We start from the raw sequence: 138,534 nt of genomic DNA, 5'->3' as shown, positions 1-138,534 counted from the left end.
TCAGCCATTTTCATAAATATGTTCTAAGCTTCTCGGATACATAGATTATTTCCAATCTGTTTCAGGTAAATGCTTAAAATTCATTGACGAAACTTGACTTTTACAAACGCATAATAGATTTAAAGAGTTATCTCCCTGAACCAAGGTCTACTCCCTTAAGAAAACGATAAGAGTTTGCTGCATACATACTGTGTATAAAATGTTTCTCTCGACAAGCTCTACATTTTATACATTAAGCTCAAAAATGTCCGACCGTCTGTTCAAAAGTTACATCAAAATAATTCTTAAAAGTATAGTAACATGTGTATATCTTTTAAAAAAAACCAGATATCAACCTACTATAAACTGTAAAGATGATCAGTAATTCAAGACCTTCAATTTGGGGTCAATGTCAGGTCATGATGAAATTCAACCTTGAACTTCAAAGTGTACTTTGACCTTGATCATATGGTATTTGAAAGGTCAAGTGGTCCTGAGTTGAATGGTGGTAGTCCCATGTCTCTACCACCATGACCACTTCCAGTTCTCAAGTTCGGTATTGCATCATATATTTGATGATTCAATGTGACCTTGATGAACTTTGGAATTGTCCCATTTTTTTCTACAATGTTGTCCTTCAAGTGCAGATCATTTATCATTTAATAGATTTGAGACATCTATTGTCGTTTAAGAGATAATGCAGCTTAAAATTTTGCGAGCGGAGGCATGTATTTTTGAATCAAGAACAGTTATTTATGTGTATGTTAACGCTATACAACTTGTAAACTGTATATTTATGCATATTATACTGATAAACTGTATTGTTTAAAGTAAATAAAGAAGGAAAAAATATTAAAATTTGCCCTCATAAATTTTACCATCCCCTTTTTATTGCTTTCTTGCAATACTAAGCTTACTGTTTGTGTCATATATGTGCATATGTATGTAATCAGAATCTTCCATAGATTTTATATCCAGTATATAAAATGGTAAAATATAATTTCTTTTGGGTGTATCCATGGCAACAATCTGCACTTATTTGCTATAAAATATTGCAAAAAGGGGGGAAAGATGTCACATATTTCCCCAAAAGGTTTCTACCTGACGTTTTCAGAAATTGAAGAGTTTAACATGGTTATATGTTTGACAAATTACCAAAAACTTTCAATGAAAAACTAAAAAATAAATCAATTTGAATTTTTCATCTTTTACATTGACTTTATCAGTTTCATAAGTTCTATTTATATAATTTATATTGCCTCATTTTTGGCACTTGGCCAAATGCGGTCATTTTGTACATCAAATTGAAAGTCTAAATGAGCTCTACTCAAAAATGAAAATTTCGAACCCCTTTTTCATCCCAGTGGAAAGGGTGGGTTCATTTAGTGCAAAAATCAAATTTCTCAGATGGTTAGGTTGTCGCATATCAAATGAAAGTCCTTAAAGCGTACATTTTAAATATAAAATTGACGTCCCCAAAAAAATGGGTTGGGTGGGGTCATTGAGTGCAAAACATAAATTTTCTTTAAAGATAAGGTTGTTGTATATCAAATGAAAGGTCATAACGTGTACATTTCAAATATCGAATTCCTGTCCTCTCCAAAGAGTAGTTGGATGGGGTTACTAAGTGCAAAAATCAAACTTTCTGGAACATGGCGTTGTCGCATATCAAATGAAAGATCATCAAGTCTACATTACAAATATCGTACTTATGATCTCAGAAAATATGCTTGTCGTATATTAAATGACAGATGTTAGCAAGTACATAACGAAACATCACTTTTACAGGAAAGACCTTTCAATTGCTGTACAAACAATTGAGATACTAGTTGTTTATTTAAATTACATTTTAAAAGTACCTGGTTTATTTTGATGATAATGGGAACGACACTTACTATAGAGGCAGTTTGTCAATAATCACGGGTCTATTATGTGTGTTTACTCTGTTCATTTCAATCAAGAATGAACAATTTTTCAAATTATACTGAAATGTTCATAACTTACCAGATTTACAATGATACTAGTATTTGTTCAAAGTACGGAATGAAGCAGGCCTTGAAATTTAAAAAGTCCAAAGACATGTTAGAGTACATACTACCAAAACCCCTCTCCACGTTCAACAGTATAAAACATGTTTACAACACAAATGTTCCTCATTCTAAACTAAAGGATAGTTTGACAGAATTTGTCCAATTTTGTTTCATAAGGAAGAATGCCGATTAAATATCTTATTTGAGGAAGAACAAATCATACTTTGTAAAGAACTTCTCAGATTTTGGAACAACTGAAATCATCAAGATCATTTGTTTTTACCATTGTATTGATACAATAGGTGTGACGTTTTTAGAGGACGTGTTTTTTTTTTTTACATAAATCAATATCCTACCTATTGTACTTGAAATAAAGGATATCACTGATTCAGTAATATCCCCTTCATTTCGCGATTTATATTAAGAAATTGTCGATAAAGGTCGACTGAGAAATTACTTTGACAACAAATGACTGTGAAGATTCCAATTTTCTGTGTAGGCATATTCAGGCAGCGCCTGCATAAAGAGTAGGTATCACAGTTGATAGACATTTCAAAGCTTTCGTTTCATATCATGATTTCTTTTATATAGGGTTGCTGCTTTTGTTTTCCGTGATATACTAGTATGTTAATTTCGTGGTCTTAATGACTTGTGTCAGTGAGTAATCGAAGGTCGGTATCTGAGATCCACTACTGTACCAGTCCTGTATTATTCCATTTAGTTTTTAAGTGTCTTGTTTATACATATGTTTTTCTTTGCCATTTGTTTTAATTTCTTATTTTAAAATGTCCGTATATTGTAGTTATTTATGTACAGCACAACATACCTTATCAACAACTTACTTAACATATTTCTGTACTGTGTCTTTGTAAATGAGCATTCACAGGTCATTGGCGGATCCAGGGGGGAGTCCGGGGTTGGAACCCCCCTTTTTTTGGACGATCAATGCATTTTAATGGGAGATTATAGTTGGAACCCCCCCCCCCTTTACTCTGGGTTTGGACCCCCTTTTTTAAATAGCTGGATCCGCCCCTGCAGGTTGAATAAATCTTGCTTTCAAAAGTAATTTAAAATTGGATAACAGCTACTCCTGATTCAGGTTAATAAATTTGTCCAAAAAATTCACCCGTAAAAAAAATTCAAAACCAATGAGTTAGAACATCATCAGGTCGAAACAGGCCAAGATCAACACAGAAATATCAAGAACTAGCTCGCATCAATCACTGAGACGTTAGTACATGTTGAAAAAAATACAACAACCGTGCCTGTTTGTTAAGGGGCCAGCTGAAGGACGCCTCCGGGTGCGGGAGTTTCTTGCTGCATTGAAGACCCATTGGTGGCCTTTTGCTTTTTTCTGCTCTATGGTCGGGTTGTTGTCTCTTTGACACATTCCCCCATTTCAATTCTCAATGTCATTAGATTGTTAAATTGAATACCTCAATCAAAAAGTATAAAATTGAATACAGTGCTACTCAAAATTCTATAGCTAACCTATAATAGAATAATTTTTAAAATTACCATATTAATATAACATGTATAAGATGACATGCAAATCTTTGATAGACCCTTTGTTAACTGCTTAATTTTCTAAAACATATTCAGTGAAGCAAATATGATATCTTTTTTTTTAACGAAGGAAAAAAAACAAAAACTTTAACGCCATAAAATTAGCATAAACTAACGCCACAAGTTATTTTGTATATATTCTAAACAACGTGCTATAATTATTCATTTTTAATTTTCATGAATTTTCATCTTTAATCTGCACATACATGTATACACTTTATAAACCAAAATATGCATGTATCATCTAACCCGAATAATTCAGTCGTCTACGATGGCTATATAACTTCCCAAGAATGAGAGGTCGATTTCGTGGAATTTGTGTCACACTAAACAATGTGTAGGCTATGCATATTCCTTGATTTGATGTCCCAACATATAGGTTTCCAATGTACCCGAGGAAAGTTTGTCAAGAAACACGAGATATCACATTGAAACGAGGGGGTGGGCTCTGAGTGGTGGCGTGTGGTCTGAAACCAGTTATACATTTACACACACTAAATGAAAGCACAGTGATCTAGAGTTAAATTGTATTTTTGCTATTACATGTATAAAATAGACTTCAAGGTTTTCTAGTCATATAAAATGTTCAAACTAGAAATTTCAAGAGGAATAATGAAGTTATTATATTTTAAGAGTGGGTTTGATGACAATGCACTTGGATTTATAATAATATAACTTTAATGTCTGAGCCAAATACACTTTGTCTCATATTTGTATACATAAACAGAACCATTAAAACAAGTTTTGTATCTTTTACAAATCAGGTGAAGTTATTAACCGAAAATAATTGTAAATTCATACAATACATAACAGTTTCTCCCTTTATAAAAAAAAATAAAAAAACGTTTATAGGTCAAATAGATTATTTTTTAATACACTAATTGAACAAGTAGCCATAATACTTTAGTATTTCAAAATTAAGGTTTTTAATTTACTCGCCTTTTATGAAAGTACATTTACATCAAAAAGGATATATATGAGGAAAAAGTAATGGCGCGCGAAAGAAGACACAACATGCCACAGTTAAACCATAAATATCGACTAGAGATAACAGTATGACAATGTGTTCTGGGTTAAAGAGGGGCGAAAGATACTAGAGGGACAGTGAAACTCATAGATCGAAAATAAACTGACAATGACATGGCTAAAAAATAAAAAGACACATTCATAATAATCAATAATTGAACAATACTTTTTTACAAGAGTATTAGTTCCGGAGTTAGTGAAGTGCTTTTACCGGTGTATATGTACATATTATTTTAGTAAACAGTAAACATGACTAGAGAACGTGCAGAAGCAATCTTATGTGCTTTATTAATTTGTAAAGATATTGAAATGAACAATAAAATTTACTTGAAGATATAATTAAGCTTCATGTTGAATTTTACCATACGTTAGACAAGTTTGTTCAACTAGAAATATAGATTTAAATCTTGCAACATACACTTGACGAAAAGATGATTGAAGATTAACTTGAAATGTATTTTAAAAAGGAAAATAAGAAAAATACCATATCCCAAGTAACATTCTAAACGGAAATGCCCTAAGTAAATGGCAAAATCAAAAGCTCAAACGAATGGATAACTACTGTCACATTCCTGACTTTGGTACAGGCATTTTCCCACGAGGAAAATAGTGGATTAAACCTGGTTTCAAAGCTTGCTTAACCTCTCACTTAACAGTATGACAGTCGCATAAAATTCCAAATGTAAAATTGTATTGTATCGAATTATATTATCCTTAATAGCTAAAGTTTCTAATGAAATATAATCACGAGTTAAAAAAATAACAAAATGTATGTTATTATTTTACTCTAGGACTGACAATCAGAAAATACTATAGAGATTTACTTGTCAAAAAAACATATATTTCGTGTTGATTTCCCGCTTACATTTTTATAGTTTGACAATCTAAATATATATTGTCATAAAAAAAATCTTTGCAGGAAGTTTGCATTGAAAATCAAAATTCGCTGAAACAGTTTTTTTTATCGAACCACATACTTGTCGGTAATAACATGTAAAGGGATATCCTGATTTATTTGAGTTTAATGATGTAAAAAAATGCATTTTAAACGGTTTTTTTTTTTAGTATAAAACCCCGAGGCAAATACACTACTTAAAATTGTACCTTAATAGCTTACATTTCAATGTGAGCCAAGGCTCCCAGGCGCGTAGCTCCCTATACGCTAACACGCAGTTGCGTGCACATCTATTCGGCATGCAAAAAAGAATTTAAAAATTAAAAATTTATAAATTGAATGTTAAAGGAAACACCTATGTTGTCACTTTTTTAGTTGATGAAATATCATTAAATGACGGCATTTGGTTTCAAAATAAAAGTGTTATTGGAGATTATGACAAAATCGGACAGTAACTTGTACCTTTTACAAGATTTGAATGTGTAATACTCAGTCTAAGACATGTAGTTTTGGAGCATATTTTACAGTGTCCGGTCAGTTTGGAATGAGATGTACCAATCGGCATTAGAATTATCAAATTCAAATTCAAATTCAAATATTTATTGTCATATAAACTCTGAACAATAAGTTTGTGACAAATATTATAAACATACACAAAATACATTTAACAAACGAAACCATGAAAACAAAAAAAGCAATTATCAGAACCCTTCGATATCGTTGAAAATATGCAGAGACGATGTGGTCGACAGACTACCGGAGCCAATTACCCTGCAAACACGCCAAAACAGTATTGGAAAGTCTCATTATTTTTTGCGTTCATAGACCATATGATAAGGGAACTGGAGAGTGGAGTCGCGTCTAGTATTATAAGAAAATCGCCTCATCGTGCTGTAGAAACAAACGAACAAATCTCAATATTGTCTGAGACATACGAAACTGACCTGGCATGTAATTTTGACGAATTCAATTGGGAGGTCGCTCGATGCCGAACACGTACGCTGGTTAATAACATCTCGCGAATGCTGCCATGGAGATCTATCAGTGTGCTACGTATGTTAAAAACAAATGTTTGATCAACAATGAACAACGACAGTTACTAGCATTACTGCCGTTATTCAGCGTGATTTCAGTGTAAATCTGATTGACAAAATAATAGAGAAGTTTAATTGTTTCTGCCTAGACCCGACAAATTCGAGTAAATTCTGTATCTCACAAATATGTGTTGTTTATGTATTACTCAATTCAGAAGATTTATTAATAGTTTTACATTCATAATTTTTTTATAAATCCTATCTACATATAGCTCCTCATTTAACCGTCATATGGCCGAAAACCGAAAAAAAACCAAAACATTTTTCTGCATAAAAGGGTCCCAAAATTTTTTCGCCTCGCTCCGCTCGACAGTAGTTGCTTGCACATCGTTTCATTCTAGCTACGCCCCTGGCTCCATGGTGAAGACCGTACTTTGACCTGTTATGATTAATCGTTTTCCAAAGTGTCAACTATAATAGGTCCCTTTAAGACAATGTAAAACAATTAAGGTCGTTGATATAAATCAGAATCAAAAGCTTTCTGGATATTTCATTACTCGTACTACAAAAAATGTTGTTGTACCTGCAGACAAAGCCAATAACTTTTCGTAGTTTTTAATATAAATTACATTAAATACCTGGCTTATTTTGATGACTATGGAACAAGAAATTTTTTAATCAGTTAAAAACCAAACAGTCACTGAAACGACACTTACTATAGAGTCAGTTTTTAATAGTCAAATGTTTATTTTGTTTTTACTTTTGCAATTTCAAACAAAAATGAAGAACTGTGGACCTTTTCACACAAAAAAATACACGATCAACTTTATCATAATTTATACAGAAATGTTAATGCTTATGGTATTTACACTGAAACCACTTACTCAAAGATCCGGCATGGAAAATTAAGTCCGAAGACCTGTTAGAGTACATATACTATCAAAAGCTCTCTCCACGTTAAACGGTATAAAACATGTTTACTTTTTACTTTTAACTGAAGGACGCCTCCGTGTGTTGCAGTTGATCGCTTCATTGAAAACGTATTGGTGACCTTCCGCTGTTGTCTGTTATATGGTCGGGTTGTTGTCTCTTTGACACATTCCCCATTTCCATTCTGAATATTATTACTAACACAAATAATCCTCATTCTAAACTAAAGAATAGATTAACAGAAGGTGTCCAATTTTGTTTCATAAAGAAGAATAACGATTAAATATCATTTTTAAGGAAGAAATAATACTTTGTAAATAACTTCCCAGATTCTGTAACATAACAGTTCTCTGAAACTGAAATCATCAAGGTCATTTGATTTTACTATTGTACTGATACAATAGGTGTGACATTTCTAGAGGACGTGGTTTGGGGTTTTTTTTGAGAGATTTTTTGTGTACATAGAATATATAATATCTTACCTATTGAACTTAAAATAAAGGATATCACTGACTCCGTGACATTCCCTTCATATGATTATTGAGATTTATATCAAGAAATTATCGATAAAGGTCGACTGAGAAATTAGTTGGTCATCAAAAGAGACTATTTCAATTTCCCGTTTTGAACTTTCCATTTCTGTTTAGCCACATTTAGACAGCACCAGTATATACAGTTTTTGTTTCCTACTATGATTCATATCAAAAGGGTTGCTGCTTTGGTTTTCATGGTAATATGCTATGCTTTTTCAATTTACAATGTCTTTGTTGTTTTCATCGCAAAGTCTTGTCTTGGAAAACCGCGTTTTCATTTCACACGTTCTCTTTTGGTAAAGTTTTTTGGATTAAAAACATGCACGGTTTAGTTGTCTAATGGCGTCTATCAGTAAAGAATCAACCTCAGTAGCCATGAAAGTGGCTTTTACCTATGCAGATCAACCCCAGTTTTCTTTTGGCATTTGTCTGTATATAACTCTCATCCTCAATGGTCAATATATCTAAACGTCAACCTCAGTTCTCTAGTAGCAACTATCTTTACAGATCAGCAATAGGGGTACAGGTGGCATCTACATATGCAAATCAACTTCAGTAGTCCATATCTATATATATATATATAGAAATGACTTGTTTCGGTGAGTAATCGAAGGTTGGTAACTAAGATGCACTCCTGTACCTGTATTATTCCACTGTTTTTCTAAGTGTCTTGTTTATACATATGTTTTTCTTTAAACAAAATCTTTGTTAATGTCAAATCTTTGCCATTTGTTTTAATTTTTATCGCAATGAGTCTGAACAAAACTTTTTTTTAGCAAATATAACAGATTATTGTTTTAGTGTTTTAAACTGTATTTAATTCTCTATCTGTGTATTGTGTTGTATTGCTGTGTCATCCTCTAATCAGGACGTTTTGAAAACAACAAACAATCAAACAATGCGACAAAGGACAACTACTGAACATTAGGTTCCTGACTAAGGACAGGTGCCAATAAATGTCCGTATATTTACTATACTTTATATAAAGATATTAATTTTCGCGAACCATTTAGGTCACGGAAATTCCAAAATATGGCATCAGTACGGAGAGTTGTACAAATAATGTGAATACACAGAACCCCCATCCAAATCATCTTTAGCTAAGAGTATTCATCTTTTTTTTAAATTTTATATATACTAACAACATTCCATTTTTCTAAAATTTCGGTTAAAATATTCCAAAATCTGAGTTAAAATAGGTCGAATGCCCCAAATAAACATTGTCTGATTGGTTGACCTAATTGATTTCTAATAAAATTGGGAAAGGAAATGGGGAACTATATTTCATTGAACATGTTCAACATTTTTCGCTCATTTGTTTATTTCTTAATTTGTGTGAATTAACATTGTAACAGTAAATGTTAATTACAACAGTAACTCCTGCTAGAGGAGGAAGATAAAGTCTAGGTAACAGGTAACAGTAACACTTTCATACCACAATAAATACTATATTGGTATCACTTATATTTGTATCCACATAACAAAAACAATTGAAAAGAGAATAACTTTGCAATACCATTTTCATGTTGAATATTGAATACTATAACTTTTTAGATATTTAGACATATTGATAAATGTTCATAATATCCACTTGACATGCTTGAAATTATATCAGATTACTTTTGGAGCAGTTATCAGGCTTTGAAGCATGCTCACACATATTCTTTCGGTGATATCATTATCATATTGGTCAAAACTTTGATTGGCTTTGACCAGCTTTGAAGAAGATATTATCAAAGAATTGATAAAAAAAAAAAACAGCACAGAAGCTTACTTTCTTGCTCACCAGGCCCAAGCAACATGTCTGCAATTGTCATTACTAAAAACCAATAAATGTCTTCTAATCTGAGGATCAATTCGACATTTTTACAAAGTGTTTTACTAATGATATTGACGATCCACCACAAAGTAATGTAAATAAAACCATACAAATAGTTAGGAAATACATATAAAAAAAGATGTGATATGAATGCCAATGAGACAATTCTCAAAAACAGACCAAAATGACACAGAAATGATTAATTACAGGTTACCGTCTGGCCTTCATTAATGAGCAAAGCCAATACAGCACAGTCCGCTATAAAAGGTCCCGAAATGACAATGTAAAACAATTCAAAGGAGAAAAATAATGGGCTTATTTATGAACAAAAAATAAACGAAAAACAAATATGTAACGCATAAACAAACGACAACCACTGAATTACAGGCTCCTTATATCATGTTCTCAGATATCATCTCCCATTTAATAAAAATTACACGAAAAATTTAACCTATTATGTGTTGCTCTCCTAGCTATAAAATGTATCCAAAATCAAAGATGTGGAATATATTCTATCATAATCATTTGGTAACTAATGCAATTAGTGTCTCTTCCATGCCCGTCTTAAACATAAAAACTAAACTAAATATAAAATAAACAACACTCCTAATAATTATGTTGGTTGTCAATGTGCAACACATTTAATAACACATATAGGAAAAACATAGAACTACTTTTATCATAAAACACAGTCAAACATCCAAACATACTATCCACACTCATCTGTGTCCACACTTGTAATAAAACAAAATAATAGCTTCACCTGATTCAGGTTAAGATTTTTAGTCGGAAAAATCATCACATTCACACGTATGAAAACATTTCAAAATCACTGTGTTAGAACATCGTCAGGTCGAAACAGACAAGGATTAACACAGAAATATCAAGGACTAGTGCGCATCTAATCACTAAGACGGTCGTACATGTTTACCACATACAAATCTAAGGATAAAAAAATACAAGATACATGCTAAGATTGAAAAAATGAATACCTTGATCAAAAAGAATAAAATTAAATAAAGAACTACTAGGACTCGAAATTCTATAGTTAACCTACTGTAGCATAATAATTATTTTCACAATTACCATATTAAAAAAACATGCATAAATGACTAGCAAATCTTTGATAAACCTTTTTGTTAACTGCTTAAGTTAATTTTCTAAAATACATGTGTTCAGAGAAGTAAATAACCTATCTTTTCTTTTACAAAGAGGAAAACCAATCAAGTTAGCATGAAATAACACCACAAGTATTTTTTATATATTTCTATACAATGACTTGTGCTATAATTATTCAGTTTAATTTATTTTTTTTATATTTCCATCTTGAGTCTGCATATACACTTTATGAACCCAAATATGCATGTATCACATCTAACCCGAATAATCCAGTCGTCTACGGTGGCTATTTACTAGTAACTTCACTTTTTTTTAATACTAAGATTTTCTACCACAGGAATATATTACCATAACTGTATTTGGCAAATCTTTTAGGAATTTCGGTCCTCAATTATCCTTAACTTCGTTCTTTATTTTGCCTTTTTAACTTTTTTGGATTCGAGCGTCACTTGTGAGTCTTTTGTAAACGAGACGAGCGTCAGGCGTATATAAATTTTGTCCAGATATCTATGATGTGTTTATTCCCAAGTATGAGATGTCGATTTAGTGGAATTTGTGTCACACTTAACAACTTGTGCATTTCACTGATTTGATATCCCAATATATAGGTCTCCAAAATACACTGGGAAAGTTAGTCAGGAACATGAGATATAACTGAAACTAATTATACATTTACACACATCCTAATTGTAAAGCTAGCACAGTGTTCAAGAGCTAGTGTATTTTTGCTATTATGAAATAGACTTCGTGTACTTCTATTTGTATCCATCTGATGAGCGAAGCCTTTTTCAACTTATTTTTATAGTTCGTTCTTATGCTGTACTGTTACAACGCTGTCACAGGTTAGTGGGAGGGTTGGGATCTCGCTAACATGTTAACCCCACCACATTCTGTATGGATGTGCCTGTCCCAAGTCAGGAGCCTGTAATTCACTGGTTGTCGTTTATTGATGTGTTACATTTTAGTTTTTCGTTCATAAATTAGGTCGTTAGTTTTCTCGTTTGAATTGTTTTACATTTGTCATTTCAGAACCTTTTATAGCCGACTATGCTGTATTGGCTTTGCTTAAGTCCGTACGGTGACCTAATATATATAGTTGTTAATTTCTGTGTCATTTGGTCTCTTGTGGATAGTTTTCTCATTCTCAATCATACCACATTTTTATTCAAGGTTGTCTAGTCATATAAAATGTTCAAGCTAGAAATTTCAAACGGAATAATGAAGTAATATTTTAAGAGTGGGTTTGATAACAATGCACTTAGTTTTTAATAATATAACTTTAATGTCTGCGCCAGATGCACTTCGTCTCAAATTTGCATACATAAACAGAACCATTAAAAAAAGTTTTGTATCACTTACGTAATCAAGAGAAGTTGTTGACCTAAAGTAATTGTGAATACTAGTACATTCAATAAATGTATAACAATTAATATAAGTGTTATAAGTATGAAGCAAAAATAGTAAACTTAAGCCTAAGCAACAGTGTTCTGAATACAAATAAGGGGAAACGTAATGAATGTCAATAGATAACTAGACAACAGGGACATTAAGGACGAGGATGTAAACAAATGTAGGTCACTTAATGAGACCTTCAACAAAGAAAAGAACCCATATAGTATAGTGGGCTATAAATTGACCCTGCATCATGTGCATAGTCAAATGGGACACCATTGCAAGAATGACAAGACAATAACGGCCTGATTCATGCAAAAATGATATACGAAACAAAAACAATACCGAGTAATAATTTTATTAAATTTCGTTACTGAATTGTCTCCCTACTTGGGACAGACACGCCAGTCTCATTGCAGTAGTGCACGACAGTACTTCAGTTGTGGTATGATAATAATTGGTTAACTCATATTAACTTAAAATTCTGACATCAATCAGCGAATGGTGTTTTTCTAATTGGTTATTCCTGTTTAGACATTGTGAATAAAAGCTCTTCATAATCATGATAATCCTTATCAACATTCGCGCCTTCCGTATTTCAATTTTAAGTTATAAAATTGAGAATGGAAATGGGGAATTTGCCAAAGAGACAACAACCCGACCATAGAAAAAAAACAACAGCAAAAGGTCACCAACAGGTCTTCAATATAGCGAGAAATTCCCGCACCCGGAGGCGTCCTTCAGCTGGCCCCTAAACAAATATATACTAGTTCAGTGATAATGAACGCCATACTAATTTCCAAATTGTACACAAGAAACTAACATTAAAATAATACAAGACTAACAAAGGCCAGAGGCTCCTGACAGGCGCAAAAATGCGGCGGGGTTAAACATGTTTGTGAGATCTCAACCCTCCCCCTATACCTCTAGCCAATGTAGAAAAGTAAACGCACAACAATACGCACATTAAAATTCAGTTCAAGAGAAGTCCGAGTCTGATGTCAGAAGATGTAACCAAAGAAAATAAACTTGTGGATAGTTTTCTCATTCGCAATCATACCACATTTTTATTCAAGGTTGTCTAGTCATATAAAATGTTCAAGCTAGAAATTTCAAACGGAATAATGAAGTAATATTTTAAGAGTGGGTTTGATAACAATGCACTTAGTTTTTAATAATATAACTTTAATGTCTGCGCCAGATGCACTTCGTCTCAAATTTGCATACATAAACAAAACCATTAAAAAAAGTTTTGTATCTCTTACGTAATCAAGAGAAGTTGTTGACCTAAAGTAATTGTGAATACTAGTACATTCAATAAATGTATAACAATTTCTCTAAAAAAACAAGCATGATAAGTTTATAGGTCAAATAGATTGTTTCTGAATATAATAATTGAATAAGTAGCTATAATACTTTGGTATTTAGAAATGAAGATTTTACTCGCCTTTTATGAAAGTACATTTACATTACAAGGAAATATGTGATGTACAAGTAAAGAAGAAACAACCTGCCACAGTTAAACCATAAATATCGACTACAGATAACTGTATGACAATGTGATCTGGAGTTAAACTAGCTGAACGTGCTCAGACGAACCTCCACCTTTTTTGGCGTATCTATGTACATGCATAAAGCATGAAATAAGACACATATATGCAGGTACAATGTAGATAATTCATGGATATTATGTGTTATAAGTATGAAGCAATCTCCAGATAATCGAAGGTCTGTTGATTACTTTAGCACCGGGTCATGTCTAGATCAAGAAGGCTAACAAAACAAGTGCTTCAAATAATTACGTTTAGTAAATTAATTTAGCACGCTACGATGACTGGAGTTTCCAGAACTTATGAATACGCTTATAAAAAAGGAAAACTCCAATGTCGTCGTTATAAAAAAAGAAGATGTGATATGATTGCCAATGAGACAACTATCCACAAAAGACCAAAATGACACAGACATTAACAACTACAGGTCACCGTACGGCCTTCTACAACGAGCAAAGCCCATACCGCATAGTCAGCTATCAAACGGGCCCCGATAAGACAATGTAAAACATTTCAAACGAGAAAACTAACGGCCTTATTTATGTAAAAAAAAAAAATTAGGCTTATTGTTCGCTAGCTTGATTCTGGTTAGTTACATTTTATATGATATAATAAACTATCCCGATGCAAGAATATATATATATGTCATCTCAGCTTAAGATAGTGTATGCTTGATTGGCGTTTAAAGCAATCTTTTAGTACTATCGTGTTATTTTGTAGCGATCAGTTTTTAGCGGTTGATTGTAACCGGAGTGCCCGTAGAGAACCGTCGTTATTTCAAAATAAGAACAAAAATAGCTTTAACTTTTGTGTAGTGCATGATGTCGATCAAATTTAAAAGAAAGGCGGGAGATAATAAAGGAACTCCATTGGCACAACCCGGCAAGGGGTTTCCGGGAAGTTGTAACCCTCTGTTTCTATTTTTTCGTTTCATGGTGTCGATCGCACTTTCAAAACGACTGTATCTCAGCCGGAATTCAAACATATAAGTCGAAGACAAAACAGACAACACAATGGCAAAAAGCCCGAAAGACGACAAAAATTAACAGTCTATAAAACAAAAATAGTAAACTTAAGCCTAAGCAACAGTGTTTTGAATACAAATAAGGGGAAACGTAATGAATGTCAATAGATAACTAGACAACAGGGACATTAAGGACGAGGATGTAAACAAATGTAGGTCACTTAATGAGACCTTCAACAAAGAAAAGAACCCATATAGTATAGTGGGCTATAAATTGACCCTGCATCATGTGCATAGTCAAATGGGACACCATTGCAAGAATGACAAGACAATAACGGCCTGATTCATGCAAAAATGATATACGAAACAAAAACAATACCGAGTAATAATTTTATTAAATTTCGTTACTGAATTGTCTCCCTACTTGGGACAGACACGCCAGTCTCATTGCAGTAGTGCACGACAGTACTTCAGTTGTGGTATGATAATAATTGGTTAACTCATATTAACTTAAAATTCGGACATCAATCAGCGAATGGTGTTTTTCTAATTGGTTATTCCTGTTTAGACATTGTGAATAAAAGCTCTTCATAATCATGATAATCCTTATCAACATTCGCGCCTTTCGTATTTCAATTTTAAGTTATAAAATTGAGAATGGAAATGGGGAATGTGCCAAAGAGACAACAACCCGACCATAGAAAAATAACAACAGCAGAAGGTCACCAACAGGTCTTCAATGTAGCGAGAAATTCCCGCACCCGGAGGCGTCCTTCAGCTGGCCCCTAAACAAATATATACTAGTTCAGTGATAATGAACGCCATACTAATTTCCAAATTGTACACAAGAAACTAAAATTAAAATAATACAAGACTAACAAAGGCCAGAGGCTCCTGACAGGCGCAAAAATGCGGCGGGGTTAAACATGTTTGTGAGATCTCAACCCTCCCCCTATACCTCTAGCAAATGTAGAAAAGTAAACGCACAACAATACGCACATTAAAATTCAGTTCAAGAGAAGTCCGAGTCTGATGTCAGAAGATGTAACCAAAGAAAATAAACTAAATGACAATAATACATAAATAACAACAGACTACTAGCAGTTAACTGACATGCCAGCTCCAGACTTCAATTAAACGGACTGAAAGATTATGATTTCATCATAAGAACATCAGGCACAATCCAGTTATGTTTACAAATCAAAAGATGACCATACACTTCCTAAGGACTTATATTAAGTTATGCAAAAAATCAATTGTACCTTAGGGCTTTGTTTCTGATGACTTTGTGTGACTTTTTGTATGTAGGTGAGATATCAATTAAAAAATGCTATTGGTCAAATGAGGCGCCACAGGTGAGGCCACACGTTGTGTCATTTCATTTCATCACGAAAAATGTCCGTGTAATGGTGACATGGATTTCAATTATCCGTTATTTAAAAGAATAAAGTGGATGGTCTCAGATATATTAACACATCCATATTCTTTATTTGCCTGTTTCAAGTCAAGAGCATGTAAATCAGAGGTTGTCATATTTGTTACTGGATGTGATACTTTATTTTTGTTAACTGTTTTGTCATAAAACAGGACGGTCGATCTCTTTATTTGAAAGGTTTCATATTGTTTTCTTCATTTCTTGAATAAATGTTACAGTATATGTTCCCAACGAAATAAATGTTACAATATATGTTCCCAACGAAATAAATGTTATAGAATATTTGTTCCATTATGAACAGGTATTATGACATTGTTTATAACAAAGTTTCTAGTGAAATTACTGTTAGGCGAAACAAATATACATCAGGTAAAGCCGTGGTGTTGTGGGTATGGCATCGAACTACAAACACAAAGGTTCCTAGTTCGATCCTCGTTCCGGGAAGAAATTTTCAGGGACTGACACAATTTGCGAATGACACCATTTGCGAAGATGGTCTTGAGAAACGGACGATAGTCCGTCGGAAAAGCACGTTAAATGGTTGTCTCATGTTACATGTAAGAGGGAGCAATATATCTTGCACGTAAAAGACACCGTTGTAGATTTCGAAAAAGATCAGATTAATGCCGCTACAAGGCAGCATTTGCACCGGATTAAGATAAGTTGTAGTAACTTATTTTCCCATCCAATATCAATAAATATGTTTAAACCAAATATACATTGACATACGGTATGGGTTTTTTTTATAGTTTGAAGTCGTTGTTCAATGGCTAGTTATCTCCTTTGCAATCATACCACATTTCGGGCAAAACTGTAGTTTTATCTTATTTTTCTCACATCACTTGAGCTAAAAATAATTTAGATTTGTATTGATTGTCAAACGTATTTCTGGAAGTAAAAATGCTAAAAATAGTATATCAGTATTTTAATATTAAGATGTAGTTTTATGTATATCTATATTACACAAATTTAGAAAGAAAAGAAAAACGAAATATCATTTGACATTGCCGGTTTGACTTAATGGAATATAAAGTAGTCTACATGTTAGAATTCGCTTACTATCGAATGATTTATATTGCGCATTTGAAAAATAATTTACATCTTTATACCACATTTTAAGTATCGGAAAAGACGTAAACATCCAATAAAAAAAGTTTGTCCTCCAAATTTCATTTCATATAAAAGTACAAAAAATGCATATCATCAAAATTTATAAGTTTAGATACTTTAAATGTTATTATTCTAACAAAAGTTAAAGAGTTTTATATACGCATAGTGGTGAAGTATCCATATCAAGCAAGTGCGGATCCAAGATTTTAACAGGGAGGCGGGTAGGGACCGGCAAGCAAACGATTACAGTGATACTTAAAAAATCTCTATGCATTATTATAAATGAAACTCAATATGGGGGTCCTAAAATCCACCTGTGTGTAAAGGACTTTCTATTCTATAATTTTATATATGAACAGGTAAAAAAACCATATAAAGGCTAAGGGACTTCTAGATTGACATAGACATCAATAGTCCTGTAGGTGAATAATTGTGCACTTTGTGTTAAAAGCATAAAATTTGGTAGAAACCTAGTTTGGACTATTCTAAACAAAATTAGATATGGAGGCAAGCTTGATTTTATCTACTTCCGGTTTAATCACCAAAAATGCGGACATGCTTTTGATAACTGATTAATGGTTATTTTCTTCTCACAACTGGTAGCCAAAGTTTGCTTTGTATACAATAATATTATTGTGTATTCATGATTTGACATAATGTATCATTTCTTTGAAGACCTCGGAGTATTTATTCGGAATTTTGTCACTTCCGGTAAAAAATATCACAAAAAAGGTAGGGAGATATTTGTTTAATAAAAAGTTTGAATATCATTGACCTTCTCTGATATATTTGTTCGATCGTACATCAAAATAAAGAATCGTTCGATTGACGGCGTAATATTGGGTTCGACATTCAGGGTACTTGTCTCTCATAACGGGGAATGCTTTTGTGACACCATTCAAAGCCATCATTGTATCCAATGCTGTTTTTCCCTTAACCAGCGATCGAAGCATCAGTGTTGAATCCAGTGAATGCATGGAAAACAGGCAATGCATTTGCTTTTTCTTGTCCTAAAAAGTTAGCAAGCTCATGAAATGAAATGTATCTGAGGTGTTTTCAAGTCCTAATGCAACCCATATATATATCACCTGAATTTGTCCAATGAAAGAAGGACACAACAAGGACTACTACATTGGTATCAATTATAGCAATAATTATCTTCCCGAAAATATGTTCATCCATCAGTTTATATCACAGAAAATGAAAGAGCTCTGTTTCGTTTTTATCTACACGTGAGTAGCTCTAAAAGTTTCGTGGTTAGCATGTTTGCCTTTGAACACGTCTCTTTGTACCGACAATCTTTATAGTTTCTACAATAGTTACATCTCCTGTTGAGGTTGTCAATGGTTCTAAACACTTCAGGAAAAAATCAGATTAAATGCTGGCGGATGGATGTGATTTTCCTGTTTAAAGAACTCGTCAGTTTCCTCTTAGATAAACTTTTTATACTGGTATTGTCCAACTATTGTTATTCAACGAACGACGAATAGTATCAACAATTGCTGAGGAAGCTATATCTTTAATAAGTTCTGAACACTCATGAGGAGTTATGTCCTCTTCATCAAGAAATCGATCTTTGACTGTCCCTCTGGTATATTTCGTCCCTCTTCTCAAACTCTTTAGCCAGTCTTGCCATTTCTGGTCAAGCTATCATGGATCATCTTCGCAGGGCTAATGGATTTTCTGTTAACAGTGCCTCCATCTGACTTAACAACACATTTGTTTTGTTTATGCGCACAGTCGATAGCTATTACTGAAAAAAATCTTTGACTTATGAACTACAAACTTTTCATCTTCTTGATATTGCTTGCACAAACCCACAAACCTAAAAATATAAAAAGTATCCACTAGTTTCCACGTTTTCTTGTCTGACAGTGGACGATTATTTCTAGGTCTTTGGAGAGTTACGAATTCGTATGTAGCTGTTGAATATTAACATCAGAGCAATCGTTACTGTTTCCTACGAAAAAAAAGTCGGTTGGTTTACCTTGTCCATACAACATTACACTAACAGGAGTCAAGAGAGATCTTGGAACAGAATTCTCCTGACAGTGCACAGGAAAACTACCGTCAAACCCAAAGGAGACAATAAACATGTCGCTGCGAATGATTATTACTGCTTTATTAATCTGCATTTAGTTTGAGTCAAAGTCACCATCACCTTCTTTCTGAAGAGAGGGTCATATATCATCTTTGAAAACAAGTTCAAACTCTCTCTTTGTTTTTATTCTTGAATATCAGGTAAATAAGCAAGCTCTATATATAAGAAGTTGTGGTATGCGTGCCATTAAGACAACTCTCCATCTAAGCCAAACATGTGAAAGCTCTCTCACATGCAAACCACCATAATTGTAAAATATAAACAAAATCTATTCTTTAATCTTGTTGTATGTACTTTGTCTTCAATGGCAACACCTAGATTCGTTATTCGTCTAGAATAAACCTGACATCTTGAATACTAGTGCTCAATCTTCCTCGGTAATGGAATCTTTAATGAAGCTGATGTGGTATATTCGTGTGTCTCTTTTGAAGACAAAACGCGCGTCTGGCGTAAATAAAAAAAATAATCCTGGTATCTATGATAAGTTTATTTACATCCCAGCTCCTTTGTTCTAACAGGGGTGATCTGAGCCGGATCACCCCTACCAGATCACCCCAGTTTGGGTTTCTTTGTTATGCAGGCTTTCCTTTGTTCTGTAACATTTTGGCGGGAATGTCAAATCCACTATATAAAACTTATAATTAATTATACCGAAAAGATTATCTATCAAAATTCACTAAGAAAAAATCAAGTATATATGCTGTGGATTCGAACTCAAGACCTTTAACATACCAAGCCACGACACATACCACTACACCAGGACGACTGGATACGATTTCATAGTAATTTGACATACTGAAAGGAAGCAAGATCTTTTTATAAGTGGGGCGAGTTGTCAAAACTTTATTCAGAGGGGTTAAAACCTTTTTCGTTAATAACATGAATAAGTGAGTTTTCAGACTGATTTTTCAATTTGATTTTACACATTTTCAAAAGTTGGGCGAGTCGGTAAACAAGAGTGGGGCGATTTTTTTATAAAGTGGCGATATAGTGTGGGCCGATTGGCAAGTGGGGCGAGTTGACATTATTTGATATCTACTCATCGTGTTTGAGGGTCATTAAGGGTATACATCATATAATAATATATAAAGTATATTATAATGGTTGTGTGGCATTCTAAACTAGATTTTATGAATTGTAAATGGTTTTCTGTCTAATCTAAAACAGCTTGGATGTAAAATAGTTATCCCATTCGGACTTGGTGTGTCCGTGTTAGATCACCCTCTGGCCTCCGGCCATCGTGGTGATCTTAGTATACACTGACACACAGCGTCCTTGTGGAATAACTATTAATTAAAACCACTGTGTCGATGCCACTGCAGGTGGAGTTTTATTTCCCCGAGGGTATCACTAGCTCAGTAGTCAGCTGTGCTGACATGAATTCTCATTGATATGGTCATATTCATAAATTTACTGTTTACAAAACTTTTGAATTTTTCAAATAATTATGCTTTTTTACCTCAGGAATAGATTACCTTAGCTGTATTTGGCAAAACTTTTAGGAATTTCGGTCCTCAATGATCTTCAACTTTTTTCTTTATTTTGCCTTTTTAACTTTTTTGGATTCAAGCGCCACTGATGAGACTTTTGAAGACGAAACGCGCGTCTGGCGTAAATACAATATTTAATCCTGGTATCTATGATGAGTTAATTTTTCCTTATTCAATCTCATCTTCACTAGAAACTCTTGATGTCTTCTGTTTCTTGTACAATAAGGTCCCCAGCACTGATCTTGTCTAATAAAGTTGTCGTCCTGAAGCTTAAGGACACATTGACGAACAGTCTTATCAACATTACTTGTTGTTTCTTCGTTGGGGTGACCATCTACTTTATACAAACCACATAAGAAACATACATATTCTTTTAGTGCTATTTTACATGGTAAGCTGGTGCGGGTGAGTTTCCAGCTTCGATTGCCTGTTTTTTTTTTATATATCATCTGTATCCTTTTGATGTCATTTTTTATCTCTCTTTATTTCTGTTGAATTGATCTGTAGATGTCAGGTCTTGTACCCTGTGGCATTTTTTTTTTTTTTGCATATAGTACGTGAAAGACCGATGCCATCATATTGTGTATTCAGATTGGTCGGTAGACGGTAAACATTAAAGTTCTTTGTATTTTATGATATTTTCCGCAAAAGTCAAATATCTTGCACCAATATTGCCGATGAAGGGCATTGCAGCTATTTGTCTGTCATACTATGACAAATTATACATTTAGAAATGAGAATGGAAATGGGGAATATGTCAAAGAGACAACAATTCGACCAATGAGCAGACAACAGCCGAAGGCCACCAATGAGTGTTCGATTCAGCGAAATATTTCCGCACCCGGAGGTGGTCCTCAGCTGGCCCCTATATAAAATGTTGTACTAGTTCAGTGAAAGTAGACGTCACACTAAACTCTAAAACATATAAATGAACTAAAATAAAGTCAGGTCAACCTCGTCAATATTTGACGAAGATCTTCCTGCTCTTCGAATTGTTATGTAGACTCTTGAATTATATGTCTATCTTCATTCAAAAATAATAATGAAACACTATTATTCACCATAAATGAATTTTAATGGTCGCCAAAGTAAATGCATGATTTTATTACATCCTTCTTCTCACTTTTTTGCAAATTAAAAGTCGGCATTTTTCTTGAATTTAAACACGAAATTTAGACCGGAAGTTGATCAAACGTCACCAAAATGATGTTTCAATAAAAACAACACTGAAAACCGTCTGATGTGAGTCAGATCAAATTAAAACATCAGTTCTTGTTGTTTGAACTAAAAAAAATTGAAAGAGAATTAAAAAAAGTCGAAATTTATATATGCATCCGCCATTTTGGAATTTACCGGAAGTTAACTATATTTCCAGCTTGCCTCCATATCTAAAATTGAAGAGTATAGACAGAAGTATGTTTGAGCAAAATTTGGTGCTTTTAACACGAAGTGCACAATTCCTTCATATATTGCACCTATCTGATGGACTACAAATTTGATAGATTTTCCAAATTTCAGAATTTGTTAAATTTCCAGTTATGAAAAATAATACTTTCAATCTTATTTACAAAAAGGACACTCAAAGCAATTGTTTGTTTTGGAAGTAAACTCAAAGCTATTTATTACATTTTGAAAATATCATCAAATTAAATCTTTAGATATTTGCTCTTTTGCATAAAGAATCAAAAATATCGAGTATAAAAATACGGAGATGTAATATATGATATAAGATTAAGCTCTATTCTCCACGGACCAAGGACGAGGATGTATTAAACAATAAAAATTCATCGTAAGGCCTTTAACAATAAACAAAGCCCATGACATATTGTACCGACAAAAGAAAATATGTCACAATTGAAAAGAAATTTAAAAAAAAACTGCCTGAACTATGCTGCCAATAACAAACAAAAACAAATATGGTATGCAGTAAATCAACACTAAGTACAGGGTCCTTACTGGGAAAGGTCCATATAGAATGCGACGGAATTAAACATGTCATAAAAACAAACTGTAAAAAAAAAATAGTTGGAAAGGAATGCCTATTATTTATTAAATTAAGAAAGCAGAACATTTAGAGTTAATAAGCATATTGAGAAAAACAGCATCAAGAAATTCGAAAATGAAAGAAACGTTGTGTTATTGCTGTTCTTCATCTTGACTAGAAAGACTTCATCAATGAAATAAAGAGCTCAATCGTATTCTAACGGGATGATAGGTAGGAGAGTGGCAACAGTTGTAACTAGGTTGTTAAATCTGAGGTTGTGGTGAATTCAAACCACGAAGAAGTCATTTTCCACTCCAATAGTAGTTGAAAAGGTTTCAGTTATTTCTGCTAACTAAAGGTCAGTAGTTCGATCAACGTACTCCAGCCCCCCCCCCCCCCCCCCCACCAATAAAAATGACCGTTGTGAAATATTCAACGTCACTCAATGTGGCATTCAACACCTTGAGCAATGAATACACAAAAGAAAAAACGCTATATCAAGTCTATATGGATGCCCGTGAGACGCCTTGAAAATACTGTACTCTATGATATTAATCTTGTTACTGAACAGTTAACGGTCAAGCACTTTAACCGTTACACACACGCAATTATATAGCACTTCTCAAAAATTAATGTGGTTTTACACCTGGTAGAAAATGGACTAGAGATGTGGAGATATACGATATATACATGTGAATATTGGCGTATATGATATTATTATGTTATGTGAACTTTAAACTTAGATAAATATAAAGGTTTGTATACATTGTTTGAAGGATACAGGTATTACAGGTGAGAATGTTAACGTGATAAAATTTATAAAATGCATGGATACAATAATTTAGAAAATTGTCAACAATATATAAATTTGTTTTCTGTCTAATAACATTGTTAAATTAAGAAGGATAGGCTTATCTTAAAAACAAGTCAATACCATTGAATGTGCGTCTACCGACTTTTATTTTTTATAAATTGGGACAAATGACGTATGTACATGTATGACTGAGGGTAAGTGATGAGGTTAACATAATACGGAGAATACCATTAATAGAGCGAGTAAGGAATAGAGAATAGAGAATAATTTGGTGCATATATATAAAGAATAGATACGAAGGCGTGCATGGAAATACAGAATAGCGAATAATCGACAAAAAAGGAATAAAAACTAGGATAAACTGGCCTCAAATCTAAGGAACACAGAGGTGAAGACCCTCCCCATAGGATGATCATGATCGTCATAATAGTCGTCAGACTGTCTTCCGTTTTAAATCGGTCAATGACATTTGTAGGAAGTGTATATATATCAAAAAACAAAATAGCTACTTAAATAAAACAAATTACATACTTATCAGGAAGAGTTCATCGGTCAGATAAACTTGAGACATTTCCGTAACCACATACATACACACTTTAGTAGACCAGTATATCATTACTACTTAGCAAAGTACATGTATGCAGGTGCAGAGAAAGGAAAGAAATACGTAATAAGGAGTAAAAGGACAATTTAGAAAGATTAGGTAGATTAATTAAATGTTTTTTTTCTTGACACAAAACAAACAATTACAACTAAAAATATAAACTAATTGTTCAGAGAACAATTGAAGGTCTTTCCGCCAATAACCCATATTATGATTTACCAGGTACAATGACTTTTTTCTAACTTAAAATACAAAATGGGAAATAACTCTCAAATGGCGGGAGATAACTTTTACAATAAAAGCTGTTCGACTAAAAAGGAAAAGTTTTAAAATCGCAATAACTGTTCGACAAAAATAGGTGGCGGAAGAAGAAAAAAAGAGATAATAAGAAGAAAAAGTTAACCAATAGGTCTTTCCAGAGACAAGTGGAAAGATCTAAAAAAAAAAAAAAAAAAAAACATTTGTCTTGTTTTTTCACGGAACGAATTCACAACTTGATAATAAAACGAATTTTCATAAACATTAGTCCATGTGATTATTAAAATTGTGTCTTCAATTTTTCATTTCATTTCATTTCTTTTTTATTCTATTTTTGTGTGTTTTATTTTCCCCTATTTTGTATTAATGCTTTTACATATTCTTATCAGCTTCTTTGTAGAATTATTGATGTTGTTTTGATTTGTTTTTGTCGTATCGTTGCTGCCTCGAATTGGAAGTTGTGGTATGGTTGCTAATGTAAAACTATTCACCAGACACCAAATGACGTGGATTATAAGCGACGATACATTGTAGATCATCGTGTATATATCGGCCTCAACTAGTATATATCGAATAGCAATCTATAAAAGGCCCCGATAAGACTAATGTTAAACAAATTAAATAAAAAAAATAACGAACAAATTTATGATTAGCAGATAAACGAAAAATAATTTATAAAATATGACACGCAGTAAACGACGACAGCCACTCAATCACATACTTCTACAGAATTTGACTGAGTAGAACATGTTTGCGAACAGGGCTTTTACCTAACAAGACAACATATAATTAGACAACAACACAAAGTACCTATCTAAGAGAACTTGCAGTTACAGAAAGCAACCTGGAGGCCAGTAAACACTTAAAATATTATCTTCTCCACTAATTTATATCACATCCATTTCAGGACAAAAGAGAGCCATGGCACTGGTTCCAGTCGAAAGTTTAGGCTCTCCATTTCTAGCCCTGTTTGGTGTTATTGTATTATCATACCTAGTCATATCAGTGATTCGATTCAGGAAGAAACGGCAGTTTTATGATAATCTTCCCGGTCCAGATGATTTTAACTGGTTGCATGGTAATTTGCATACGGTAATTGCTTTGCTGACTTTCTTATTAATTGTTATATAGTTGAAATTATAGATATAATTTTTATTATGTTTAATCCTGATCTCAGCTGTTGAGTATAATGACCTTACAGTTAAAAAAGACAAAAATGAAGAGCCCCACCATCATGATCTTCGTGAATAGTCTAAAAGAACAAAGCAATATTTCGATTGGTCTGGCAAGTGATCTCTGGATATTGAGGAAAGAATCCGAACAGGGTTTTATATATATAATAAAATTAACTGTGTCATATCAAACTACACCAAATGGCATTTCGACAATTGAATTCTATTCAGTAATGCTCGAGGCCTATCTATTTTAAAGTCCGAAACCTAACATAAACAATAAAATGTAATTCAAAACCAGTACAATAAATAAAAGCTACACTAGAGAAACGCAATCCTTAACTTCAAATGATTTGATTTCGAAATTGTAAATTGTAAAACGGAAATTTATATTAAACAATATCCGTACGTTCATGCCATTACGAAAGTACTGAGTTGGTGATACACTCGGTGACTTATATAGTCCGCAAGTAGAGATATCGACCCAATGGTAGAAATAACATAAATGGTACGAAGTTTACATCACCATTTCTTATATATTTAGACAAAAAATGTATTAAAACATTAACGAACTATACTTTTCGTTATATTTTAGCAATTTCGGATAGGAAATTCAATTGGAGAAATACGCTCCGAAACAAATCACTATTGACGCCTACGGGACCGACACAAACATTTTGATAGTTGTATTTTGCAAATTAATTAATATCACTACTCTTTTTCTAGTATCCTATAGACTCTGAGGAACGTTTACGTCGCCATTATGAGAACATATGTAAATGGCCAAAGTTGCATAGAATATGGGCTGGAGGATTTTTGCCGCATGTTCTGCTTTACCATCCAGATACAATTAAAGTTATTCTTAAAACGTCAGGTTTGTATTCCAAATAAACAGTAATAAAATTATAGGAATTAACATGTTGCTGTAAATTTAATAAAAGAGCAAGTAATTATTCTTTGGGGAGATTGGGGTGATGGCTTTAGGAAATATTTCTTTGTTTGTTTGGCTAATTTTCCTTCTTTTTTTGGTCTTAGATCGGAGAGGGATATAAAGGTCTTTTTTTATTTTTGGTTATGTTTAAGATTTTGTGATTTGTTTCTCTATGAGGTGTTTTCTGTATATATATATATATATGATGTGGTATGAATGTCAACGAGAAAACTCCACATCCTAGTCACAATGTATAAAAAGTATGTTTCCTTTCTATTTTCTTTTTTTTACTGTGCTATTTTGTCTGGTTTTTTTTTTCTGAAAGGACTTTCGTTAACTACTTAAATCATAATATGAATTACAATATAATATTTTATGTCCATAGTTTGTGCTTTTGTTTCATAGAGCCCAAACCACGTGGCCTTGGTGGGGTATACGAGTACGCTATTCCATGGTTAGGTGAAGGACTACTGATAAGTGATGGTGACAGATGGGCGAGGTCTAGACGTTTACTCACTCCTGCATTTCATTTTGAAATTCTTAAACCTTATGTTAAAGTATACAACGATTGTGCTGATATTCTAGTGGTAAGTAGTAAAAAACGCAAAACACTGCCAAACATATAGGTTAGGACAATATATATTATACAGATTTCGGCAGTCGTACAGACAGACCTTGGATCCAGTCTGCTTTTCTAAGTTAACTTATTTTGGTCCTATGACCGGTCGAAGCAATTCTCAAACCCGTTGCAAATTTACAGTAACCTGTGAACCAGTCTTAATAACTGATTGGGAATTTAAGTTATGCGAGTTAGGACTCGCCCATCTGTACGTATAGTATATCAATCCAAAATCAAATATATTAAAAGAGATTGCCAGTTTAATGTTTTAGCCTGTATATTGACACCGTCATAACGTAACTCCTTCAAAATTTCCCTCTCACTATTTTAACTAGTATAGGATGCATCCATCGAATCTATTAAGGCATTGCAACACCAAACATGGATATATTTTCATAAGGCAGAAAATAGCAGCACGATATGGTCTTCTGCATTTGTTGACTCTTTTAAAATTTCCACAGGAAAAATACATCTAACCTCTTAACCTCCTGTTCCTTCTTTTTCCCTTTCAATTGTCTTTCAGTTTCTTGTCATTCAATAATATTTTTTTCTACAAAAGATGAATATTTGTTTTTTAAAATCAATTGTACACTTTGCTCTGTTTCAGAATAAAATATCTAAATGTGCTGAATCTGGTGCGAGTTTTGAAGCTTTTGAAAATGTCAGTTTATGTACATTGGATATAATTCTGAGATGTGCTTTCTCTTATGAAAATGATTGCCAAACGAGAGGGTAAGATTATACTTCTGAGATATGCTTTCTCCTTTGAAAATGATTGCAAAACGAGAGGGAAAGACAGAAATAACATTAGTGATTGAAACTTACAATACTTAATATGCCAAGTGTTTTGACTAAACAATAAGGCTATATGGGTTGATGTGGTTTATAAGAGTTTCTCGTTATTCGTTTGTTTTTATAGATTAAACTGTTGGTTTTCCTGTTCGAATTGTTTTACACTAGACATTTTGGGGATCTGTATAGCTTGCTTTTCCATCAGAGCCAAGGCTCCGTGTTGAAGGGAGTTCTTTTACTAATTGTGACATGGATGGAGAGTTTCCCATGGGCACTCATACATCGTATCCTTAAAAAAAAGTACTGACATTGCCTAGAAAGGAAGCACTGGGAGTAGTATCGTTTTCTGTGGATTCTTTCATTTTCGTGGATTAGGAATATGTTGCTATTAAATCGATACTTGATTTTGTGGTTTTGCCAAAGCCTGTATACAAGCATATTAAAGAAAAATTCCGTTGAGCATTTATCTTTGTTGTTATCTTTACCCACAAGTTTTGCTTTACTTGGTACTACTTGTGAAGCAGGATCTGCTTACCCTTCCGGAGCACCGGTGAGATCACCCACAGTGGGGTTTGTGTTGTTTACTCTTTAGTTTTCTATGTTATGTTTTATGTACTGTTGTTTGCCTGTTGGTCTTTTTTCGTTTGTTTAGCTATGGTGTTGTCAGTTTATTTTCGAGTTATGAGTTTGAATGTCCCTTTGAAATCTTTCGTCAACTTTTCCACTAAGATAATGAATCCGCAGTAATTATTAATGCGAACAATTTGAACAAAGATATTCCTCGTGTTTGATGAGAAAAATGAATATGAGGATTTTTCGTAAGATGAAAGGATTTGCCTTTCCAGTGATTTTCTTATGTTATTTCGTAAGAAGATGCGTTCGAGGTGTGAGATACTGTCAGTAAAAAAATCTACGAGCAAACATTTTAGCTCTTTTAAAGATACGCGTGATCTTAAAAATCAAGCCAGGGGGGAAACCGATTGAATTTTGATAAATATCTTCATGTAATGTTTCTGTTTCTAGGGAGTCACATCCGTATGTCAAAGCCGTGAATGAGTTGGCTCAGCTATGGTTAGAAAGAGCTAGGTAAAACATACTGTTTTAGTAATACAGCTTTTTCGTGTGTACCTTATAACATAAAGTTTGTCGAAAAACATGTTTAAATTTGATATACGATATGATAAGCAGTCATGGGATAAATGGTAGGATTAAAGTTAACTGAAGATCAAAAATGTAAATTAGCGGATCGAGTTTTATTCATACTAATAAAGAGATTTATAGCGGATCGTATTCGTTTTTCTTTTGATGTCTATGCCTAAAGTAGCATAAATTATTTTCATATTTAGATAATGTATAACTAGGGGTTAATTTCTTTATCAGATCTCCATGGTTACATTTTGATTCCGTATATTATCTTACAACAAATGGTCGAACATTTAAAAAGCATTGTGACTATGTGCACAAAGTGACAGAAGATATTATAGACAGTCGTAAAAACGTTTTAGTGAGTATCAAATAAGTTTTCTTTAGTGTGGTCAAATAGACAATATCAGTAAAAAGTAATAGATGCATACAGACTCAACAAGAATACACAAAAACACTACGATGATGAAAGACTTACAAATGATACACCTAAATCAGCATCTATGAAACAATGAAAAAAATGATATTTACTACTTTTGTTGTATTCGTAATTCATGATAAAAGATTCTATAAAAATGAAATCTTAATGATGAAAATCCCATTATTTAACTGAAGATAAATCAGTATATATAAAATTAAGCACAGTTGTCGTCGGTTTATTTCGAATCTAAATATTAAAAAATAATTGTGTTCGATGTTTTTTTTTTCAAAATATAATGGTCATATGCTATTCTCCCGGTTATCTATGAAAACCCAAATAAAAAACAGTGCTCCAATAAAGTTATTCTTCTTTTTGTTTGCATTATGATGTATATTTTGTATTTTCTTACTTTTCCTGAGATGAATCTATAACTTATTTTTTGTTTAACTTTCTAGAAAAAAGAACAAAGTATGAACATTGACAGAAAAAGATATTTGGATTTCTTAGATATTTTACTATCAGCCAAAGACGAAGAAGGCGTTGGACTGACACCTCTGGAGATCAGAAACGAGGCAGATACATTCTTATTTGAAGGTTTATAATCCTATTTAATTAAAGACATTTGAAAATCAGGAGATGTGGTATGATAAACAATGAGAGAAATATCCAAAAGAACCCAAATGATTTAAGCAACTATAGGTCATTTGCTTTAAAAAAAAAAAACTTTGTCTAAGGGATGCATGATCCGCCTCTTATTACCTTAATTGTTCAGATTATTTACCATCTTATAGGTAGCTTGACTTGATTTTTTTATTGTGAATTCAGTTGTTTAAAGAGAGATAACGGAAGAAGGTCGCTTGCACGTAAAATAATTTAACTTTACATCTGTTTGTGTCTAAACTGAGGGTAACAATCGAAGGCCACACTGGGTCTTCAACGCAGCGAAATAGTCCAGCACCAGGAGGTGTGCTCAACAACTCATTTTTGGAATTGTTATTGCTTTGTTCAAAAGTTAAAGTATCAAAGTTAGTTTGTATGTTTCACATTGTAGGACACGACACAACTTCTAGTTGGATATCTTGGGAATTGTTGTTTTCTTTCTTTAAAGTATGGGTATCAGACTTACTCTGTAGTTTGTATCTTATTTTTCTCTTTTCACATTGAAGGACACGACACAACTTCTAGTGGGATATCTTGGGCGTTGTATTCTCTTGCAGAACATCAAGAGTATCAAAAGTTAGCACAGAATGAAATAGACAGCATAATGAAAGACAAAGATACAGATAGCTTTGAGTGGTAAGAGTCTCATGTCTAATGAAGAAAACATCTCCACTTTAATTTTAGTTCTCAGCACTTGCTCGCACTGATTGTCGAAAATTGAAAGACTAAAAACTTAATTTCAGCTATTTCCGTAAAAAAAGAAAAGGGTAAGATAGAGAATGTAGAACGTGTCAAAGAGACAACAATCTAACCATAGAGCAGACAACAGCCGAAGTCCACCAATGGGTCTTCAATGTAGCGAGAAACTCTCTCACCCGGGGGAGTCCTTCACGGATTGCCCCTTAACAAATATGCAAACTAGTTCAGTGATAATGGACGTCATACTAAACTCCGAATTATACACAAGAAACTGAAATTAAAAATCATACAAGACTAACAAAGGCCAGAGGCACTTGACTTGGGACAGGCTCAAACATGCGGTGTTCTCATTAAGTCTTTTAAAATATGTCAACTACCAACTTTTCCGTTACTGTGTGAAAGATGCAAGTCCCTCTTTTTCAAATTACTTTAAGAACTGTTGAAAAGAAATCTTTAAAATTTTGATAGGAACAAAATACATATATATGCTTGAATTTATTACCATTTTATTTTTTTATTTTAGGGATGATTTATCCAAGATGGACTATCTAGGACGTTGCATAAAAGAAGCTTTAAGATTGCATTCTCCAGTACCATTTATCATGAGAAAAATTACAAAAGACGTTGAGATAGATGGTACCACCTTTCCTGCTGGTTGCCGGTTTACTCTCCATCTTTACAACCTTCATCATAATCCACATGTATGGGAAGATCCTATGGAATTTAACCCAGACAGATTTCTACCTGAAAATCTTAAAAACAAAGACTCTTTTGCATTTACTCCATTTTCTGCTGGACCAAGGTATATGGTTCAGTGTTTGCATACTTTCCTGACTTTTATTTGGCTTTTATTGGTTTATATGTTTATTAAGGAATCGTATATTTTTGTTTATCATAATAAAGCAGAAAATTATATCGGTTAGAATATATATATTAAACATTTTTTCCATATTTCACACAATGAATAATGAAATTGTTTCAAATAAAAAAACACTTTGATAGATGAATGAATTTTCAAACATTATATAATTGTAATTGGCATTCTAACTTTTGCTGCTTTAAATGTATTTGTAGAAATTGTATAGGACAGCACTTTGCAATGAATGAAGAAAAGGTGGTGATCGCTAACATTTTACGAAAGTAAGTGTAAAATATTTTTTGTGTTTATGAAACTACGTTATAATTCACACGTCGATGAACAGTAAATGGACCATTACGCTGATGGTGATTACACAAACGAAGTTGTTGCACTCTTGAATATTTATATACATCAAACGAATATTGTATGTATCATTTTTTTTACAAATTATCAATTCATAAGAATAATATATGCTTTGGCAATGTAGATTCGATTATTTTAAAACAAATTTATGAACCTATTCTCCAATTTTAAGTGCTTTCAATTTAAATGTTCATATATTTTAAATCATAATATTCAGTATATTTTATAATTGAGGAAAATAAGAGAGATACATGCTTTATTTTTTCGATTTAAATTCATTTAAAGTTTAACATTCACTGCAGCTGTATACAAAAACTTGATAACAATTCATGAAATTATTTATTCAGTGTAACTTCTGACTTTAAGGTGTATCAATAGTATTCAGTGTATAATACATTTGTTAAAGTCAAATTGTTAAGGTTGTATATTTAAAGTATTTGTAAACAGTATAGCTCATAATTTATTATGACCGTGGGGTTGATACTCCGCTATTGTCTGATATTTTGGCAGCATTCTTTTTGCGCCATGATTACTGTGTTTCAGGGGTATCATTTCCGCCAAATTTTGTTTCCCAAATGTATTAATTGCGCCAATATTCGGAACTCATTTGCGCCAATTTACCTGTACACATATCTATCATAAATATTAATGATTTATATGTATTTAGTCTTATTTTTGGCTAAAAAAGTATCATATATTTGGAGATATTTCACCATGAAGATGAGTATCTGGAGAGTAATGACTTAAAATGCATTAGACAGTCCATTTACAGAGAGAGAAGAAAACTCATTGCTTTTCTGAATGTTTAATGCAAAATATGCCAAAAGAGAAGAAAATATAGGCTACTCCTGATAATGTCTTAGCCACATATGTTGATGACATAGTGCTTTGTTCCCACCATCCGTATGGGCTGAGACTCTATCTACCGCAAGATGTACCAGTAACGGAACAGAAGCATTCCACAGGAATTATTACGAACTGTTTATGCATCCCATCCTTCATTTTTTGTATTTTTGGACAATAAAGTGAAGTAACAAGCTTCTTCATACATTAAATTGGAAAGTACCCATGCAGCAGCAGTAGGTACAAGATATGTTTCAGAAAAGGAAACATTTGCCGTGTGAACTAACTGTTCCAAGTCCGAATAAAGGAGGAGGGAAGTCATTTTTCTTCTGATTGGCGCAATCATAATTATACTTCATCTTTGGCGCAAATGAAACAATGTAATTTTAAAACAGGTGGCGCAAACGTAGCACTGGAGACAAAAAGTTGTGGCGCAAAAGGACGCATTTTTTTTCCTAAACGTATTTCTCCCTCTGTACACGGACTGTCTAATGCATTTTAAGTCATTACTCCAGATGCTCATCTTCATGGTGAAATATCTCCGAATATATGATACTTTTTGAGCCAAAACTAAGACTAAATATAAACCCTTAATATTTATGATAGATATGTGTACATGTAAATTGGCGCAAATGAGTTCCGAATATTGGCGTAAGTGATACATTTGGGAGACAAAAATTGGCGCAAATGGCACCCCTGAAAAACAGTAATTGGCGCAAAAGGACTGTTGCCAATTATTAGCAGTGAAAACGTTAAAATGAAAAGTAAAGATCGTGTTGCAACGTGTAACCTTGTACAGAAGCATTTTTTAAATTCGGCACAGGCTGTTGATCTAGTACAAAACAGGGTTTATACTGCGGATATCACATCGCCTTGTTATCCTCCTAATATAAATGTTATATTTGACTCTAAACACCAATCCGTCATCATTATCTTCATTTCTGTCGTTAACATTATCATCTTGTAAATCTATCGTTTTTGGTAGCTGAACCTTCAGACCTATGTTATAAAATAGTTATCAAAGGTACCAGGATTATAATTTAATACGCCAGACGCGCGTTTCGTCTACATAAGACTCATCAGTGACGCTCATATCAAAACAGTTGAAAAGCCAAACAAGTATTGAGGACCGAAATTCCAAAAAGTTGTAAGTGTTAAAGAAAAACATAACGTTTAATGAATGATTTACACTGTTTCTAAAATTAAATAGTTATCAATAATACACATGGTTTTTTTGCAGATTTCATCTATCACTGGATCCTAATCATAAAGTCATGAAGAAAATTTCTGCAGTCATGAGATCTGAAAATGGAATTCGACTGATAGCGACCCCTAGAAATATAGCTTAATAAAACTGAAATTAACTAGATTATGATCTCACCAATATTGTTTATATGAAATGAGATGTTATAATAATATTAGTTACACAGTGTGCAATTGTCCTAATACGAGAATTTTATTGACCCGATAAATTCCGTATCAGGACAATTGAACACTCTGTAACGAATTTATCCTGATTTTTTTATATTACATATTATTATATTCAAATTCAATTTTAGGACAATATCAATAATATATTTTAGATATTTAATTAAAAACTGTGAAAAAATAAAAATGTTATGACTATGAAGCACGAGATGTTTTAATAAAATATTTTATCCTGCTTTAGAGTGATATCAGCCTGTTCCCCATGTAATTTTTTTTAAAATATTCTTATTTAAAGAACAGAACTCGGTTTAATTGCTTCTTGCACCCACGTTTTCAAGTGAGGTATAACAGGACAGCTATGTTAACTACAGTAATACATAGTCAAGGATTACATCTTCTTTTACGGCTGATGTTTAAATGAATGTTCAGTTCAACTGGGTTTTTTAATTTTATGTAAATATCTGTATTTTGTATTTTATTTTACTGTTTGAGCAAAACTTAAGAGTCGACCTGCTTAGCGCACTTGTTATTCTTTGCATCCCTCATCTATTCGTCTGTCATCCAAAAACTTTTCTTTAAAAAATTCTACTGATAATGGATTGAAGCCAAAGTATGTCTTCTATTGGGTGGTCAACTACAAAGTTCGTTTTCGTGGTCATGTTGACATCTGACAAGAGCAATACTAATAGTTCATGGAAAATATAAGAACTAGGTACAAAGTGTAAATTGCAAAAATTATGAACACCAAATGTATTTGTCCTTGAAATTTCACAAATTCTGTTGTCCTGTTCAGAGAGTTATTACCCTCAGATATACATTTTTATACAATGTGTTCGTTCGTATTATATGTCGTTGTCGTCTTTTGAAGATATTGATATGTTTCTAGACAATAACTTGAGTATAACTGTATGTATCTCTAATCAATTGTATCAGACGGTTGTATAACTAAACATGAAAGTTGGGATTGATTATGGGGGTTATAGTGGTCCAAACCGTTTAAGAATAAGGGGTCAAAAGGGGCGTGGAATATGTTTCTGGACAATAACTTGAGTATACGAATCTATGAATCTTTATTTAATTGTACCAAAATGTTAAATACAATAAAATGAAGATTGAGAATGATTTCGGGGGTTATGTCCCTTTAATACCATTTGGGAAAATAAAGGAAAAAAATACACTTCTTTAATACTTTGTACAAATTGCTTATTTCTTTAGCAATTTCAATGGGGTTTAACTCAATGTCTTGAATACTTATGATTCTTTAATATATATTAAATCTAACGATCTTTTTATTTTAGTTTTTTGTCCACATTTAGTTCCAAAAGGTCAAAGATTATACCGAATTTCATTTTAACAAAAAAATGAATTGAAGGGTATATTATATATGCTGAATCAAAGTAAATCTCTATACTTGTGGTTATTTGATATGTTGAATCCAACAATATATTGGATCAAAATAGGTAAAAATCCAATTTCTATTCTTTAGTTCTTCGACAAAATTCATTCTGTCACCCATATGATGAGTAAAATATTTAATCACAATCCAAATCAAGCTTGAATATATTAGTGTCAATACTTGACCCTCTTCATGGTTCAATCTCGTCGGTCGTAATTAGCTGCGCCATGCGGAACATTTTATTTTCATTGTCTTGCTGTTGCTTAAGATATCATTCAAACACGTGAATAAGAAAGGACTATATTCTCAAAAAAGAGGGACGAAAGATACCAAAGGGACAGTCAAACTCACAAATCTAAAACAAACTGACAATGCCATGGCTAAAAATGAAAAAGACAAACAAAAAACAGCACACATGACACAACATAGAAAACTAAAGAATAAACAACACGAACGCAACAAAAAACTAGGGGTTATCTCAGGTGCTCCGGAAGGGTAAGCAGATCCTGCTCCACATGTGGCACCCGTCGTGTTGCTTATGTGATAACAAATCCGGTAAATAGTCTAATTCGGTAGGTCACATTCATGAAAGGGAAGGGGATTGTAGTTACGACGTAAGGAACATATCCGATATCATTTGTGAAACGGTTATTCCATAACGGTCAACGACATCGTAATAGACGGTCCGTACAATTTACGAAGGAATGATTTCATCTTCACCATTTGGAACTCTTGGTTCAATAGCTTCCTTGTAAGCAGCAACCCTCTATCAAGAAAATCTTGATAGGAAATGCAAGCACGGGAATATCGTATCAATTGGGAGATATATACCCCGTATGCAGGTGCTGCTGGAATGTTGCTGCTTAGAAATGAAAAGTTCACAATTGGAAAGCTGAAATCATCTCTTTTGTCGTAAAGTTTTGTTTTCAACCGACCCTTATTGTCAATTTCTATAGATGTAAGTCAAGATATGAGGCCGACTTAACTGTATGCTCTGTGGTATCCTTTATCTCTAGCTCGATGGGATAGATGCGTTCCACATAGTCACCAAATTTTGAATAATTTAGTGAAAGAACATCATCTATATAGCGGAAAGTAGAGTTAAAGGATATTGCTAACTTCTTATCTTTCTTCCTAAGAAGTTCCTGCATGAAGTCAGCCTCATAATAATAAAGAATTGAAATTGTCACTAAAACTTACTTATTCAAAGCCCTAAATTCATAAAAAACTGTTTTGGGTCATCTTTCTAAAGAAAAATTTTCATTGGCCATGGTCAACCCATGAAGATTCGGTCAAACAATTATGTAAACAAATAAATTTACATTCCATGGAAACCAATTGCAACCTTTTCCAAAAAGAGGCTAGTTTTATTAACAGTGACCATGAACAGATATGCACATTCTATCCTTCATCTTCCATCAGTACAACTATCATTCGCGTCTGGCGTGATTATAAAATTCCAATCCTGGTATCTATATGATGAGTTTATTTACAACCACTGGGGCGATGCCACTGCTGGTGGAGTTTTAATTCCCCGAGGGTATCACCAGCCCAGTATTCAGCACTTTTGTGTTGACTTGAGTTCATTGATATGTTCATAATTATAAATTACAATGTAACTGTCACAAAACTTTTAATTTTTGAAATACTAATGCTTTTCTACCTTAGGAATAGATTACCTTAGATATATTTGGCAAAACTTTGGGGAATTTTGTCCTCAATGCTCTTCAACTTCATACTTTATTTTGGCCTTTTTAACATTCTTTTTTATTCGAGCGTCACTGATGAATCTTTTGTAGACCCAACGCACGTCTGGCGTAAATATAAAATTTCAATCCTGGTATTTATGATTAGTTTATCTATTCGTGTAGGCCAACTCTGATTTCAAAAACTGAAAAATTTCCATTTTGTGATTGAGATAGCTTTGAACTAGGACTTATTGACCTCAAAGGAAAGGAAATTATCAGTTTTAAAAAATGTGTCCGATGACCCTGTAAGGCCGTAGCTAGGCATCTTATTTTAGTGAGGCAAAATAACTGAGCCGAGCGAAGCGAGGCGAAGCGAGGCGAAAATTTTTTTTTGAGGGTATGAAATGAATGGTGCAAAATCCTGCATTCTAGGCATTTTTAGAGAGTTTGATGATGTTTTGAATTTGGACACTTTTTATATAATTTTTTTTATATTTTAAGACTTTTACTAACACCAAATTTTTAACAAGTCAACTTTATTTAAATTTATATGTAAGATAATCATCCAAATATCACTGATTTGAGTCTGCTGCCAGAACATAGAACAAACATCGATTCAGTAGAGTTTGCCAAATTTTTCTATGGCCGGTTCAGTCAAATCGTTTCAGAATCATAATTTGGTCTGCTGATATCCTTATCGCGATGAACATGGCAAGCCCGCACAATCTCTCGCCACTCATGCATGCTCTTTTCCAAGTTTTCAGTCGTTTCAGGCAGTCTGTTTCTAAAGGAAGCACATTATCATCAACACAATGATCAATGTCTTCTTCCAATTCCTTCTCCATCAGCAATTTGGTAGCAGCATCGGTAGTAACAGTTTTGTTTGCAAAAGGGAATTAAGCTTTCTTGTAAGCACCATCATACAGTTGCAGCTACAAAATATTAAACTCGCTTTTATGCTGACAAAGAGTAGACAAACTAGGGATAGAATGAGATAAGATAAATGTATATGAGATTCTATCTAATATGGGTACAGGGGAATTGGAATGGAGTTTTTGACGTTTACATGTAGGTCCATAATTTCAAATTATTTCTGGAAATAGTTGGTGGTATTTTAGTTCTAGAATCTATAAATTTAGGGGTTAGGGGTATGGGGTATCCGATTCCGAAACACCGAATATAAAGAAACGAAATTCCGTAGTCCCGATCAGAAAACAAAATCCTGTGTTAAAGGTTCTACCATTCCTCAATAATATCAAATTGGAATATGGGACATTCTTTCAATTTTTAAGGTTAAAGAAACATGGATAGAAACTAATCCATGCATGTTTCATATTATTTATATTTTATTTATCTGTAAAGAGAAAGATTAAAAATCGTGAAATGAATACGCAGACATGACTGCCCCCTTGCGATGACTTGATTTGTCAAACGTTGGTTAAACGGAGAAATAAATACGCAGACAGGACTGCCCCCTTCCGAAGAGCAGTACTTGATTTGTCAGTCTACTTATCGTTTTTGGATTGTTCTAATGAAGTTATATGCAATACTCAGACTCTGTTCACAAAAAATCTAGTTTACTAGAATTATTCCATCTTTACCTTCAGTGTCGCTTTTCCTTTTCTGCAAGAGCCTGTTTTTAACTAGAGATCCATGATGATTATCATTACTAGGTTAATGTAATAAAAAAAAATCACCCGTTGAGATGCTGAGTTATATCCAGGAAGAATATTTTAAAAGGAATGATGACAAGTTATATAGAAATTAAGGTCGAGACAGAACAACAAATGACTATTATATATATGTATAAAAAATAATCAGTGTCGAAAGTTTAGTGAGGCAATTGCCTCACTTGCCTCAAGGGTAGCTACGGCCTTGCCGGGCGGGGCCTGTCTGCTAACCTACAAGGCAAACATGGCTAAAATATGCAGTTTTTTGACTTGGATCTCTGAAACTAGTGCTAAGGTATACAAGAGGGACGAAAGATACCAGAGGGACAGTCAAACTCATAAATCGAAAATAAACTGACAACGCAATGGCTAAAAATGAAAAAAAGACAAACAGAAAAACAATATTGCACATCACACAACAAAGAAAACTAAAGAATAAACAACATAACGGTTGCATTATTTCATGCATCAATTTTAAATAAAAATATCAGTCTGAGCGACACAGGCTCCTGGGAGCCTCTAGTGATCTCTATTTCCAAATTAATTTTTTATAAATGTTTCTTACCTAGCCACTGCATTTGGTTAGATTGAGCCACTATGCTATGTTAATTGGGAAGACTGAGCCACCAGGTTTGACAGAGTCTTAAATATGTGTTTACCTTGCCATTACACTTACAAAAAATGTAGTCAGAATGAGCAATTATGCTTAGGCCCACTGAGCGTACGCAATCAGATCGTACAAGTATTAGCAGATACGTATGATAGGGGACGTTTCTACACCTAAAAAGGAAGTATAGCATCTGTGAACCCTAAACACATATGTTTGCGCCTGTCCCAAGTCAGAAGCCTCTGGCCTTTGTTAGTCTTGTATTATTTTAACTTTTAGTTTCTTGTGTACAATTTGGAGTTTAGTATGGTGTTCATTATCACTGAACCAGTATATATTTGTTTAGGGGCCAGCTGAAGGACGCCTCCGGGTGCGAGAATTTCTCATTGCATTGAAGACCTGTTGGTGACCTTCTGCTGTTGTGTGCTCTATGGTCGGGTTGTTGTCTCTTTGGCACATTCCCCATTTCCATTCTCAATTTTACATAGACTGGCTTAAATTCGCCATATGTATCATAAATATATAGTATCCAACTACTAAAGGACAACGGTTACAGAATTAGTTCAGATCATTAGTCATCTGTGTATCGATTAATCATCCGTTCCGTATTCTGAAAACAACAGTGATTGAACAACAGTTATATACATATCCAAGCTGTTCTGAAATTTGTACATAATCATGCATGATCAGCCTGGAAATGATAAAAAAAAGTTACATAACAGCTAAATATGCAACTCCAAGTCAGATTATGAAAAGAAAAGAACATTTCTCGCTATTCAAAGAAAACACTTTGGAGTAGCACAACCTAGTCATACTGGTGTCATTTCGAAAGAGTTGTGGTACATATGTTAAGATGTTGCATAAATTGACGAAAAGCTACAACTATATATTTAGACACTGAGAAGTGTAATACAATGTTTATATATAAGCAGAAACCTGTGAACTTTTAGCCGGTAGCAATTTCAATATTAAAGTTATTAGATTGATGAAGAAACAGAAACTAGTCATGAGACAAAACAGAAACTGCACTCCCATTAGACCAGTACATCCTACCCTTACTATATAATGAAATCACATTCTCTCACAGATTCACTCCCTATCTACATTCCACTCACAATCATATACCCTTAACCTTTCCATCATTCTATTTTCCTCTCTCCCTTTCTCAACCTTTCACACTTTCATTACACCCTTAACCACCTACCACCTATACCCCTGCTGCTTTGAATTCGTGTTAAGTCTAGATATGAGAAATTTGGAGTAGTACATGAATACGATATTATAAAAATGATGTACCAGATATGGGAAACTGATATTTTAGAAATAAGAAGACAATTTAGAACTTATTGACATCAACATAATGATACTGAGCCTCTTTCAGAAATGTCTTATTTTCTACACATAGTGGTTATCATAGCATTCGTACAATGATATTATAAGCCAAAGTTACAGAAAGCCAAGTTGTGTAATGTAAATTTGAAAATAAAATGATGAACATTATGAATGTCAAAAGATTATATTCAACTCTTGTTTTTTTGGGGTGTGTCGATGAAAAAATATGTTGTAAAAAGTGAGCACAAACCCGATATTAACCCCGAACGTATAAAATCTACTGATGGATATTTAACTGGCAAAAATGAAACAAAATACAGGAACAAGATTATTTTTTGAAAAGTTGATGTTAAATTTATTCGCCCCATTATTCACCTAATCAACGGAAAACTGTACCTATCCTGTATTTGCCACCTCTATCCGGTGAGATGAACAATGATGAACCACTGGCACTGTACTGAATCCTTATGAATATTGTCACCGTATGAATATTCTCGGACACCACAAACAGTGCGCTTATAAAAATCAGTTGGATAAAGATATTGAACCAATGCTTTGTACACTGTACATACCCCACCAGCCACCGACATTTTATCTATAAAGTTATAAATCGTATTTTCGATGGGACTGCAACTTAAATTATTAAATGTCATCACATATATATATCATGTCCATATCACATTACTATTTTCTACTTCACTCCTTGTTTTCTCCCGGCACTCCTGCTTGCCGTCCAGCAATAAAAATTGGCCGCCACGAAATAGCCTAAATGCAGTGCTTAAAAGTGGCGTTAAAATTCCAAAAATCAAAATCAAATTAAATATATACTTTCTTCCAGGTCTACAGTTAAGATTTTTTTCTGGATGGACATATTTTTCTACATGACCTACGATAAGTTAGTACTATGTACGATTGGATATCTCAACGTAATTGGTTTTATGCATATCAGCTCTGGATCATAATGTACATGTTGTTGTTTGACAAGAAATGTAATTAATTAATTTTACAAAGCAAGTTGTTACGCAGAAATGCCGGAATATTTCATCAAACAGAGTTCCACTGATGTCGATCTTCGTAGTTCATAATTTTGCATACTAAAAAGTAGTTGACAAATGATAATTAGTCTTGCAGAGGATCAACTTAATTTTGCTCTGTTGAAGTGTGTAGCTCCCACAATCAAGTTTGGATTTTATATGTTACATCGTTTGACCCGGGGAGCAAAAAGCTCCCCCACCTCAACTTACCCGCACACTAAACCGAACATAAAGCAGAGGCGGATTAAGGGGGCCCACGGAGCTTATATAGGGAATCACTGAAGCGAGACTGGAGCGGACCCCTCTTAGGCAGTCATTGGGCCCCCACTCAGTATGAAAATCAAGTTCTGGATCCATCAGTGTAATGAGCTTTCAGTACCAATAATTGTTTAACGGAGTCTTTTTTTTTTACTTAGTTTTGCTTATTTTTTGACGATTTGATTTTATTTGTGGTGTTAAAAGAAAGTTGTAATCTAAATCACGCTCAAATGGTAAAGTAAGTTTCTTTTATTCTAATACAAAAGCTATTCCGGAAATATTACCGGTTTTATTCCGGAGCTTATTGTAGTTTATCTTACCAACAACCCAAACGAATAAAAACAATAGTCGAATATTATGTTAAATAGGTAATAATTAATTACAAGACATGCAACATACTGGGTTTGTGAGGTATTTAACATCTATTTAAACTTTTTAAACCACTGTCATATATTGCACATGTAAAGTAAACACGAAATGCATGCTTCCTGTAAGTGTTATGTAACATGTATCACAGGCACTTGTTTCTATCCATTGGAAGGCCAACTATCAACGTAGTGCCTGTGATATGTATACAGTTAGCCTTATGAAATTTTGTCACCTCCAAATGGACAATATTTCACCATGAAATTCTGTCCTGATAATGACAATAGTATTACACTATCATGTATGAAGTAGTGTCCATGGTCAGTATTTTTTATTAAATTTTGTCCAACAGACAATATTTGACGGAGGACAATATGTTCACTATGAAATACTATTATCCATCACCCATGAAAACAATACTCAATCAAATTATTTCAAATTAAAAACCTTACACAAGCATGCAGCATGCACATTTCAAAATTTAAATTACTGAAAGTGAAATCATTTTATAAAGCAAGTTTTGGTATCTCTATCAAGTTTAACGTTCATGAACTTCAAGGTTTTTTGTAACATCATTTGTTTTCTTGTCAGTGTTTTCCCCAAATATTTCATTTAGCATCCTGGTAAACAGGGGAAATTGAAATAACATCTTGTTTCTAAAAATTATAGCATCACATCCATAACATAATTTATAAGAAAACCACTTCAGATAGCATCACATTTAAGATTGTAGTATCACATTACCTTGATGCTAAAAGGCCCTGGGGAGAACACTTCTAGTCAAAACATTTGGAATTAATTTCATTATTGTGTAAACAAAATGACTTAGCATTTTTTTGATTTATTTAGTATACTATTACATGTATTAGTCTTTTCTGATTTTCAGAAATACTTTCTGATACAACTTTTTTACTAAGATATTCGAAAGTATAATTCCTTATAGTTTTCTATTTTTACCTGTATCATGTTATCAATTTGTGTTTATTTGTTATTGTCAATCAAATTTTACACTTTTATGATATCATAATCCAACATGATATTATGCTGATAACCTCCCCTTCATGAGACAAAGTTTCATGACAATCTGTCTATGAAATATTGTCTCAATACAACAAAATATTACCTCCCTTTATTAGGACAGCTTTTCATAGTATTCAGCTGTCAAATATTGTCTTTATACAGATGTAATTTCACAATGAAAAATTGTCCTTCTTTGGATATATTTTCATAGATAAGGACAATATTTCACGATACATGGTCATGAAATAAAAAATTATTGTCTTGGTGGACAACATTTCATAGGACAATATTTTGCTTTACATATTCATCTATAAACAGATAGTAAAGAATTAAACACACGTAGGCTAAAGATGTGCTATAAGAACAATTCTTTTAATTACTGAAAACCTTCCGATTTGACCACAGACTTTTTTGTCTAACTCTACTTTTGTGAAATAAGTCTTTCGTTAATTGTCTTTAACCTAGGTCAATACATAATATACTCAATATCTTTACTTTACATAATAATACTACTTTATCTATTTTCATAATATAATTGAAATTAAATATAAGTAAAAAAAACCTTTGTACTACATTGTCACACTACAAATGTAACTAACACTTCCCAAATCCTTAATTCTAGATGTCATTTAACCCTCAGGGGATTAAATAATAAATAACTTTATAATATTGTGAAAATTTATATTAAGAATTTATCAAGTAAATGATTCCTAAAGCTATCATTTAATATCTTAACAAAATACTGAAATATAAGAATTCTAAAAACATGCTGACACCATTCCCCTTTTGCATTCTCAATTTTTTCTATAATAAATTGGTTACATATAAAATTATATATATATATATATATATAGATAGATAGATACAACTCGTCTAAACATCAACCCAACAATGTTAGATCTGTAAATTTGCTTTCACAAATTTTTTGTTCTTCCCTTACCAGGATTCGAACCCATGCTACTGAGATATCGTGACACAAAATCGCCTGCACTGTAGCCGTCCGGCTAGACCACACCACCACCTGGGCTTCATAATAATCGAAGCTTTAAGTGCCCAGGTGTTACCTTTCCACGTCAGTTTTAATATAGCGTTGTACTACAGTACATGATATATATGGCATGGAGATGTTATTTTTACAGATCAGCTAAATTATCTATAGTAAAGGATCCTACAAATTAATGTAAGAAACAGTCACAGAAATAATTATATTTATAAGTACGTCTGAACCAGTGACAACTTTATAACAGATTTATCCATTGGATCACCAGCAGTGATGGTGATACATGGCTGTGTACATTCTGTATATATACAACTCGTCTAAACATCATTTTGAACATCAACCCAACATACAAAAGTTTATTATTTGAAGGAACACAAACTGAAATTATATATATGGACCATCTCTGTTTCTAATAATTACAATGTGTTGATGCTTGAATTCTTTTACTTCCATCCCAGGCCCATATTGAGTTAAAGTTTTGGTTTAAGGTAATTTATCATGAAGTTAAGAATACATTATCTTGAAACATATTTATTTAAAATGTATGCTAATGGTGACAGTTGGCAGGTATGACAGTGTTGGAGATTGGGTTTGAAACTCTCGACTGAATGAGAGCATACTTGTCTTCTTTCATTACTTTGGTTTAGGTGTAGTCTTTATCATGTTTATGAAGAATGAAATTGTAAACATATTCTTGTTTTAAGCTATTTAACCACTTTTAAAGTCTTACATTGATTTTTTGTATACTTTCAGGATGTGAAGAATCTGGAGAGCATTGAAATGAACTGATTATACAGCAAATTGTTTTGAAATAAAGAAGAAGAAATAGAGAAAATGTCAAAGAAGTTTGGTGGGAAGAAAAAAGGAGGGAAAGCTTTTGGTAAATTTGGAAATGTGTAAGTAGAGTTATATCCCATAATGTAAGTTTTGTGGCTGTGTCATTTACATTTACCCTACATCTATTCAATAATGTTTTTAACATACATTAGGATATATATTTAGATATTAATTTCCTGGGGTTTGTCTGTGACCAAAGGAATTATATTACAAATCATGCAAATGTTATGTGTTGTATAACACATTTACTTGTAAGACACACTTTAAACAGTTAAATATTGTAACAAATACTGGGCCAAATGGCAGATGGCAGATTATATATACTCTTTTTTAGGTATTTCTCAAAGAACAATAGAGACCTCAGGTTGGCTTATCAGTCAATAACTCAATATACCAGTTCTTTTTTTCAGAAATGACTGCCCTTAATTCTATATACTACCACATGATTCTGGGTACCTTGCATACATAGTAAATTAATTGTTTTATTCATCCATTCATTTATATGAAAAATAAGAAGATGTGGTATGATTGCCAATGAGACAACTCTCCTTAACACACCAAATGACATAGAAATGAACAACTATAGTTTACAAATTACAGCCTTTAACAATGAGGGGAAAATCCATACCACATATGGCATCAGTAATAACATTAATGTTTCCATGTCTAATGTTTCATCGCTAACTGCTTAATAATATAAAGTAATGATAGCAATATACATAATGAAGTATTATCTAATTGATTAAGTTGGTAAGAACCTGTTTCAGTAATTATTAAGCTTTGCAAGTGAAAAGAATAGCCAACAATACAGGATCTTACTCTACATGTCTGAATGACTGATTGTTGGTTGTTTAAAGTTTCCCTTTATGTCTGTTTCGGATTAATTTCCTCAATATTTAATACTTCCTCCCATTGTAAAAATGTGCTGATAATTGAATATTTTCTTCTTAATTGTTGCATGTACATTGTTTCTAGGAGTAACAATAGATATAAGAAGATGTGGCATAAGTGCTAATGAGACAAGTCTCCATTCAAGTATTAATTTGTAAAAGTAAACCATTAGAGCTCAAATTAAGGTATTAAACATGGAGCCTCACTTTGAACAGCAAGCTTAATTAAGGACCCTTAAAAATCATTAGTGGAAAACCAATCAAACATGAAAACAAACATGATAAACGCTTCATTATCTATATAAAAGCAAGAAAACTAGAAACACTTATGGACCACATCAACAAACAACAAGTCTGTTTTGGATTTCTCATTATTTATTACTTTCTTCCACTATCTTTATCAGTTGTAAACATGTGTTGATAATTGAGTATTTTTTCTAGTTACATGCACATTGTTTTAGGAGTAACAATGTGTTTTTTTTTGCATGAGATTTGAAAAGCTAGTTACACTGGATAATATGGAGGGGTCATGTTTAATGTTTTCTGTATAATAATCATTTCTTGTTCAAAAGTGTTTTCATGAATGAAAGAAAAATAATCTTGCAGTCATAATTTACATTTTTTATGCACAGATCCGACACTGATTCTAGTGAAAATGGTCTGAGCTTTGGAAAAGCTTGGAATACATTCAAAAACATTCAACTCGAACATAACGCAGCTAATTCAGCTGAAACAAGTATACCAGGAGTAGATGAACAGAATAAATTGTCAGTAACATTAAAAAAGTCTCTCAGAGCTGTGGAGAAAAATTTTAGTTTTTGCTTGAAAAAAGCTTCTAATGACTTTATTGCATTTGGTTTATGATGCGTTTTCCTTTTTTGTATCCATTATTTATTATGCAAATGGCATTTATTTTCTTTATATATATCTCATTTTCCTTAAGACAGATAAGTTCTGTTGCGATTAGATTGGTTGTGAGGTTGCACTTAACTATTTTAAAGAAACCTTTAAACGTTGTCAGATTCATTAAAACATCATTTAAAGAATGTAAATGATAAAAAATATATGAAAAAAAATGTTAATTTTAAAAATGAACTTAATTTATGATTTTTGTATTTGATTTACAATTTAAAAAATAAACAGAAATAAGATGTATCCTGTAATGACTATTTTTCCGAAGATTGTTTTGCATTTTTGTCTATTATTTTGAAAACTAAAATAGATATAGATTTATATATATATTTTTCTTGCATCAAATCTGGACCTGGTATAGAGAAAAAAAACAGTAATTTGTGTAAAGGTATTAGAAGATTTGGTATGAGTGCCAACAAAACAACTGTCCATCCAAGTTACAGTATCTAAAAGTAAACCATTTAAGGTCAACACAGAGCCTTGACTCAAACCATACAGCAAGCTGTAAAAAGCCCCAAAAATGACTAGTGTATTATGTAAAACCATTCAAACAGGAATGATAAAATGAGATATATTAAAACCTTGAATAAGAAAAAATTACTTGTGAAATATTCTTCTTAAACACATCAACTGGATAATATTTATTTAAAAAAGGTTTTAGTAGTTTGATACTTACTTCAGGAACATGCCCATAGCTTTAAAGGTGGATGGTCTTTTAAATTTTACTTACATAATAAATTCTGGTGGCAGTATGTGACAGCTTTGTCATGACATCAATATGAATATTTATACTGCAACTAGTTGTGATTATTTCCTTATGTTTCATTATAATACGTTATTCTAATTGGCTACACTGCAATCTCACGTTATTCCTTCAGCAACTTCATTACACAATAAAGTGCACATGTAAATTAAATAAAAACTTGATATAAATCATGTTTTCATGATCCTAGCTAAAAAATGTAATTATAAGGCCACACCAATTTGATTCCTTGTTCGACGGACCCGCCCGCACCTATTTTTTTCAAAACATAATTTTTTTATTTTTTTTATATTCCCACGTCCCGCATCCGGAAATGTAATCATGTCCATTTCCCGCACCGTTTTTTCTGTAAATATTATAAAAAGATATCAACATTTGTTTTTAAATCACAGTCTAACCTGTATATAACGATTTTAAACATAAAAGCACCCCACCACACTTTGTAAATATCTGTGAGAATATTTGTTTCAGCATGAAACCTATTTATCCAAAGCAGAGTGCTCCGAAATAAATTTAAACAGCGGAAATATGTAAAGAACAACAAATTGGTTACTTTCCCCCTTACTTATATTCCCTATCAAAAAATGTTCGTTGTTAGAATAAAATACAAAGAACTTCTGAAGGATTTGCCTTCAACTGCAATTATATTGTATGCTGGCGAAACAAAACTATCCATAGCCGCTGCATGTTTATGCGCCTGTCCTTATTGATTGAGGGGCCTGACATTCAGCAGTTATCGTTTGTTGATGTTGTTCATTGGTATTTTCCCGTTTGGATATACATGATATATAAATTAGATCGTTGGTTTTCCTGTTCGAATTGTGTACGCTAATAATTTTGGGGTCCTTTATAGCCTGTTGTTTGGTCTGTATCAAAGCCCTGTGTAAAAGGCTGTACGTTGACCTGTGTTAGTTATCATCAGGTTGAGAACAACCCTCCCTCAGGCAAGGGGTCATTTTACTGATGTAGAAAAGAAAATAGAAATACCAAGGATTTGTATAGTTCTTCTATACAAAACCTTTGAAAACTTAGAATTTTGTACTCAAAAAGAGGAGAGTTACATCATATTTTAAACAACTTTTTTTCTAAAAGAGGGGTCCACTTATTTTGAATAATATTAAACTGTTAAAGTAAATGTGTTAATTAAACATGGTTAAAGTCCAGGAATATTACAAAATTCTTGGACATTTTGTGACCATTTAATACCAGATAGACATATAGTTCTTTGAGAAAATATGAGCCTTTTGTACAAACAAATATATAACTTATATTGATCCCTCATAAAACATGTAAAAGGGATATTTATAACATTAAGGGGTTACTGATTATGACTTGGAAGGAGAATTGTCTCATTGTCAGTCACACATACATAGACCAGATTTAATTATTTCTTGGTGAACAGGGAAAAAATACTTCAGAAATTAAAGAAATGTCAAAGTACAAGTGATAAATCGAACTTTAATATTGTCAAACCCTACTATTTAATGTTTACAAAAAAAAATTATAATCGCTCGCCTTTACTTTTCAAGCTTCGCCTCAAAAATTTGCAAATAAAATATTTTTTTATTAAAATTTTCAAATCGCTCGCTCGCCCCAAATTTTGGAGTCCAAAAATCCGTAGAACAAGAAATTAAATTGGTGTGGCCTAAGTATCATGATTATCGAATGCTTCTTTTTGTAACTTCATATTGTTGTAAAAGTGTTGACTGTGCGCACATTTAGAATGAAGCGCTTTCTCGATTAATACAAAACTTAAGTCAATGCTTTTACACCCGAATGAAGTTGCAAAAAGAAGCATTCAATTCTTAATTATAGTAACATAGCTATATTTTGTATAATGTCAATTTCATCATAGAACACTTTCTCCACAATCAGACGTCCATTAAGTGATGAAAATAAGTTTGACATTTGTGTTACGATTAAAAAAGCTATCATTTAATTAATTTAAGTTGCAGTATAAAAACAATATTAGGTCCATGTCATAAAAATATAAACTTTTTTGTACTTGGCGCAAAACTGGGGAACGACCCAGGAAGAACCTCGCCCTTCCCCAGTCTCTTACAAAAAAGTTTAATATTTTCCTGACATTGACCTCAATATTGTATATTTATTTATGAATTACAAATGTGTTGAGTTTTGTAATTGGATATTACAACACAGGGATGTCAGTATATATATTCAGGAAATGTTTTTCACCCTAATTGGAGCCTTAAAAATGTCATCAAAACTAATGTAACTATGTGACTTAATAGAAGGTCAGAGGTGCAAAGAGGGAAAATAATGATATTTATCCGTTTTAAATTGGATATATATTATCCTGACGTGTAATTTCTTCCATCAAATAAAACTTTCTTTTAATGTTAAACCAAAATTAAATACTGCACAGACCTGTCATAAACTCATCATAGATACCAGGACTAAATTTTATATATATGCCAGACGCGCGTTTCGTCTACAAAAGACTCATCAGTGACTCTCGAATCAAAAAAAGTCAAAAAGGCTAATATCAATGAAATTACTTCCTTTGACTTGATTAGATAAATCAGATATGATAATCTGTTTGTTACACAAATCTCCCAAATGCAGCATTATGGATGATAAGTTGACATTATTGTTTTTGAATTTGGGAAAAATATTACAAATTTAAACCAAAAAGTGCTTAAATTTATAAGTTAAACTGCAACTTCTATTGGCATGATTGGTGAGGAATTTTTCTGGTCAACCTTTTGTTTTTGAGATTGAAAATGGAGGTTTTTCACATGGATCACTGTTGCAACTCATTCAATTCTAGAAAACTGCTACCAATCAAAATTTGCTAGCTTGATCTAAACCAATACACCTGACATTAAACTGCATCTAGAATGCTCAGTGCTGAAAGGTTGAAAAGCTAAAGAAAAGATAATTTGGGTGGACTAGTAATTATTAGTAACAAATTGGGCAGAAGGAAAAAATCTTATCACTGAGTTTTGCTTGTTGAAATGGTGTATTTTTAATTAGTCTAGAGTGATTTAAGCTAACACATGTTAATAAGTATGTTTTTGATATTACTTTTCAGTGACCTGTCTAACACTAATTCCAGTGAAAATGTTCTGAGTTTTGGGAAAGCTTTAAAATCTGTGAAGACTATTGAAAATGACTATACTGGAGCTAATACAAGTAACCAAGGAAAACTTGTAAAGAAAATATCATCTGTATCATTAGAAAAGACCCTGAAAACTTTGGAGAAATCAGTTTTCAAATGGAAGAGCTTATCTGCTAACTACATAGCATTTGTTGAGGTAAAAAACTGTTACCAGGAATAATTATTTGATTATTACAGATATTTATTAGATGAACTTATTGACTGGCCTTTCAATAAAGGTTTATACAGGAATATAATTCATTTTTATAAGGGCATACATTTTTGTGATTAGGAAAATATTGTGTTTTTCATTGATATTTCATTTCATGGTTTTTACAAAGTCTGCATACAAGCATAAAGAAAACATGAACTTCATTGGACGTTTAGGAAGAATTGGTATGATTGGCAATGAGACCTGAAGAGACTAAATGATGTAAAATTTAGCAACTATAGGTCACTGTACAGCTTTCAATAATCGATAATGAGCAAAACTAAACGGCATTATAACAGAAACATATATTCTACAGGGTTATTATATAAATTAAGTAAAAAAAAAGGACATTTTTAAGTTGGCAAAGTATCTTCTGGAGCAAATGATCTACCGGTAATATTGATTCAAAAATCTAATGAAATATAATTTTAGCTGTTTTTTGCAGTTTATTTCAAACACAAGAAACTTAAATGCTTTAAGGTCATACGATACAGTTACAAGGGAGGTAATGAATTTGCTTACGTAAAATTTTATGTTCGCGACATCAAACTGTGACATATCGGGAAATGATGCATTTTTCGACTTATTTTTATCATTCAAACTGATTTAATTTGAAATAGAGTTTATGGACACCACTTTTTAGCTCACCTGGCCCGAAGGGCCAAGTGAGCTTTTCCCATCACTTTGCGTCCGGCGTCCGTCGTCCGTCGTCCGTCGTCCGTCGTCGTCCGTCGTCCGTCGTCGTCGTCCGTCGTCGTTAACTTTTACAAAAATCTTCTCCTCTGAAACTACTGGGCCAAATTACACCAAACTTGGCCACAATCATCATTGGGGTAACTAGTTTAAAAATGTGTGGCGTGACCCGGCCAACCAACCAAGATGGCCGCCATGGCTAAAAATAGAACATAGGGGTAAAATGCAGTTTTTTGGTTATAACTCAAAAACCAAAGCATTTAGAGCAAATCTGACATGGGGTAAAATTGTTTATCAGGTCAAGATCTATCTGCCCTGAAATTTTCAGATGAATCGGACAACCCGTTGTTGGGTTGCTGCCCCTGAATTGATAATTTTAAGGAAATTTTGCTGTTTTTGGTTATTGTCTTGAATATTATTATAGATAGAGATAAACTGTAAACAGCAATAATGTTCAGCAAAGTAAGATCTACAAAAAAGTCGACATGACCAAAATGGTCAGTTGACCACTTTAGGAGTTATTGCCCTTTTTAGTCCATTTTTAACCATTTTTCGTAAATCTTAGTTATCTTTTACAAAAATCTTCTCCTCTGAAACTACTGGGACAAATTAATCCAAACTTGGCCACAATCATCATTGGGGTATATAGTTTAAAAAATGTGTCCGGTGACCCGGCCAACCAACCAAGATGGCCGCCATGGCTAAAAATAGAACATAGGGGTAAAATGCAGTTTTTGGCTTATAACTCAAAAACCAAAGCATTAAGAGCAAATCTGACAGGAAGTAAAATTGTTGATCAGGTCAAGATCTATCTGCCCTGAAATTTTCAGATGAATCGAACAACCCGTTGTTGGGTTGCTGCCCCTGAATTGATAATTTTAAGGAAATTTTGCTGTTTTTGGTTATTATCTTGAATATTATTATAGATAGAGATAAACTGTAAACAGCAATAATGTTCAGCAAAGTAAGATCTACAAATAAGTCAACATGACCAAAATGGTCAGTTGACCGCTTTAGGAGTTATTGCCCTTTATAGTCTATTTTTAACCATTTTTCGTAAATCTTAGTAATCTTTTAGAAAAATCTTCTTCTCTGGCACTACTGGGCCAAATTTAACCAAACTTGGCCATAATCATCATTGGGGTATATAGTTTAAAAAATGTGTCCGGTGACCCGGCCAACCAACCAAGATGGCCGCCATGGCTAAAAATAGAACATAGGGGTAAAATGCAGTTTTTGGCTTATAACTCAAAAACCAAAGCATTAAGAGCAAATCTGACAGGAAGTAAAATTGTTGATCAGGTAAAGATCTATCTGCCCTGGAATTTTCAGATGAATCGGATAATCGGTTGTTAGGTTGCTGCCCCTGAATTGGTAATTTTGAGGAAATTTTGCTGTTTTTTTTTGTTATCTTGAATATTATTATAGATAGAGATAAACTGTAAACAGCAATAATGTACAGCAAAGTAAGAACTAAAAATAAGTCACTGTGACCAAAATAGTCAATTGACCCCCTAAGGAGTTATTGCCCTTCATAGTCAATTTTTAACAATTTTCTTAAAATTTGAAGATTTTCAATAACATTTTCCACAGAAAGTACTGTTATAGGTAGAGATAATTGTAAGCAGCAAGAATGATTAGTAAAGTAAGATCTACAAACACATCACCATCACCAAAACACAATTTTGTCATGAATCCATCTGTGTCCATTGTTTAATATTCACATAGACCAAGGTGAGCGACACAGGCTCTTTAGAGCCTCTAGTTTAAAATGACATTTGGTTTAATTACAGATGAAGATTATATGTACCAATTTTCAAAAAAGTGTCAATAATGCATTTTTTTTAAAATTTGATAAATATACAGCATAAAATATGAAGTTTTTTTCTTCATTCATGAATATTTGAAAACTATGATTTATTTGTAAAAATAAAATGCATAAATTTAAAGAATATCTTTATAAAACTGAAATTACAGATAATTTAACAAAAACAGCTTGTGTTTATCTTTTAAAATAAAAAAGTTATGTATTTCTGTCAAAAGGAAAACTACATTCCACAAAACCAAATTTTGTGCAAATATCTGAAATTTCTACCTCATTTTACTTAAACAGTAGCACATGAAGGTATATATTTTATTTCAGGAAAGACTGTAATATTTTTCTGTCTATGAAGAAATAAGCATAAAAAATGTGGTGCACACTGAATAACGTGCATAGTGGGTTATTAAACAATGTGCACCACATTTATTATGTTATTTCAAATAGACAGAAAAAATATTACAGTCATTTCTTATAATTTAATTCTTAATTCCATTCTAAAACGTAGAAAACCATGAAAAAACGTTGATGACGTCACGGTCACATGACTAAACTATGTCTATGGTCTGATAACAAAACAATATCAGCCAATCAGAAGACGTGTTACATCCAAAATTAAATTATTACATATTTGGTTTAATCAGGTAAAAAATAGCCTATATGCAAATTTTCATCAAAATTTCAATATAGGTTTAAAACTGTATCGTATGCCCTTAAAGAAGGAATCAAGATATATATATATAACAATAAGTTTTTTTTATAAATTTTATCAGAAATATTTATTGGACAGATAAATAAAGGTTTAAAATTCTCTTCAATTATGCATTTCTTTGCAGGATTTGTATAATAAATTGAAAGATGTAAAGGAAAATGAACCAGTCCGTTTAAACTGGACTGGTTTAGAACACTTGACTGATGCTGTTTTTGGTTGCCTCCTTGAAAAGAATGATGTACCAGGATACAAGTTTGTTATCGGAATTGTTCTCACTGGATGTAATCAGCTGACAGACGTTGGAATAAAATGGATGTCACAATGCTTTCCTAAACTGAAGGAGGTAAAATTATATCAAATGTTTTAATTTGGTTTCAAATGCAACCTATAAGGCTTTGAAGAGAGTTATGACCCTTTGAAATATTAATTGTATGGAAAGTTGCAATGTAAATTGTCTCATGTATTTTCATGCCAAATTTTTATGAAACTTTTATAAACTTTTGTTATAGATTTATATTATTAATGTGTTGGACAAGTTCAAAAATCAGTGTAATCAACTAGATTTAAAAGAGTCATGGCTTTGGAAATATTGATATAATTGAAAATTGCATTGTAAGCACACTCAAGGCTTCATTTCACTAACATCTGCTTAGAAAGTTTAAAAAAAACCAATAAAATATGTGCAATACAGGGCACATTGAAACTTTTTTTATTATTAAATTTTACAATATGAAAATTGTAACTGACTTTAACTTTTTTTTTACAAGGAATATCTGCCTTTTTGATGTAAAGTTCTGACCATGCAAGGGCTTACCAGCCAATGTAGGTCATTAAACACCACCAGTTATATAAAGTACTATACAACATTTATTCATAAGATATTTTTTTAAAGTACATGTATATCAATGATATTTCAATTTTGACTAGTGAAAGATGCTTGCAACCCACAGTATACAGGTGATTTTCTCCACCAATCAAAACTAACCACCAATATATCGCCAATAGTACTGAAAGGGGTGTTAAACACCATCAATAAATCATAATACCATCTGTTTATCTTTATATATTTTTTCCACAGGTTTCATTAGCAGGATGTATAAAAGTGACAGAGACGGGTGTATACAATTTGTTAGAGAACTGTTGGGACCTCAATCATAATACCATCTGTTTATCCTGTTATATTTTTTCCACAGGTTTCATTAGCAGGATGTATAAAAGTGACAGAGACAGGTGTATACAATCTGTTAGAGAACTGTTGGGGACTCAAATAATAATACCTTTTTTTCTATCTTTACATACATTTTTTCCACAGGTTTCGTTAGCAGGATGTATTAAAGTGACAGAGACGGGTGTATACAATCTGTTAGAGAACTGTTGGGACCTGAAGTCTGTAGATCTAACTGCCACGGGAGTAATGATCCTACCAAGCCAGATTGTTGGTAAAGAGGTTGATACCGCTGGATGTCCACTCGTTTCTCCTAGTGATGGATTTGTACAACAGTATGGAGGCTTAGATAAAATGAAAGGTATACACCACCTTGTGTTAATATTCTACTTTATGCTTCTATATTTTAGAGGGGCCTCTGTGGCCGAGTGATCAAAGTAGTTACTACTGTATTCACTAGCTATTCAATACTGAGGTTGTGATTGTGAACCCTGCTCGTGTGGGTGCACACGACTCCAATCTTAATTTACTAGGATTGTCAGTTTTCCTATCGAAGGTTGGTGATTTTCTCAGAGCACTCTGGCTACCTCTACCAATAAAAACTGGTCATGAAATAGCCTAAATGCGATGCTTAAAAGTGGAGTTAAAACACAACAAAATCAATTAAAATCTATTTTTTAGTACCATAAATAATAGATGAATCTGCAGTATCTCAATTAGATTCATTGTACATGAAGAAAGAACTGTTCTTTGGGAAAATTTACAGAGTACTTTCAAGCGGTCTCTTTCTCTTTTCCTAGTTTTATTCTTTTTAGTTAAATCCAGTATAAAATATTGAGTGTTTTTGGTTGTTTTTTTATGCCCCTTTAATGTTCCCTATGACATGATCTTTCTAATTTTAATGCCAAAATTTTTACCCCATTTTTATGGTCAACTTAACATATAGAAAATGATAGTGTGGATGGGGCATCTGTGTACTATGGACACATTCTTGTTTTAAATCTTTCTATTGTTAAATGTCATGTCAGCTTGAATTGTCTAATATGTCAAAAAAAGTCTTTTACATTCAATAAATATATGAAGTTTTATGATGTGGTCTAATTATAGTCAAACATGTGTTACATTTTCATTTGTAGAACCATCTTTTAAGAAGCCAGACAATAAGAATATAATTAAAGTTTGTGTCATTCGTCCAGAGAATTCTACAAGTAGTATGATGCCATTGTTTTCGAGTGAGACAAGTAATTTACCTGTGTCATTTAAAGAGGGATTTAAATTTGACAAAACAGACATTACAGCTAATATCATTGAATTTGAAGAGGTTAGTAAAGACTACAGCCCATTGCATTGAGTGTGAAGGTAAAGTTAATATCTTTGGTGTAGGTGAAGGTGATATCTTTGGTTTGTTTGCTTGTTAGCTTAAGAGTGAAGTCATCATTAGGTTAGGTATACTACCCTCCTTTCGAATTAGCCTAGTCCTACATACAGATAGATTGGTTATCTGTCATACTAATCTACTCTTAAAGAAGGGCAGTTCACCTAACCTAACAATGACTTCACGGTTCAGCTAGCAAGCAAACTAACCAAAGATATCACCTTTACCTACACGCTCCCTGTAATCAACTGTAAAGCCTTTAAATCATAGCTTGTGAAATTTTATATGGTATTTGTCCTCAAGTACTTTTAAAATTGATAAGAGATGATGGTGTTCTAGATCTGTAACCCCACCCTTTTCATTTAATATTTTTTTTTGTAATATATATTTTTATTATTTTCATATTTTCATTTAATTAAGATTTTAAAATATATACCTTTTCATATATAACGTAAGTAAAAATGTAACCGTTTCCTATTTTGGTTGGGTTTTGTGTAGTGTGTTGGAAAAGTTGATTAGGTACCAAAGTGTCAAAAAGGGAAAAATTTGTAGATCAAAACACTTGCAGGGCTTCCCATATAACACGTAATGGGAACTTTATTGACATTCTCATATGTTTCTGTTAGTTTTCCCAACCTATTCACATATTTTCAAGCGGGAAAATGCAACCTTTTCAAGTGGCACGTCATATCACCTTGTATATAGGAAGTGGCCCCCCAGAGTATTTGCCAGACATGAAATGTTTTTTGAAATAACTACATTTTTACTATGAAGGAAAACGTTTTTATCAATCTTTTTATAGTTTATAAAAGTGCTTTTATTTTATCTACAGGGAATGATCGAGAGATTTGTATCTAAGAGATCAGTTGTCATGGTAACTTATGAACCTGATGACAATAAATCTGTGGATGACACTGTTACTTGGTTGTTTTCTGTATATTGTCAAGTCTTGTCAAAGGTAAGTTTTACTATTTCATAGAATCAATTGTCTGTTTTAATTTACCAACAAATGTCTTGCCTTGCGATCATAAAACTTTGGAGCATGTTGATTGTACTCAGAAATAAACTAGTCCAAAAACTGGATTAGCCTTTTAAGCATAAGTTTTGTATTCTTTTTTTTTTTTTTATTGAGAGCACAGGGTCCTTAGTCATAATACTTTACTCAGTAATCAGATTACAGAATATGTGATCAAATCATAAAATCCAGTATTTTGATTGGTTGATAATTGAGTCTGAGTACAATTATCATACTCGAAAGCTTTATGACAGCAAGGTCTTCTTATGTATGCATTTACCTAGTATGTGGTTTGATATATGTCAATGAAAGTGTACAGAAGCATAGAAGTCTACATTCAGATCTTGGTGGTCAAGTGAGCTAAGTAGTTCATCTGCTGTGGTCAATAGCCTATCCACTCTTAAGATTGTGAGTTTGGCTAGCGGTAATGTGTGTTTGACTCTGATATTAATTGACAAATCATGTCTCATAATAGCTTGAGTATACTTTCTTGAGTTATTATGAAATGTTTACATACAGTTTTTGTCGAGCCTGCGACTTTTGTCACAGAAAGCTTGACATAGGGATAGGCAGCTTCCGCAGCGTTAGCTAACTTCTTAAAGCTTTATATTTTAGAAGATGGAAGACCTGGATGCTTCATACTTTGTATATGGATGCCTCATGTTACGAAGTTTCCGTCAGTCACATCTCCAATGTCCTTGACCTCATTTTTATGGTTCAGTGACTACTTGAAAAAAAAATGATTTTATTAGTAGATGATAGTAGATTTGTTATTACTGATACCTATATTTACTTGAATGTAAATTGATGCCTAACAAAGAAGCTTTGTTATATTTTTTTGTATTTGATGAATTGATTTTGACTTTTATTTTTTTAACTTATTTTAATAGGTTTCAAGAGCATGTGTGCTGTTTGTAGCCATGGTTAAAGATGACAAGACAAAAGTAGATCAACATTTGGCTGCATTCAAGATCATGTTAAAAACAGCAAAAGATAAACTTATTCAACAGAAAAAACAGTTGTAAGCTTAAGTACTAGTGTTAGTCAAAGTGATTTGAACAAGTGAAATAGTACAAAAGGTTAATGTTGAAATGCTTTTATAGATATATGCTGTAAACTAACTTATATTACAGAGATAGATTTATTTTCCAGTCCTTTGAAGCAGAAAAATAACATGAATATAAATAAAGACTGAAACTTAAATGGTTGTCCAAGAGGAAAGAATGTTATCATAATGCTAGAAATTGATAAAGCTGTACTTTGACAATATTTCTTTTGACTGACCTCAAACTTTTTAAAATGAGAAAGGTCAATAATGAAAATTTGTGAGAAACTCTTCAATATTGCAGGAAGTCATTGACCAATTCGCCATTTCAGAATCTAATGAATTGTAGGTAATATTAATTTTCACAAGCATACACTAAAACGTTGTGATTGACTGAAATTTCCTTAACAATGGAAATTGAACCAATGATGTGACATAATTTTTATTTTGGGGATACGGAAATTGAAATTATCAACAATGCTTTAAAATATGAAACGGCAAATTGAAATTGTGATTTAATATTTTTAAGATTGGAACAAAAATCAACGGAGAAGTCACCCATTACAAGGATAGACCAGAGTAACTTCACATACACAAAAGAGTTGATAGAAATGATGGAGACACAGGAGTCCAATGTTACATTTTTGACCTCTGTCAAAGGTCAAAATATTACAAAAGTCGTTGAAGGTCAAAACAGGACGCCTAGCACTGGAAGAAGTCAGGTGTGTAGAATTAGATCTTAGATCTGATGTTGGGTTCTTAAAAGAAGTCAAAAGATCTTGAATTGTTAATACCATTAAAAAATGCATACCCTGGTATTCATTGTATAAATTTTATAAATGATGATCAGTTGATTAGGAAGGTTCAATTTAAGAAATAATTCATGGAAGCCATAGATTTGTTGGAAATTTACACATGGCCTGGGCCGTGATATTCGAATTTTATCCTGAGCGTTAGCGAGGGATAAAATTAACGAATATCACGGCCCAGGCCATGTGTAAATTTCCAACAAATCTATGGCTTCCATGAATTATTTCGATTCTAATACATTGTAGGACAAATACGATCATTAAAAAACTGAAGCGATGATGGGTATACCGTGTGTGTGGCTGTTCTATTTTACCCACTGTTCGATAAATGTAAAACAAATCTAATCAACCTGCATGAATAATTTCTTAACTAACCTTCTCAGTAAACCCAACATTTGCAATTTTAGATTTGCATTTTTTATCGTAAGCTACCGTCAAATTCACTGATGACATGTTGCAACCAAGGAGCCCCCATGTTGATTTGCTGAAATCAGTAAATGTGCGAATATTGCAATAGAACAGAAAACAAGCAACACCTACCTCAATACTTTATTGTAATGCAATTGTATCCGAGTTTAGAAGGTAAACGCAATAGAAAAACCTTCAGCTTTGACGTTTTCATTCGTATGACGTCATGTTTTGAAATGACGTTAATGCGCAAAAATCATTTCTGGAATTTCGCGGAATTTTAATTTGTTTTGTTTTTGTCCATTTTTCCGTCCTCTAATGAGTAAATTCTTTTTGTTATGCATCAGAATCAGAATAAATGTTCTGTAGGGTTTTACTTAATTGTAATTGTTAACACAGCGAAATCCACAACCGTTTACACATAGGTTACGATACATGTGGATTTACGTGGGAGGCATATCTAAACAGCCATTTGTGTACATCTTGTAGTCTGCGCTAAGTATAGATATATCGAGAATTTTATCACGGTGTTGTTATCAAAGCGAAAGAAGCACGTCATATTAGAATTACTATTTGATTGTAATTCTATCTAACTGCAAAGACATCTAAGACTACAAAACCCATAGTTAATATAAGACAAAGGCGAAACATTTTAATGACTTTAAAATTAGACTAACTTGATCTTTACTTAACAAAAGTAAATGTCAGCAACCTATTAGTAAAAACATTCTACCTGTGTAAAATGTCAGCAACTGTATGCCTTTGATAAAATTGAGAATAGAAATGGGGTATTTGTCAAAGAGACAACAACCCGACCATGCATAGAACAGACAACAGCAGAAGGTCACCAATAGGTATTTAATGCAGCGAGAAACTCCTACAAGGCGTCCTTCAGCTGACCCCTATACTAGTTCAGTGATAATGGACGTCATACTAAACTCTGAATTATACACAAGAAACTAAAATTAAAAATAATACAAGATAACAGACTTGTCATAGTGACCTATAGTTGTTAATTTCTGTGTCATATTGTTCTCTTGTGGAGAATTGTCTCACATCTTCTTTTTTTTGTCATAATGTTAGATAGAGTGACAATTAGTTTTAATCAATTACTGTGTATTGTATTTTTGTAGAAGGAGATGGAAGAACTTTTAGCGAAGGTTATCCCAGCTGTAGATGCTGCTAGATCTGGTTTAGAGGATATATCTAAAGGAGGCATTTCAGAGCTGAAGTAGGAGTCTATATCCTTGTTATACACATAAAACCATAGACAACTTGTTATCCTTATCTGCACGTACATTCCTCCCTAAAACTGAAATTAGTTTCAGTTCTCTAATTTAAAAAAATGTCATGATACTTATACACATGGCTTTTTAGTACAAAACACAGATAGATTTAGAATTGGGTGACGTCACCTATACTGTTCTATGATAATGTATCTTTATAACTTATATGCAAGGATCATTTGTGTGCTATGGACACATTTTCCATTTACTGTAAATTCAAAAATTATTGCGAGGATTTTATGCCCCACCTACGATAGTAGAGGGGCATTATGTTTTCTGGTCTGTGCGTCCGTTCGTCTGTCCGTCTGTTCGTTCGTCCGTCTGTCCCACTTCAGGTTAAAGTTTTTGGTCAAGGTAGTTTTTGATGAAGTTGAAGTCCAATGGACTTCAAACTTAGTATACATGTTCCCTATGATATGATCTTTTTAATTTTAATGCCAAATTAGAGGGTTTACCTCAATTTCACGGTCCACTGAACATAGAAAATGATAGTGTGAGTGGGGCATTCGTGTACTGGGGCCACATTCTTGTTATAAATACAAATAATGCGACTGAGTGAGTATCGCAATAGTAAGAACACGCATTTAATATCTGATACATATATATCTGTATGCAGATTTTTCTGACAGCAAAACTTAATCTCCCATGCTTGTCCCTTTTTTAAAAATCGCAATGATAAATGCATGCAATAATTTCTGAATTTACAGTATTTATTAACTGAGATTGGTACGCTTGAAACGAATTTGAAACACTCCTTATTATTCAGTGAAATCTGTTCCATCTATTAAATCAATAGCCTGAACATACCCCATAGTGTGTCCTTTAACAACAAGCAAAGATCATACCCCATAGTGTGTCCTTTAACAACAAGCAAAGATCATACCCCATAGTGTGTCCTTTAACAACAAGCAAAGATCATACCCCATAGTGTGTCCTTTAACAACAAGCAAAGATCATACCCCATAGTGTGTCCTTTAACAACAAGCAAAGATCATACCCCATAGTGTGTCCTTAAACAACAAGCAAAGATCATACCCCATAGTATGTCCTTTAACAACAAGCAAAGATCATACCCCATAGTGTGTCCTTTAACAACAAGCAATGACCATCCCCCATAGTGTGTCCTTTAACAACAAGCAAAGATCATACCCCATAGTGTGTCCTTTAACAACAAGCAAAGATCATACCCCATAGTGTGTCCTTTAACAACAAGCAAAGATCATACCCCATAGTGTGTCCTTTAACAACAAGCAAAGAGCATACCCCATAGTGTGTCCTTTAACAACAAGCAAAGATCATACCCCATAGTATGTCCTTTAACAACAAGCAAAGATCATACCCCATAGTGTGTCCTTTAACAACAAGCAAAGATCATACCCCATAGTGTGTCCTTTAACAACAAGCAAAGAGCATACCCCATAGTGTGTCCTTTAACAACAAGCAAAGATCATATCCCACAGTGTGTCCTTTAACAACAAGCAATGCCTTTACCCCATAGTGTGTCCTTTAACAACAAGAAATGCCCATACCCCATAGTGTGTCCTTTAACAACAAGAAATGCCCATACCCCATAGTGTGTCCTTTAACAACAAGAAATGCCCATACCCCATAGTGTGTCCTTTAACAACAAGAAATGCCCATACCCCATAGTGTGTCCTTTAACAACAAGAAATGCCCATACCCCATAGTGTGTCCTTTAACAACAAGAAATGCCCATACCCCATAGTGTGTCCTTTAACAACAAGAAATGCCCATACCCCATAGTGTGTCCTTTAACAACAAGAAATGCCCATACCCCATAGTGTGTCCTTTAACAACAAGAAATGCCCATACCCCATAGTGTGTCCTTTAACAAGAGTTCATACTTGATGTTTGTTAGATTCACACAAGTTTCGTTATTTCAGATGTTACATTATTTTACAATTCAAAAATTTATGATTCCACAAAATCATTTATTTGCATGAGTTGTTTTTTTATCGTGATTGTTAAACAAATGACAAATTTGACAAGATTAATTTTGTTATGATTTCAGGAAATGCTGCTTTAAAATAAGGATATAAATGTATGAAAATCTAGGTTTTATTCTTGAGACATGTGTCTTTCACCATTTTTGTAGTGATAAAAAATTCAGGAACTTTCTGTACGCTTTTTGTAGGTTATACTGTAAATTAAGAAATTATTGCGATGTTTTTATACAAAATGCGACCAGATTATGAAAGCAATAATTAAAACTTGCATTTTGGAATTTTTTATATGAACTAAACAGGATTTTTCTGAAAATCACAAAAATTAAAATCGCATCTCAGTCTAAAATGACAAAATCGCAATAATAAATGCACACAATATTTTCTGAAACTACAGTAATTTTTTTTTTCTATATTGCAGAGCATTAAATAACCCTCCAAGGCCTGTATCAGATGTATGTGCATGCCTTTTGATTCTAAAGAGTAAAAAGGACACCTCCTGGAATGCTGCTAAGATAATGATGGGCGATAGTTACTTCTTAAAATCACTTCTAGAGTTTGATGTATCTACAATAAGTCAACAGCAATTCAATGCTGTTAATGGTAAGTTGAATATTGACAGTCTATTGATATTTTAAGTATTACAGTGACTTGACTGTTAGTGTTGCTCTTCAACCCATTCAAAATTCTGACCAAATTGCAAATTGTTTTATCAAACCAAACTGTTCAACTGGTCAGAGTTTTCAACAAACTGTTGAGTCAAAATGTGAAAGTGCAAGGTGATAAAATAAAATACATATACAAACTGTTAAACTAAATTTTCAACATTAAAGTGGAATTAAAGTCTTATAGGATTGTAAGTACGTTTTATTTTCTCACCTTGCACTTTCATGACTTGGCTGTGGTTTTCAACAGCAGTTTGTTCAAATTTCTGACCAGTTGAACAGTTTGGTTTTATAAAACAAATTGCAATTTGGTCAGAATTTTGAATAAGTTGCAATAGGTGGATAGCAACACTAACAGTCAAGTTACAGTAATACAAATAGGATTACAAATTCAATCTGATTAATTAACAAACCTGTTTTCTAGGTATTATTTGTCTTAAAGTTAGCCTAACAATGATAGATCTTCAAATTTAGCCAAACAATGTTAGATCTTCAAATTTAGCCAAACAATGATAGATCTTCAAATTTAGCCAAACAATGTTAGATCTTCAAATTTAGCCAAACAATGATAGATCTTCAAATTTAGCCAAACAATGTTAGATCTTCAAATTTAACCTAACAATGTTAGATCTTCAAATTTAGACTAACAATGTAAGATCGTCAAATTTAACCTAACAATGTTAGATCTTCAAATTTAGCCAAACAATGATAGATCTTCAAATTTAGCCAAACAATGTTAGATCTTCAAATTTAGCCAAACAATGATAGATCTTCAAATTTAGCCAAACAATGTTAGATCTTCAAATTTAACCTAACAATGTTAGATCTTCAAATTTAGACTAACAATGTAAGATCGTCAAATTTAACCTAACAATGTTAGATCTTTAAATTTATGTTGGCAGGATTTGAAGATCTATAAATGTTGTTGGGCTAAATTTTTGACGAATTATACATACATTATGGTATCATTAAAAAAATCATACATCTTAGACTAAAATATCAATCAGTACACAGACTAAAATATCAATCAGTACACATCGAAAATCCAATAGATTTAGTGTAAAAAGTTATGGACAGTCAAGAGAAAAACATGACCTGTCTAGATCTGTTATTTATATGTGCATCATCAGCTTAATTGATTGGCTGAATCATTAGATAATACTAAATCTACATTAAATTGTATACATTCAGGTTGACCAGAAATATATATTGGCTGGACATGACCGTACCTAATTGTAGCTGATTTATTGTTTGGACATAGTTCATAAAGAAACGATACGGAAACAGATGTGTTAGAAACATACTGGCTATTATTCTAATGATTTCTGATAATATCAATAAAATGTCATTCACACTAAATTTTAAAGTGATGCTAGTGTATCAAACTTGTAATCTGTCACTTCAATTTTGTTATAATCGCATTCATTTCCTCACACCAGGGTACAGAATGCAAACAGGGTAAATAAATTGGCGCTGATTGCATTCCCAAATTCAAATCTATTTGAAACACTACATCTAATAAATCACACTTATTTGTGTCATTTATTTGACAAAACATCTACTTTATGATAAAATTTGTATTTATTTACAATTAGAATTCTGTAGCTAAGTTAATGAGCAGTTCCGATAGATTTTCTGTCAGACACTGCCATAATCCATTAATCTAGTGAAGTCCTGTAAAGTCCAAGATTTTATCAATTTCACACAGTAAAGCCTATCAGATTCATTTCCCGTTAAATATACTGTTCCCAGGATTGACTCCAATATACTATTTATTCATTTATCATTCATCTAGTACACAAAAAGTTAACTAAGAAGACATTCTCCTTTTGTTTTATTTAGCAATACTTTCTGATAAATCTCAAAACTTGACTGTGGAAAATATGAAAAAAATGTCAACGACAGCTGCAGCTTTTCTGAAGTTTGTACTGGCCATGATGGAGTACTGGGTTGTGATGAAAGAAATGAAAACCCCTAAGAAAGGTTACCATCAACTTACAAGAGAAATCAAAAGAGATAAGGTAATTGTTGATAAGAAAGCCATCAGAATTTACTAATACAGTCAAACCTGTTTATGAGACCACCTGTATTATTTAGCAAAAAACCTGTGTTATAAGACCATTATTTTAAATCCCTCTGTAGTGCATTTCATCAAGTTTGAACCTGTATTAAAAGGCCACCTGTCTTAAAAAACCGAAGTTTTGCACTACCTTTAGTGGTCTCTTAAGACAGGTTTTATTAGGTCTTTCCACCTTTCTTGTGGAAAGACCTATTGAATTTGTTCTGATTATTTTTTTTATTTCTTCCGCCTAATTTTTTTCTTGCGGTGTAAAAATGTTTCAAAAGATGTCGCTTAGTTTTTTTGTATATGATATCATTCAGTCTATACGCTTTTGAAACTGACCCTGTTTAACCGAACACTTTTCTTTGTAAGAGTTATCTCCCCAAACACTGTTTTTCTTGTTATCAGATCTCCTCCGCAAGCGTAAAAGAAAGCGACAAATTTATTTTTCCAAATTGCTCGTTATATCCTCAGGATGTTACGTTTTATTTTCACCGAAGCTTTATGAAGACTCCATATGAGAGTTATTTCCCCTTTTGTAATGAAATAAATGAAATAGATTTGTTACTGGAAAACCATTAGTGATAGAGGCCTAGGGTCTTTTGATTTGAGGTCCTTGGTCCAAAAAAATGAAAATGAGGTCAAGGTCAAAGGTCAAGGTCATGTTCAAAAATATGATTTTGGCTTGTTATCTCTTATTTTCAGAAATCCTATAAGATATCGACAAAATATTTTCACAAAATGAGTGTTACGACATGGCGTAACACTTAAATTTTAGTTATAAGGGTACGTAAACATTTGATGCGACTTTTCCCCCTATTATATCTTATATTAGTTGTATGGTAATATAACTCATTATCATTATAAAGTAAAGGCTTAGGGTCTTTTGATTTAAGACCCTTGGTCCAAAAAAATGAAAATTAGGTCAAGGTCAAAGGTCAAGGTCAAATTCTAAATTTTAATTTTGGCTTATTTTCACTCTTTTTCATTAACCTTATAAGATTTCAACAAATTATTTTTACTAAATTGTTAGTTGCGACATGTCGTAACTTATAAATTTTGATTGGAAGGGTGCGAAGAGAATAAATGGGATTTTTGCCCCTGTTATATTTAGAATTATGCGTAAAGTGATATTACTCATGAACCATACATAATACAGACCTAGAGTCTTTTAATTTGGGATCCTTGGTTTATGACCTTGAAATTGAGGTCAAGGTCATAGGTTAATTGGACGTTCTAGATTTTGACCTTTGCTTGAAATTCATATTTATATATCATTTAGCTATAGGAACTGACATTTTCAACTGAATTTTAATATTTTCATATCAAAATAGATCCTTATTGGTGGAAAGACCTTCAATTGTTCTTTGAACAATTGGTTTTTAATTGTAGTTATGTTTTTTACAATTTCTTTTTTGTATGACACACATTTTTTGAAATTTATCAATGTAAATGTGTAAACTGGACTAATTAATTAAGTTAGGGTACAGTTCTCTGTATGATGTAATAATTTGAGGCATGCACATTTGTGACCTTGAGTTGTGATTTTGTTTACAAAGAGAATCATTTTTAGAATGCAAAATGCTGCTTACTTTGTAAATCTTTGACCAGAAAATGCACTTTTCATGAATGAATCCCTCGAAAGGTGAGGATAATTTGAGGGTTCATTAAAGTGTTTATTTGCTTTGATTCATGTTGTAGTCATTTGCACTACTACATAAAATTGAGAAAGGAAGTGGGGAATGTGTCAAAGCGACAACAACCCGACCATAGAATAGACAACAGCCGAAGGCCACCAATGGGTCTTCAATGTAGCGAGAAACTCCGGCACCTGGAGGCATCCTTCAGCTGGCCATTAAAAATCATGTATACTAGTACAGTGATAATGGACTTCATACTAAACTCTGAATTATACACAACATACTCATTTCACATAATCAAAACACATGATTCAAAAATAATTTTACTTGGTCTTGTTAAAAAGTTTTACTTTAAGTTACAATGGCTCTAGATCTAGAGCCTGGCTCATTTCTTGATTTCTGTGTTTTAACAATTTTTTTAAGGACCGCTTTTGGACTATTTCGAAGTGGCTGCTTTTGGACTCTTTCGAGATGGCTTGTTTTTATTGGTAGAGGAAGCCAGAGAGCCTGTAGAAAACTACCAACCTTTGATAACTTCTTGGAAAGTTCTACAATAATAACTAATTAGTTTTCTATTTTTCCTACCAATATTTTCAAAGCATTAAGCGAAACTTCCATGCTGCAAATTATTAGAAAAGTTTCCCTTTTGGACACAGTCAACTCATTTTTCTAACTGAGTTTACCCTCTTTAAATAAAGAATTTATTATTATTATTATTAATTCGAAGAAAGCCAGATCAGATGAATCTTTTGAGATACCTATTCTTAATAGGAGTTCATTTTTGACTTTTCTGAAATTTTGTCAGCTGACAATTAAATGTATACTTTGATATCTATATTGTTCATATCATTACAGCTGATTTCCTTAAACTTGCAAAGTAAAACTTTGTTTGACTTGCTTGCTTTGTATTTATAATTGTTTATACAAGCTTTGTAAATAAGATTGACATCTTTAAACAATATATATAGACATTGTTTAACCTGTATATATAATATTTGAGTTTAATTGAGTGTTATCCTAATATGTTATTACAATATACAAACGAAGCAAGCAAGCTAACCAATGTTTTCCTCTACATGCATTAGAAAATTAGCTGTAATTTATCAAATTCATTAATATTCAATCTGTACCGGTTGTTTGAATATAACAAAATGTTTTTTTTTTATTTAAAGCTTAGCAACGGCTTACTGGAAGAGATACTAAGTGCTGCAGAAAGAACTTTTACACTGTATCCAGAATTTGAAGAAATCTCCAGTCACATGTACCAGTATATCTGCTCAGAAACTTCTATGAATATGTTTAAAGGGGATGATAACTCTCAAAGTGGTATTCTATCACTAGAGGGAGCTGCACTCACTACAGCCAGAACTATGGAATGTTTACATATGTTTGTAAGTGGATACGTCAATACTGTAAATTCAAAAAATATTGTGAAGATTGGTAAAGAATTCTAAATTAATAAATGGGATATCAGGAAAATCTTCATAGAGATTCATGTATATTCGATATCGGAATTCAAGTTTTTATATTATTCAAAAAAATCCCCCAATTCCTTTATTTAAATAAATAAAAAGCTCGCAATAATTTCTGAACTTACAGTATAAATAAAAAAAAAACAACGGAATACATTAATGAGACACCCAACCATAAAAAGCACAAGACAATGTTAGTAATGAAAAATGATGCCCACCAAACAGTATGCTGATTGAAAGAACCAAAGCATAAACAATGAAAATCTGTATTGTACTGAAAACAATGTTGATGTACAAGGATAACAATATGTAACATTCATATGTCAACTATTGAAGTATGGGTTTTGCTCATTGTTAAAGGCTGTGACCAATATGGCAATCATACCACATCATTCTATTTTCATATAGTTGACTTCCAAAGCAGTGTAAAGTAATTATCCAGATTCCAGTTTGTTTCATAATTTATACTATATTGAAAATTCAGAAAATTATTGCATGCATTTATTATTGTGATTTTATGAGAAAAGACAAAATTAAAAATTTATTTATTGTGAATTCTGCAAAATATGCATACAGATAAATGAATCATTTATCTGAATGCAAGTTCATATTATTGTGATATTCATCAAAGTTACATATTTCATAATAATAAAAACCTCACAATAATTTCTGAATTTACAGTAGTTAATTAAATACTGTACTAATAAATGTGTATGGTTGAGTCCTGTCTGGTTCTTCTAAAAAAGTTATTTGAGTTCATTTGCTGTTTCAGAATCTAATGCATTCTGGGTAATATTTCCATAATCGTACACCAAAATGTTGTCTTTTATAAACAATAGAAATTAAACCAATGACGTAACATTATTTTCATTTTGGTGTAAGAACAATGAGGTTACCCATAGTCCTCTAGATTCTGAAAAAGTGAATTACCATCCAAGAACCATTTGCTTTGAACAGTTTGGCAAAAGGACAGAGGAGGTGACTTTAAGCTACATTCAAATATTTGCATTGATCATAAAATGATAACAAGAGGTCCATAATGTAGACAAGTTATTGTCGCTTTGACACATTCTCCATTTCCATTCTCAATTTTATTTATAAGTTATTAAGGGGGCTCCCGGATGTAAATGAAATTTTTTATTTATTATAGGATTTTGCTATATTTTTCTATAAATGAACTTTATCTTATCCTAAATAGAAAAATGAAATAAAAACATGGGGTCACCGTTCATTTACGCTCACAATCTGCCTTCGAAAGAAGCATACATTTTTGTTAATGTCCTTTTTTCTGTTGAACTAATAGGAGAAATAGCGGTAATATCGAAATAAAAAAAGAACTAAATTTCAGAAATCGCTTAAATTTTATAATTATTTAGTTTATGTACAGCTTATTCGAAAACAACAATAAAAAATATAGGTCACCGATGAGTTAAAAAAGATCTTTCAATTTTAATGCCAAAAAATTGCATTTTTGCACCAAAGGGAGATAATTTAGAGCTTTTTCAATGATATTGAAATTTTAAAAGTCACCTGGGGTCAACACAAATTGATTTTTTGGAATGATTTTTGTACCATATGATAAAGTTACAACTACTAAAGGTAATTACTAAAATTTGAAATGTAAAATAAAAGTTTATTTTTTTTCTGAAAATCTTAAACCTGCGAGCCACCTTAAGACTACCATAAAACAGCCATCAAGGAAAAATTTTCTAACCAAAAAATCTGTTCTCTGTTACATATAAGTAACTGTGCTATTCCTGATTTTATTATCCAGGGGAAGTTACTCTATGTATATCAAGATGACAGTCCAATAGTAATGGAGATCAAATGGATGTGTAAACTGTTGTCAACAGCAACCATGAACCAAGCCAACACAGGAATGTTACCCCATGTTTCAGAAACAACCAATGTGGTACTGATAGATGATATGGAAAAGAAATCAACAGAACTCAAATTAGGGCAGGTATGTCAGTTTTAGTAGATATTTGTAATTCAATTCCAAAGGTAACTTGCAATTTTAGCTAAAGTTTTGGTTCAAAATCAACTTTTTGAAACAGATATATTATCCAGCATCCAAACATTTTTTTATTGTAAAAAGAACATTGGAACTTTTTTGCCCTATCAAATTTACTTTTTGAGCTTAAAGTAGGGGCCATTTTAGGATCATATTGATCCCACTCTTAAGAAAGGTAAATTATACTGGAAACCAAGGGGGTTGGGGGGGTTGTGTAACTTCGATATTTTTTTGGTAGGGGTGTGCCATTTTTGCTTCAAAAAACGTACCCATTTTAATATAACATTCACTGAAATTCAGTACCTATAGTTATATAAATATTTAAGAAAGAATGACCTATACTTATATGAATATTTAAAATATGACCCATGCTTATATAAACACTAACTCATCATCACTCATAATTCATAAATATACTAGCTACCCTTAAGTTTTTATATATGAATTGACATCGTTTGGTGCACATATATTTTATAATGTAAGATTCTCAATAGCATATTTATATATGATATGTAGATCATACCCCAAATCAATATATAGTTATCAAACGTAAATGCATTTTAATATAGGATGTCATTAAAAAGGAGGGTCATTTTTATATAAAATCTCGCAAAATTATGACCCATATTTTTGGCACATCCCCGTATACCCAATAATAGGAAGATACATCCCCCCCTCTGTGCTGGAAACAAGGTTATATCTTGTTAGAGTTGATTGAACTTTTTTAGTATACTCTTATGATTGTATAAATTAAGGGATATTATGTGTGCATCTCCCACATTATAAATATAATTTTATTTTAATGTAACGCTTCTTCTGATTGGCTGACAGTGTCATGTCTATTAACTCATATACATTGTTTTGTCATGTGATTATGACATCATCAACGTTTTTACATGATTTACTTGGTCTTAAAATAGTTATTCAATGTACACCACATTTTTTATGTTATTTCTTGATAGATATAAAAAATATTATAGTCATTCCTTATGGCTTTTTATGTGATCTGAATTGATTGACAACTGTAATCATGAGCTGCCCATTGAGTAAATGCTGCTTAGGTTCTGAAATTGTTTCTTTTTTTTCAGAAAAACTCTTTTGCCATGTTGACCAAACTTGGACTAGGCATTGCCCACAGGAATGCCTATGTACCTTACAGAAACCTAGAAAATGAACCACCTGTATCCATGGTAATGTTATTGAAAAAATAATAAAACATAAAAAATTGAATTAAGTGGAATTGATCAAATTAAATGATAACTAATCTGTCATTCAAGTTCAGCAATATTTGCATAATACCATATAGCGGGTTATTTTTCGTGGGTGTAAAATTTTGCGATTTTCATTGAATAAGGAATACGAAATATATTGGCGGTGATTAATTTGGGGGATTCAAATTTTTATCACTACCTTTGCATGTGCACTTTTAAATTGGCAGAATTTATTTCGCGATTTTTTTCTATAAGCTAAAATTAACACCCCGCGAAAATAACCTGCTATACAGTATGTAAAATTATATGACAATGGAGTTATGTCCTTTTATAATGTGATCTGTTTTATTTGAATTATCATAAAAAAAACAGGAACAGTGTTCTCTGCGGACCATTTCAATGATAATTCCTGGGAGTGTCTGTGTCTCATAGACGACTTTAAAAATTTCTTATGTCACAATGCTTATGTTATTATTAAGTTGAGGTTAAAAGCTGATTGTTCTATGACATCCTTTACACTGATTGACCTCAGGTCACCTGGAACAACTCATTCATAACAAATTCTGTTTTAAATTTTCTGTAAAACTGGATTCTCACCAGAACTTGTCCATGATTAATCCTTGGATTTGTCATTTTAAGAACCAATGAGTCCTAGATGTTTTTGAAACTAAGTTTTAAAAGCATTTTATCTAAATTAAAACAGTCATATTAATTTTATAAATAATTGTGTCATATTCAAATTTTGTATTTTTAGGATGAATATTTAGGCAAGGATTCACAAGTTCAAGAGATTAGGTACCAGTTTAATCTGGTTCACAGTCTGTGTACTGATATTATGAACAAGATATTTTCATGTACCTCAAATATTAGGAGACCAACCATTTTATGGAAGAATGGTATTGTCATCTTAGAAAACCTCACTCAGATTGCTATACAGTTGAAAAACTCAAAAGGTAGGCCGTATATATTTGATAGCAGTAATGATGTTTTTAATTTCAATTTGCCTATAAACTGTATAATTTCCTGATAGCAGTAATGTTATAAAATTACCCGTATCAATTGGAATTTGCCATCTGTCTCATAGACTATCTTTAATATTAGCAGTTTGTTTTATTATGTTTATGGGTAAAAAAATAAGAAATCAACAAACAAAAAAATTCTTTAAATTAGCAAAGGAGTTTTTTTCATAATTTTTCTGGTTTTTTTTGGTGTTATTTACAGAACTTATGAAAAAGGTCAAAGGAATTGCATGTAATTTTTGAATATCATAGAGGCAGAATTATTTATGTAGTTTCAATGAAAAAATTTTAATCAAGAAAAATCATACTGTCTATTGTTCTATCTCAAATTATTTTGTATTTTGATGTATCTCATAGTTTGACTTTGTTTTACAGAAAATCCGCACATAGAAGTTGTAGTGCAGACTTCTAATAGTCAGGCTGGTGATCTGAAAACTGTATTACCTAAAATCCTTCTACATCCTGCTAAAAAGATGAAATTAATTGTTGAGTATGTCCTAACTAATAGTGGAATTCCTTTCAAGGTAAAACAGTCTTTTGGGTGATTTAAGTAAATTTAGTTTTTTTTTTAAACAAATTTGCAAGAAAAGGTACTGTGGATTCATTAATATTCGTTTCATACCAATTTTCATAGATTTCATGGGTACAGGGTAACCATGAATTTAAATATTCAACGAATTACGAATTTTCTAAAGGAATATATGCAGACCTTTCCAAAACCATGAATTTAAATATCAATGAATATGCAAACTTTCCTGAAGCAATGGAAATTGGTACCCACGAAAAATAAATGAATCCACAGAATTCATTTAAATTGTTCTTATCTAGTCCGTTAAAGAGCTGACCAGAGCACATGTTTTGTCTGTTATTATGTATATATATGCAGACTTTAAGTAAAATTTACTTCCTTTACTTACTTATCTCTGTCAGTAACACAAGCTAAATGTTTTAAGTGTATTATGTACGTCGCATTTGTTCTGTCAGTACTAGCCATTCTTTTTTTGACTATATAGATGTAAAAAAGAAGATGTATATAGATATAGTAAGATGTGGTATGAGTGCAAATGAGACAACTCTCCATCCAAATAACGTAAACCATTATAGATCAAGGTACGATCTTCAACACTGAGCCTTGGCTCACACCTAACAACAAGCTATAAAGGGCCCCCAAAAATACTAGTGTAAAACCATTCAAACCAGAAAACCAAAGGTCTAATCTATATAAACAAAAACTGATTACCAATGATGCAACAATGAGCAAAGAACATACCTTATAGTCAGTTACTAGAAAATATCTCTGAAATTTCTATAAAATTTTTGATCCTCCAATGTTGATTAAAATATTCAATATAAAAAGTATACAATTGTTTGACTAGAACACTTATTGCTATATTACAGACATTCTTCTGACATTATTTGCAAAGAAGTAGAGAAAAAAAAATGTTAAGGCCAAAATTAGCCTTTCGTGAACCTAATAAAGTTAAAATTGTGATGTGTCTATGATCATGTTATTAACTATTTGTAGTTTCTTTTACCCATATTCAATTTTTAATTATTGATATGCTACATGCAGCATAACCCTATTTTTTTATGCAGTGCAAAAGTTTTAATCTTCAATTTTCTCATCCAGGTTGAAGCCAAAGATAAGCTGAAAACAGTCGCAGAAGGTAGGAGATATCATATTACATACACAAGTCACTATCTTTTGTTAAGCATATAATTGACAATTCTAATACGACAACCTTAGATATATTGTCAACTATTATAAATACAATATAAATTATATACTTTAGTACAAACACATTCATATACAAAATTGGCTGTTCAATGTTCATCCCACCTGAATCATACAGCCAGATTAACTTAATTGGCTGTTCAATGTTCATTCCACCTGAATCATACAGCCAGATTAACTTAATTGGCTGTTCAATGTTCATCCCACCTGAATCATACAGCCAGATTAACTTAATTGGCTGTTCAATGTTCCTCCCACCTGAATCATACAGCCAGATTAACTTAATTGGCTGTTCAATGTTCCTCCCACCTGAATCATACAGCCAGATTAACTTAATTGGCTGTTCAATGTTCCTCCCACCTGAATCATACAGCCAGATTAACTTAATTGGCTGTTCACTGTTCATTCCACCTGAATCATACAGCCAGATTAACTTAATTGGCTGTTCGCTGTTCATCCCACCTGAATCATACAGCCAGATTAACTTAATTTGCTGTTCAATGTTCCTCCCACCTGAATCATACAGCCAGATTAACTTAATTGGCTGCAAGACAACCCATATTTTATGTAGGCCAAGTTTCAAATACAATACAGTTATCTCTGTTCTAATGCAAAATTAACAAATCAGTCCACTTCAGTTATAATTTTGCTGTAAACTATCATAAAACAAAAATTCCACAAAATTATATTGTCATATATATACTTCCGGAGGGAAATATAAACATTGTAATTAAAATACATAAAAAGAACATTTCTAGGTAAAAGATGAGAGTATTTTTTATATCATATTCTGGTAAATGAAAATAAAGCTAAAGCTGCCATGAATTTTTTCTTAATTATTGCCCAATAATTTAATTTTGGATGTAACACATCTTCTGATTGGCTAACAACTATAGCTTACTGTAGGGCCTACAACAATGAGCAAAGTTCATTCAGCATTGTCCACTCTAAAAGGTCCAGAAATGACAATTGTTAAACAATCCAAACAAGATACTAATGACCTAATTTATGTACAAAAAAATTAACAAAAAAACAAATATGTAACACATCAACAAACGACAACCACTGAATTACAGGCTCCTGACTTGGGACAAGCACATACATACAGAATGTGGCAGGGTTAAACATGTTGAAGTCATATGAAACAAGTGACTGGTGACAAATAATGTTTATCCAATTCTTGAACCAATGCATGTATACATCATTATCTTAGTTTTCTGTGCAAGATTTTATCAATTTGTACGCATCCATATCGTATATTTGTAAAATAAAATTCCCTCAGTCTATTAATGATGTGAAATATGGCAGCTAATTAATTGTTGTGTTTTGAAGCCATAGTTTACCGATTGTCACCTCATAGTAAACAATCAACAAAGAATCATGGATATTGAGCATGTGTATTACATGTGCAATTAGATAATGGTTTATTTTAATAACAGATCCATGCATATTGGCATCAGATTTTTATGAGAAAGGTCACACTGAGTCCACTGTATACGGAAAACATATCAGTTAATTGTTTCTTGGAAGCAAAAAAAAAAAAAGTCAATTCTTCTAAGTTAAGACAAATTATAGAATTTTCTTGAGAAAAAAGTACATATACACAAGTTTTATGATAAAAACTAGCCATTTAGTTATAAAAATCAGATGCATCATTTTTTTTCAATTTGAAGTTTCATATGGCTTTTGTTTTGAATAGGTATTTGTGGATTCATTGATGGACATAGAATGTCTACCAATGACAACGGTGCTGTGTTGTGCCAAAAGTGTGGAATTTCCAGCAGACAGAATGAGTTTATGATGGTTAGTAAAGCCTATCTTGTTTTTATTGAAAGTTCAGGATTAAGGCAAAAATCATAATGTTTTTTTTTTGTGCCATAGTTTTGTCAGTTTATTTTTCAACTCCAGTGGCGGATCCAGAAATTTTCATAAGTGGGGGCCCACTGACTGACCTAAGAGGGGGCCCGCTCCAGTCACGCTTCAGTGATTCCCTATATAAGCAACCAAATTTTTTTCCAAAAAGGGGGGGGCCCGGGCCCCCTTGGCCCCCCCCTAAATCCACCTCTGAACTCATGAGTTTGAAAGTCTCTTTTGTTTAATTTGTCTCTCTTTATGTTGAGCCTGAGACTTTTGTGTCAAAAGCAAGACATAGCGATCCTTCATACCGTTGATGCCGGGGGTGGTGGCATTTGCAAATATTCACTCTGTGGTTAAAGTTTTTGAAATTTAAATAACTCTTAAAATAACCTGGACTTCTACCAAACTTTGCCAGAAGCTTGTTTATGATCATAAAATAGTATCAAGAAGTAAATTTTGTAAACAAAAATTCTGTGTATCAGTTTATCCGTATTTTACTTATAAATGGACTTAGTTTTTTGACAGTTAACATTTATACATTAATATTTACTTTGTGGTTAAGGTTTTACAAATTTTGATATCTTTCTCAAGCTATATTGGATTTGTACCAAACTTGGACAGAAGCTTGTTTATGGTTAAAAGCTAGAATGTAGAAAGAAATTTTATAAACAATGTATATCCTGTGTTTCCCTATATAACTTATATATTGACTTTGTTTTTCATCCAGATAATATTACATACAGTCACTAGTTAAAACGCATTTAGCATGAGATTAACATATGTTCATGCTTTTTTGGCGGCATTTTCCTTTGATCTATTGTTTTTTCTCTTTGATATTTTCAATTTTTTCCAAATTTCACGCATTTGCTTCATGAAAAGTTGTCAGAACTGTGGTTGTGCATATCAAATTTTTTTTTTATAATTTTTAATTGTTTATGTAACCTAAACCAGTGGCAGGTGTAATTAAACTATTTTCTGACAGGCAATGAGTTTATCCATGTTCACAACTTAATTTGTCTATTATTCCACAGGAAATGAAGAAAAAGATGTTGATATCTGACTCAGTTCATCAAGTAGATACTCCTGCAGATGGTAAAAAGGAAAAGATAATCGGAGAAAGTGTTATTGATTCTGACATTGTATTTAAGGGTATTGAAGCTGGAAAAAAATATCCTTTCATTGTTGTTCAGCCAAATCTTCATCCAATTCATCAACCTGACATCAGTTTTACTCTATTGGACTTAGATAAAGTAGAAGATGTTGTAATTGAACTCAGGTTTGTTAAGGTCTTTAAATTATAATCCTATTTTATGAACCCATTTCAAGGGAGACTACCCAGGTTTGTTGAAGTCTTTAAATTATAATCCTATTTTATGAACCCATTTCAAGGGAGACTACCCAGGTTTGTTGTAGTCTTTAAATTATAATCCTATTTTATGAACCCATTTCAAGGGAGACTACCCAGGTTTGTTGAAGTCTTTAAATTATAATCCTATTTTATGAACCCATTTAAAGGGAGACTACTCCGCTTATGCGAGTAGACAGTTGAATTTAGCTCCTCCATCATAACATTGAAAGATTTCACAGTTTAAGAATAACAAAAGGGAGATTATCTAGTCCAAATAATTATGTTGTCTCCAAAGACTTTTATGTTTTGGCTTTATCTTCTTTCAAAAAAATTAAATAGCCTTTTTAGATGTAATAATTATTTTCAGTAGAAATTATCCTGCTTTACATTATAAACTTGACAAAATTGTGTTATGTTATCACTTTTGAGCATGTTGGGCTCAAAATTCAAAAAGACAAAATTATGCAACACATTTGCTCTGAGACCACAATTATTTCATAGTGCATTTCTTTTAGAACAAAAGTCAATATTTTACTATTAATAGAAACTTGAAATTTAATAAATCTTGTTTCACTTAACATGGAAATTAAATAGTGGCAGAGGGCATCATGTCCTATTTATAGATTCATATTCTTGTTTAAGTTTTATATTGTCAATTATGAACCATTATATGAGGGTCTTTATGGGGGTTCTTCATTTCATATTCTATAACTTTGTATATAATTTTTCTCTATTCTTAATTTTCCAGTACCCCATTATTCTCTTTTAACATTTTTATATTTCTGCTTTAAAAAATTGTGGATATACTGCTATTCTTCTGTCTGTCCGTCCGTCCATCCATCTTTCCATCTGTCAGTCCGTCCATCCGTCCCATGAACATTTTTCGTCGCAGGAACTGCTTCATAAGAACTTCTGTAATTTGGTTTCAGGTTTTATATAAGTTAGCTATACAGTATGATGTGTTTTCAGATTCATCACTCGACAACTTCCTGTTGACCGAACACTTGCATCATTTTACACATGACAATGATGACATCCAAGTATATTTGGTAGAGGTATCATCTGTGAGAAGTAGTTCACAGTTTCACTAGTTTTTTGCTTCATTTTCTTTATTCTTTATTACTTTGCCCTTTATGTTGCACTTTTGGCTCATTATTCACTGTTCTCTAAAAAAATACATTTATATATGGTTTTGGCTTGTTTCAGAACATCGGTCCAGAAAGGTACAGTGCTGTCATTCTCCTTCAAAACAGGCCAAGTTAAAAATCCTCAAGATTCAAAAGTACAACAAGTCTACAAGAAAGACCCACTTGGAAAAACTGTTAACTTTGCAATGTCATCATGGCCAACCACAGAAAAAGGAGATATGTTTTCTAAACTGACATTGACAATAAATGGCGAAGCTCAGATTGAATTGAAGCTGCCGTCAAAGTTGTATGTACCTGTATTAGTTTACCATGGTGTCAAGTCAGCTGACATGAAGTCTGTTATCATGGTTCATGGACACACGGTAAGGTTTATAAATCTACTTAGTCCTTCAACTCAATTTAGAAGATGCATGTACTGTAAACCAACTAGATTTCTTGACTTTCGTGAGTAGAAAAATAACGCAAATTGAAATAGTCGTGAATATGTACAATTCAGATCTTTTCTTTTTAAAGTAGATCAAGTAAATTAGATAATTGTGAAATTAAATCACAGCAATGTGGACTAGATAGGGCTAAAGGTGAAATAAAGTATCCATGAAAATTAGTTGGTTTACAGTATACTGGTCCGAGACCACAATTATTTCGTAGTGCATTTCTTTTAGAACATAAATGAAAAATTAAAAAAATCCCACCTGCGCTTTCTCAATGAAATTTTTCCAGTGTGTTGTACTACTTTTGGGACAAATTATATCAAAATTATAGAAAACTTCATCGGCTCTAACTCAAAATATGGACAATTTTATGTCCAGGGTGTCTTGAAATCTTTTGACAGCTTCTGAAGTGCTAATTTTTAACCTTTTTCAGCTGGACCAAATCACTACTTTCCTTTAAAATTCTGGACCCAAATTTTTTTATAGTGTAATTTCACTCCCCTACTTGCAATTTGAGGCATTAAACATGGAGAAATAAATTTGGAAGGGGTATATAAATAAATGGCAGGTAACCCACTGTCGACACTAGGGACTATATTCGTGAGCAACGAAAATGAAGGGACGACAATTGTGGTCTCGGACCTACTCCTGTATGTATGTATGTTGAAGGCCGTACATTGACCTATAATGTTTTACTTTTATAAATTGTTATTTGTTGGATGGAGAGTTGTCTCATTGGCACTCACACCACATCTTCTTATATCTATGTAGTGCTCCTCTGTAATTAGGGGCACACCTGGAGAGCTGCAAGGGTGCACTGGAAGTCATGTACACTCCCTATCAGGATTAATGGAGATGTGTCACTATTGTATTTACAACAATATTTTCAAGTAAAATCCCCACCCCAACACAAAGAGTGTTAAAACTTCAAGGCTTGTTAATTCATGAAAAGATTTGCATTAGCAAGAGTAAAATATTTTTGGGGACTAAATAATATAAATGTGGTGTTCATAAAACAAACATAAACCACATGATCGACATACAGATTAATGTAATGTACAAATTAATTCATTTATCTGGAATCAAGAAATTCATTACAATTTGACGATTTAAATTATGCAAATAATCAAAATGTAAATTCAAATAAGGGAAAGAGACCAAACCAATTAAGTATAAAGTGGAATCAAAAAATTGTTATTAGAAAGAATGTAAAGGCAATAAAAAGCAAGGAAACAGGTTACCATAACAACAACAACATGAAAGTCACAAAACTTGGCTACATGAGTTGCCATAGTCAAATTATCATGAAAATCTTATTATATAACAGAACATAGCAGTAATTTAATTTTTATATATGTTCTTATTGTACTCATTTGTAGCAAACAAATAGCCAAAGTATAGAAGTAAAACCTGGGATGAGATTAGAAGCTCTGGATAGAAAGACACCAAACTTTTGGTGTGTTGCTACTGTTCGTGAGTAAAATTTAAACAACCTTAGAAGCTTTGGATAGGAAGACACCAAATTATTGGTGTGTTCGCTACTGTTTGTGAGTAAAATATAAAGAACCAGCTATGAATAGAAAGATGCCAAATTTAATTTTCATATTTATTTCTACTGTTTGTGGTTTGTGGACAAACCAGAGCATACATACACTTGTAAATGGATTTGAAGATTCAATATTATATAATATACCAAGGTGACCCATACCTTAATTGGCCGTGTATAGTCTGCATTTGTGTATAGTCCGCACCCCCTCTTCATCCCCAAATATTGAGGAAAGAGTCTAGTTTGCTTGTATAGTCCATGGTAAGTTTTGACAAGATCTGGTCCGCGAACAATGACGGAGAATACTAATTTGCGTATTTTTTTGGCTGAGATCAGCAATATAGTAAGTATTGTTGTTGAAAAGATCAATAGTCAGTTAAAACTTATGATAATTTTTAAATGGGATAATTATTAAAGATATGTTTTTAATCTTTGTTAAAGACCGGCAACACGGTACTCATTGTTGTTAACAGATCGATGTAAATTTATGATCAGTTTGTGAAAGTGGACTTAAAAGATACGTATTTAATCTATTTTAAAAGTCTTCGTATTCGTATTCGTATATTCGTATTCGTATTCGTTGTAATAAATGTGAATTAATTCAATCATGTACATTTAACTATTGGCTTATCAGTGAAAATGGTAGCTTGCCCAAGCCAATAAACTGTTTAAAATTCTAAAAATAAATATTGCATTTGAAAATTAAATTTATGTGTGATTTTAATCATTTTATACCACTAAGCTGAGTAAAAAACCCAACAATTACAAAAAAGGAATATCCAAACCCAGCATATATATAGTATAATATGATAGTTTATCAAATCATTGTTTTTAACATTGCTGCACATGAGACATAATTCTGTTAAATAAACATATTCTTAAATTAAGCTGAATAAAACTAAATAAAACTGGTAAAAAATCAAATTGATATAAATGTATCTGATTTTGTATTTCTAGAGACAATCAACCCAGACGACTCATTCGTGATACATTTTGATGGTTGGACTAGCGGCTATGATTATGTATGTACTCCTGACTCTACGGACATACATCCTCTAGGTTGGCTGTATGCTACTACTCACAAGCTTGGTACCCCGTCTGGCAAGACTATTCGTTTACAAGAACCTAAGCGTAATTATTTAAATTTATATAATAATTTAACTGTTGAAAGAAAAACATTACATGTCTCATGCGACCTTGTATGATCAATGAATATGACATTTGTATTGTATGATTATTATGCATAGATATTCTGCTAAATAAGAAAATACATAATAGTCATATTTTAAATCAGTGTCTTAGTATATTATAGTCATGGTGAATTTCCTCAAATGTATTGGAAATTAAAAAAAATAAGAAAACATCAATTATGCAAATGTTTTTACTTGGAAAAAACAATTTTAGGGGAAATTTCCAGCCCTTGCAAGAGGTTGCTTTCAGTTATATATATGAAATCAAAATGTACAGCACTTTTTATATTCAAAAAATTACATTTTTATAGCTGTAGTAGACTAAGCTTTGACCATGAAATATTTATGAACTGAATAAGATTAATGAAAAAGTTTTTTTTCAAATATAAACAATTGTGATTTTAACTTCGTAATATTAAGCTGTTTTGATCCATTAAAAACTAAGACTTTTTTATATTTATTCTTAGAGTATGGTAAAGCATTTGATTGGCCGATATATTGTGAAGAAGTTGGCTGTTTACCAGTTCCATATGATTTTTTCAGTGATGTAAGTATAATATTATGTCGATACATTTCAAAACAAGCATAAAATATATTCCAATTAGCTCTCGCCACAATATAGCCTTTTTTGTCGTAATGCGGCGTAAAGCAACCAACAATCAATCAAAATAACCATTGATTTATGCTCAAGGAAATAAACTTGTTGAATGCTTCTTTAAAATTTCACAGAAAATTTGGAAATGCATAAAATAAAAATAAAAATAGATTGAAAATGAAACAAGATTTCCTATGGTGTATCCAACAATTTATTTACATCATCTTTATCTAAGCATATGTTTTTTTCACAAAAGTGAAAAATTTATATGCAGCTACAAATAAGACATTCTATAATTATTTCATGGTCTCATCAAATAAAAAGTTTTTGGTACTCACAATCTTTCAATTATAGGACGGTGTGATAAAACCAAAACATGGTACATTACTTCTGGATTCATATAAAAAAAAAAAGAGCTAAAAAATTATTCCATTGAATTGAAATATTTATATATGAAATTAACCCTGCATTTCATTGTAAACAAAATGCTTTGATCCATAATCTGAGCCATAAACATACATCTTGGCTCATTTAAAACACATTTTCTTTTAATTTGATGTTTCTACAAAATATTTTGGAAACGTATCAAGGTTATCTGGTTACTGAAGTTGGTAAATAAAAAGGAATGAACAGTGTAATGTCATGTGAAATTTGGTCTGTAGTACTGGACATGATAAAGCATTACTCATGCCAAGTATTACTTTTTTTCAAACAAAGATGAATTGTATTTTCTTAACAATTTTGCCCGTTTTTATGTTGGATCAAATAATGGTTTTATTGACCCTCATCCTGAAATAACACGCAACATGGAATATTGTTATGTAATTTGTAACATGAAAAAGTAAAGATAATATTATTATCATGATCTGTGAAACTTTAAAAAAGAAATTGGGTAAAAGTCTTTTAGACAGCTACCTAAACAATACAGTAAATGAAAAAAGAGGAAATCAGCTTTCAGTCTGCAACAATAGACAAGCGAATAAAATGTAATGATTTGGCTCTTATGACCCTGATTCAACAAAAGTACATAAATTTAGCAGAAGACACTTGCTATCTGTCTGGACAAAATTATGTTTATGACCTGTCAGCAAATCAGAAGATGGGTTATATCTAAAATTAAATTATTTGTTTATAATCAACAGGAGCAGAAAGGTGAAACTACTTCTGACGAGACACAAAGAGTTTACGATCATCTAGGAATATCAATGGTTGGTTCTAGCAAGGATACATCTATTTGTTCGGTGGAAAATATACCTGGATATTGTAAGTAATAAATGGATTGATTTAGATCTGCTAATTTTCCCAACTAATAGGGAATTTCCACTATAAGAGATGTTAAAGATGTTGGCCTTTAGTTGTTTTCTGCTCTTTGATTGGTTTGTTGTCACTTTGACAATCCCCATTTCCATTCTGAATTTAAATGATGTGAATTATACAGAATCCTCTGGTTTTACCCATGTGATCCTCTTAAACTTAAATACGAACTAGTTCAGCAAAACGGGTGTCAATCTCACACTAAATTCAGAAACTAAATTTAAAAAAAATAAGACTAACAAAGGCTAGGGACTCCTGACTAATGACACAATGGCACAGGCAAAAATGCGTCTGGGTTAAACATGTTTTTTGTTAAATCTCAACCCTCCGCTATACCTCTAGCCAAGTTGGTATGTGCGGTATAAAAACATCCTGCATTTGAAATCTGTGTGTTTAAGACTTTATGTTATATTTATTGTATATTTCTTTTCAGTTATAGAAAATCAAATGATGCAGTTAAGAGACCAGTCAAGCGATGAACTGATTAGTTTCTATAGCAACCATCGCCAGTTTCTGTGTCTCTTACCCGAGAAATTTGATTTGAAGAACTTACGATTTCCTTCATTGACCTCAGTAATGGATATAGAAAAACAAAATGTCCATTTTATATGCCCCGGACATAGTAAGTTACAGCATTATTCATTTGCAATGTTATTGATGTTTCATTAATAGTTTCATCTCTTTTTGGCAGGTGTTTACTTACATTCTGATTCCATTTAAAATTTTCAAATGTTTTTGAAAAAAGGAAGGTTATTTCAAAGAATCTGCAAGTCTACAAAACAAATGTACCTTGTTGTAAAAAATATCACTAACAGAACATAGGAGACAGCAACCTCAGTCTTGCAATTTGCACTTCTTTGGTCAACAATCACCAAAAAAAACACCATCCATTGGCATTGATTCACAAGAACCCTTACGTGAGGGTACCCAAATTGTACCTATTTTGACAGTTTTTTAACCTTAGTTTATTTATGCTTCAGACAAAAGTTTTCATTATGTGTTTATTTTGAAGATAAATCATTATTTACTATATGGTTTTACTCATTTAATTTTGAATCCATATGGAATCATAGAAAAATTGGTTTGAACTGACCTCCAAACTATCAATGATTCCGTAATGAGGAGTACCCAAATTGCATCCCTGCTTAAATTTGCATTGTCAAAAGTCTATTAACAGAGCTTTTTTTTTAATTTCTTCAAATATGTTGAACAATTTGATATAAGTCTGTGCTTACTCTTCATTTTTAGCTCACCTGGCCCAAAGGGCCAAGTGAGCTTTTCTCAGCACTTGGCGTCCGGCGTCCGTCGTCCGGCGTCGTCCGGCGTCGTTAACTTTTACAAAAATCTTCTCCTCTGAAACTACTGGGCCAAATTTAACCAAACTTGGCCACAATCATCATTGGGGTATCTAGTTTAAAAAATGTGTCTGGTGACCCGGTCAACCAACCAAGATGGCCGCCATGGCTAAAAATAGAACATAGGGGTAAAATGCAGTTTTTGGCTTATAACTCAAAAACCAAAGCATTTAGAGCAAATCTGACATGGGGTAAAATTGTTCATCAGGTCAAGATCTATCTGCCCTGAAATTTTCAGATGAATCGGACAACCCGTTGTTGGGTTGCTGCCCCTGAATTGGTAATTTTAAGGAAATTTTACTGTTTTTAGTTATTATCTTGAATATTATTATAGATAGAGATAAACTGTAAACAGCAATAATGTTCAGCAAAGTAAGATTTACAAATAAGTCAACCTGACCCAAATGGTCAGTTGACCCCTTTAGGAGTTATTGCCCTTTATAGTCAATTTTTAACCATTTTTCGTAAATCTTAGTTATATCTTTTAGAAAAATCTTCTCCTCTGAAACTACTGGGCCAAATTTAACCAAACTTGGCCACAATCATCATTGGGGTATGTAGTTTAAAAAATGTGTACGGTGACCCGGCCAACCAACCAAGATGGCCCCCATGGCTAAAAATAGAACATAGGGGTAAAATGCAGTTTTTGGCTTATAACTCAAAAACCAAAGCATTTAGAGCAAATCTGCTATGGGGTAAAATTGTTCATCAGGTCAAGATCTATCTGCCCTGAAATTTTCAGATGAATCGGACAACCCGTTGTTGGGTTGCTGCCCCTGAAATGGTAATTTTAAGAAAATTTTGCTGTTTTTGGTTATTATCTTGAATATTATTATAGATAGAGATAAACTGTAAACAGCAATAATGTTCAGCAAAGTAAGATCTACAAATAAGTCAACTTGACCAAAATGGTCAGTTGACCACTTTAGGAGTTATTGCCCTTTATAGTCAATTTTTAACCATTTTTCATAAATCTTAGTAATCTTTTAGAAAAATCTTCTCTGAAACTACAGGGCCAAATTTAACCAAACTTAGCCATAATCATCATTGGGGTATCTAGTTAACAAAATGTGTCCAGTGACTCGGCCAACAAACCAAGATGGCCACCATGGCTAAAAATAGAACATGGGGGTAAAATGCAGTTTTTGGCTTATAACTCAAAAACCAAAGCATTAAGAGCAAATCTGACAGGAAGTAAAATTGTTGATCAGGTCACGATCTATCTGCCCATGAATTTTCAGATGAATTTGATAATCGGTTGTTAGGTTGCTGCCCCTGAATTGGTTATTTTGAGGAAATTTTGCTGTTTTTTTGTTATTATCTTGAATATTATTATAGATAGAGATAAACTGTAAACAGCAATAATGTACAGCAAAGTAAGAACTAAAAATAAGTCAGTATGACCAAAATAGTCAATTGACCCCCTAAGGAGTTATTGCCCTTCATAGTCAATTTTTAACAATTTAAGATTTTCAATAACATTTTCCACAGAAAGTACTGTTATAGATAGAGATAATTGTAAGCAGCAAGAATGTTTAGTGAAGTAAGATCTACAAACACATCACCATCACCAAAACACAATTTTGTCATGAATCCATCTTTGTCCATTGTTTAATATTCACATAAACCAAGGTGAGCGACACAGGCTCTTTAGAGCCTCTAGTTTAAGAAATAGATACTTGTAACATATTGAGTTTGCTAATTTTAAAAAGATGACATTTTGATGACGTCGCATGACAATGTTTTCCGTACATTTTGCTTTTTCAGTAAACACTTCATCTGTTGATAAATATTGTGAACGTTTTGTGTATATCTAAATATTTTTACCTATTTTGAAAGACGTGCATAATATCAAATCATAAAAATACAAATTGTTTAGTCTCAAGGAAATGTTGTAAGATCTCGCTTCTATTTTTGCTAAATAGGTGCAATTTGGGTATTCGGTGCAATTTGGGTACCGTTACTTTAGAAATGTATGAATCAGCTGTTTCACATTTTCCCAGAATTGAATTTGACATCACACCATTTTTTTTTGGCAAATACCTGAACATGAAGCAACTAGTCAGCAATATTGTAATTCTCTTCAGTAAAGACACTTGGAATAATTATTATTTTTACTTTTTACAGAAATGGAGCTATTGCACATGGTTGATCATGCTGGACTTCCACTACATCACTATTTGATATCATCATCTGAAGTTGATATAAACAGCTTGTATGCTTATCTCGAGATGATCTATATGGGACTTATATTACAACCTGTAAGTTAATATTGTTATTATTATACCCTGCTTAAAAAAACTGGGGTTATATACCGATACTGTTTTACCTCTGTCTCTCAGTCCATCGGTCATCCATCCATCCAACAGTTGTCCATCCCATTACATTTTATATCTTTTGTCCCATCGGTCATCCATCCATCCAACAGTTGTCCATCCCATTACATTTTATATCTTTTGTCCTATCTTTTTCAGAACTACATTACATGGATTTCTTAAATTTGATTTATATATATGTACAGTAAATTCAGAAATTATTGCGATATGTTTTTATGCCCCACCTACGATAGTAGAGGGGCATTATGTTTTCTGGTTTGTGCATCCGTCCGTCCGTCTGTCCGTTCGTTCGTCCGTCCGTCTGTCCGTTCGTTCGTCCGTCTGTCCGTTCGTTTGTCCGTCCGTCTGTCCCGCTTCAGGTTAAAGTTTTTGGTCAAGGTAGTTTTTGATTAAGTTTAAGTCCAATCGACTTCAAACTTAGTACACATGTCCCCTATGATATAATCTTTCTAATTTTAATGCCAAATTAGAGTTTTTACCCTAATTTCACGGTCCACTGAACATGGAAAATGATAGTGTGAGTGGGGCATTCGTGTACTGAGGACACATTCTTGTTATTATTGCGAAAAATGCAACAGTCTTATAAACGCAATAATTCAAAACCAAATTTTGTAATTTTGTATATAAATTAAACAGGAATTTCTCAAAATTGCAAAAATTAAATTTACTTTTTAATCTTAAGGTGGTACCCAACACCTTGACTAAAACTAATTTGGCTCGTTTAATTTCATAAAATTTTGAATAAAATATTTACTTTGACCCTTTGAAAAAAATACAAAAATTTCAAAAAACTTGAACCAATCACTTTCTAGGAAAAAAATACTTGGATATATAGCAGTTTGACAAACACTAATTTTGATCAGTGAGAAGTTAAACATTTCCTTAACAATACAACATAATTAAAACCTTTAGCTGATTTTACAGAGTTATCTCCCTGTAGTGTTAGGTATCACCTTAAATGAAAAAAATCACAAAAATAAATGCATGCAGCAATTTCTGAATTTACAGTACCTTGAAGTCAATGATTTGTTTATTTTTCAGAGTCTCTTGCCATCAGAACTGGTCAATATTTGTCCTGGTGTAGATGTATCAACAGAAAACAAGGTATTTATACAAATATAGTAAAGTTATCATTAGTTTCTTTTTGACAGATAAAAGAAAATGCCTTCCTTTTTTAAGAATATGGCAAATGTGCATACTTAAGCTTCTCATCCCTAGATTTTTAATTGTCTATCATGGAAATCTATGAAATTATGGAATTCCATGGAATATTTTTCAGGGAATTCCATGGAAAATAAAGAGAAAAAAAGGTAAAAAAAAATTTCGATCTAAAAACATAGAAAATGATTAAATAGGTGAAACATATAATGTTTAATTTCCATCACTGATGGAATATTTCTGTGGAATTCCATGGAAAAGAACAAAATTACCATCATTTATTCATGCTGCATGGAAAATCTAAGGATGAGTTGGTATTGTATTTTCTTTCTACCTTGTAACCATGTTCCGAAAAATCTGAATTTTTTTTATTCTTAAGATATGCACTGAAGATAATTTAAATAATTACATTATTTGTAATAAATTACTGTGATTTCCCAGCGAAAAATAATCCTGTAATTCCATATGTGAAATATTTTTTTGGTAATTGCACTATCATCGTTGAATATTATTATAGGTATGATTTGATATTGTAAAAATTTGTGAGAATACAATATTAGCATTTCACCAGGGACAATATTCAACAGTATCCTTTATATAACCCTTATTATATATTCTACAGTGACTTGACTGTTAGTGTTGCTCTCCACCAATTGCAACTTATTCAAAATTTTTGACCAAATTGCAATTTGTTTTATTAAACCAAATTGTTCAACTGGTCATAATATTGAACAAATTGTTCAGTCAAAATGTGAAAGTGCAAGGTGATAAAATAAAATATACTTACAATCCTATAAGACTTTAACTCCACTTTAATGTATCGTGACAAAATTAGTTTGTCACTTTGTATAGTTATATTATAGTTATTCCCATGCTGAAGGGGAACTGTTTATTTTGAATTGCTTTAAAATTGTCCAAACTAAGCTTTCATGTAGTTTTTCTTTCTAAAAGTATTCTATATTCATAAGAACCAGATATCATTTTAAATAAAACATCATATATTGAGTAAAATATGTGTGAAATAACAATATGCTATTGATAAGTTTTCATGGGAAGATAACCTAAAATATTATTCTTTTGAATAAAGACTTTTTGAAAGAAAAGTTATTATCTCCTTACAAACACATATTGCAATTTTACATATATTTTACTGAATATGAAATGTTTTAATTCACATAATGTCTGATTCTTATAAATATAGAATACTTTAAGAAAGAAAAACTATATGAAAGCTTAGTTTGGACAATTTAATAGCAATTCAAAATAAACAGTTCCCCTTCAGCATGGAAATGACTATAATATAACTATACAAACTGATAAACTCATTTTGTCACAACATCATTAAAGTGGAGTTAAAATCTTATAGGATATTTTATCACCTTGCACTTTCATGACTTGGCTGTGGTTTTCTACAGCAGTTGGTTCAAATTTCTGACCAGTTGAACAATTTGATTTTATAAAACAAATTGCAATTTGGTCAAAATTTTGAATGAGTTGCAATTGGTGGAGAGCAACACTAACAGTCAAGTCACTGTAACATAAGTTATGAAATGGTATATGGTATGTACACATTAGCACTTGATCAATATGGTACCACTGTACAGGGGCGGATGCAGGAATTTTCGAAAGGGGGGGTGCTAACCCAGGGCAAAGGGGGTGCAGGGGGGGTGCAAAACATATGTCCCGATACAAATGCATTGATCGGCAAAAATAAAGGGGGGTGCGCACCCCCGGAACCCCCCCCCTGGATCCGCCACTGACTGTAATACATGGAATATTGTTGGTGGTTATTACTAGATTTATTTCAACCGACTGGGCGGGTTCAACCGACTGGGCGGGTTCAACCGACTGGGCGGGTTCAACTGACTAGGCGGGGTTTAAGGTGGTACCTAACCGACTGGGCGGGGTTTAAGGTGGTACCTAACCAACTGGGCGGGGTTTAAGAAGTTTGCTTATTTAAGACCAGTCCATCTATAGACAGTAGTTTTGGGATAAAGTCATCAATTATGTGTCCTGATATTCACCCCAGATCATACACTAAGTTCTTTTGTCTATGTGTTTTGTGACACTGATAGATGATCATCACACACATCTTCAAATAGACTGTCCTTATGCAAATTAAAACATAAGCTCCACCCGATCAGTTGAAATATCATTGGTAATATGTTCTACAGAGAAATTATGTTGCTGTACAATAAATATATATATGTTACACTTCAGACAAATAAATCATTAAAAGTAAGTATATAGTGTTGGAGTTTGATTGATAAATAATTAATTTAACTGCATACCATACACATACAAAACATTAACTAACAAGCTTTCTATGATCTTCATGATTGTCTGCAGGCTTCACTGAACTAGTACACATTTGTGTTTATGGGCCATTTTTTCCTTCCTGAGGCCCCTCATGGGGGGGGGGGGGGGTCCTAGTAATCACATAATCACCATTTTTTTGCCAATATAATCACATAATCATTAAATATTCGCTTATCTTTAGTAATCAAATAATCTTAAACAGTCCTAGGTAATCAAATAATCATGAAATATTTGGCTTAATAATCAAATAATCATTTAAAAAACGGCCAAGTAATCACATAATCAAAAACCCCATGAGGGCCCTCCTTCCTGTATATGTCTGACCATTATAGTCACCTGCATGTGTTTGTCCATCATATTGTCTCCAGTTATAGAAATAAGCTACCTGCTATGTGGATGAGAATAGTTCATTGTATGTCTTTCAAATATGCTTAAACTCTTTCAAATAATGCTATATATAGCTGTCAAGTTTTTCAACAGCATGTTATCAAATGAAGTAGGGATCCTTTACTATTCTTAAATAAAATGTGCGTGTTGGCCTTTTAAATAAATCTGGATCTAAAAGTATTTTTATTATGCCCCACCTACGATAGTAGAGGGGCATTATGTTTTCTGGTCTGTGGCTCCGTTTGTTCGTCCGTTCGTCCGTCTGTGCGTCCGTTCAGGTTAAAGTTTTTGGTCAAGATAGTTTTTGATGACGCTGAAGTCTAATCAACTTGAAACTTAGTACACTTGTTGCTTATGATATGATCTTTCTAATTTTAAAGCCAAATTTCACGGTCCACTGAACATAGAAAATGAAAGTGGGAGTTTCAGGTTAAAGTTTTTGGTCAAGGTAGTTTTTGATGAAGCTGAAGTCCAATCAACTTGAAACTTAGTACACTTGTTGCTCATGATATGATCTTTCTTATTTTAAAGCCAAATTAGACTTTTGACCCCAATTTCACAGTCCACTGAACATACAAAATGAAAGTGGGAGTTTCAGGTTAAAGTTTTTGGTCAAGGTAGTTTTTGATGAAATTGAAGTCCAATCAATTTTGAAACTTAGTACATATGTTCCCTATAGTATAATCTTTCTAATTTTAATGCCAAATTAGATTATTACCCAATTTCACAGTTCATGGAACATGGAAAAGGATAGTGCGAGTGGGGCATCCGTGTACTTTGGACACATTCTTGTTTCTGCATTTTGTTAGAAAAGTAGAAGCATGTTTCTTAATTCTTCCTGCACAATTACCTAAATACCTGGTGAGTCAATTTCCTATAAATAAAATATAATGTTATTATTTGCCTGATAACACTATTTTCCCCTTAAGAGAAGACTGACTTTCTTAAGCCTCATATCAAGCCTTTATCCACTGATTTTTGTAGTTCGTACTTATGTTGTGTTGGTACACTTCAGATCCAGGTCGGAGAGGGGTGGATACCCACAAAATGTTAAACCCTGCCACACTCTTGATGTGTATATCCCAAGTCAAGAGCCTGTTATTCAGTGGTTGTTGTTGGTTGCTGTATATAATTTTTTTGGTCTATTGTTTTGTAAATTTATCAGTTTGTTTAAGTTTTCTTGTTCAAAATGTTTTACAAGTTTAGAATTACAACAAATTAAATGTCTCAATCTTGATTCCTAAAACAGTCTTTCCACCCTTTTATAAATAAAGTAAACTTACTTATTTTTGCCAGCAGTTTGGTTGTTACTTGGATGAAAAACTATTTTTGAGATTGAATTTAAATTGTTTCTAAAATGTTAAAGTTATATCTCCCTAATATGATAAAAATTATGAAAATATGTAAAAAGGGCGAGGCACAAATACGTTTTTGGGAAATACTTTAACAATTTTCAAGTAATAGAAGAAAAAACAGCTGGGTTAGAGGAACATGTAGCAGATTTGTGTTTTACCAGTTAACCATTATAACACCAGTCTGAACACTGTGGATATTATATATCTTTGATTTGATGTATTTTTGCACAGAGCAATATGGTTTAATAAGTAAATTTTTATTTACTGGTGTGATATGTTCAAAAGTAGTTATACCAGTAAACATTATTAAAACTATACAAAGGGTCCCTGAAGGGATTTCTTTGGCTTGTAAAATCAAAATTAAATCTACTAGAAAATAGTTATACATTTTGTTTAAGATCAAAGTTAATAAAACATTTAAATTTAAGAACTTTTAACAAAAATTGTACATAATAAAATTTAGTTTTTTCCCTTTAAGAAATGATTATTCAGTATTTCTAAAAGTTCATTGTTGATTTTCATTAATCCTGAGAAAAAAGAATGATATGATAACTATTCATCTATTAAGTAAGAAAAAATGATTTTTCTTATTACAGCAAAATCCACTGAGTGTGTAGGTAAAGGTAATATCTTTGGTTAGCTTGCTTGCTTTAAGTTAATTGAATCATTATTAGGTTAGGTATGGTACCCTACTTTAAGCGTAGACCAATCTTACATATAACCTATCTATCTGTCTGTAGGACTAGACTACTCTGAAAGGAGGGTAGTATAGTTAACCTTATAATAACTTCATGGTTCAGCTAACAAGCTAGCCAAAGATATTACCGTTACCTACAAACTCAATGCATTTTGCTGTAAGTAGTGAATTACATTAGAGGATAAATAGCAATTTAAATATACATGTGTTTTTTGCATTTTAAACAGATTAAACAGAATAGACCCATAATGTGATCTATACAATAATCCTATAACATGTATAAATTGAAATTCAACAGAATTTTACAGCTATGTTTTTTTCTTTCTCTTTTTTAGTTGGAGTTGTTAGAGATGGGTTTCAAGAGGATATTTTTCCATTACTTCCTATGGATTAACACATACAATCACTACCTAGTGGTTGGTAGTAACAAGAGGTCCAGGAAAATAGATAGGTCTACAGTGAGTGTAGTTGTAATCAAATTGAGCTTAGCATACATACAAATCAATATGTAGCTGGACAACCTCAACTTTTGTACATGTTTCTGTACTTTTTAAACATCACACTGCTTATGCTATGACATCACAGTAAGAGTATGTAGTATCAAATGGCTTGTTTAATCATTATTCAAATACCTTATGTTTTAAATTTGCTCAAATCAATTATATGTATGCAAAAAATATCTCTTTTGCGGTTATATGTACCTTCCCTTTTGAGTTTTCCTATGGTTCTCAAACAAAAAAAAATCATGTTAGATACTGTATCAAAAGTATTTAAGTTGTACATGCATGTATTGACATATTTAATTCAGAAAAATTGTTTCTGCTGACATTTATTGAAAGCTTGCATTTTTTTTTTCTCTAGACTCTGCCAGCAAAGATACTCAAAGATGAGAAATCAGTGAAGAGTTTAAGTTCAAAGTTTAACATAACTGGTACCTCAAATGTTATTAAATGTGAAGGTCATAGCCAATCTAGCATTTCTCATGCAGATCTTCATGACTTTGATTCCTCAGCTTTCAAAAATTATGCAAAGTTCATGCACAAATTTGAATTCCAAGATAATGCAATTGAAGCTTTGCCTGATAATTTCTTCATGATGTTTAAAAATTTGAATGAGCTGAATCTGTCTCAGAACAAACTTTCTTCACTACCAGAAGGGTTTTCTTGCCTTACCGGTCTGGAGAGCTTAGATGTAAGCAGCAACAACTTATCCAAACTTCCAAATGATTTTTCTTCTGTCAAAGAAACGTTGGAAAATTTGAATATAAGTTTTAATCCATTGGGTGGTATTCCAGCAGAAGTCTACTCTTTGACCAACTTACAAGTTTTAGAGGCTAATAACCTTGGTAAAATCAATTTGAGAGGAATTGGAAAGTTAACTTCACTTGAGAAATTCTATGCTGCATCCAATATACTTGAAGAAGTACCAGAAGAAATGTGTTCCTTGCCTCTCACTCACCTTGACCTTTCTGGAGTACCATGGTTTCCAGATTTCCTGGAGCAGAAAATTCAGCCCAATAAGAGCACATTTATCACAGCTCTTAACAATATAACAGTGTTTAAGATGATGACAGAAGAGGTTAGATATGCATTTGTTTTGATCCTCATAAGTCTGTGAGTCGGTTTTGCCAAAAAATTACAAATAAATTTCATTGTAAGTACCTGGGGCGGAAGTCATAAAACTTTGCTCAGTGCTCGGAGCACAAAGGCATGCTCTACACATGATATCAAGCATTTTGATTGGTTAATTTTGAAGTATGAGTACAAGAAACTAACTCAAAAGTTTTATGACTTCAAAGCCTGGAGTCGATTTCAAAAAAACAACTTAGAATTAAAATTGATCGTAAGTATACTGCATTGTCCATGACTTACAATAAATCTTAGTTGTAATCTTTTTGGTGAAATCCACTACTGAACTGTTCTTGACTTACGACCAATCTAAGTTTTTTTAGCTCACCTGGCCCAAAGGGCCAAGTGAGCTTTTCTCAGCACTTGGCGTCCGGCGTCCGTCGTCCGTCGTCTGTCGTCCGTCGTCTGTCGTCCGTCGTCCGTCGTCGTCTGGCGTCGTTAACTTTTACAAAAATCTTCTCCTCTGAAACTACTACGCCAAATTTAACCAAACTTGGCCACAATCATCATTGGGGTATCTAGTTTAAAAAATGTGTCTGGTGACCCGGTCAACCAACCAAGATGGCCGCCATGGCTAAAAATAGAACATAGGGGTAAAATGCAGTTTTTGGCTTATAACTCAAAAACCAAAGCATTTAGAGCAAATCTGACATGGGGTAAAATTGTTCATCAGGTCAAGATCTATCTGCCCTGAAATTTTCAGATGAATCGGACAACCCGTTGTTGGGTTGCTGCCCCTGAATTGGTAATTTTAAGGAAATTTTACTGTTTTTGGTTATTTAATCTTGAATATTATTATAGATAGAGATAAACTGTAAACAGCAATAATGTTCAGCAAAGTAAGATTTACAAATAAGTCAACATGACTGAAATGGTCAGTTGACCCCTTTAGGAGTTATTGCCCTTTATAGTCAATTTTTAACCATTTTTCGTAAATCTTAGTAATATTTTACAAAAATCTTCTCCTCTGAAACTACGGGGCCAAATTAATCCAAACTTGGCCACAATCATCTTTAGGGTTAGTAGTTTGAAAAATGTGTCCGGTGACCCGGCCATCCAAACAAGATGGCCGCCATGGCTAAAAATAGAACATGGGGTAAAATGCAGTTTTTGGCTTATAACTCAAAACCCAAAGCATTTAGAGCAAATCTGACATGGGGTAAAATTGTTTATCAGTTCAAGATCTATCTGCCCTGAAATTTTCAGATGAATTGGACAACCCGTTGTGGGGTTGCTGGCCCTGAATTAGTAATTTTAAGGAAATTTTGATGTTTTTGGTTATTATCTTGAATATTATTATAGATAGAGATAAACTATAAACACCAATAATGTTCAGTAAAGTAAGATTTACAAATAAGTCAACATGAGCAAAATGGTCAGTTGACCCCTTTAGGAGTTATTGCCCTTTATAGTCAATTTTTAACCATTTTTCGTAAATCTTACTAATCTTTTACAAAAATCTTCTCCTCTGAAACTACTTGGCCAAATTAATCCAAACTTGGCCACAATCATCTTTTGGGTTAGTAGTTTGAAAAATGTGTCCGGTGACCCGGCCATCCAAACAAAATGGCCACCATGGCTAAAAATAGAACATGGTGTAAAATGCAGTTTTTGGCTTATAACTCAAAACCCAAAGCATTTAGAGCAAATCTGACAGGGGTAAAATTGTTTATCAGGTCAACATTTATCTGCTCTGAAATTTTTAGATGAATCGGACAACCCGTTGTTGGGTTGCTGACCCTGAATTGTTAGTTTTAAGGAAATTTTGCTGTTTTTGGTCATTATCTTGAATATTATTATTGATAGAGATAAACTGTAAACAACAATAATGTTCAGCAAAGTAAGATTTACAAATAAGTCAACATGACCGAAATGGTCAATTGACCCCCTTAGGAGTTATTGTTCTTTATAGTCAATTTTTAACAATTTTCATAAAATTTGTAAATTTTTACTATCATTTTCCACTGAAACTAATGGGCCAAGTTCATTATAGATAGAGATAATTTTAAGCAGCAAGAATGTTCAGTAAAGTAAGATGTACAAACACATCACCATCACCAAAACACAATTTTGTCATGAATCCATCTGCTTCCTTTAATATTCACCTAGACCAAGGTGAGCGACACAGGCTCTTTAGAGCCTCTAGTTTGTGAAACCGACTCCTTGTTTTTCCAATTTTATAAAAGTGCTTGATGATCATTGTTTACTAAACCTAGTTTTCAAATACTAAATAATCTTTCTTTTTCCAATCAGTGGAATTAGAACTTAATAGATAGATTGTAGAAGAGAGTATGATAAAAGTTAGTTCGGAAAAGTACTTAGCTCTATAATATAGACACCACACAGCTTCATATTACTTTTAAAATAGCAAACAGTTTCATTAGGCAATGGCATTGTCTTTCATCAATCAATAATTTTTATAACCACTTTTATTTGATTTTGCTTATTATGCCCCACCTGGTCCGAGAATACAATTGTCGTCCCTTGATTTTTGTTGTTCACGAATATAGTCCCTAGTGTTGACAGTGGGTTATTTGCCATTAATTTTTATACCCCTTCCAAATTTATTTCTCCATGTTTAATGCCTCAAATTGCAAGTAGGGGGGTGAAATTACACTGTAAAACAATTTGGGTCCAGAATTTTAAAGGAAAGTAGTGATTAGGTCCAGCTGAAAAAGGTTGAAAATTAGCACTTCGGAAGCTGTCAAAAGATTTCAAGACGCCCTAAACATAAAATTGTCCACATTTTGAGTTGGAGCCGATGAAGTTTTCTATAATTTTGATATAATTTGTCCCAAAAGTTGTACAACACACTGTAAAAGTTTCTTTGAGAAAGCGCAAGTGGGATTTTTTAACTTTTCATTTATGTTCTAAAAGAAATGCACTACGAAATAATTGTGTTCTCGGACCACCTACGATAGAAGAGGGGCATTACGTTTTCTGGTCTGTGCCTCCGTCTGTTGGTTCGTCCGTTCATCCGTCTGTCCATCTGTCCCACTTCAGGTTAAAGTTTTTGGTCAAGGTAGTTTTTGATGAAGCTGAAGTCCAGTCAACTTGTAACTTAGTACGTATGTTCCCCATGATATTGATCTTTCTAATTCCAATGCAAAATTAAAGTTTTGACCCCAATTACACGGTCCAGTGGACACAGAAAATGATAGTGGGAAGTTCAGATCAGTTCAGGTTAAAGTTTTGGTTAAAGTTTTTGGTCAATTACACGGTCCAGTGGACACAGAAAATGATAGTGGGAAGTTCAGATCAGTTCAGGTTAAAGTTTTGGTTAAAGTTTTTGGTCAAGGTTAAGTTTATGATGAAGTTGAAGTCACATCAACTTGAAACGTAGTACACATGTTCCATATGATATGATCTTTCTAATTTTAATTCCAAATTAAAGTTTTGACTCCCAATGTCACGGTCCACTGAACATAGAAAATGATAGTACGAAGTTCAGGTTAAAGTTTTGGTTAAAGTTTTTGGTCAAGGTAGTTTTTGATGAAGTTGAAGTCACATCAACTTGAAACTTAGTACACATGTTCCATATGATATGATCTTTCTAATTTTAATTCCAAATTAAAGTTTTGACTCCAATTTCATGGTCCACTGAACATGGAAAATGATAGTGCAAGTGGGGCATTCGTGTACTATGGACACATTCTTGTTTTTTGTCGGATTTACAGGTGTTTCTATCCTTTTTACAAAGCACTAGATTCATTATTATAGATTCGTTTGATACCAATTTTTCATTGATGTTTTGGTTAAAGGTAGACTATGAATGTGAATGTACAATGAAGGTCAAAGTTCACTAAGCAGACTAATAAGGGAAAACAATGAAATATATAATTTTCCCACATTCCACAAAATAAATACCCACAATATAAATAAATATACAGTATACAAAAATTGTTGCATTGTTGAAATAAAAGATGAGGAGCATTTAAGGTTTATGAGCCCATCTGTAGCCATTTTTGTACGAATTTTTCAAACATCAATTGTATCAAAACTACAGATATAATGAACAATAGAGACAGGCCATTTTGCACATATACTAGGGGGAACTTGGTGGAAAGCATTATAATTTACTGTTTCATTGCATTTAAAAGAAAAAGAGTACTTTGTGGCAAATAAACTATGATTTTTATAGAAAATCCACAGCCTTTAATACAGAGATTTGTGTTATAAAATTTCAAACATAGATTACTCACTTGCTTTTCTATGATGTGCTAGTGATTATTTTTTACAAAAAGTTCTAACCAACCTGTAAATCCCAAAATACCTCGTGCTGAGTCACTAAAGTCGAGCGCACCCTAAAAGGTGTACTTGATTTGGTCCATATTTTTATTTGTTTTAACCAATAACTACATTAATAAACTTGTTTTTAGGAAATCAATGCTAGCACTACATGCAATTATCCTATATCTATCAGTCATCAAATTGTCAAATATGATAGTACAAGGATCAAGGCTGTGGATTTTCTATAAAATTTCCATGTTTAGCATTGAATCATCAGAAGGGTACATAATCCTTAAAAGATCCTGAAGTAATTAATTTTGTATTTTGAGAATTAACATTATTACTACACACGAAAATGCCAGTACCAAGTCAGGAATATGACAGTTGTAATCCATTCATTGATGTGTTTCAGCATTTGATTTTGCCATTTGGTTAGTATTTTTGTGATTTTACTTTTTGTTATAATTTAAGGAAAAGAAAGCTTTATTTGTGGAGGTGGACAAAGATGCCAATGGAATTCTTGATAAAGAGGAGATTACATTGGTTAACAAGATCATCTTTGAGATGTACCCTAGGTTTGGAAGGAAAGGACAGTACTATCCTGGTAAGTAAAAAGATCATATTTGAGATTGTCACTAGATTTGGTTAACCAAAAATTTGTACTTCTCTAAAATTATTACTGGTACAAAGGTATGTAGAAAACAGAAAACAATGTAATAAAATTGGAAGATCTTACATACATGTACATACAGCATATATGTTTAAAGGTACACAAAGGCAAAGGTCAATTCTTGGTCCAGTTCTTTACAAAGTCTTTATAAATGACACATTTAAATTTCTACAAAATGGCACCATATACATTTAATTATCTGTTGATATCACTAGTACTGTTTCCTATAGTGATTATAATGTAGAAAAGTTTAGAAACTGTTAGTTTAAATCTAATAAACCGGTGTTTGGTAAATTTAATAGTTTAAATCTAATGAACAGGTGTTTGATAAATTTAATGAGGTTATTATAATACTGATAAATTCCAGGCTAAAGCCATTTTGAAAAAAAAAAATAAAATATAATTTGACATTCAATTTGTGATTTGGCCCTACTGTAGCAAAAAAATCTTTTAAAATGGATAAAATTTAAGAAAGATCTCTTAGATTCATCTATGAAGTTTATTATAGTTCACATGAAAAACTGCTAGAAAATTTCAAATTACTCTCTTTAATAAATTAGAGGAATAAAACTATTGTAACAGAAACTTAAAATAATTTACAAAAAAAAGTCCAAGCTACCGTCATGATTTAATTGATATTAAATTCAGAAGTATAATTTAAGATCACAAGAAACAGCAGAGCTCCTCAGAGTCAGAACCACCAGGTATGGTTTAAGATCGCTTTAAGGCAGCATAAATCTGGAATGAGCTGTCGAACCATTGTCAAATGGAAACATCTTTTGACCATTTTAAAAATTGGTACAAGCATCATCAGGAGCCAAAAAAACAGCTCATTCCAGTGAAATGCATGCAGATATTGATTTTTAAATGCCTATGCTTTTTAATTTTTTTTGTGACTATTTTATGCGTTAAGGTTTTTTAGTTGTTATCATTTGTTTTACTTATCATTCTAACTAATACTTGCATGGTGGTCATCAGCTTTTATATGCTCTTTGGTCTGGTTGCATGTCGTCTCTTTGACATATTCCCAATTTCTATTCTCAATTTTATACTATGCTTTTAAATTTTATATGTCATTAATGGTATTTTTCTATACATGGTATAATGTTTAAATTGTGTTGCTTTCATGACTTCTGTATGCATGTGTATATATATGTTTTATTCAGTCAATTTAAAAAGCTCACTAGAGCTTGTGTTTGTTTATGTAGTTTATGAAATATGAATTAATGAATACTTTATTCTCTTAAAACAATTGTTACAGAGAACATATATAGTTATATACTTATATAGCATGTATGAATTACATATACATGTATAAAGCAATACTAAGAAGTTCTAACCTGGAGGAACAACCTTCTCTTGGACGTTCTTAATAAATTTACATAGTTTTTCTAATATAATTAGATTGTTGGAAGCAAATAACTGTTCAAACTTATAAATATTGACTTTTTATAAAACTTTGAATTGAATTGAAATAAAAAATTACCCAGAATGCTTCAGATTCTATAATAGCAAATAACTATCAGGTAATGTTGTGAATAGGTTTAACAGAAAAGTATTAAAGTTTGTAATTTGTTAAATTGATAACAATCATTGTCGTTTAAATATTCAGTCCCATTACGTTTTTTTTTCCTTAGTGTTTTTTATTTTGTATTTCTTTTCTTATGTTTGATTTGCCTGTATGTGTGTTTGTAAACTGTTTATTTGTTTATTTGTTTAGGTCTCCCCCAGCAAGTTAATATTATAAAGAACTGTTAAAATTATGATATTATCTTAAAAGCAATTATTAAATTTTTCATTTTTTTATACCCCCCCTTGCCGCTTTAAAAAAGGGGGGGTATACTGTTTTACCTCTGTCTGTCAGTCCGTCAGTCCGTCCATCACTCCGTCCGTCAGTCAGTCCGTCCCATGAAACTTTCGTCACATTTTTCTCAGGAACTACACATCCACCCTTTCTGTAATTTGGTATCAACATTTATATATGACAGCCATACCGTGTGATGCGTTTTCAGATTCATCACTTGACAACTTCCTGTTTACCGAACACTTGTCTGATTTTACACATGATAACCAAGTTGAAAATTTTCCTCACATCTTTCTCAGGAACTAGAATACAAGGATTTCTGAAATTTGGTTTCAGGATTTATATAAGTCAGCTATACCGTGTGATGCGTTTTCAGATTCATCACTCGACAACTTCCTGTTTACCGAACACTTGTATGATTTTACACATGATAGCCAAGTTGAAAATTTTCGTCACATTTTTCTCAGGAACTACAATACAAGGATTTCTGAAATTTGGTTTCAGGATTTATACAAGTCAGCTATACCGTGTGATGCGTTTTCAGATTCATCACTCGACAACTTCCTGTTTACCGAACACTTCCATATTTTTACACTATTAATATTATCCACTTGCGGCGGGGGTATCATCAGTGAGCAGTAGCTCGCAGTTTCACTTGTTTTTCATTTTAGAAACTGCAGTACCCCCTGTGATCTGGAAACTGAAAAATCTTCAAAGTTTGAGCTTACGTTACCATGCTTTCACCCTGGTTCCTGATCATGTGAAGGAGCTAGTACAATTAGAGTCACTAGACATATCCCATAATCCAGACCTAGAGAAGTTGTCAGGGGAACTAGGTGGAATTCCACTACGAGGTAAGAAAAGAGTTCAGTCATATGATAGGTTGAAATCTTCAGCAATTTTCAGAAAACTAAATAGATATAAGAAGATGTGTTATAAATGCCAATGAGACAACTCTCCATCCACTAGTCACAATTTAAAAAAGTAAACCATAATAGGTCAAAGTACAATCTTTAACACAGATCCTTGCATTGGCTCACACCAAACAGCAATTGCAAGTTATAAAGGGCCCCAAAAATTACTAGAGTAAAACCATTCAAATGTGTAAACTAACGGTCTAATCTATATGAAAAACAAGAAATGAGAAACACTTATGAACCACATCAACAAACAACAACCACTGAACAACAGGTTCATATGAAATTTCTTTTTGACTAAGGGTCATTTGTAACTTAAAATAAACGCATTATAGATACTAGGCTTACACTAGACACATGTTTTCGTCTTCTTAAGAATCATCATTGACGCCTGAATCAAACAAGTTAAAAAGGCCAAACAAAGTATTAAGTTGATGACCCCAAATTCCAAAAGTTTTTGCAAGATCCATGCAAAACTTTTATCAGTTTACAATTTGACAGATGTGTATTTTATATCAAATATTTTGTGATAAAACAAGATTTTATGTAAAAATATGCATTGGCAAAACTAGCTACTTTAAAAGTCACTCAAATAATTAAAGTGAAAAACCTGTCTTTGTCTGTCATTCTCTTCTTATCTCACTTTAGTTACATCATTGCATTGTAAAGCTCAATTAAAGGTCATCTCTCTTATAACCATAGTTTTCTCTCTGGTCTTTGAGGGGAACCTTTATAATATGGTTTGACAGTAATTCTTTTAATATAGGACATACAAATTATTCTTTGTTGACACTTCTAAAGCTTTCTGACATCATAATGATTAGATGTAAATTGAAATCAGAACTTATTGTATAATGAGTAGCTTAAACATTATGAATTATTGACTCTTGTGATGAGAAAAATTGTGTTTATTTTTTTTTGTAGACTTACATTTGAATGGATGCCCCTCTCTGAGAACCCCTCCAAAGGAGATTGTCAGTCGAGGATTCAGTGTTGTGTATGGATATCTGAGGAGGCTCCAACAAGGATCTGTAGAGTGTAAAAGAACCAAATTAATGGTGGTAGGACTGGGAGGTGCTGGGAAAACTAGGTAAGATCATGCATTTTAAAGGAGCTGAAGAACAAAACAATATATGCATATTAGAGCTAATTTCTTAATGCATGTAGAGCAATACTTTGGTTAACTTGCTTGCTTTGTTTGTATATTGTACAATTGTAATTTGAATAACCTCTAGTTCAATCAAATTTAAATATAATACATACAGGTTTAACTATGCCTATATATATTGGTTGAAGATGTCAATCTTTATTACAAAGCTTGGGTGAACATTTATACAAACCAAAGCAAGCAAGCCACTCTACAAGCTTTAGGAAATAAGCTCTAATGGTAATAGTACAGTAATACTTTGTATTAAATGATTTCACTTACAGAAGATTTTCATGAAACATGATAGTCAATTGTTTAAATTATTGCGTCTGTCATATTTTTAGCAATAATAAAAACCTCGCAATAATTTCTGAATTTACAGTATAAGATATTATTGAGATTGCATCTACAACCAGGTCAATTTTTATACTGTGTGTTGTCTTGTGATAGTGTATTGACCTCAAATGCTTGAGTTTAGGTTGTTATCTGCCAAAGTCAAAACAAAAGACTGAAAATGGAATTTGCTGCTATTTTGACATGCACATGGCTTCATTTTGAAGTAAGAGCAAAGACAAATGGGCTTTGAGTCAGAATATTGTGTCTTTATAAGGTGACATGTCTTACTGCATACGTCTGTTAACTTTTGAACCAGCAAGAAAATTTAAATTAAAAAAGTAAAACAACAAAAATTCTGAACTCCAACTTCTGAAAATTCAAAAAGGAAATTCCATAATCTAATGACAAAATCTAAAGCTCACACACTACAAATGAATGGACATTATGTAGAAAATGGTGAATTAAACCTGGTTTTAAAGCTAGCTATAAACCTCTCAATTGTATGACCGTTACATAACATTCCATTATATTGACAAAGCAAACAGACATAATACAAGGTAAAAATAGGGTACAACAGTCAACATTGTGTAATAAATTAACCTGTTCTCGACCTGAGTATGCCTTTAACTTGCACTGGACGTTAGTTAAACTGACATATATACATCCATTTATGTTTTTGAGTACTCATTATGATATTTATATTTTGTAGTTTAATACGAGCTCTAACAAACCCAGGATATTCTTCATACCATGACTATGGAGAAAAGATTACTGATGGTATAGACATAACTAATTGGAATGTTCCTGTCCCTGATTCAAAATCTAACATCACCTATAGTGTCTGGGACTTTGCTGGACAGACTGTATATTATAATACACATCAGGTAAGGGACATTATACAATGAAACATTCTAAAGGTGAGGTGGGACTGTTAAAGGTACAAAATCTATCATCACCTATAGTGTCTGGGACTTTGCTGGACAGACTGTATATTATAATACACATTAGGTAAGGAACATTTTACAATTATTACATTACATGTATGTTTCTTTATAATATGTTATTTTGATTGGCTAACAGCAATATTGCATCATTATGAAATTAACCTACATTTCTAAATGAAATGTTGTCAACATATATGTGTTCCACCTTTAATACAGAAGTTCCAGTGGAAACTTTGTTATAAACAATGTCATAATGCCTGTACCTGATGGAACAAATATTCTATACTATTTATTCCGTTAGGAACATCTACTGTAATATATAGCTTCAACAATAAAATGAACAGGATAATAAAAGAAAAAACTTCAAAGAAATCCTGTTTTCAGGATTCTAGCAAAAAAAAAAGTATTAGTTTTGAATGCTTCTTTAATAATTTTATAGGATTGTAAAAGTGTTGACCATGCGCACATTAAAGAATGACATGCTTCCGTGTTTATTATAAAATGTACTTTCATCAACTCTTTTACATCCCAATAAATATTAAAAAAGAAGCATTCAGTTCTCAAATAAAACATTTCAAGGTTGAGGTGACTGTGTTTGTTATAACCTTGTACATCACTGATGTTCTCAGATTTGTGTATGCATACAAAAAGCTAAAATCAATTCTTTAATTAATTCTTTTATAAGAAAAAATAGTTTCTTTTTTGAAAATATCTGTTTCCTGGCTCAAATATTAGACATTTAATTCAGTTACCATCAAATTTCTCAAGGATTATTTCCAAATGTATTTCTAATACAGGACTTATTTATGATTTAAATGACACATATACAGTCAAACCTGTTTTGTCAGTTTGCCTTTTCAATTTTGGCTATAGTAATACCTATGCGTCTTTAAACATAAGTCAAAGGTCAACTCTCTTAATAAAGTAAATTTATCTGCCCTAGTACAATGTAGTATAAATGGAATCCTATGAAAGGTAAGAATTATAAAAGAAAAAAATAAATTTTTGGTTGAGAATTATATATATATATTTTTTTTTTAAATATAAACTTAGGCAGGTGCACTCCAAAGCTTTACTTAAGACTTGTATTCAATTAGTGAGTGCATCATCCAGTTAACTCATCAATAACATTGAGAAAATGAGTTTTTAACATACATTGTTATAATGAAAGCAATCTTTATTTTCAGTTCTTTCTGTCCAATAGAGCCTGTTACCTTTTGTTATGGAATATACGTCTTGGATTTGAACATGCTGGACTAGATTTCTGGTTGAATTCTATAGCTTGCCATGCTCCTAAAGCTCCAATCCTTGTAGTGGGAACACATTGTGATAAGGTCAGTACTTAATAAAAAACACATTTAATGATATATCTAATTTTGTGTTCAGAATGGTTCAAAGCAGCCAATTATTAGATAAGATCATAGAATTGTAAATTGGAGACGTACGCGGAGGTCACATATTTTGCATACTTCACCATTTTGGACTACCACCGTATAATTGGGAAAAAATTATCATTCAACTGATTTATTTTCTCAAATAAGATAAATGAAAATTCTTAAATAGATGAATATGCATATATATACTCAATCCATGAGATTGTTATAGAAACATCAATTGTTTACTTAAAATTTTAATGGACGTCTCAATTCTCATATTACATTTAATATGTTACTGTTTAAAGAATTTGGAATATATCTCAAAGATTTAATATTATTTTTTTTCATTCATTACATTTATATTTTAGGTTGAGAAATCCAGGATTCCACAGAAGGAGTTAATGGCTACCTATCCACAGATTGCTGGCTTTTATTTTGTCAGTTCTTACTCAGGAGAGGTATTCAGATTGATTCTTATCATTCACATATTACTTTGAATTGATGCCTAGCATAAAAGTGTGTACTTATCCAATTTCAGTTGACTGAAAGTGAGGGTGATTAGAAAATATTTAAATCTTCTTTTTATTACCTCGCATAAGTATGGATGATAATGTTTTGAGTGACAAACTAATAATTAATGCATGTATTTAATTTATAATCCTAGAATATACTTTGTATAACAAGTAATGAAGGGGATAGGACCTGTTTATCGGGACTCTGGGATCGGGTGTTTTTAAGCTAGGGATTTTGGGATTGACCCTTTCAGGATCTGGGAATTCTTGTTTCTAATTTTGGGATTTTGGGATTTGAATTATTTAAATTCGGAATATCGGGATTTCGTGTTTTAAAGCTCGGGATTTCGTGTTTTTAAGCACGGGATTTTGGGATCAGGACCCCTCCTACCCCCCTCAGTAATTACGTTGATGATATCTGATTGGACTCAAAATCAATGTTATAAACAGTGTTTTCATAACTTGAGTATAAGAATTAAAGTAAACTCAGAATGAAATTTGTTGTATGCAATCACTTCATACAGAGGAATAACTTTTTTCATATTTTTTTTCAGGGTATTTCCAACTTACATAAATCTCTTGTGGATGTTACACTTCAACAGAAGTATATGGGAGAGAGTATTCCTGAAGCTTGGCTGTCTCTTGAAAAATTAGTCATGAAGTAGGTAAAGGGGATTACAAAGTAAACTCTATGGCACCTTAAATTAGTTAATTACACATTTGACATGATTTTAATATTTTTTCTGTGCATTTCCGATAATTCAGGTTGATTTTTGCTTTGTTTTTTTGCAGGAGATAATAAGTCATATCTTAAGGTTTTTAATTATTTGGAGAATAGTGTGTTAATTGCAGATCTTTAATTGTTTCTGTTCAATTTGTTCAAACTTTTATAAACTCAGAGCTTTACTTTTTGTACAATCACCTGTTCTCTGTTGAAAACTGTATGTTGGTATATTGCCTTATTGAAGATTACCCCACTCTTCCTAAATAATAAATAGATATCAAAGTGTGTAAGAAGATGACCTAAAAAATGCCACATAATGGCAATAACTGTACAAATCCTTTACGACATTGAGTTCATTTGTTCATTTAGATTGGGAAATCTGACAACTCACAAAGCGTAAATGATAAAATTTATTCAGGTTATAGAAAAAAAATCAAAATAAGAATCTAAGATAGTAATGACTGCTGCTGGATATTAACCAGTAATGACTACCGCTTGATATTAACCAGTAATGACTGCCGCTGGATATTAACCAGTAATGACTGCCGCTGGATATTAACCAGTAATGACTACCGCTTGATGTTAACCAGTAATGACTGCCGCTGGATATTAACTAGTAATGACTGCCGCTGGATATTAACTAGTAATGACTGCTGCTGGATATTAACTAGTAATGACTGCTGCTGGATATTAACCAGTAATGACTACCGCTTGATATTAACCAGTAATGACTGCCGCTGGATATTAACCAGTAATGACTGCCGCTGGATATTAACCAGTAATGACTACCGCTTGATATTAACCAGTAATGACTACCGCTGGATATTAACTAGTAATGACTGCTGCTGGATATTAACCAGTAATGACTGCTGCTGGATATTAACCAGTAATGACTACCGCTGGATATTAACTAGTAATGACTGCCGCTGGATATTAACTAGTAATGACTGCTGCTGGATATTAACTAGTAATGACTGCTGCTGGATATTAACTAGTAATGACTACCGCTTGATATTAACCAGTAATGACTGCCGCTGGATATTAACTAGTAATGACTGCCGCTGGATATTAACTAGTAATGACTGCTGCTGGATATTAACCAGTAATGACTGCCGCTGGATATTAACCAGTAATGACTGCCGCTGGATATTAACCAGTAATGACTACCGCTGGATATTAACCAGTAATGACTGCCGCTGGATATAATCCAGTAATGACTGCCGCTGGATATTAACCAGTAATGACTGCCGCTGGATATTAACCAGTAATGACTGCCGCTGGATATTAACCAGTAATGACTGCCGCTGGATATAAACCAGTAATGACTGCCGCTGGATATTAACCAGTAATGACTGTCGCTGGATATTAACCAGTAATGACTGCCGCTGGATATAATCCAGTAATGACTGCCGCTGGGTATTAACCAGTAATGACTGCCGCTGGATATTAACCAGTAATGACTGTCGCTGGATATTAACTAGTAATGACTGCTGCTGGATATTAACCAGTAATGTCTGCCGCTGGATATTAACCAGTAATGACTGCCGCTGGATATTAACTAGTAATGACTGCTGCTGGATATTAACCAGTAATGACTGCCGCTGGATATTAACCAGTAATGACTGTCGCTGGATATTAACCAGTAATGACTGCCGCTGGATATTAACCAGTAATGACTGCCGCTGGATATTAACCAGTAATGACTACCGCTGGATATTAACCAGTAATGACTGCCGCTGGATATAATCCAGTAATGACTGCCGCTGGATATTAACCAGTAATGACTGCCGCTGGATATTAACCAGTAATGACTACCGCTGGATATTAACCAGTAATGACTGCCGCTGGATATAATCCAGTAATGACTGCCGCTGAATATTAACCAGTAATGACTGCCGCTGGATATTAACCAGTAATGACTGCCGCTGGATATTAACCAGTAATGACTGCCGCTGGATATAAACCAGTAATGATTGCCGCTGGATATTAACCAGTAATGACTGTCGCTGGATATTAACTAGTAATGACTGTCGCTGGATATTAACTAGTAATGACTGCTGCTGGATATTAACCAGTAATGACTGCCGCTGGATATTAACTAGTAATGACTGCTGCTGGATATTAACTAGTAATGACTGCCGCTGGATATTAACCAGTAATGACTGCCGCTGGATATTAACTAGTAATGACTGCTGCTGGATATTAACCAGTAATGACCGCCGCTGGATATTAACCAGTAATGACTACCGCTGGATATTAACCAGTAATGACTACCGCTGGATATTAACTAGTAATGACTGCCGCTGGATATTAACCAGTAATGACTGCCGCTGGATATTAACCAGTAATGACTGCCGCTGGATATTAACCAGTAATGACTGCCGCTGGATATTAACCAGTAATGACTGCCGCTGGATATTAACTAGTAATGACTGCTGCTGGATATAAACCAGTAATGTCTACCGCAGGATATTAACCAGTAATGACTACCGCTGGATATTAACTAGTAATGTCTACCGCTGGATATTAACTAGTAATGACTGCTGCTGGATATTAACCAGTTAACAACCAATCAATCCAAGTACTATAGGACACACAATAAATAATGCAAATCCAGATACATTCAGATAAGAGTTTCTAATTATTTCAGCAACTATCAAAATGAAGAGCAGCAATAAGATGAGTGCATGTTCCATTGAAATTGTGGCTGCTTCCTGGGTTTTTTATAACTTAGAATCACATTTTCAATTACATTAGTCCTTTCCAATCAATGATAATCTAAGGAAGTCTTATGTTTGAGTTATCACCTATTCAAAAAGAAATATACTCTTCAAAAAAATATAAACCCCATGGAAAAAGAATTATAGAATTAGATGATTTTCTTATTTCCAGACAAAGAGAAAATAAGTTAGACCTTATTCCATTGAGTGATGTGAAGACTATGAGCAGTAAAGTTGGTATTCTGGACGAGGCAGAGGTATATAAATTATTACCATATTTCTTGCATTATTGTACAGTATATAGAGAATATGATGCAATAAAATATCAATCTTAGGATTTGTTATTTAAGCTAGAGGGTTGATATTAGTTCATATTTATAATGCATATTTTACCACGCATTGTCTGCTGCAAGTCCAATGGTGTTTAAAATAAGATAAGGTAAGATTAAGGAATTGGATAAATTATGGGTGATGCAAAGTATTTTATATTGACAATTGTATCACAAGTTGTTAAAATAGGAGTAACATTTTTTACCCAAATTCCAAAATTGAGATGAAAGTTGTATTGAACAGATAGTAATAATTTATACCTTTACATTTCAGCTGATACAAGCAGTCCAGTTCTTGCATGACTTGGGATCTTTGCAGTTCTTCAACACAGAATTCCTAAGGTCACTAGTAGTTATTGTTCCACAGTGGATAGTAGATGTGATGGCATGTGTAGTCACAGTACATGTTGGACCCATTCAGGTAATTTAACAGGCCCAATTTAACCTATTTAGTTATACCTCAATTCTTCCAAGTGGGTAATGATAAGGTGTCAATTCCAACTTCTGTATATGCTATTCGTCTTGAATTTGAAGACATAATTTCGTTAATCACTTAAATAATCTTACTGGCATAATATACTTTTGAACCTCATATTTCATTTCCAGGTATATAGCTAAAGTTTGAAACTAACTGATTGATAAAATGTGAGATTATCTGCCATAGTAGATAAAAATAGGTTAAAAATCAGAAATTCAGATGCCCTATGTATAAAAGGGGAAAACTCAATTAATTCCAAATTGATATCCTGTAGTACACACATACTGCAAATTCAGAAAGTATTGCAAATTTTTGAAGAGTGGATAAAAATGTGAGATTCATAAAGGGGATATTAGGAAAAGCTGTATACAGATATATGTTTCATATATCAGATTGCGAGTTCTTATTGCAATAATCACCCAGTTGCATATTATTCCCAGTAATAAAACCTCCCAATAAATTCTGAATTGTTTACAGTATATGAATGTATGTATGCCAAAAAATAAAAATTATTAACATTTCTTGAAAAAACTGTTCTTACAGGAAGGCAAACTGTTACATAAAGACATGAAAGTTGTTTGGAAGAGCTACCCAAAGGAACTGCATCCCTGGCTGCTCAGGTTAACAGAGGAATTTGATCTGACTTTCCCATTATCTGATGAAGAGGCCAACCTGGTGCCCTGTCTTCTCCCTGATACTGTTGTAGAGGTAAATATCTATTTTCTTTTAGTATGATCTTTCAGATACTTACCTCCTGTTTGATAATACTTTGCTCAACTGGTTTGAGTTGTTAATTTTAATTAAGTGTGTATAAAAAGGAGATGTGCAGTGATTCCCAATGAGACAACTCTGGACAAGAGACCAAATGACACAGAAATTGATAGCTAAAGACCAGCTTTCGGCCTTCATCAATAAGCAAAGCCCATTCTGCATAGTCTGTTGTAATGCACTTTCAAATATGTCAGAGATCTACTTGTTGTTTTCTGGTACCTTGAAATAAAATTTCACCAACATGTGCATTCTTTCTGAAAATGATATTGTATTGAAATCAATTAAATCATTATCATAAAATTCAAGTTTGATCATGGTGTTAATTGATATATCTGCTCATTATTTTTTTTGATTTTAGGTTCCCTGGCCTGCCATAGAAGAAGATTCAGATATAAGAGAAACAAAGGCCATATACAACTTCAAATATCTACCAGCTGGACTTTTCAATAGAGCACAGGTAAAAAATATTGTCTGTGAAATGAAATCCAATGCAACCCAATAAAAAGCCTCAGAATACAAAATTGTAAACAAAGCAAACAAAAAACTGCCAACAAGTCTGAATATAAAGATCATGTACAAGAGCTTTATTGTGTGACATGTTAACATGTTAAGATTTATATTAAAATTCAATAAATAGATATAGGAGGATGTGGTATGAGTGCCAATGAGACAACTCTCCATCCAAGTCAAAATTTTGAAAAGAAAAAAACATTGTAGGTCAAAGTACGCTATCCAACACTAAGCCTTTGCTCACACCAAACAGCAAGCTATAAATGCATTGATTTTAAGTTTTTTGAAACATTTCATGTTAAGCTCAGGTGGCCCATGTGTGCTTCTCAAGTCATCTGATTACTTTGTATTGATTTTATAAAAAATGTAAAGTAAGGGATACAGGCTCCTTGGAGCCTCTAGTTTTATGTCCTTACCAAAATGTTCTTGAGTCAATTGTCTTAATTTAACTATGTATGTCTTTCAGTATCTTTGGAGCCTCTAGTTTTATGTCCTGACCAAAATGTTCTTGAGTCAATTGTCTTAATTTAAATATGTATGTCTTTCAGTATCTTTGGAGCCTCTAGTTTTATGTCCTTACCAAAATGTTCTTGAGTAAATTGTCTTAGTTTAAATATGTATGTCTTCTCAGTATCTTTAGAGCGTCAAGCTTTATATTATTACCAAAATGTTCTTGAGTAAATTGTATTAATTTGAACACTTTTGTCTTGTCTGTATCGGTAATCTCTCTTTCACTTCTTATCACCCCTAATGAATTAAGACTATTTACCAGTTTAGTTTATTTATCAGAAGCAACAAGACAGGTACCTGACATGTGGAGCAGGATCTGCCTACCCTTCCAAAGCACCTGAGATCACCCTCCAGTTTTTGGTGGGGTTTCTGTTGCTTAGTTTTTAGTTTTCTATGTTGTGTCTTGTGTGCCATGGCATTTTCAGTTTTCTTTTAATCTATTAGTTTTGAATGTCCCTTTTGTATCTATCTCCCCTCTTTTACACAGAATTACACGAAATATAAACACTTAATAATTTTAGGTAAGACTTCATCAGTTTGCAGAGAGTGGACAGTTATGGAAGAAGGGGATGTTTCTGAAAAAGAATGATCATATAGCTGTTATCAGACAGAAAGGGTAATACTTCTCTTTAATATGTTAAATAAAGGAATTTATAGACAACAATCAAAGACCTAAGATGAAAACACATTACTTATTTTTATGCAAGTTATATTTATTAATTTCTTGTTATAAGACATATGTATTAAGAGCATCATAGAGCCTTTTCAGAAAATTCAAAACAAAATAATGATTGTTTTCATAAATATAAATTTTTTAGAAGATATGTAATATTTATCTATAAATTTCAGCCTATATTTGTGATTTATTTATTAGTTCTTCTTTTTTTTCTTTTGGAATGAAAATTATACAACCAAAGTACAAAAATGTATATTATAATGTTTTCATATGCAGTACTTGAAATAGAGACTTAAAATTATTAGAGCAGGTAATATGAAGTTTTTCATTTAATTTCAGACAGACCATTCTAGAAGTTAAAGCCCAGGGTTATAGACCAGAGAACATTCTGTTTCTAGTGGATGAAGTCATATCCACATTGATAGCAGAGTCATATTCAGGAGTTTACTATGATCTGATGATTCCCTGTATAGAATGTCAAAATCTGGTAACATATTTAATTGCTATACACTACTTACTTACTTTTCTTCCATTAAAAGTAGATAAGTGATATTAACATTTCACCCCATTGTTGAAAGAGATATAGATTCTACTACTGCATCAAGTGTGATACAATATTTATCCTCTTGAGACAGTTAAATTTTCAAATTTAAAACTTGAGGCTCGCTGTGAGTTTTAAATATTTAAATTAAATTGTCGAAAGTGGATAAATATCCTATTACACGAGATTTGGTGGTGTAATCTGTTTTTCTAATGAATTTAAAACAATATGCAGCTACGTTCTTCCTTCTTTTCAAATGATCTCCAAAAAGAAGTGTTCTTTCCTTGTGAATTTATCAGGCATGGTCGCCTTTTTTCAGCTTTGAACATTATAAATCCAGAAAAGGGCTTCAGACACACAAAATTTATGCTCTATGCTCATTTTAACATGAGTGGCATTATATTTGTCAAATATGGTCAAATATAATGCCTACTCACGTTAAAATGAGCATAGAGCACGACAAGAAGGAATTAAATAGATTCTAATAGGACAAATATAGTATTTTATAGGTCGAGGTGTACAAAAATACCTTAAAAATGTTAGGTTGTTCTCATTTCCTTCCGGTGGAGTCTACATTACATTTTTAAAAATTAAAATTAGGGTAAATAAATGTTGTTTTATAAAGAAAATATAAAATAAGTTAATGTAAAATGCTAAAATGTATGTATTTTATAAGAGTAACAATGAAAATAACAAAAATATAAACAACAGATTTGTGGACATGTGTCAAACATACCGGTATTTTGTGCGAATTAGAACAAGAGCTTAGTATTCAAAGTGTAATTATGAAGGACATCATATTAGAATTTCATTTTTTATACAGGTTTTAATCAAAACATTTTAATATTGTTTGAATAATACACATTTCAGGGTATGGTTGATCCAAGTATGTTTCCATCATCAAAAGTACACAGGGCAGTAGAACTAAATGCTCCATTCTTACAATGTGATAAAATGTTCCACGTTCTCTCTATACCAGAACTCAAAGGTAAGTACACAAAGCAGTGGAACTTAATGCTCCATTCTTACAATGTGATAAAATGTTCCATACTCTTTCTATACCAGAACGCAAATGTAAGTACACAAAGCAGTGGAACTTAATGCTCCATTCTTACAATGTGATAAAATGTTCCATACTCTTTCTATACCAGAATTTAAATGTTAGTACACAGAGCAGTGGAACTTAATGCTCCATTCTTTCAATGTAATAAAATGTTCCACGTTCTCTCTATACCAGAACTCAAATGTAAGTACACAGAGCATTGGAACTTAATGCTCCATTCTTACAATGTGATAAAAGGTTCCATACTCTTTCTATATCAGAATTTAAATGTAATTTAAATTTATAGGTTATTTTATCACACTTTTTGTTTTTAACTGCTTTTCAGCCAGCATAGACTTCCATATTAGCTACAATGCTAAAGGGTTAATATTGATCGAGGGTTGATAATTATAACATTGTGATATGTAATATGAAAAATGCTATATTACATGTATATTAACGGTTGTACATATGATATAGTCATTTTTATGTTTGAACTTAGGAATCAGCAACTACTATATAAAAATGTAATCCAGTCTTTCTGTGAGATCTAATGTATTGAACAGTTGAATAATGTAATGTATATGTTTTATTTTCTGTGTGTAATAATTTTAACCCATGTTTTTATCAGCTCTAATGCCACCAAACAAGACGACAGAATTTGATGAACATTTACGTCGCAGTGTGTTTGAACTCAAAGATTTAGGAGAGGATGTTAACATCAGTGTTATATTTTGTTATTCCAAGAAAAATGTTCCTGATCTCGCCCAGGAAAATAAACTAGTACATCCTGGTAACATAGTGGAGGACCTCAGGAAAGATGGTTTCAATGTGTAAGTCATTCCATTATTATAATGAGAAATGAACATAGTTTATTAAAATCATATAGATTATCTCCCCTTTAAGGTGGGAGACTTGCATGTTTTACTCCTAATAGAAAAACATAAATGCCCGAGAGAAGTATTTTAGTTTCAAAGCAAGTTGAAACATTCAGCTCATATTTCCATTAAAAGACAGCTCCTGTTTTGGACCGAAATTATAGCGCTCATGGTCGTTCATTTAAACCTGTGTAGGCATGGTAGACTAGACTACTACTTGTCCTGTTGAAATTTTGATTACAAAGGACAGCCAACTTCAATGCCAAATTCCTGCAGATTAAATGCACATGTATAAAACTGAGTGCAACATGCTTGTCTTGTAAATAGAAAAAATATTTAATTAAAAAACTAATGAAAGGAGAGTAAATCATAAAAATAACAACTCAATATATAAATGTCAAATGAAATGCAGATTAAACAGTTCTTCTGCTGTTGTCTGCTCTATGGTCGGGTTGTTGTCTCTTTGGCACATTCCCCATTTCCATTCTCAATTTTATCTGAATTTTAAAAGAATTGTCAGAGTAGGGCTACAGTTGTTACATATGTTCTGAATTGGAGTAATTCGTGGCCTGACAACTTAAAAAGGCAATTGCATGACAAAAAAGTTATAATTTGTACCGGTATTAAGTGTGTATGACCATAATATGACGAGGCATAAAAATTATGTAAAATAAATTCAATATAACATGATGATAGTAACGTTAAACTATTTTTGAAGTTTATACCAAACTTTTATTGTTAAATCATTGTTATTCATTCTTATTTTTCCAATTATGTTAACATTAGAGATAACTTTTAACTTTTTATGCCCAACCTACGATAGTAGAGGGGCATTATGTTTTCTGGTCTGTGCGTCCGTTCGTCCGTCCGTACGTCCGTTCGTTCGTCCGTTCGTTCGTCCATCTGTCCCGCTTCAGGTTAAAGTTTTTGGTCAATGTAGTTTTTGATGAAGTTGAAGTCCAATCGACTTCAAACTTAGTATACATGTTCCCTATGATATGATCTTTTTAATTTTAATGCCAAATTAGAGGGTTTACCCCAATTTCACGGTCCACTGAACATAGAAAATGATAGTGCGAGTGGGGCATTCGTGTACTGGGGACACATTCTTGTTCTGCATTTTTCTATTCCAACTTATTTTCCCTTTATTTATTGTGATAATTTTATCATGCTTTTGTATTTTATAGGACTATATGTGACAATCCAGAAACTGCTGATGTTGAATCTCTCACCATAGCATTTAAAAGTGCTCAGGTAAATATTGATTATAATGACATGGAAATATAATCCTTTGAAAACCATATATATTTTATATCTAAATTGAATTCAACATTTTACACATAATATAAAGTTTTCTGATCAGCCTTAAGTATGTATACCAATGGCATTGGGTTACTGTCCCATTGTGCAAATGCATTATATATATATCCTTGTATTCATACCTCTGATAGCGGTATTAGCCTGCTCTTTTTTTAAGTCTACAAGGGTATCTTTTACATGCAAGTTATTTTCTCTCCGGAGCTGGGATCAAACCAGGAACCTTTGTGTTAGCAGTCTAATGTGCTAACCACTAAGCCACAGTTAAACATCTAAAACTCTTGTTAATTTTATTTTTTAATACAAATGTTTATGGTTTCAAAAAGCAAAACATTCATAAACTTAGTATGAATTTGTGTATTTTTATTTTTCAACTGGTTAAAGGTAGTTGGCAGCTTTTTAGGTGAAAACACACGAAATTAAAAAACCTTTGTCCAAATCTTGTTTTCTGTAAGGGTTGAAATTAAATCATTATTTGTTTTCTTAGTCAGACTCACTAAGGAATTTCTTATCCCAGGCGTTGATTACCTTAACCTTATTTAGCACTAGTTTTTTGAATTTTGGATCCCCAATGCTCTTCAACTTAGTACTTGTTTGGCTTTATAACTATTTTGATATGAGTGTCACTGATGAGTCTTATGTACTTTGTAGACAAAATGCGGGTCTGGCGTATTCAATTATAATCCTGATACCTTTGATAACTAATTATACTATTATACTGTTATACAATTACCTGTAGAACTATAGCTCTTACAGTCCTTGTGATTTTACTTGGCAATTTGTGGACCATAGATTGTGACTTGTCCAAAAATATCACAAGAATCATAATTTTGTATTTACTCTTTCAACTTAAACTTGTACAGAACAGAAAACAAAATCTTTAGATGTATATTCTGTATTTAAAACAGAATTCATGTACAGCTACAAAATGCAGGCAACTACAACTAGTAATCATACTAAGAATAAATGTCTACTTGATAAAGTTGTCAAATTGTTGTAATAATTTTTTTGTATGCAAATGTATAATCTAGCAAAAAAAAAAAACAAGAAAAGAAAAATGTTAATTATATAAAAATTCTAGATCCGGAACTGATTTAGAGAAATAATTTTACCTATCACTGATAAGCGTGGAGATAACGGTATTTGTTATCCACTGGGTTTTTTTATCGTTAAAAGAAAAAAAATATTTACATACTAATTTTTTCAGAATTGATACACATATATATTTCAATATTTATTCATACATACCTATGAATTGCTTATATTAATCATAAATCACTATTAAAAACTGGTAATTTCCAAACCAGGAAAAGATATGAATACAATAATAGAAAACCGATAACGGCAAGCGTGAATTATTTCCGGAAACTTTTTCTTTCCAAACAAACTAGATATACATTTTGATATCTTGGAATTTCATATATACTTATTTATTTACGGTTGAAAATGACATATTTATAATATAGTTTAGATAAATTGTAAGGTATTATTGTTACACAAAGAGAAATCATTGATTTCTTGTTATTAAAATAAAGATACCCTTCGCTAGAATGCTGGACTAGTGAAGTCAATTGTTAACAGCAAGCAATATATTGTTGAATAAAAAAAAAAAAAAAAAAACTTGTACAACTGTTTGCAGGTGATCCTGTTTGGAGCATCAGATGAATTTTGTGCAGATGAAACCTGCAAAAAGTTGTTAATCTTTGCTAAAGAGACACTGAATAAACCAATACTTCTAGTAGTGCTTGGGAGCAGTTTAAAGTTTTTGGAAACCAGTATTGGGCTCAATATTGCTGATGAGGTAAGTAAACTATTTATTGGATTGGTATCATCTTCTATTGTTAGGAGACAACAATTCTAAAATTACAAATTGAGTGCATTAAATGGCGTTGATTAACAATTTGTGTATAGAAGAACATTTTGTTTTTCAAGTTAGGCTTACTCAACAGTTTGCAATTGAGGAAACAAGTGTACACTTAATATCATATCTAATAGTACATATTTTATTGTCCAAAAAACAATAGGATCAGACACAATTTTTTGAAACTTAGAACACCGTCTTCATTACATACAAATAGTAAATAATCTGATGCATATAAATAGCTGTAATAAAGTTATGCAAATTTGCATAATTGGATAATTGGTAAATAGTATGAAATTTAGAATAAATCACAATGTTTTAAAAATTTATATGATACATGTTATTTACTGAAAGTAAATTATGGAATGTTACTGTTCTGGTGCAAACATGTATTCATGTTAATTAAGGTAGAAAAAAAGTTTGACAGAATAATAGATTTTTTTAAAAACTTTCATAGGTTGTCTTCAACATGGAGCCCTGGCTCACACTGAAACAGCAAACTTATTAAAGAGCCCTTAAAATTACTAGTGTAAAGCCATTAAAACTGGAAAACCAACAGTCTTATCTATATAAAACAAAAGAGAAACACATATGAACCACATCAACAGACCACAACTACTGAACATAAGGCACATTCAGTTATTGGTATGAACAGGCAAACTTTGATTTAAAGGTCACTGCATACTTACTTTGGTTAGTGTACAACTTTATTTACTGTAAATTCAGAAATTATTGCTTTCATTTATGATTGGATTTTGTCAGTTTAGACTTAAATGCGATTTTGATTTTTTTACGATTTTGAGAAAAATCCTGTTTGATTCATATAAAATATTTCAAATGTGAGTTAGAATTATTGTGTTTACAACTCTGTCGCATTTTTAGCAATAACAAAAACCTCACAATAATTTCTGAATTTACCGTATGTGATTGTTTTCATTACTTTTAAGAGTTCTTACATTTAAAAATGTGTTTTGCAGGTGTTTGTGAAAATGACAGATGTTGGTAGGTACGAACCAAAGATTAAGGAACTTAAAGCAGCATTAAAGAAAAAGAAGGGCAAAGGGGCATTGGTAAGATATATTTAAAACTATTACAGCATCTGTGATTGTACCTCAATTGCATGTTAAACCAGATGCGGGGTTTTCTCGTTGTGTTCAAGACCTGGTGGTGGCCTTGAACTGTTATCTGCTCTTCGGTCAGCTTGCTGGGTCTTTGACACATTTCCCATTTCCAACTCAATTTTATAATGTACTGTCAACATTGAAAAGACAAGGTGTTGGACATTATTGCTTATTTCTCAATCACACAAAATGTGTAAAAACATCATCTGCAGATATAGTTTGTAAAAATGTCCATTTTTGATGTGAAGGGCCAACTTATTGTTAGATGTGCAAATTCAGTATGCTCATAAAAAGATTTTGCATAGAATTTTGGAAAGTATACATGTTTTTGGTATCAGTGCTTTTTTTAACACTTTCCAAACGGTCTTAATATATTCATCACTTTGAAAAGCATGTGATTAATTCTATACATATGTTGACTTTATATAATGATTCAACTAATAATACAGTGTATGAAGCAAAGCTGAATATTGGTTGTTGGTGTGAACTGTTTTTATTTATGATTATTATACCCTGACTTTATACCTCTGCTTTTAAAAAGTCAGCGTACCGGTATACTGTTTTACCTCTGTCTGTTCATCCGTCCATCCCATAGATATTTTCATTGCATCTTTCTAAAGAACTACATTATAGAGATATCCGAAACTTGGTTTCATGGTTTATATAAGTCAGCTATACAATGTGATGTGTTTTCAGATTCTTTACTCAACAACTTCCTTGGAGGGTGGGGGTATCATCAGTGAGTAGCTACGCTCACAGTTTCATTTGCGTCCGTTGTCCTTTTAATTTATTTTCAACTTTTAACCCTGGTATTTTGCAGGATGATAATCCTCAGTGTTTTATTAGTTACTGTTGGGCTAACTCAAAAGACGCAATAGCCAAAGGAACCGCAAAGCTAGAGGGCGCTGTAGGATTTGGTGACCCAAGAGAACTAGCCACAAAATTACAAGCACAGAAAATACCTTGTTGGTTAGATATACAGAGAGTTGGTAATGTAAGTCGGTAAAATAAATAGTTACAAATCAGCTTAAAAAACAGTCAAATTAAGATTTTTAAAACTTTTAATGATAACAGTATGCAAGACAGTTATCGATTGACCACCATTTTCAAAAATGACTGCCAAGCACATGCAATGATTCATTGGCATTGTGCTTAGATTTTAACAAAACTTTTTTATTTACATAGCATATATTCTGAACTTATTCTAATGTCAAAATTTACAAAAAATTATACCGTTTGAAAATATATTGCTTTGTTGGCTTTAGAATTCCATGTTAGCTTTAATTATTGATGCTGGATTATTTAATAACATAGCTGATAAAATGCTTGTTTGTTTATTATCTAGTCTGGATTGTTTGATGACATAGCAGACGGACTGAGAAAGGCCAAGGTCATGGTTGCATGTGTATCAGATGAGGTAATATTTTTAAAAAATATTGTCATTAAAATAAGTGAAGTTTGAAATAGTTGTAAGTTATAGGAGACGTTGGGATTAGTGTAATCTAAAGAATATTATATTGTTTATAGTGGTCTGGGTTTGTTTAAGGGTCTCACTGATTCTTAATGTGATACATTTCCTTTTTAACTTCAAAGTATAAAGCAAATCCCACCAATATCTAACAACTACTAATTGCTATTCCTTATAGAGAAGAAAGAGATACCAAAGGGGGGTTCTGATCCTGGATCCCGCTTACTGTTTTGTTGCTTCCCGCACCCTGCTTACACTATGTACGCAAGCAATTCTCATTTTTTTTGTAATTTCCTGTGTCCTGCTAGACTTCATTTCCCGTTTTCAGGGCACAATAATTTGACTTTCCCATGTCACGCTTTCAAAAAAATCGGCAATCCCGTGTCACCCTTAGACCTTAATGAGACCCACACCAAAGGGATGGGATATTCAAACTCAAAACAAACTGACAATGACATGTCAAAAAAGAAAAGACAAACAGTACACAAACCCAACCAGGGGGTTATCTCAGGCTCTCAACAAGGGTAAGCTGATTCTGCTCCACATGTGTAACCGATGTGCAACTCCTATAAAAAAATGTTTATAAGTATCACGCATCACCCAACAACAGTTTGGTTATTGATTCTTAATTAACTCCAAGTCATCCATATGTATTTTGTTTAAATCAACATATATTACATATTATATAAAAAGTAGTGAGAATATCTGTTCTTAGTACTGATTGGTGTTTATTTACGTTTTACAGTATGCTAATTCAAAAAATTGTAAGATGGAGTTTAGATTTGCTGTTGCAAAGCTGAAGATACCTACTGTGTTAGCAGTTGTCGGTACAGGGTATAACTGGGAAAGATCAGAGGTAAGTTAAAGAATTATATAATTACTGTATCAAAGCAGGAAACACCTGTTGATATCATATGATAGGCTGTAGTCAGGTTTTATGAAATTTCCTGTATTTAGGCTAGATATACCAACTGTTCCTAGGCTTACAGTTAAAATTGGCACAATTAGAGTTCAGTTACCATAGTTGCACTGATAAAACAAAATTACTCAGCATTAATAAGTGCTGATAATCTTGGAAAGAAAAGTATACATGAACTTGTTTTATGTGGAACAGCCTGTAGACCATCATCAGGTTTTAACATTTGGTGATTTTAGTGATTTATCTCCCTTTGATATAATAGTATATCGTGTAATCTGTACACTTTATATCTCCAGTTACAGAGATTCTACATATAATAATAAAAATTGATTTTGTTAAATATTAATTTATCTCTGAGTTATCCATACAAAGACAGATTTACCACTGGACATTTAATTAATCAAATTATTAAGGCACCAACATTAAAAAAAACAATTATGATATACATATATATATAGAACAAATCAATTATGATTCACATGTGCATAACAAGTAGATGGTACTTTTCGTCACATCTAGAGGTTTTTCTTTTGTCTTTCTCAAGAGATTGTACATATATTTGTGTTTGCTCTGCTTCATTGAATGTTTTTGTTGTTCTAGATTTGTATGTTAGCAGTGGGGTCTAAATGTCTCAAAATCATGAATAAATTAAAATGCTTTTGTTGTTCTAGATTGGTAAGTTGGCCGTGGGGGTCTAAATGTCTCAACATCATGAATAAATTAAAATGTTTTTGTTGTTCTAGATTGGTATGTTGGCCGTGGGGGTCTAAATGTCTCAACATCATGAATAAATTAAAATGTTTTTGTTGTTCTAGATTGGTATGTTGGCCGTGGGGGTCTAAATGTCTCAACATCATGAATAAATTAAAATGTTTTTGTTGTTCTAGATTTGTATGTTAGCAGTGGGGTCTAAATGTCTCAAAATCATGAATAAATTAAAATGCTTTTGTTGTTCTAGATTGGTAAGTTGGCCGTGGGGGTCTAAATGTCTCAACATCATGAATAAATTAAAATGTTTTTGTTGTTCTAGATTGGTATGTTGGCCGTGGGGGTCTAAATGTCTCAACATCATGAATAAATTAAAATGTTTTTGTTGTTCTAGATTGGTATGTTGGCCGTGGGGGTCTAAATGTCTCAACATCATGAATAAATTAAAATGTTTTTGTTGTTCTAGATTTGTATGTTAGCAGTGGGGTCTAAATGTCTCAAAATCATGAATAAATTAAAATGCTTTTGTTGTTCTAGATTGGTAAGTTGGCCGTGGGGGTCTAAATGTCTCAACATCATGAATAAATTAAAATGTTTTTGTTGTTCTAGATTGGTATGTTGGCCGTGGGGGTCTAAATGTCTCAACATCATGAATAAATTAAAATGTTTTTGTTGTTCTAGATTGGTATGTTGGCCGTGGGGGTCTAAATGTCTCAACATCATGAATAAATTAAAATGTTTTTGTTGTTCTAGATTGGTATGTTAGCAGTGGGGTCTAAATGTCTCAACATCATGAATACATTAAAATGTTTTTGTTGTTCTAGATTGGTATGTTAGCAGTGGGGTCTAAATGTCTCAAAATCATGAATACATTAAAATGTTTTTGTTGTTCTAGATTGGTAAGTTGGCAGTGGGGTCTAAATGTCTCAAAATCATGTATACATTAAAATGGTTTTTTTGTTCTAGATTGGTATGTTAGCAGTGGGGTCTAAATGTCTCAAAATCATGAATAAATTAAAATGTTTTTGTTGTTCTAGATTGGTATGTTGGCCATGGGGTGTAAATGTCTCAACATCATGAATAAATTAAAATGTTTTTGTTGTTCTAGATTGGTATGTTAGCAGTGGGGTCTAAATGTCTCAACATCATGAATACATTAAAATGTTTTTGTTGTTCTAGATTGGTATGTTAGCAGTGGGGTCTAAATGTCTCAACATCATGAATACATTATAATGTTTTTGTTGTACTAGATTGGTATGTTAGCAGTGGGGTCTAAATGTCTCTAAATCATGAATACATTAAAATGTTTTTGTTGTTCTAGATTGGTATGTTAGCAGTGGGGTCTAAATGTCTCTAAATCATGAATACATTAAAATGTTTTTGTTGTTCTAGATTGGTATGTTGGCCATGGGGTCTAAATGTCTCAAAATCATGAATACATTAAAATGTTTTTGTTGTTCTAGATTGGTAAGTTGGCAGTGGGGTCTAAATGTCTCAAAATCATGTATACATTAAAATGTTTTTTTTTGTTCTATGAATACATTAAAATGTTTTTGTTGTTCTAGATTGGTATGTTGACAGTGGGGTCTAAATGTCTCAACATCATGAATACATTATAATGTTTTTGTTGTTCTAGATTGGTATGTTGGCAGTGGGGTCTAAATGTCTCAAAATAAATTTCCAAATGTTAAATGAAGCAGGATATTTACAACTTTTCCAAGAGATACAAAAGTATGTCAAGGTAGAAGAAGAAAAATCATCCGATGCTGATGTGGAGAGAAAGAAGCATGCTTTTGGGGTAAGTATTGTTATATTAGTTAATATCTAAAAATGTGAAAAATTCACATTATGATTCTGAGCAGTATCTTTGCTTTTGGCCTATAAAACTTTCGTAGCGATAAATTTGTGGTTTTGTCTCTAGATTTTATTTCATGGGGGTTATAGCCTCTGTGGAGTCAAGGATGTAAAAGTAATAATATCTTTCCAGAAAAAAATTGATTAAACCCTCAAGGAAATAACTGCTTTAATAGTATGTAACAAAAAAAAATGTTCTGCATCTAAAATATATCAATACTACAAAATTAATTAATTTTACTGCTTCTTTATGACATAGTTTATTATAACGAATTCATTTAACCTTTTATTCACTATAGCTACAAAGTGATTTGTTTTATAGGAAATCTTAGAATCTGCTGAAAGACAATTCCTCCGTCATTTAATTAAATTCAGAGAAAAGAGTTTCACAGCAGATTATCCTCGACTTGTGATCATTAATCTGGTGGATAAAGAGAAAAGACACAAAGAAGAGGAAGAAAGAAAGAAAAAAGAAGAGGAAGAAAGGAAGAAAGGAGAAGAAGAGCAAAAGAAACAAGAAAATGGAGAAAATTTGAAGGTACATATTTAAGGGCAAAGCATTTTGTTAATACAGAATTACAAGAATCTAAAATTAATTTGATGCCACACTATGAACAATTGGAAAATTAAGTGTCCTAATTTGTTCAAAAATTCAATGCAAACCACAATATTATTTAGTAAACCAACCTGTTTTTCCCTCATTGTTGAAGGCCTTACAGCTGCCTATAATTGCTTACATGCCCCTTCTTTTTTTATTTTAACATTGGTGGATACTAATGACTCATTGGCCATCATACCACATTTACAAGTAGAAAAACGATATGAACAAAGATGGTGACCAATATTGCAAGCTTTGGATCATTTCATTGCATAAAATATAGGCTAGAAAAGGCTTAATGCCAATAATGGGAAATAAGTTGATTTTATTGGCAAAATATTTGGACTAATACACGTTTTATTATTAAATAAGTCATTTTCAAAAAATGTTGAATTTTGAAATTGAAAAAAATATTAAAAGTTACTTATTCAAACAACCCTCTTCATAAGCAAATCAAAACAAACAGTACTTTAAGAACAACATATTAAAAGATGCAATCTTAATGATGTCATACAAGAATATCTTGAAACAATTTTTGATCGGTGGTACAATATTTTGTCTCTTCTGTTACCATTTTCAAAAGAAATTTTGGGTTATTAAGAAAAGGTTTAGATAAAATGTTAAGCTTGTTTTACGTAGACAATTAGATGGTTTTCAAGAGAATAATCTTCTATATATATTCATTCAGTAAAATAATAGATTATTTGCCAATTTTCCAGGTTGTACTGAAAAATGCCTCTAAAAATTGGTTTTCAAAGGTTGTAAAATTTACCATCAGTAATGCAAGTCTAAGATAGCAATTTATATTGTTCGGCATTTTTTCACCCTTTCAAATAAACCCAACACCAAGTAAATCCCTCATCAGTTAGTTTACTTTTCTCTTTATTTCATTGGTAACAGGAACGTACATTTATGATATATCACTATATAAAAGTCTATTCTGTTACCTTTTTGTCTATCCTGTTACCGATATCAGTATTGCACCTGCAAATGCTTAATTGGGCAGATTAAGACGTTATAAACTTAAGATAAGTTCAAACAACAAAATATTTCATTCGTTTTGCACCTATATGTTAAGATAAAAAATTTAATGATGTTTTGTCTACAATTGTCTATCCTGAGTGTTACTGTAACCATAGCAACCATAGTAACAGGATAGACAAATGTCTTTGTTTTTGATTGCTGTTGTGAAATAACTACTCCCTTTGGTGAATTAATTATGGTTTTCTAATGTTAATGCACTTTTTACAACCATACTGTTGGTGTAATTAATCAAAATTGTTGGTAACAGCATAGACATGAAAAAAAGTACACTCTTTTTTCCACTAAATGTCTTGAAAGGAGTAAAGGTAAGGACCGAATTGGGCCTCAAATTTCAGGTTCATCTGAATTAGTTTTTGTGAAAGATTTTAACTGATTTAGTCATTAAAAATGATCTGATTCAAGCTCAAATATGAAAAATCTACCAAATATGCCAAAAATGTCACTTTTTAGATGGTTTTTGTCAAAAATGAAAGTGGCCCCCATCCGTGTTCATCCTCAACCTTTATAGATGTTTTGTATTATCATAAAATACAACTTCCATTTCAATATTAAGGATGAACACGAATGCGGCTACTTTCGTTTTACACAAAAACCGTCTAAAATTTAACTAAAATGCTAGAATTGTGTGAAGATTTCAGTAATTTAGCATGACTTAATGGTGCTAGTACCCGATATATATGCATTGTACAATGTATTGTCAAAAACAGCCCATATTTATGTAGCAGAAGTATTCTTCTGTCCAATAATAACTAAAAGTTTAAATTTTAACAATTTTGTAAAACTGCTATATTTTGGGGCCAAAAAGGGGTCTTACTGGACCTACTCCTTTCTTTTCTCTACACTGTCATTCAAGAAATGTGGCATTTTAAATGTAAAGATAATTTGCCCTTTTGAAATCAACACTGACTGATTCAATATTTATAGGGAGAACAATTTAACGGTTGATTTAATTAGTGGTAACAGGATGTACATGAACGTACGCTGATTGAATTTAGTTTGTAGATAATATGTAACATACAACTATAAAGAAGCTACTATTTTTCTTTAGGGTAATAATTAATGTTATTAAAAAGTCCCTTTCGCAGATACCAAGGCGATCAGAAAATCGGAAAAAAATAATTTGAAATGTGTTTTTCTGACACTGTACGCACACAAATACCCCAAAATCAGACTTAAATACAGTTTAATCTTAAAATATATGTAAGATGTGTTTATTATTAATGTTCTGAATAAAATTTTTAGCATGGGTGTACTGAAAATTCAACATTTTTTTAAAATGACCCAAATGATGAAAAGGTTAAAACAATATTTTTACTTTAAAATAACTGAAAGTACAGAATTGTCCACTAAAGTTACATGTCCACTACTTAGTTATGCATAGGAAAATCTGAAAGTTCAAATATGTTTATTTCTACATTATTTTGTGCTTTTCTTCATTTTCAAGCCAAACTTTTAAAAGGTCTGTTATGCAAAACATTGTCAGTCATTTACAATCTATTTTTAGACGGAACAGGAAGAAGAAGACATTCATGACAATTCCAAAGTCAAAAGCAGAGAGGCCAATTATTGCTTTTCACTGATGTGTGAAAATGAAGAGGTAAGCTTCAAATTGCTTTGAATCTAATCTTTAAATTTCAAAAAGTTGAAATAGCTTGACTTTTTAATTGAGTTAACAATGAATACAGTTAAAGACTTGAAGCAAAAATATACAATAGAATTGTTCAGAGAGAATTGCTTTTCATAAGTATAACTTTTTAATACATGTTTTTGAATTGAAATCTTTTTATTGTCCATACTACCAAAAGAACAGTAAGATTGTTTTTTTAATCTGTAGAATTCTACTCAATCTAGTACTAGGGAATGTCTTGAACTTGTAGATTTATTAAGGAGGCTCCAGGGTATAAAAATTTTGGAATAAAATTACAGTTATTTTTTGTTACAAATTTTATTTATTACCTTTATTAGATGTTGCTTTATCATATGGTACAAAAATCATTCAAGATGACTTCTAAAATGTATATATCATTGAAAAAACTCCAAATTATGTTTGGTACAAAAATGCTATTTTTTGGCATTAAAATTGAAATATCTTTTTTAACTCATCGGTTACCTTTATTTTTTATTATCATTTTCAAATAAGCTGTACTTTCTGTAATTTAGTTCTTTTTTTATTTCAATATTACCTTTTTTTCTCCTATAAGTTCAACAGAAAAAAATTTACTTTACAAAAATGTATGCTTCTTTCGAAGTCAGATTGTGAGTGTAAATAAAAGGTGACCCCATCTTTTTATTTTATTTTTCTATTACGTATAAGATAAAGTTCATTTGTAGAAAAATATTGCGAAATCCTATATTAAAATAAAATTTTGATTTAGACCTGCTGTACTTTTATTGAAATTAATTATTTACAATCTTCTCCTTTTTATTAGACACATGATTTTTTTTCAAATCCTGCAATCACTGATTTTATTTTATTTTGATTTAGGGTTGGCATGACGTTCCAGAGACGATTCCTTTCCCAGAATTCACCGATGGAGAGGAAGAAGAGACATACCTGTCCATGGCTGCACCTTATGCTGCTAGGATCAACTCTATCCTGAAATACTCAGGGCAACAGATGGCTGTCATAGCAACTCCAGCAGGGAAACAGCTCCAAGAAAAGCTTTTATCAGTAAGTTGAATGTAGTTTGTTAAATTTCTGTAAATGAGGGACGAAAGATACCAAAGGGACAGTCAAACTCATAAATCTAAAACAAACTGACAACGCCATGGCTAAAAATGAAAAAGACAAACAAACAACAGCACACACGACACAACATAGAAAACTAAAGAATAAACAACACGAACCCCACCAAAAAACTAGGGGTGATCTCAGGTGCTCCGGAAGGGTAAGCAGATCCTGCTCCACATGCGGCACCCGTCATGTTGCTTATTTGATAACAAATCCGGTAAATGGTCTAATTCGGTAAGTCACATTCATGAAAGGGAAGGGGATTGTAGTTACGATGTAAGGAACATATCCGATATCATTTGTGAAACGGTTATTCCATAACGGTCAACCAACTCGTGATGGCGTCCGTAAAATTTACGAAGGGATGATTTCAACTTCACCATTTGGAACTCTTGGTTTAATAGCTTCCTTGTGAGCAGCAACCCTCTATCAAGAAAATCATGATAGGAAATGCAAGCACGGGAATATCGTATCAACTGGGAGATATATACCCCGTATGCAGGTGCTGCTGGAATGTTGCTACTTAGAAATGGAAAGTTCACAATTGGAAAGCTGAAATCATCTCTTTTGTCATAAAGTTTTGTTTTCAACCGACCCTCATTGTCAATTTCTACTTTCTAGATGTAAGTCAAGATATGAGGCCGACGTAACTGTATCTGTAGTATCCTTTATCTTTAGCTCGATTGGATAGATGCGTTCAACATAGTCACCAAATTTTGAATTATTTAGTGAAAGAACATCATCTATATAGCGAAAAGTAGAGTTAAAGGATATTGCTAACTTCTTATCTTTCTTCCTAAGAAGTTCCTGCATGAAGTCAGCCTCATAATAATAATGCAGAATTTTTGGATTAAAATTGAGAATGAAAATACCAAATATGTCAAAGAGACAGCAACCAGACCAAAGAGTTGTTATTATTGCAAAAATTAATACGAAATAAAAAATGACCCATAGACACAAACTGGCATTGTTGCCACACTTTTACTTTTTAAATTACAAAACCCTGTGAAGACAAATTGTATTTTTTAGTACAAGCTATTATTTGAGTCCTGACTGGACTGATATTCACTCTACTATGAATTACACATTACTTTTAACTGTACATTGATTAGTACAAGACTTGCTTGATATGATCTTATTTTACAGCATGCCAGTGCAGTAACCAGTGAAGATGAAGTAGAGAAGGCTTATAACAACATAATAAAAGATGTCACAGAACAAGATGAAGAACATACTTATGGAGGTCTCAAAAAGTAAGATTTATTGGTCATTGTTATAAACTAATAAAAATTAATGTGCTAGCCTACCGATTTAGAGTTGTATTTTTCACATTTATCAGTTTTTCACCTCTTTCCTGTATTTTTTTTTTTTGTAGTTTAAAAAATATAGCTATGACGACAAGTATATTGTTGCCTTTGATTTCCTCATTCCTGTACTTAAAGATGTGTTGTTATTATTTATCCACAGAACAAGTTTACTGAATGGTAAAACACTTTGGTTATGTGGCAAACACAGAGAGAAAGTTGGCAGTATTACAGAACAGAGATACAAAACTCAACTCAAACCAACTCAGCTAGAGGAGGACAAACCGCAAAGGGAGAAAACTGTGGTTGAAGGTATGCATTCATTTCTATTGTTAAAAAAGAGATTGGGGGAATGCATGTGTTTAAAATACTAATCAACTTCCTGAAAAAGCAGGAAGGAGGAAAACTCGCAAGGGAGAAATTGAAGGTATTTATTGATTTATGCTGGTACAGAACACTGATAATGGCCTAGATACCTAGCTAAGCCAGAGGAAAACACTCAAAAGGGAGAAAACTGGTTTAAGTGAGTAATGACCTGCTGACCTGCAGGATGAAAATAATCAAATGGAGAAAAGACATTTGGAATCTTAATGTAGATTGGTAAACTTTGAATTTGTTAAAGAAAAACAAACCAACCATAGAGCAGAAATTTAGCCCAAAACTTCTAATGGATCTTCATTTCAGCAATAAATCCCACACCTGGAAATGGGTGTCAGCTTTTTCTAAACAATAATGTATACTTTTATAAATGTAGCATGTTAGTTACCAATGTAAAATGACATCATTGAATGATTTACTCCTACTCTGACGTAGTATAGACATAAGTTTTGTGATATTAGTCTCTTTAAAAATCTATGCAGAAATGCCCAAATTTGAAAGTCATCTGTTATTAAAGGCATCTACTGAAAAAAATGAGACTGGTCAGACTTAATGAGTTAGAAAAAAACAACAGAATGATTTATGATAAACCAATCATCAAAACAGATGACTAACAAAAACCATCAGTATAAATATATGTCTTTGTTACAGCTGTGTCCAACACACCAACACAAGCAGCTGCTGGACAGCCTAAACCATCAGGACCCTCTAGCAGTCAGAAAACACCGGAACAACCAAAGTCTCGTGTTTTCAATGCTAGAAACAGTAAATCACCAGGAACCATAAAGAGACAGACAAGTCAAGCATGTAATGTCATGTAGGAAATTCACTGCAATGATGTAAACATGTTGTTCTTCTTTGTAATCAATTTTTCACTTTTGAAAAAAACAGGTTTAAGTTTTTTTTTATAGGATTAGTTTTCCCTTTTGCAAAGGCTTCTTTACATGTATTTTTTGTGTATGTAGTAAACATATTTTAGAATAGTTCTATGTAATAATTAGGTTAGTCATAAATTCTTAAAAGATTTGTGATATTTCACAGGGGTAGATTAACACTATATATAGCTATATGATTAATTCTCAGGTGAACCCAATGGAGTCAAATATTTTACAATCAGCACATTTAGCATAGATTTAGATATGCTTGTGGATTTATTTTGATTTATTATATAAATATGTTTACATGGTATGTTTTGCCTTATTGTTATTTAGTATATATATTTAATAGTTTAAACAAGTAAACTGTAAGTTTTTGTACAATCAATGACAGTCTTGCTGTATACAGCAATATGTGATGTTATCGATTTCAGGCTTTGTTGTTTTGAATCAGGGTTTTATTTTTTTAACAATCAAAAATAGATTAGGCTTTAAAAACAGATTTCTTTTCCTTGTATAGTTTGGTGTCACAATGTTGAATGTTGCCTTAATCCCAGACAATCATTTTGAAGCTTCATGCAATAATGACCAGTAAAGCGAGTATGCATAGTTTTATAAACTTCTCAGTTGTGTGGGTATGCATAGTTTTATAAACTTCTCAGTTGTGGTTAATATTTAAATCTACATATTTTCAATTTGTAATTTACATAATATAGACTGTTTTAATGCCTTTACGGGATTGATTTGAGTTACTTTTTCTGTGAATTTTTTATATTTTGGATTTCGTTTTGGCAGTTTCATTGTATGTGACTAAATAACTGAAATAACACCACAGCAAGAATGTTCCTGTTCATGATATGTATGACAAGTGATGTGTTTTTTTTTTTCCCTGTTCATATTTCATATTCCATATTTATTATATTATGTATTTATTTATTTATTTTTTTTTCTACACATATTTCTACACTTAATTAATCTAATACATTCCTATTGTTATTTATACATATTTAATATTTAATGGTTTACATTGTGTAGGTTTCTGAATTTTTAAAGATTTTTACACATAATGTTTTTATACATAAATTTGTAATTAATGATTTATTATTGTCGAGCCTGCAACTTTTGTCAGAGAAAGCTCAACATAGGGATAGTGATCCAGTAGTTTGACACAATCAACTTCTGCTTTTGTGCAGCATGTGCACTCTTGTGATATTAAAGGGTTTACCTGTCTTTTAGAAATAAAAAAGTCATATTTCTTGTAAGATTAGTTTTTGTGGTCACAAGTATGACCTTAATATATAGAATTGAATATTACAAAACTAGGTAGTTTGAGCTTAGAAATAACCATCAAATATGTTTGAAGTTTTGGCTGTTCATTACAAGTGACACAATAACATTAATAAGAACACCCCAGCAGAAATGTTCCTGTTTACAGTATTTATGAAAAGTGATTGTTGACCTATCAGTGTTAGGGGTTTATTAATATTCCATATTTATCAAGTATGTCATTATTTATTAATTATTGTAATACTGCAAACATTCATGTTTATTCTTTTTAAAAAATAATATATTTGACATTTTTGTAGATTTTTGAATTTTTTCATGTTTACACATATTTTTTCTTATACATAACCGATGTTTTTGTGATACAGATTTTTCTACAAGAATTTGAAAATGAACTCTCCGTCCATTCCTTACAATTGTTGATATTGGGGTGAGTTTTTATTCTCCCTCAAAATGTAGATAATGTATTTCTATTTATTGTAAATTTTATGGATCTAGACAATCTAATAATTCAATTTGATTAATTTGCTCATATATTTGCATATACATTTATTTATTCTTTATTGTGTCTTTAATCATTGTGTTTTGTAATTTTTCATTGTGTTTCTCAACTTAGAATATTTTTTCAAGTCGGATGGGAATGCAATGGTGTCATTGACATAATTTTTTACTAGGAGATTATTTATGGTCTTTTAGACTTGAGGAAAAAGTAAAATCACAAAAATACTGAACTCAGAGGAAAATCAATCCAGAAAGTCCATAATCGTAGGAAGTTTCGGCCTTCTTCTACTTAAAGTTAATGTTCATTCATGGTTATGGATAGGCTAGGCGATGTTTTAGGTTGGGGTAAGGTTTTATGGCAAATGCTAGTGTTAGGTTTAGGAATAGGTTAGAGTAAGGTTTGGAGTTAAGAATAGTTCAGTATAGCTCTTTTATGTGTTGGGACCATACGGTAACAGAAGTTTCATTGAGATTGTGGTGATATCCCTATAGAGTTGATTCCTAGAAATGACAATATCAACAAATATATTTGTTGCATCATATCACTAGTTATCAAAGAATAAAATCATTTCATGTTTGTTCAAATGATGATGTAACTGTAAGGTACATTTTGTTTATAATAAAACTCATCATAGTTTTAATAATGTGCAGTTTTTCTCCCTTGAAAAAATAAAAGTGAAAATGTTTGGTTTGGAAATATTTTACCACACTTGGAATAAGAAAGAAATTTTAAATAAGGCATCTGATATTTGTTAAAAATATGTGGAAGGAAAGAAATTTGAATAGCATTAAAATTCATGAGAAATTATACATGTATAATTATGTGATGTAGTCATTAATTTGCTCCTATTCATATCAGTGGCGGATCCAGAACTTTTCCTAAGGGGGGGCCCGCTGACTGACCTAAGGGGGGGGGGCTCCAGTCATGCTTCAGTGATTCCCTATATAATCAACCAAATTTTTTTTGATTATTGCTATTTTCATCCTTCTACAATTATCATGCTAATAAAAAAACACCTTTTATTCTGATTTTACAATACATAATGTGGTTTATATTTATTTATTGTTATTGCAATGTACAATATTTTCTTTATTTAGTTACATTAAAGTCTCATTTTGTGAACTTCTTATGTTTTAGTTATTTTTGCCTCTCCAAAGTTTGATTTATAACTGTTTTTTTTCACTTTCATTCTGGACCAAAACAAAGTAAGCAATAATTCAATGAATTAACTCTGGAAAGTGGAGTTGATTGGGTTGGACTATAAATTTAAATCACCACTGAAAGGATGATATTTTGAAAAGGGTCATAAAATTTGACTTGCACAGAACACCTGCATACCTCATAGAGAGTTGCTACAAAGGTTCTTTGATCGACAGAGAGCATTGCACGTACCCCACATGAGGTATCAAATGTATCCCTTCCATTCTGACCAGATCTGGCTACATGTATTTATACATATTGCACATCATAATAGATGACCTCTCAGCATGGGTCCTACTGCTGAATTGGATAAGCTACATTGATTATAGTTTCTATACATTTGTAACCATTTTGTGTTCCTCTTGCTTTGTGAGTTGTTCATTGATTCAAACTAGACATTTTCCTTTCACAAACTTCCCAATTTTGGTAACAGTACAGTCAAATACAACACCTACTTGATGGTGTTTTTGGTAACTGTACAGTCAAATACAACTCCTACTTGATGGTATTTTTGGTAAATGTACAGTCAAATACAACTCCTACTTGGTGGTGTTTTTGGTAACTGTACAGTCAAATACAACTCCTACTTGATGGTGTTTTTGGTAACTGTACAGTCAAATACAACTCCTGCTTGATGGTGTTTTTGGTAACTGTACAGTCAAATACAACTCCTACTTGATGGTGTTTTTGGTAACTGTACAGTCAAATACAACTCCTACTTGATGGGGTTTTTTGGTAACTGTACAGTCAAATACAACTCCTACTTGATGGGGTTTCTGTATGTTGCTGCTGAAGAAAGCGCTGTTGCATTTGTTTCATTATAAGCATGCAATTGGGGATATGTGAGAAACAAAAGGTGTAAACTTACATTAGGAAAACGAAGTCAAAGATTTAATAAGATGTGTGAATGAATCAGAAACTCCACAACACATGGCTTCCTTAGCCTCAGTTTGACTTTTAATACCTCAAATTTGAAATTAGCCAGTCTTCTCAAATTCAGAAACTATGATCAACTATGACAAGCGAGACGATTTTGATTTGGAACTTTTAAGTTTTCTCACCTTAACAGCAATAAACCAACTTCACCTGCATATGGAATATTCATTTCACAACTTATTCGGTATTAAGAGCTTGCAGCCGCTACTCACACTTTGTAAACGTCAATAGTGTTTGAGCAGTAGGTTGATGAGCCAAGATTAAGTCAAAGAGAGACGAAAAATACCAGAGGGACATTCAAACTCATAATCGAAAATCATCTGACAACACCATGGCTAAAAAAAAGACAAATAGACAAACAATCATTTTGGTGCACAAAGCAGAACATAGAAAACTAAAGACTGAGTAACACGAACCCTACCAAACACTTGGGTTGTTCGCAGGTGCTGCAGAAGGGTAAGCAAATACTGCACCACATGTGGCACCCGTCGTGTTTCTCATTTTAGTACAAACCCGATAATGTGTCTAAATTGGAATGTCACATTCGGGAAAAGGTGATGGGATTTTAGTTAATTACGACATTAGGAACATATCTGTTATCATCTGTGAAACTGATATACCATAAATTTTCAACCAAATCGTGAGGATGATTTCAATTTCACCACATGTAATATTTTAGTTTAAATAGTTTTTTTGTGTGTAGGAACCCTCTTTTAAGGAAATACACGCCCTGGAATATCATATCAACTGGGAGATATATACTCCGGCACTGCTGCAATGTTGCTACATAGATTTTGGAAGGCTGAAATCAGCGCGTGTGTCTTAAAGTTCGTTATCAACCTACCCACATTGTCAATTTTCAGAGGTAAGTCCAGATA

General features: G+C 32.4%; 2 protein-coding genes across 5 annotated transcripts; both read left to right on the top strand.

Annotated features, from left to right (window-relative positions):
- Nucleotides 1–17,382: 17,382 nt before the first annotated feature.
- Nucleotides 17,383–34,504, top strand: LOC139502343 (cytochrome P450 4F4-like). 4 transcript variants are annotated; one of them, XM_071291791.1, is made up of 12 exons: nucleotides 17,383–17,568; nucleotides 25,541–25,725; nucleotides 26,532–26,679; nucleotides 27,142–27,323; nucleotides 27,963–28,087; nucleotides 29,171–29,233; nucleotides 29,528–29,651; nucleotides 30,167–30,305; nucleotides 30,878–31,007; nucleotides 31,594–31,872; nucleotides 32,145–32,210; nucleotides 34,376–34,504. In XM_071291791.1, exons 2-12 carry the CDS (start codon nucleotides 25,555–25,557, stop codon nucleotides 34,482–34,484), a joined length of 1,536 nt encoding a protein of 511 aa, XP_071147892.1. In that variant the 5' UTR covers nucleotides 17,383–17,568; nucleotides 25,541–25,554; the 3' UTR covers nucleotides 34,485–34,504. The 4 variants fall into 4 exon arrangements, with proteins under 4 accessions (XP_071147892.1, XP_071147891.1, XP_071147894.1 ...); XM_071291790.1 differs by lacking the exon at nucleotides 17,383–17,568 and adding an exon at nucleotides 23,363–23,712; XM_071291793.1 differs by lacking the exon at nucleotides 17,383–17,568 and adding an exon at nucleotides 23,363–24,159.
- An 8,347-nt stretch (nucleotides 34,505–42,851) lies between these two features.
- LOC139499893 (uncharacterized) lies at nucleotides 42,852–135,067 on the top strand. Its single transcript, XM_071288522.1, has 60 exons — nucleotides 42,852–42,959; nucleotides 45,688–45,830; nucleotides 51,392–51,614; nucleotides 55,017–55,235; nucleotides 56,205–56,418; nucleotides 57,194–57,378; nucleotides 58,265–58,390; nucleotides 59,338–59,468; nucleotides 60,022–60,214; nucleotides 61,843–61,940; nucleotides 64,381–64,562; nucleotides 66,467–66,645; nucleotides 69,499–69,717; nucleotides 71,573–71,761; nucleotides 72,901–73,002; nucleotides 73,778–73,976; nucleotides 74,418–74,566; nucleotides 75,673–75,709; nucleotides 77,477–77,580; nucleotides 78,666–78,910; nucleotides 80,189–80,492; nucleotides 81,941–82,034; nucleotides 83,065–83,238; nucleotides 83,765–83,844; nucleotides 85,035–85,155; nucleotides 85,640–85,828; nucleotides 88,689–88,822; nucleotides 89,939–90,001; nucleotides 92,276–92,293; nucleotides 95,149–95,271; nucleotides 95,675–96,391; nucleotides 101,143–101,275; nucleotides 102,004–102,045; nucleotides 103,817–103,999; nucleotides 104,987–105,152; nucleotides 106,255–106,429; nucleotides 107,677–107,823; nucleotides 108,234–108,323; nucleotides 108,932–109,038; nucleotides 111,994–112,078; nucleotides 112,425–112,571; nucleotides 113,172–113,336; nucleotides 113,758–113,856; nucleotides 114,941–115,035; nucleotides 115,435–115,582; nucleotides 116,507–116,624; nucleotides 117,310–117,511; nucleotides 118,744–118,810; nucleotides 120,513–120,674; nucleotides 121,712–121,804; nucleotides 122,676–122,849; nucleotides 123,201–123,272; nucleotides 124,069–124,179; nucleotides 126,587–126,748; nucleotides 127,127–127,342; nucleotides 129,951–130,043; nucleotides 130,932–131,117; nucleotides 132,324–132,430; nucleotides 132,645–132,793; nucleotides 133,511–135,067. The coding sequence occupies exons 2-60, from the start codon at nucleotides 45,769–45,771 to the stop codon at nucleotides 133,678–133,680; spliced, it is 8,937 nt and encodes a 2,978-aa protein (XP_071144623.1). The 5' UTR covers nucleotides 42,852–42,959; nucleotides 45,688–45,768; the 3' UTR covers nucleotides 133,681–135,067.
- Nucleotides 135,068–138,534: the final 3,467 nt, after the last annotated feature.

The sequence above is a fragment of the Mytilus edulis genome, chromosome 13 (genome assembly GCF_963676685.1).
Source record: "Mytilus edulis chromosome 13, xbMytEdul2.2, whole genome shotgun sequence".
NCBI lineage: Eukaryota > Metazoa > Mollusca > Bivalvia > Mytilida > Mytilidae > Mytilus > Mytilus edulis.
This window is presented reverse-complemented; position numbering and strand designations above follow the sequence as displayed.

Excerpts from the sequence above, each read along its gene's own strand:
- LOC139502343 (XM_071291791.1), top strand. The coding sequence starts at position 25,555 with ATGGCACTGGTTCCAGTCGAAAGTTTAGGCTCTCCATTTCTAGCCCTG. Across the intron at positions 25,726-26,531 it reads TGCATGGTAATTTGCATACG|TATCCTATAGACTCTGAGGA; the intron begins GTAATTGCTTTG and ends CTCTTTTTCTAG. Across the intron at positions 29,234-29,527 it reads CTATGGTTAGAAAGAGCTAG|ATCTCCATGGTTACATTTTG; the intron begins GTAAAACATACT and ends TTTCTTTATCAG.
- LOC139499893 (XM_071288522.1), top strand. The coding sequence starts at position 45,769 with ATGTCAAAGAAGTTTGGTGGGAAGAAAAAAGGAGGGAAAGCTTTTGGT. Across the intron at positions 85,156-85,639 it reads GGAAAATATACCTGGATATT|TTATAGAAAATCAAATGATG; the intron begins GTAAGTAATAAA and ends ATTTCTTTTCAG. Across the intron at positions 112,079-112,424 it reads GTATTCTGGACGAGGCAGAG|CTGATACAAGCAGTCCAGTT; the intron begins GTATATAAATTA and ends TTTACATTTCAG.